The sequence below is a fragment of the Dendropsophus ebraccatus genome, chromosome 2 (assembly GCF_027789765.1).
Source record: "Dendropsophus ebraccatus isolate aDenEbr1 chromosome 2, aDenEbr1.pat, whole genome shotgun sequence".
Classification (NCBI taxonomy): Eukaryota; Metazoa; Chordata; class Amphibia; order Anura; family Hylidae; genus Dendropsophus; species Dendropsophus ebraccatus.
Window position 1 is genome coordinate 36,804,705 of NC_091455.1, and position 131,470 is coordinate 36,936,174.

A 131,470-nucleotide genomic window follows, 5' to 3' on the forward strand; every position below is an offset into this window, starting at 1 on the left:
GTAGGTCATCATTGTTATCATGTTTCTCCCCTACCCAGGGCCGTCTTATCCATTGGGCATGGTAGGCGGCTGCCCGGGGGCCCTTGCGTCCTAGGGGGCCCCTGCCCGCTGTGACATACCCGTATTTTTCGCTTTATAAGACGCACTTTTTTTCCTCCCAAAGTGGGAGGAAAAACTAAGTGCGTCCTATAAAGCGAAGGCGGCTCCCAAGCAGTGCCGAGCACCGCAAGGAAGCCGTCCTGCCCGCCCCCTCTATTGCCGCTCACTATGCATTTGCATAGGGAGCGGCCCTGAGCGATCCCCTCAGCCCGCCCAGCCCGCCCCATCTTTCGCCGCTCAGCTGAGCCGAACAGAAGCCCGGAAAAGTGCAATGAGCAGCACTTTCCTGGGCTTCTGATCGGCTTAGCTAAGCGGCAATAGAAGGGGCAGGCTTGGCGGGCGGTCCTGGAATGTCCCTGATGCGTCGTGCAGCGTCTATCATTCATGATAGAGGCTGCAGGACACTTCCGGCACAGGCAGTCTCTCTGTACCCCGCTTCCTGTGCCCGGAGGATTACGGGAGTGCGCGCTGCCAGGAGACATCAGCTGCTGGGGCTGGCGGACGGGTGAGTAACTGGTTTGTTGTTTTTCTGTTCAGCAGGGGGCACTGGCTACTATGGGGGGCACTGGCTACTATGTGGGGGCACTGGCTACTATGGGGGGCACTATATGGGGGCATTGTCTACTATTTGGGGCACTATATGCAAAGATGGGGTGTTTTGATGGCAGTGGCCGTGGGGGGGGGGGCAATTCGCACCTCTGCCCAGGGGCCCATAATGCTGTTAAGACGGCCCTGCCCCTACCCTGAGTGCATATTCGGGTGATGCTGTGAATGAATAGAGACGCGGGTCACATGCCCTACCCACAGCTCTATTCATAATACAGGAGTCGGGGAAAAGTTGATTTTCCTGGAATACCCCTTTAATGTTCATGTACTACAGGTACTTGTTTCCAGGTAGAATACAGATTAACAGAATTTTACTGGAAATGACTTCACATTATGCGATCTAATAGTACAGAGATGCTTGTGCAATACGAATTAGGATCACAGAAGACACGTAGATATCCCACAAGAAATCGTTTTATCGAACGTTACATCTGATGAGCTCAGGTTTTTTGTTACAAAGACAAGGCAGAGGCAGGCAATGTGATTTATGGGATTACGTGTTCCGAGGTCATGACATTCCAAAACACAAAGTATAATCTCATTTGGTTTTCTTTGGACCCGAAGATGTTTAGTCCGGGTGATGCTGATCATGACTCACGTTGCAGATGTCCACTATGGTTAGTTTGTTGAACAATCGTCCTTCCAAAACATGTTGATTGACTGGCAATCTGCTTTATCTAAACAGCCAGAATCTATTTACTTTGATTATCAAATTAGGTTCTCGATTATGTAAAACAAGAGCCATGGATGTTACGTGTGTCCTCCTGATTTGATTAGGGATAGTAAACAGCCCTACCATTGGCAATCTGTGTCCAAACAGAAGATGATCCGCCTGGCTATTCTGTTTCCTGGAAGTCGTCTTGGTAATAACAAGGTCACGGGTTCACGTGATGATGGCGCTACAATCAGATGAAACGAAGGGTCCAGGAAACATGATCTCATTATTTTCAGATGAGGAATCCCTTATCTTTGTTTATCTTGTTTTAGTAATACTGTCATCTATCCAAAACCATATCAAAGACAGAACGTAGTAAGAGCCCGAACAATATGCGGGGGGTGAAAGTGCATAGAGATGATGGACAGCATTAGATATTTATAACACCTGTGGTTTCTGCAGGAAAGTAAAAAATTGTTACAGTGAAAATCAGTTCATGAATACGCTGCCGAAACTTGAATGGTTGTAAAGGTGAACCGTGAAGAAAGCAGAGGTGGGTGGATATACATGAGCCACCTATTTTACCTCATTACTATATATGCATTTAGATAGACAGAAATATAGATAGATAGATTTTGCTGTAGAGATGAGGCGTATATTACTGCTTAATAAAAAAAAATCGATACTTTTTTTTATTTTTAAAGTCAGGTATTAGACTGCACTTTTGAGAAATAAAGCTACAGTACTCAGAGTTACTAACAGAAGGTCCCAACTTAGGATATAGAGCTAAATGGATCACCTCTCTTTTTCTGCAATTTAGGGTGGGAGCATGTTGCATTATGCCAGCACGTGATGTCCAATAGCTGCCTGATGTCGCTGCATCAGTAACATTGGTCAACTATTGGTCATTGCCCGCACCCTGAGTGGCCAAAAATCAAAAAAGGTAGGACCTCTTCTGCTCTCTGGACAACCCCTTTAGGGTGTGCTCACACGTACCGTATCCGCAGCGGATTTCATGCTGCGAGTTTGCAGTGAAATCTGCTGCGGATGCCTTCCTTGTAATTTTCAATGAGATAACATACTCGCAGTAGTGTCGCCCCCCGCCACCCGGAGCATACTTTACCTAATCCACCCTCTGGCTGCATCTGAGGCTCACGGCTCCCATAGGCCCCGCCTAGCCAATCAGTCACTGCAGAGGGGCCATGCACTGTTTGGCTCAGCGGGGCCTACGGGAGCCTCAGATGCAGCCGGAGCATGGATTAGGTAAAGTATGCTCTGGGTCACGGAATGGCCGGTGTCAGAAAAGGACGGATGAACTTTACTGCCACTGAATTCGGATGCGGGCGCATCCGAATTCCCTGCTGCACACAATGGAGCGTGGGGCCAGAGCTGCACGCTCCATTGTGTGAACTGACAGGGTTCTGATATGTCAGTTTATCCTATCCTATCCGGAGTGTATCGTATGGGGGACATTTATTAAAAGGCTAAAATGTCTTTTTTAGGCGCAGATGGGCCCGATCGCCGTATAAATATTTTGCAAATGGTGTTTTTGTAAATATTTTATTTGCTTTGGCCCCATCTGCGCCTCCTGCGCCTTTGGGGCGGAGAGGGGTATTATGGGGGGTGCGGCAGCATGCAGAGGGGGTGCGGCCTCTGCATCCGCCGCATTTATCATTTTTCTGGAGGAAAAATTATAGTGAAACCGAGGCCAAAATTGCATGCTTCTGATGCTTTTTTTTTTTTTTTTTTTTTACAGAAAAAAAGGTTATTATTAATGTTGTATTACATCAGCAGAGAGCTAAAATTCAGCATCATTTAGAAGTTGCCCATAGCATCTCCTTAGGGGTCACAGATCAGGAGGTGGCAACAAACGTGATCAAGAGACGCCAAGAAATCCAGCAACTACACATAGAGATGGTCCCATATAAATAGTAGTGTAGATAAGAACCCTGGCACTACCCAGCTGTGGGGCAATCACTGGGAACACCCTTGTAAATACTCCTCCTAGATCACTGATAGACTCGTGGTGCTCTGTGTTCTAATAGTCACCAGAATGCAAATTTTTAACCTTTTCAACTCAATGCACTTTGTCACAGCCAATACCATAAGCGCATTGAGCGTTAAACGTTTGTTTCTGTGTGTATGGAATAAAGCACATGAATGAGACGTGAGAGCCATAATCTTCATTTTTCTTCATGTTCAAAACCCTAATAAATAGGTCACTACTCTAACAACCCGGCTAGGCTTTTGCACATGAATACCGGCTCAGGAATGAAATTTTTCTTGCCATCTCGGAGTTATAGATTTGTTGACACTTCTCATATTTCTTGTTACATGGCTTCTCATAATAACGTCTCCGCTTCACTTCCTCAGCTATTCCTTCTGTAGTGGGGATCCTGTGCAGCATCTTATAAGTGGCATCATTATTCACTGGATAAGAACATTGAAAAATGTAAAAAAATTTAAAGAAGTGCCACCACTATACTAAAAGGAACGTATAGTGCCATCTGTTTCATTCCAGCTCTGTTCCATCCATATGTTTCAGTACTGTAGCTGGGTCATATTTTATCCTTCTGATCATAACTTCTCCGCTTCACTTCCTCATCTATTCCCTATGTAGTAAGGATTCTGTTCAGCGTCTTATAAGCAGCGTCCACATTTTTGTTCTGCACCATCACCGTCTGGGCGATAAACTTACGATGACTCGCCATTGCGTGCCTTTATATAAACACTCAAGGTTAGAGGAACTATTCCGGCATTCTTCACACACTGCCAGGCCCACCATGACCCCGCTCTAGATCCATTTAACGCATATGCTGATATCTATCTTGGCACTTACGTTACATGGACACTGCTAGACTAAAATCAGCCTAATCCCATCATAAAACATGCCGATGCTTCCTGTTTGCCAATACCAGTGATATATCCGATAAACATGAAAACCCAAATTGAATTTTGCAAATTGAATTGAATTTGGTCTTGATATAAAGTAACCATTTAATGGTGGATTTCATTGGTCTGTTCTTCTGGATCTTGTCAGTATTTATGAGGTCATCGCAGATTCGGGAGACAGAAGGTTTGGTGGGGTTGTACTAACACAATCCTCAATTCTTTCCATGTTGCTCTAAACCTCCCATTCCTGGGGAACTCTAAACAATTTCACCAATGTGTTCCTTTATGCTCATTGGAGATAAACACTTTACAGCTCGCAGCTACGTCTCACAGCGAGCTCCTCCGTTTCGAAAGCCAACAAGTGGAAATAAACAATTATAATCTTGCTGTAATGACTTATCTGGCACATTATCTGGCACATCCCCCAGCAATTCATCATATAAAGGCCAGAGCAGAAATGCCCAGTGAATTTGGCTAATGAGACTGACACTGAGATAGCGGTATATACGGTATGATGGATGTTGTTTGTTAAATGCCATATCTGTTATTTTCCTATCATCTGTATATTCATGTACAGTGGCCTTGTAGCACTGGGATCCAACCAACGGCAACATCTGCATGTAGTTTGTATGTTCTCAACGTGTTTGTATTGATTTTCTCGAAGTATTCCAGTTTCCTCCCAAACATACTGATTGGTTAAATAGCTTTCTATGAAACGGTGTTTACATCTGATATAACAGAGTGTGAGCCCCACCGGGGACTGGGACTGACATGAATAATGTCAATCTCTGCATATATAAAGAACGCTAAAAACGGCTATACAATTATTCATCCCCTTTATTATTCATTGCATAAGAACATTGAAAATTAAAAAATCGCCACTACTATACTAAAAGGAACAGTAAAGGCATCAGCAAAGGGTGCTTTTGACAAAAATTAAAGAGCGACGACTGTTTCACGTATAAAACGCTTCTTCTCAGCTCTTGGTGAGGGAGTGTGACGCTGAGGTCTTTGTGTGGGTTCCTGTGCTGAGACGGTGCCGACAGTTTGCCTTTTGTAACTATATCTTTAAATATTAAGTATTTACTAGAGTAATGTATGGTCTGTAATACTCCTTCAGGTATGAATCCTGTTTTAGGCCAGGTTCACACAGTATATGACAGCGGCCATTCTGTGACACGGCCATGTCACAGAATGACCACAGTCTGTGAAATTCACACTGGCTGGTAAGCCAATACCAGCCGGATGAACTTCAATTCTTTTGATTTGGAATGCAGGCGCATTCGAGTGTGCTCGCATTTCAAATCACCATAGTAGTCCATGTAAAGTGCGGCCGAAGCGGTTAGTTTTGTGTGGCCGCCATTCAATGAATAGCGGCCGCACAAAAGTGACATGTCAGTTTTCTATGCGGCTGCAGGGAATCCTTGCCAAAGTGTATATACACGCCTCAATCTGATTGGCTGAGCAGCCAGTCCATCAGTTGGGACAGACCTTTTCCCCTGAGCCATGACATCATCACATCTCAGGGGAAAATGCCTTCCGGCAGGGTTTCCAGGGCCGGTCCTGCCACACACCGTGGGCACAGGGAAAGGTAAGTTAGTACTTGTAATCAAATTTCTTCCTGCCCCTGTCGGCTGCCGGGTTTTATAAATCGATGGACTTTTGGCAACAGTTATAGATGACTTTGTGCTCATGTATACAACAAGGGTGGTCTTATCTGGTTTAATTAGGGGTGCACATTCAGGCTATGTTCATACTTTGTAAGAAACCGGCCGTTCCGTTACCTAGCCGGGTCACTGAACGTCCGTTTTCTGCTAAGATCATTATCCTTATGGTCGTAGCGTTCTGATGCGGGCGCATCAGCGCGCGCCTGCATCAGAACTCCCCATAGGACACAATGAACCAAGCGGCGGCATGATGCCTTGAGAAAGCGCCGGAAAGGCGTGAAACGGTCGTAGGCCGGGGGTGAGCGTCCTCATGCTTCCTGTATAGCGTGGTTTTGCTTCAATAAAGGTGATATTTCATGGTGAGTGCCACTGAAGATTATTTCTATATACCATCAAGCGCCGGAGTCGCTCGCTTCATTGTGTGAACTGACAGGGTTTCCTACGGCCGCAATTCACTGAATTGCGCCCGCAGAAAACTGACATGTCAGTTCTTTGCGGCCTGGCATGCGATCCATGGGTATACGCTCCAGCCGGGATCCCATAGAGGAATAGGCAATGTTCCACGCTGCATAAAGTACGGCCGTTGCTTTTACATAATGTGAACATCAAACTGCATCAAACTGCATTATAACATTTTAATGGAGTTTACACTTTCACAGCGTAAATCAGACTGTTCAGACATCCCTGTCTACCTACTGTTTCAAGGGGGAGCAGCTCTTGAAAGCACTGCAGCATCTTCATTGGTTATGACCCTGGCGAACAAGTGATTGCTAGGTCGTAGGGTGATCTTTGGCCTTGCCTCTTAGGGTCGATGGGGGCCTGATAATAACTGTAAACGAATGTCAATCTGCTAGATCGGCACTCGTTTACTGGGCCTAATCCACAACCCGATTATCGTTTAACAGGGGCTGCATGGACATCGTTACCGATATCCTTGCAGCCCTTGCTTAAACTTTATACATTACCTATCCAGGCTGCAGGGCTCTTCTTGTGGTCTTCTTCTCCCTGGGTCCCGCACGCTCCAGCTTCAGAGCTTCTCATTTTTATCCTACCACACTTTTTAATTTTTTATTTTCCAGCTTCCCCACGTGTGTTGGACCCTGCAGCAATGACATGTGTTAGGTAAACAATGACCTCTCCCTTCCTATCTCTGCCTCTGGTTCTCTCACTGGACTGACATATGGATCATGTCTTCTTGTCTTTGGACTCTTAAAGGCAGCAAAGATAGAAAACAGTGTTAACATCAGTGTCACATGAGCACCGAGCCAACATAGTGTTGAGTCAATTTCAGCATAGCTCAAACATTGATCACCAGAAGATGACTGAGGTCATGGGGGAGATTTTACATGTTTACATGTTAAACTTTCAACATGTTGGAATTCCCAAAAGCATTTTGCAGTCTTTAGTGCACTGGATTGTCAGTATTGTGTAAAACTACATACCCAGGTCATCAGTCACTGACAGCCAAATGGTGTGTGTATATAGATGTACTGTAGCCTTTAAATCATGGCTGATAGTGGCAAGGGGAGAGTTGGAAAGACTGTGTGCTTCCCTCTTTAAAGGGAATATGTTACTAGGTTTATGCCATCTTAAATGAGGGCAGTATAAACTATCAACAGAAAGGCTGAACAGATCGGTGTATTACTTACATCATTCTGTTCAGCTGTTCTCCTAATATGCAGGAGAATAGAATTCTTACCACACCACTACCCCCACCCTCCAGCTGCTGATTGACAGTTGATTGCCTAAACACAGCATGGATAAATAACTGCCAATAGGCAGCTGGTGGGTGGAATTTTTTTGCTTCTCATGGATATCCAGGACTACTGGGCTCACGCACATAATGGAAAGGACTACTTATGGTCAATGTTATTTAAGAGGATATCTCTGAATCATTTGCACAGAACAATGTAAGTGATACATCATTCTGTTTAGCTTCTCTGTCACTAGTTTATGCTTCCCTGAGATAAGACAGCATAATCCTACTGACATAGTCTCTTTAAGTTCTTTGGACTATCAGATGACCTGTTGTGCCCCCACACTATACTTCCCATAAAAAAACTCCCAATTTTGGCACAGGACATTGTTTATTTCTATATGGAATATGTACCAGTGTATGTCCACAAAGGCGGCATATACAGGGAATTTTCCATTTGTATCGCCAGATCAGAAATTCTGCAGACAGTGTTCACAGTGGCAACAAAATGGATGAGATTTTAATTAACAAGAACACATGGTGCAAAAAAAGTCTGCCCAAAATGTGCAGAAATCGGTCAATAGAGTGCACTCAGCATGTCAGCTTATGTTTTGTCCTCTTTAAGATTTTTTTTTTTTGCAAAAAGTCTTCCAGTACTTATCGGCTGCTGTAAGTCCTGCAGGAAGTGTTGTATTCTTTACAGTCTGAACCAGTGCTCTCTGTTGCCACCTCTGTCCCTATCAGGAACTGTCCAGAGCAGTAATAAATCCCAATAAAAACCTCTCCTGTTCTGGACAGTTTCTGTCATGGACAGAGGTGGCAGCAGAGAGCACTGTGTGAGAAAGGAAATAATATACCCCCTTCTTGCAGGCTGTGTGCATCTGAGAAGTATTGGATGACTTGAGATTTTTAAATAGAAGTCAATTACAAATCAATATAACTTTTTGACACCAGTTGATTTGAAAGAAAAAAAATTCACCGGAGTACCCCTTAAGGATTGTTTTTGTGCTCACCCTGTTCTCTTCTCTCTGCTTGAATAAGGGCAAGCTGAGTCACCATGGCTGATCCTATGTATATGCAGCCAATGGCCAACACATGCGGGCATAGTCTCACCTGCATGTGACAGTCACAACATAGTACAGTGAAACCTTGGAGTACATGTAACTTGGTTTGAGAGCATTTTGCAAGACAAGCGAACATTTTTTTAAAGACTGTAACTCTGTAAATGAGCAAGATGTCACCATACCCCCCCCCCCCCTTCCACTGTGCCCCCATCCTGATACTGTACTGGTTAGAATAACCCTCTCATTTTAACCCACTGCTCCCTGACCAACTCCTTCAGTGCCTGTCTGCATCACCACCGCTTCCCTCAGACCCCCTGAATTAACCTCTTCATCTACAGCTGCTCTCGGCAGTCGGCACTAATACCAGCAGGTACCAGTATCAGCACCAGCAGGTTTGTAGCCACCTGGGGAGTTGTGTGCAGAGGGAGAGTTAACTGATTAACCCCTTCCTTACTGACACAGTGTTCATTATTGATACAGAACACCTTACCTACCTTATTGTTGGGTTGTTGAACGACTCATTTGCGTTTCAATTATTTCTTATGGGAAAATTTGCTTTGATATACGAGCGATTTGGATTACAAGCATCTTCCCGAGACAAATTATGCTCATAATCCCAGGTTTCCCTGGACCAGTCTCGGCAACACACCTGCCCCTTTCAAGTGGGGAGAAAGGCACAGTACAGTGTTGGTTGGCATGCTCCTCGGAATTTCAGGGTTTGTTACATCTCTGTATGTGGCACATCAGCCGTCTCATTCATCCGTCAGACAAATCATAGGGGCACAAATTACCAGGCAGCTGAAATGTGAATGGAGGGACGGCTCTGCACAGCACTCCATCCAAACAGCAATCTATAATTTACTACTACAACCCTAACATTCACTTTCATCTAAAATATTAATAATCATTTATCCTCACTACAATGGTTGCCTCTCGGAATTAGTATTTCACAGCGAGAAACCATTGGATCATTTTCCTAATGACAAGGAGCAGAGTATCCAGACCTGTTGTTTTTTCTATACTCTTATAAAGACACCCCACCCCCCCTCCGTGCAGAAGTGATGATATACCCTGCATGGATAAATCCATCATCATCATCCTCCATGAAAGAACGCTATTGTCCTTATGTTACCACTGTTAGCCCCCCCCCCCATCCAGTGACCACATTATCTGTCTAAATGTCATCATTTCAGTGAAGTTTTCCATTTGCTTTTTTAGCAAACGCTTTGCTTCCATTCTTCGGGAGAAACAAATATGTTTTGTCTAATCAGGACTGTGTACTCAGCGCTGTGTAAGCAAAGCCGCTGGCCAGCACTACAGACTCTAAACAGCCTCCAACCATTGATGTTCACGGGGGTTAGTTTTCCGAGCTGTATAAATTCACATCTTGGAAAAAAAGAGACTTTCCAAGAGTCCCTGTGCTGTCAGAAGTATTTTATCACAGGCTCTGTATTGAAACAGTAAGTTTAAGGCTGTATTAACTGGAGTGGTAAGGGGGAAAAAAAAGACGTCCCTTATTCTTATCGGTTTTTTTCCATTTCACGCATGTATAACAACAGGATAGTAATGGGAAGGAAATATGGTTAAATTTGAAAATTTTATTTCAATGATGTTGCTGTTTGTTTTTCTTTGCTTAACCCCTTCACGTCAGCCATACGGCTATATAGGCTCCTACTGCCGATGGCCTGTGGAGGAGGAATGTATATAAACGTTCCTGACATGAAGGGGTTTTTTATATGAGCAGGGCTGCTTCGATGTGATTGGTCCCAGGAGACGAAGATAGTAACGTAGTAACCAGGGCTGTGGAGTCGGTAAGCTTTTATCAGGACCGACTCCAACTCTAACTCCGACTCCTGAATTTTATCAGGACCGACTCCTGCTCCTTCATAAATGGCCGGTCATATACCAGGGGAGTTATTTAACACACTGGCTCAGCAGCTTCTCCCTAATGTATTACATGATCCTGGGGCGACTTCTGAAACATACAAAGGAAGCTTCTCCTGTGTGTGCAGTGGATGCAGCCAGTCTCCAGCCTCCATGTCCTGAACAACTCACAACTAGACTAGATGGAGCAGGAAGTCTTTTCCTGCTGACAATCTTCTATGTTTCTAACTAAATATTCACCATACTTAAAGAAACACTGTTAACACTGCTAGATCCCTGTAATATAGAGGTCAGCCATAGTGATATACAGGGGGTCATACATAGTAATATAGAGAGGGGTCACACATAGTGATATAGATGTCACACATAGTAATATAGAAGGTCACTGTGGGTTCACTCAATAGCACACGCGCACACACACACACACACACACACAGCCTGCTATAGCTATAGAACACACACACAGCCTGCTTCAGCCATAGCACACACACAGCCTGCTTCAGCCATAGCGCACACACACACACACACACACACAGCCTGCTGCAGCCATAGCGCACACACACAGCCTGCTGCAGCCATAGGGCGCACACACACACACACACACACACAGCCTGCTGCAGGCATAGCACACACACAGCTTGCTGCAGCCATAGCGCACACCACACACACACACACACAGCCTGCTGCAGGCATAGCACACACACAGCTTGCTGCAGCCATAGCGCACACCACACACACACACACACACACACACACACACACACACAGCCTGCTGCGTCCATAGCACAAATAAACACAGCCTGCTGCAGCCATAGTGTGAACACACACACACACCCAACTTGCTGCAGCCATAGCACACATACACACAGCCTGCTGCAGCCATAGCACACACACATAGCCTGCTGTAGTCATAGCACACAAACACACATCCTACTGCAGCCATAGCACACACAGCCTGCTGCAGCCATAGCATACACACACAACCTGCTGCAGTCATAGCACACACCTAGCCTACTGCATCAATAGCACGTGCACACACACACACAGCTGCAGCCATAGAACACTGAAGAAAATCACACAATCTTCTCACAGAGAGAAAACACCACGCTGAGGACAGAGGTTACTGCTACACTACTTATGTCTTCTCCTCCTCCTCTATATTACACAGGATATCTTCATATTACACTGCTGCTCATATACAGTCATCCAGCATCCAGGAAGAGAACAGCACAGATCTCCCCACACACAATGGACTCTTCCAGCTCAGAAACAAACTGCCAAATAGTGACCGACAACTTTTCCATGACCCCCCTTGTCTAATAGGGCCAGTGTCCTATTACTGATATATTCTCCGACCACCCTTATCTAATAGGGCCAGTGTCCTATTACTGATATATTCCCCGACCACCCTTATCTAATAGGGCCAGTGTCCTATTACTGATATATTCCCTGACCCCCCTTATGTAATAGGGCCAGTGTCGTATTAGAATGTTGCTCACAATATATATTCATGAGCAAAACCTGTAAAATTCATATCAAAATTCAATTCTACATTTTTTAAAGATTTTTTTAAAGCTGGAGTGGGAGTCCGTACATTTTTTTCCGATTCCAACTCCGACTCCAGCCAAAGCTAGCTCCGACTCCAACTCTGACTCCAGCCAAAACTAGCTCCGACTCAGACTTCACGACTCCGACTCCACAGCCCTGGTAGTAACATGGTTAATAAGGTTGAAAGAAGACAAGAGTCCATCAAGTTCAACCTATACCAAAAGACAAGAGACCATCAAGTTCAACCTATAGAAATCCTACTGCGTTCATCCAGAGGAAGGCAAAACCCTTATGAGGGAGATGACAATTGCCCCATCACAGGGAGAAAATTACTTCCTGATTCAAGTGGCAATCAGAATATTTCCTAATGACAGGAAGCCGTGATCACACAGCTGCTTTCCATTAGAGGGAATACCGATAAAAAAACAATGAACCTCAAAATTACAATGAAGAAATTTGAACAAAGTTTGTTCAAATTTCTTCATTGTAATTTTGAGTCTGTTTTTTTTTTTTGTCGGTATTCAGTTAGCCAATAGAACCCATTTATTATTATATTGCTTTAAAGAGGATGTACCACCCGGTACATCCTCTTTAACCTGACCACACGGGTCGATCAGTGCCGGCACGGGGAAGCCGGTGCCGTGGTCCGTTTTTCGGACCGCCCCCGGTTCCCGTGCACGGCGCCATTCGATCCAGCAGTACCGGCTGGTGCTGAAGCACTGGAGGTCGGCCGGCCTGCCCCCAGTGGGAGGGAATTCCCTCCCCTGTATGACGCGGCTCCATTCATTCTAAGCGAGCCGCGTCATACAGGGGAGGGAATTCCTTCCCACTGGGGGCGGGCTGGCCGACCTCCAGTGCTTCAGCACCGGCCGGTACAGCTGGATCGAACGGCGCCGTTCACAGGAATCGGGCGGCGGTCCGAAAAACGGCTTCCCCGTGCCGGCGCCGATCGATCCGTGGGTTCAGGTTAAAGAGGATGTACCAGGTGGTACATCCTCTTTAACACTTATTCCCCATTACAGTATTTTTGTGTGTTTCTGTATGGTGGATTTCTGCATACTATTCCTTGATGTATGTTTTCATTAAAGGGGTAACTTGCTAGATGGTTCTGTTCTTTAGTGGATGGTCAATGGAGTATAGCTCAGCCAGTTAGGATGTTGTGACGCCAGTGCTAACTCAGTACAGTACAGGTGTGATGGTATACCTGCTTTTAGTGTGTGGCTGGCTATATTGCTCCCGAATGGTCGGTGATCTGCTCGGTTGTCATGGGTCCCTTGGACGCTTATCACGGTGGTCCAGAGTGGAGATGTGACCCACCCGGACTGTCAGTACCGCCACCCACAGAGTGACCCAAGGATGGTGTAGTTTGTGTGTAGGTGCTGGAGCAATGATCACTGTCCCAATAAGTCCCAGTAGAATAAATAAACTTTTTTATACTAGCAAGTCTCTGGTAATGCAGGATAAGTGAATGTTGAGATACAGACCTGTGTTCACTGAATCTGTGCTGAGAGATACTGAAGTAGGGAGTAGAACAGTGCTGAAAAGAGTAGAGAGTTCAGAGGAGTGGAGAGGAGTTTGTTGTGAGAGTCCTAACCCAATTTAGTACTGTGCTCTGCCAGAACTTTAGAAGAAGAGTTACTTAAGTGAATACGTGAGAGAAGAAGAATACTTGTACCTGTGTTTCGACTTTTAGCGCTGTACCACCTTCTGCCCTGTAGTGTTGAGTTACCCATCCTACGAGGGTGACACAAGCGCAAAGTGTCCGAGTGTGTCCCGTTGTCACCTGCGCTGCAAGATAGAGTACGTAGACCTTTGTGGTAGTTTTGCTCTATCCTCATCAGTTCCTCAGTTTAGGAAACTGTCCTGCACTTTTAGAGATGTTCACGGCGTGGGTTAGGGTGTTTGCTGACTTGTCCTGCTTAAGTGTTTAACACTGCATCATTTGTGGAAGTGTTGCTTTAAGAAAGAAAGTCTCTGCATTCTCCATACGTGTATGTACACTACAGCTGGTCTGTCCTGAACAGGGAACCTGCCAGAGCCAGGCTCCTGGCTAAGTTCAGCAGGGATGCCTGATCTCTGTGTCTTGCTCCACTGAGAATCAGAGAACTGACTAAGTGTGGACCTACACTTCCTCTCCCCATGTGGCTACTTCCTACAGGGTGTATGTAACAACTTCTGTGAGTGGAGGAGAAGAGAGTGCATAGAAGAGAAGAGAATAAAGATAGGTAGGAAGAAAGGGTCTCTCTCTCTCTCTTTGGCGCACAGAATCACAAAATACAATACAGTAACCCATGGATGACTACAGCTGTGAAACATATACAGAAATATACATAATACTGACATCTAGTGGCAAAACTTATACATAACTTCTTCATCACTTTACTTTCGAAGTACAAGGCTTTTGTGAGGGGTGTTCAAAGCAGAAACACCCATGGTGGGACACCACAGGTTCTCCAAAAAATCTTTCAAATCAACTGGTGTCAGCAAGTGCCAGAGATTTGTAATTTACTATTATTTACAAATCTACAGTCTTCCAGTACTTATCAGCTGCTGTATGTCCTACAGGAAGTTGTGTAGTCTTTCCAGACTGACACAGTGCTCTCTGCTGCCATGTCAGGAACTGTCCAAAGCAGTAGCGAACCTCCATAGTAAACCTTTCCTGCTCTCCAGACTGGAGAGAATACACCAATTCCGGCAGGACATACAGCAGCTGATAAGTATTGGAAGACTGGGAATTGTTAAATAGAAGTAAATTACAAATCTTTGGAACTTTATGGCACCAGTTGGTACTGCTTTAACCCCTTTTACACTGCAGTCTATAGTGACAGTGGCATTTAAGGGAGTCAGTGACAGGAAAACTACCTGTCACTGACTGATCGGGACCCCCGCCACGTGACTGTGGGGGTCCAGATCACTTTCCCCAACGAAAGGGGAGAAATAACTCCAGGATTGCTGATTTTCTATTGTATATGAGAAAAAAATAAATAAAAAGCAATCAAAAATTTCCATTTACACCATTACAATGCCAATAAAAACTATAGATTATGGTGATTATGGCTCTTAGAAGGTGAGGAGGAGAGCGCTGCTTCTGTGTAATCTGGACTTTTGGTCATGTAGGGGTTAAAGGAAGTCAATACCCATTCCAAACTGCTGACACAGTTTGATAGCTGTTAGCAGAAGGAGACACATGGTATCTGTGCTTCTGTGGTCTCCCACCCTGAGTGTTGATTGCATAATTACACCTCTCACAAAAGCCTGTACTTTAAAGTGTCAGTGTTGGTGAGGTATTACTTAAGTTTGCCACTAGATGTCGCTGGTATATGTATTGTATACCTAAGTATTGCACAGCTGTGGTGTCTAAAGGGTTATTGTCTCTGTGATCTGTGCACCAATGAGAGCTCTTTTTCTTTCTACCTATCTCTACCCTTCTCTTTTCCTTGCACTCTCTTCTCAGTGAGTCTTGCTTTGGATTCTGTAGAGGACAGATGCACACAGAAACGCTCTCTACAGCTGTCAAGCTGGGCCCCCTGTTACGGGACTCACACAACTAGTCCAGTGTAGTCCAGTCTAAGGACTAGTACTGAAGGACTGAAGAAATAGGAACTGATCCGGATAGAGCAAAGTTGCTAGAAGCCTATCTATCTTGCAGCGCGGGTGTCACCAGGAAATGTTGGCCACTCTGCTCATCCCAGGTAACAAAGTATGGGGCCAGCGGGCGTACTTTTGGCGTGGTGGAACAATACCACCATGCCACCAATGGCGTGGTGGAATCAATGGGATCCCGGCCGGAGCGTATACACATCGTACACGCTCCGGCCGGGATCCCATACGGGGCCGCAAATAACTGACATGTCAATTTTCTGCGTCCGGAATTCAGTGAATTCAGTGTCGCTTTACTGTGTGCTATCAGAGCTCTGCAGCCGGAAAGAACATCCGGCCGGTCACGGAACAGCCAGTCTCTTACGTAGTGTGAACATAGCCTTAATGACAAATCCCATCCTTAACTAAAGGATTTGCACAGTTATATACTTTGCAACATTTGGTTTTCCATATCCATATCCATTATGTTTGTTATTGTTTACACACAGGCCAAGATTATCTTTCCAAGATTATTGGAATACAAGAGGTCATATAATGCTCTTGTGCAATGACTCTCTGATGTGTAATACACCGGAGTATTAGGTAAGCTTTTTTTTTTTTTTTTTTAATTAGAAGGAACAGTAGATGCCAGAATTTTACTAGTGATGAATTTACCCAAGACACAATGTTATCTCACATACAGGAAAATCTATATAAACCCAGTATAAAGTATAATAAAGTAAGCATATAAACACAGTGGAAATGAACCTCTAGGGTACTAGGATTGCTTCCATATGAGAGACTGCGTGGAAATAGTATATGAGCGAATATTGCTGCAGCCTCCACCCACTTTCCAGATGCAATTATGGAGATTGTTATATCCCTTGTTCAGATTCTTTTCAGGTGATAACATTGGTCCAATATTCTTATTATACACCATTCCTTGTGTACTATCCAGAGCTGTATTTATGGTGCTTCTAGAAAATACAGAGTTAGGCTATGTTCACACTACGTAAAAGTACGGCCTGGCAACAGCGGCCGTACTTTTGGCGTGGTGGAACAATGCCTTACTTTCAATGGGATCCCGGCCGGAGCGTATACACATCGTACACGCTCCCGCCGGGATCCCATTTGGGGCCGCAAGTAACTGACATGTCAATTTTCTGCGTCTGGAATTCAGTGAATTCAGTGTCACTTTACTGTGTGCTATCAGAGCTCTGCAGCCGGAAAGATCATCCGACCAGTCACGGAACAGCCAGTCTCTTACGTAGTGTGAACATAGCCTTAATGACAAATCCCATCCTTAACTAAAGGATTTGCACAGTTATAGACTTTGCAACATTTGGTTTTCCATATCCATATCAATTATGTTTGTTATTGTTTACACACAGGCCAAGATTATCTTTGACCCACTAATGTATAGGTTTTTATATAACTTTTTATATAACAGATTTTCTGTGTATAAACCCAACCATTTGAAATGAATAAATATAATAAAACCATCTGTCAACTGTAATTCACATTCCAAACTGCTGACACTGTTAACTGAAGGCGAGGAGACACATGGTGCCGTTCATATATTGTATCTGTTTGTGCTGGGAAAATGTTTTTATTCTCTGATGCTGGTGGTGGTGGTGGTGGTGGGGGGGGGGGAGGTTAAATTGTTGCCTCATCCCCCATCTTTTCCCTATCTATTGATTGACAGTCAGCTGGAAGTTGAGCCCTGTCTTGTACCTGTGCACACATAGAGCAGGAAGGAGATCTGGAAGCAGGTCTAAATTCTAGCTGACTGTCAATCCAGCAGGGACAGGGATGGGAGGGGGAGAGAGGTGACATTTCAGCCCTCAGCACTTCATCAGCTTGGGTATACCTCTTTGACTCTTTGTACCAGAGAATAAAAACATTTTTCTATGTTCTTGAAGCTCAGACAGATACATGACTGGTACCATGTGTCTCCTTGACCCTATAGTGAGTAGTTCAGAACATAAATTGCAGCTGACAGATTCACTTTCAAAGAAATAGGGCAGAAGAGTCCTCATATATACATAAAAACCTATAGTATATTATTATATAGTATAATATTTATTATTATATATAGTCCATTGTCTAGAAGGGCTACCACACCTCCGCTCCCGCCGCTCGCAGTGAAAAGAATTGACATGTCAATTCTTTGAGGGGAGAGCGACGGAAGTGAAGGCGCGCGAGCCCTTCTATAGAGATAGTGTGGAACAATAAGGTAGGTGGGATTCCACGGCAGAATTGCAACGCTTTTACTTAGTGCGAACAGACTCTTATAGTTGGAAACATTTTTTTTTTCAGGAGCACTGAGGAAAATCACCTTGTACCACTTTCCAAATACCATTAAAGCAATTATGCAGGATGAGAAAAAGCACAGCTACTTTTTTTGCAAAAACAGCACCACCCCTGTTGTGTTTGGTATTACAGTTCCCCTTCATTCACATAAATGGAACTATGCTGCAAAACCCACCCCCAAACTGAAGCAATGTTTTTTTTTAAATCCTGGATAACCCCCTTTAAGTGGAGCTTGCCTTTACTTAATCCTATACTTCAGAACACACCATATACATTATACAACATTCTTTCCGTCAAGCCCTTGCAGTGGGAGAACGGCACATACACGTGAGCTGAGGCGACACACTTACTTTCTTGCGACTCGACTCATGGAAGCTATTGAAAGAAAAATGTAAACAGAGCACAAAGAAAATCCTCGGTGAAACGTTTGTATATCTTGCAGGATTCAATGTTTGGATGTCGAGGAAAGATGCGGAGCGACCCTCCCGTCGTGTTTGTTGTTTCAGGATTTATACAGTTTGCATTCCACTGCTTTTTGTCATCATTTCTCACCCTTTATGTTGTTTTTAGTCTCCTTGTAATTTGTTATGATCATTGCAGTGAACTGTATGGAAATGACGGTGGTGCGGGGTAGCAGTATACTCTCTGTAGTGATGGATCCACATAGTCAGTCCTAGTAAACATTTATCATGTGCTGCTTGTATGTGTCATTCATTTTTGGTTAAATTCATCTGACAGTAAAAAAAAAAATGGGTATGTCTCTGTATGAGACCAGATAAAGGATAGGGCCCTATGTAGTTCTTTAAAGGCTATGCTGAGGCTTTGTACCATGTAATATAGCTATGTATATGAGCTTCTAGTCTGTGAGATTAACAATCCCACAGGGTCCAGGATATTTTCAGATTTTAGGAAATGCCATGCCCAGGAGTGGAGACTAAGGGCCCTATCACATGTGCCGATTATCGTGCGAAAAATCGTTATATCATTTGAACTTAAATAGTAATCTTTCTGTGTGAATGCAGGCAATGATCAAACGACTAACGAGAAGTGTGTTGTTGATCACATGCTTTGAGCTGACTGGGCTAGGTTTTTTTTTTCATCTTTATGCAAAAAAACAGATGAAAAATGGATGCATTTCATTGGCTTTCATTATATAAAAAAACCCGGATCAAAACGCATCCGTTTATTTTTTTTTTACCGTGGTTGATTTTGTGTATGTTAGGCTAGGTTCACACTGCGTTTTCAGCATCCGTTTAACGGATCCGTTTTTTTTAGCGGTCAATGGAAGTCAATGGAAAAACGGATCAAAAACGGATGCACACAAATGCATCCGTTTTTTGCAAAAAACTGATCTGTTGAACGGATGCTGAAAACGCAGTGTGAACCTAGCCTTAAAAAAAACAGATGCGTTTTGATTAGTTTTTTTTTTTTTTATGGAAGTCAATGGAAAAACGGATCAAAACAGATGCACACAAATGCATCTGTTTTTCCATCTGTTTGTAAAAACAGATGAAAAAAGGTAGTGTAAACCCAGCCTAATTATTCGCAAATCTTTCAGTGTATGTACAAGTCGTTTGGTCGTTCACTGGTCATTAATGAGAGTACACTTTAAAAAATGTGTAAAAAAAATAAGCTCGAGGATAGGACGACCAACACAATAATTGTAATCAATGACTATCGTTCCATGTTTTATGGTAAATATTTTCAGGTCATTAGCAAAAGTACTTGTTTGCAATAGTTTGTCACATAGGACCCTAAGATAGTATGTATCTATGGCCATTGAACATGGAGGGAATTCCAAAGTATTTACCCCCAGGTGTGATTCTGCAGGTGACAAAGTGATACAGACAAAGGTCAGGGCAGGCAGATTTCCGTCATCATGAGTAATAGACTGTAGGTCAGGGCAGACAAAGCTTTATCATCAAGTAGTTCTGTCCAGAATTGCGCACAGCACTAAGATCCCATGGCCCGTTCATACCTCTGTATGCGTGTGATCCATGCCACAAACAAAGGACAGGTCCTAGTATGGACCCACAATTACGGCACAGATCACCATCTGTCTATGCAGAGGTCCGTGAGTTGTGGAGCACTATGGATGCACAATAATGGTGCGGTCCGCAATTTATAGATGTGTGAATACAGCTTAACAGACTGTAGGGCAGGGCAGGAACCGCTCAATGATCATGAGTAGGAGGGTGTATGGAAGGCTAAATAGAGTTTGGTTGCTGTGTATACAAGGCAGAAGATAAGGACACTGGAATGGTCAGTGAATCAGAACTAGAGAACTTACAGTGAGTTTGAACCTGATTGCTCTGCTGTTGAATCTTGCTGCCTGGAAAATGTCTAGTGTGAGATGGAGCACGACAGACAAGAGTCTCTGTTGGAGCAAGGCCAGGGCCTGGCTTAGGCCAGGTCCCATGTCAGGGACACAAGCAAGCAAATGACAAATTCTTTCTATGCGAGCTACAGCAACTATGTAGTGCTAGAAAGTACATTTCTAGCCTCATTGAAATCCTGCTGCGCCTCCAGAATAAATATAATTGTCTCTACCCTGAAAAACAGCCCCAAGAGACAGGCAGACCGTGATTGGGTGGGTGGGTGGGGGGGGGCTGTCCAAGCAGTAAGAATCACTTTAAAGCTGAGGTCTGGTTGCTATATGAAAAAAATATATATATTTTTTTTCATTTTCAATGCTTTTGATAATTAAGGGCCAACGTAACTACTAGTTGTTATAGCTATTTGCCGCTCTTGTTATTAGGCATTACGGTGGGCAGTTATCAGTCCTGATGACATAGATTGCCCATAAAATCCTATGTGTGTGTCACATACTATGATGGAGAGTATATTTGAAGACTCTCACAGTTTCCTGTATAATCTACCTCTATAATACTGCGATTTCTCTATTAGTTCCAATCTTCAAAGAGTCTCTATGTAAAGTGATCTGTCATTTGTCCAAGGATCTCATAGTTACGAATTGTACAGAAGATGATTGAAAGAATAAAGGATTTCTCATTTACACTTCCAGTTATAGGAATTGCTGTCTAGAGGAAATTTATTTTAAACCACTCAAATCCAAATACAATCACTACGGGGAATATCATACCTGTGCGGTAATATAAGTCTGTGATTCATAGAAGGTGGATTTAATTTAACCTCTTGATCAGAAGGACGATAATTTTTATTCTTCCTATAGGTAATTTTTCATTTTCCTTTATTTACATATGTGCTTTAAAATTACATAGGACAATGTTAAGGCATACCTCATGATATGGTTTAAACAGCCCTGGGATCCTTCTTTGGACCCTGAGCTGCTGCCTATACAAGTTATGGGCCCTTGTAAAATGAGGGCCCCCTACTCAGTCTCTTCCTTTGAATGCTACTCTCAGCAGGGTTAAAGGGGTTTGTCTACTTTTACATATATTCACTTTAGGGGCCTTTAAGACTACAGATATATGGACTATACTGTTTTTGTGGTTACATACAATTCCTTTGTGAATGTACACATTAGAATTTGTGCCCAAGTGTAAGATTTTGTTCATTAAAGGGGTTATCCAGCGCTACAAAAACATGGCCACTTTCCCCCTACTGTTGTCTCCAGTTTGGCTGGGGTTTTGAAACTCAGTTCCTTTGAAGTAAATGGAGCTTAATTCCAAACCGCATATATATACAGTATATATATATATATATATATATATATATATATATATACAGTATATATATATATATATATATATATATATATATATATATATATAAAGGCAGAGCGGATTTGCGTGTAATAGGACCATTGGGCTCGTGCAATAGGCTAGAGAACACCAAGTTGCTTGACAAGTGTTGTCCCATTGTGAGCAGCAGCTGGTCGCCAAGGACCAGACAGAGCCAGTGCAAGGCCCCAGGGAACAGGCCAAGAAAATGTAGTCAACAGACCGGGCCACGAGCAGGAGAGTCAGCGCAGCACCAGGGATAAGACGGGTATCGTAATCAGACGGGTGAAGGGCCAGGAAAGGCGGCTTCAGGGGCAGGTCAGACAATCTGAGGAGACGGCAAGAGGAGAGGCACACAGTACAGACTGGGGTCAGACAGGAAATGTAATCCTAAGAATAGGCACAGGTCAGGATTCATAGAGAGTCAGCAGAATAGGAGAAACACATCCTTACTTGGAGTACAAGAATTTAACAACACTCGGGCAAAGGGGTGCAGGTGTAGAGACTTTAAATAGGTGCAGGTGGAGACATGCATCCCCTATGAAGAAGCAGGAAGAAGACACCAGAAGATACAAGCAGCTCCAGGACAAGCATCGAGTACAGCAGAGGAGCAGATAGGATGGTGTGGCGAGCAGGTGTGGGACCTGAACAGCACCACCACCGGTGAGTATTGTCCAGCAGCATAACACTGATGCAGCAATTCATCCCTAAACCATAACATTTCCACCATGGTACTTTACTACTATTTTTAGGTTCTTTAGGTGTCTATGGATTCATGAGAAATCCATAGTCCTCTGACACCCTCCTATGAGGGTCTGATGGGGGAACTTTCTGATTTTAGACTCATGCACTGTGGCATCATTAATGATGTGGTTGGTTGTTTAAATTATGGGGGAATTTAGAGAACAATTTAAGCATTTTGGGGGAGATTTATTAAAATGGTGTAAAGTAGAATTGTCTCAGTTGCCCCTAGCAACCAATCAGATTCCACCTTTCATTTTTCAAAGAGTCTGTGAGGAATGAAAGGTGGAATCTGATTGGTTGCTAGGGGCAACTGAGACAGTTTCACTTTACACCATGTTTGATAAATCTCCCCCTTTGTGTTCTCCACATTTAATATGAATTCTTACCAAACAGTAAGCCATGCACCTTCAATGGCTCTCATTTGTTCATCCAACAATTCCTCCATACATAGGAATTCAGTATTTGGCTATGTTCACACTATATAAAAGTATGGCCGTTGTTGCCATTGGCAACAATGGCCGTACTTTTTGCGGAGCGCAACATAACCTTACCTGGTATGGGATCCCGGCCGGAGCGTATATACATTGTATACGCTCCGTCCGGGATCCCATACAGGGCCGCAAATAACTGACATGTCAGTTTTCTGCGGCCGGAATTCAGTGAATTCCGGCCACAGAAAGCCCTGTCAGTTTACACAGTGAAGCGAGCGGCTCCGGCCGCTCACTTCAATGTGTGCTATGGCAAGCTCTGATGCGGGCCTGATACGTTGTGTGAACATAGCCTTTATATGTAATACTGTATGTAAAAAAAAAAAAGGATCTGTCATTGGAATTCAACATGTCATAATTACATAGTGAGTATGGTTGAAAAAATAGACATGTCCAGCAACTTTAACCAAAGGAGGGGATGGGTTAAGGGAAGGCAAATGGATGATGGATAAATTGTACAATCCTTGTAAATTGTACGATCACCTGTGCAGCCCCCCGCAGCTCCTCGTGGCCCCCCCCCCCCCTGGACTTACTTGCTCGCTGCTGCTAGCTCGTTTGCTATTACACGCGGCGGCAGCGGGTGGATGATTTCGGGGGGGGGGGTGTCGGTGCGGGGGGAGGTGCAGGGGGCTGCCCAGGTGATCGCTGGATTGTCCGGGCAGCCCATAGCATATAGCAGCGATCTGCTCCCGACACTCCTATTCCACAGAGCAATGGCAGCAGATCGTTGCTATATGAGTCGTTTGTCTTTCAACATCTTGAAAGACAAACGACTGCAAAGATCAGCCGACATCGTTCATGTTGGTTGATCGTTGCCTTCTATTTAACAGGGCGATTATCGTCCGTAACGTCCAATATCGGCTGAATACGGCCGATAATCGTTCCGTGTAATAGGACCCTTAATGGTCTTTCTAAAGGCCTTAAATAGTCCATTGCAAACCAAACAATGGTCACATTTATCTCAAAATCATGGTAAAATGTTAAGATAGTAGTAAATGTCTTCCCACATATGTTAAAAATCAAAGTGTTCTGGGTTTTTCACATGACTCTATCACTAGTATCACCCCATAGAGTGATTGTGTTAGGAAACATTATTTCCAAAAAAGAAAACCCTTTTATACTCCTAATTCCACCTTTCAGCAGAGGTCCCTATAGACTTTGATTACACCCATATTGGATTAAACCATAACCCTTAATTGAAAGGTTTGGCTGCTAAATCCATAGAGTAGGCCCATTCTGATGGGGAACCAAGATTGTGTTATAACTAATGGATATATGCTGGGCTGTACTCACTTGGCTGGCACAAGGACGACACTCTAGACCACAAGATATGTTTGTCAGCAAGTGTTTTCCCCAGCCACTGCGCAGAGTGAAGAACTCACATCCATCCATACATATTTCATCCCATCTAGCTGCCAGGCCTTTCCATGTGGAAAACATCATCTGCCTATCAGGACATCAGATTTTTTGGCGTTCATGTAACATTTTGATCAGGGTAATAGTATATTGTAGGACTTTTTAGTCTTATTAAATGAGAATGCAGGATTAAAATTAAAGGAAAAACCTTACCTCGCATTCACGGCTGTCAATCCCAGACTATAGAACAATGAGGTTTTAGAAAGAAATATATTGTTCTGTGTAACATATTTCCATAAAACTGCTATCTATCTATCTATCTATCTATCTATCTATCTATCTATCTATCTATCTATCTGAGAGATAGATAATAGATAAATAGATATATAGATAGATAATAGATGAATAGATAGATAGATAATCTATCTATTATCTATCTATCTACCTATCTATCTATCTATAGAAGGATAAACCAGCAGCACTCCATTCTCTTGTAGTTCAAAACGTGAATTTATTCCATATAATGGTGCGACGTTTCAACCACCTCTCGCTGTCTTTTTCAAGCATGAGACCGCGAGAGGCGGTTGAAACTTCGCACCATTATATGTAATAAATTCACGTTTTGAACTACAAGAGAACGGAGTGCTGCTGGTTTATCCTTCTATGTATTATTGTGGACCCGAGTCTACGGTCTGACCCACTGGCACCATCCATTACCTGAGTATTGCTGCTCTCATCCTCAAATATCTATCTATCTATCTATCTATCTATCTATCTATCTATTTATTATCTGTCTCCTGTCTATCTACCTATCTGTTTATCTTCTATCTATCTATCTATCTATCTATCTATCTATCTGTCTGTCTGTCATCTATCTATCTATCTATCTACAGTAAAGTATACAGAAAGCAGCACTACCTCCAGGTAGTAAGGGGTGCTTGAAAATGGTGGCAGACGGCCGCCGAAACGTCGCGTCTCACGATTGCTGTATATGATAAACACTTATGAAATAAACACCAGTTTGAAGTTTTTTCACAAATCCGGGAGTGCTGTGGATTTTCCTTTGCATATCTATCTATCTATCTATCTATCTATCTATCTATCTATCTATCTATCCATCTTCTATCTATCTATCTATCTATCTATAAATAGTGTTATGTGACTTAGTAGTAGGCAGGAGGTGCTGTAAATACAATCAGTGTCGAACTGGGTTATCTGGGGCCCACCAGAGGAAATGATCCTGGGGGCCCACCAATGAAGGACCAGTTAGAATTGACATGTCAGTCAGTGTTAGTGCAGGTTCTGAAGCATCTATTAGAAGGTGTATAGGGCTCTTCCTATTGTCTACCAAAAGTTTATATCAGAGAAGACAGAGATCGGGCATAATGGAAAAATACTGCCCAGCTCTTTTGTTCTGAAAAGGATAAGCCACAGCCCGAGCTCTCTGGCTTTGGCTTAACCCTCCCCTCCCCACAGAGAACACAGGATCACTCAGCTATGCTGAATTTCCTTGTATATGGGGAGGATGGGGGCCAAATGGGAAACATTACTGACGGCTGAACTTATTGAAAGGTGTCATTGATTCTAGTTACATAGTCGCCACTAGGAGTGAAAGATAACAATATGCATTTGTCTACTTTATATCTGAGAATAAGGATTCTTTTCATTGTTGTGTTGATACACAATAGACACCTTCTTTATCTTCTTTATGTTCCAAATAGAAGCCAAGAAACCACAACGGAGGGAATCGCTGTAGTCAGCACGGGCTAGCATTAGGAAGAGGCGATCGATGCTCTGTAGACTACAAGCCAACCCAAGGACACTTGATCTCTAGGTGACTCTAGCATTACCCGATTTCCCATAACAACCCATCAGACACATCTGATCTGTTAAAAGACGATTGTTGACTGGTTGCATTGGGTTCTTGCCAATTGGAACTTGACTGTTATTAAATAATAATAGGTCTCTGATAATCTCGCCTTTGAGGTCATAGCACAATCTTGCCGAGAACTGTCGATGGTCTTATGTGAAAGTATTCAGAAGGTTGCATCTAGCAATTTATCTTGTTACATGGTTAGCTGACAGATGTGAGGAGATACATCAGCACAAGACGTGCCATTGCGAGATGCCAGTTGGACGCAGAAGAAATATCTCCCAAGTTTATTTCGAAGCTGTAATGTTTGGGAAAAATAAATGGGAAACAGACAGATCTATGTGTGTGTTTCGCATTTTGCTTTCTTTTTACTTTTAAATATTAGAAATTGATTCCAGCTGCGGTGGAGACGCAAGACGTCTTTGCCAACCAAGACACTGACAGAAGAAAAAAATCATTGTAATTTGTTGTGCATTTTTGCAAACTTAACTCATCGGTAATTCTTCAAAGGTGCTGGATTACCCACGGCTGCAGCCTGGGATCCGTCTCCTACGTGAACACTTCACTTCGCTTTCATAATTCATGTTCCAAATCATTAAGCCTGACATCGACTTTAGACTGGTGTTCCAGTTGAAAGGTCCTTTAAGGGGAGGCCAGATTGTAATGTTACTCACGTTCCACACCCCTCTTTTACCAATGGGGGTATTGTATTAGCTACTATTGTATTAGAATACTAATAACTCACCTTTGGATTGTATAGTAGCTGACAGACACATGAGAAGGATTCAGCGTGTTAATATAAAGTGTATTCGTCCTAGATTGTAAAGGTCAAGAAAAACAGTAGGGACTTGCTCAGTGTTAAGCTGACCTCACACATTGCTTTACTGCAACCGATACAGTATAATAAATCACTGTGCGGAGAAACGAAAATCTAACACATAATGTCTCCGACTCTCCACCAATAAACCATAGTATTTTATTCCGTATTAATATTCTTATAGCTTGTTAGACCAGTTACACATTTTAGGCTTTACTAGCTTCTTACTTTTAGCGTTATACTTTTTATGGGTTTACAGCCTTAGGCTGGGTTCACACTATGTATATTTCAGGCAGTATTTGGTCCTCATGTCAGGTCCTCATAGCAACCAAAACCAGGAGTGGATTGAAAACACAGAAAGGATCTGTTCACACAATGTTGAAATTGAGTGGATGGCCGCCATATAACAGTAAATAACGGCCATTATTTCAATACCACAGCCGTTGTTTTAAAATAACAGCAAATATTTGCCATTAAATGGCGGCCATCCACTCAATTACAACATTATGTGAACAGAGCCTTTCTGTGTTTTCAATCCACTCCTGGTTTTGGTTGCTATACAGCCTCACAAATACAGCCTCAAATATACATAGTGTGAACCCAGCCTAAGGCTATGTTCACACTACGTAAAAGTACGGCTGTTGTTGCCGATGGCAACAACGGCCGTACTTTTGGCGCGGTGGAACAATGGCTTACTTTCCATGGGATCCTGGCCGGAGCGTATACCCATAGATCCCGTACGGGGGCCGGAAATAACTGACATGTCAGTTTTCTGCGGCCGCAATTCAATGAATTGTGGCCGTAGGAAACCCTGTCAGTTCACACTATAAAGCCAGCAGCTCCGGCCACTCGCTGCATAGTGTGCAGGGGGAAGCTCTGATGCGGGCGCGCGCTGATGCGTACTTAAGTACCAGCCACGATGATCCGGGCAGAGACCGGCCATTCGGTGACCCGGCCGGGGTCATGGAACGGCCGGTCTCTTTGTAATGTGTGTTATGTAAGTGAATGGCCCACTTCCCTGTGTCCCCCCATCCCCGGATCATCAGCATAACTGTGCTCAGCCAATCGCGGCTGAGCAGCTGATAACGTGGCAGAGGGGGGCCGGCATGAGGGACAGCCGAAGTGGTTCGGCCGGCCTTTCGAAGATGACTTTGTTCAACCCAAGATGACGGCCGGGGTCGACAGTAATCTGGTGAGTATACTTGGGCCGATCGACCCAAGATAGCATCCGGGGTCGACAGTAATCTGGTGAGTATATTGCACCACACTTCCGGGGGACACGGGGAAGGGGGCCATTCACTTACTTAACACACATTACAAAGTTAAACGCCGCACTACCCCTTTAAAACAATGGCTGTTGCTTTGAGTGCCAAATTATGGCCGTTGTTTATAAATTGTGTGAACATAGCCTTACTGTCATTTGTAGTATAAACAACAGCAAAGTCTGCACTTCACAAATAGATATCCCCACACTGGTAAGACTCCACAATGTGTATGTGTAGTATCGGATAGTGGTCACACCACCATGTTACCTTCTTCGCTGCTGTGCTTCTTGGACATGTCTCTCTTCTTTAGACAAAACACATCCTGACAAATCTTCAATGCAAAGGTTGATTTATTCCATGGGTACAATGTGCAAACAATCGATCACAGGCTGATGTATTTTCCCCCAATGTCCAAACCTGCTGCTCTCTCGCAGACATTTCGCCTCCCCCCAGTGTGACGGAACCCCCTGCCCTTTGTGACATGGCTCCATTAGAATCAATTAAAATTACAATTGGCAGGTTTGAACATTGGGAGAAAAAACATCAGTCTGTGAGCAATTGTTTGCACATTGTACCCATGTAGCAACGCTCCTGGCCCATAATCAGCCCATGTAAAAGTCCCTTTAGTGGCACACGCATGTTGCACTTAACAAGAAGTATTATAGGGGGGTTCCTGGCAAAAAGAAGACTGATGAACTGCCCACAGGATAGTTTAACAGTCCTTAGCGGTGGCTGCTGAACTTGGATAAAGCCCTAAGGCTATACGGAAAACATGGATATAGCCATTGACTGTATCCATGTTCTCCAGACATGGATTAGCCCCTGCTAATCAAATGCCGAACGTTCGGGTTCGGATCAACTTGAACTCGCTCATCTCTAGTAGCAACCAGAGATGAGCATGCTCAAGTGCATTTAAATATCAGGTGCTGACAAAATTGGATGCCGCCCTAGGGAGTCCTGGAAAACATGGATACAGCCAGAGGTATCTCCAATATTGACCTGTAACCGCAGCTCAGCTCCCATTTAAAGTGACTCTGTACCCACAATCTGACCCCCCCCCCCAAACCACTTGTACCTTCGGATAGCTGCTTTTAATCCAAGATCTGTCCTGGGGTCCGTTCGGCAGGTGATGCAGTTACTGTCCTAAAAAACAACTTTTAAACTTGCAGCCCTGTGCCAAACTGGCATGGCCTAGAGTGACTATGCATTAGACTGGCACAACCTCTCTGTCCCTCCTCCCCGCCCTCCTCATCATTAGGAATGCTCCAGGCAGATTGTCTCCTATTCATCATCTGTGTGAGCACGGCATATGGGCTGGATCATTAAGGCACCTGTGCAATGTTCACTGCAGAGGAATAGGAAAAATCCTGCCAGTGTCATTCCTAATGATGAAGAGGGTGGGGAGGAGGGATGGAGGGGTGGTGCAAGGTTAGGGCCAGACACTCTAGGCCACGCCAGTTGGGCACAGGGCTGCAAGTTTAAAAGTTGTTTTAATAAAATAATAAATAACTGCATCACCTGCCGAACAGACCCCAAGACAGATCTTGTATTAAAAGCAGCTATCTGATGGTACAAGAGGTTTGGGGGGGACAGATTGTGGGTATTTAAACTTGTTTTACCTGTAGTCCTTTGTAAAACCGCTTATTGTCACATCCTATAGTTTACAGGTGACCAGAAATTTTCATCCACTGACATTTACTTTTCCCCAAAATGCATTCTAGAAAAATCAACCCAGGAGAGTCATTTATATTGATTTTCTTATGAATGAGGAACTTCTTAAATGTAGTAACATAATGTAACACACAATTCCCTCTCGCTTCCCTTGGCGCCTATAAAAAAAAATACCTAAAAGACATATTAATATTTATGTGTTTAGAATTACATAGAATTTTAGATACCCAAATATAAAAACGGGAGATGTAAGTGTAAAATGTCACAAGTTATTAATACTTAATAGTGTGTGTTCCAAGACCTATTACACTCCATTACAATAATAGGAGCTTTGCAGGTTATAAATACAATCTGCTTAAAAGCCGAAAACCTTTCCACTCCTCCATGGCTATAATACAGAGCAGACCTCAGAGCACTGTGGGAAAAATAAAAGATATAACATGTTCTATATTAGGAACCGTAACGAAAATGACACATAATATTTCTATATAGAATGTTATTTAGCCCCGAAATTGTAACTGATGGACGCGTCATACAGCATCATATACAGCGTTATAAGAAGCGAGGAACAGCATTGTTTACATTGTATTTGTATGATTAGGGAAAATTATCAAAAATTTTAAAGTATTAGGGGAATGGTATTTTAATTGCAAACATAATTATACGTAACCATAAGAAAAAAAAAGAACAAATGTTGATAAAAGATTACATATTGTCATCAATTCTCTGGGGATACACAGACTCTGATGACCACTAGGTGGAGCCAGGTTTTCATATTGCCGTCAGTGTAATTGTACACCGTGATGAGCGTGAACTTCTTCAGGGAGAACATTTCAGGCTGTGTTTACTTAAATTAGGGATCAGGTTTTTGTGCAAAATTATTTTATTACATTTTTTATGGGCCTACAAATTTTAAAGGGATTTTAAGGAAAACCTAACACCAACAATTAGCTGAAGAATTCAGAGACAACAACACAGTTTTTATATTAAATATTTTTTTTTATTGAGAAGCAAAGAAACAAATATCCCATAAAAGCAAAAAAACAAACAAACAAAAAAAAAACTAATGCAGGAGAAGGCTGAGGTCCTTAAATGGGTATATTGCCTAGAAATAACTTTTCCTTTGTGGCTGGACAGGACATACAGCAGCTGATAAGTACAGGATGACTGGAAATTTTTTAATAAAAGTAAATTACTTCCTGGCACCAGTTGATTTAAAAGAAAAAAAAAATGGTGAACAACCCCTTCAACTATATTTTTAATTTTTATATGCTATGACAGGTACACTTCAAACAATTCAATAAAAATTATTCTGAATGTCATATTCCCCTCCAGCCTGGTGTCTCCTGAAATCATAATGAGCACAAGGAACTTCCGAATTAAAGGAAGCAAATGAAAAAAAAAGCCATCTCAGTGCTGGAACCAATTACATACAATAAGTAGAATAATTGTAAACCAGAGTCTGTTTTAGAAGTTTTTTGGCCTCATAGCCAGTAACTAATCCAATTTGTTTCTCTTTCATTTTACTCATTTCTTTCATTTGTGAGCAATTAGGCTGAAATCATATCAAGTGCCGCAAACTTTTCCTGATTCTAGTTTATTTTTTCTTCATTGGAAATATATTTATTTATTCATTCCTTCCCTCCCTGATATTAACGTCTCCCGGCATATGGTTTTCTAGCACGCAGCTCACAGTCCGGCATTGGAGCAGTTATATTAATTACTGTTACTAATCATCTATCACTAAGATCAATTGCAGATGAAATGTCCCCAAATATTTATTATTCTTTGTGCCAAGATATATTCATTGCATCTGTAATAGCAGTTGGGGTTGAGTCATTTTGACTGGATGGAGGCAAAAAAAAAAAAAAAAAAAACAACAAAAAACTAAAAACTCTACTAAATCCCCAAATGTGATAGGAAAGAATTTGTCAAATTAGATATGATTGATAACTTATCTCCTATCCACAGGTGGATGTAGCCCCTGCAGGGAGAAGGGGTTACTGATGTCTGGGGTTTGCAAGGTGCTATATAAATATAAGGGAAAGAAACAGCAGCAGCAGGATGACAGCAAGAGAAGGGTTACGCTGAGCTGCTATTGGTGCTTCTGCCCAGGAGCCAAAGGGATTAGAAGGAGGAGATTACACTACAGTATCATGAACATACAGTGGTAGGACCACTTCTATATACATAAGGGAGAAACATAGAAACATAGAAGATTGATGGCAGAAAAAGACCACTGGGTCCATCTAGTCTGCAATTATAATATTTCCTTCCTTATTATCTTAGGGCAGATATATGTTTATCCCAGGCAGATTTATATTCCATTATTGTGGATTTACCAACCACCTCTGCTGGAGGTTTGTTCCAAGCATCTACTACTCTTTCAGTAGCTTTATGGGTGGTCAGAGAAGAGAAAGAAGCCTTGGTTTATCTTTCAGGAACAGTGTGGATCATATATAGAAGGCATGAAGGTAACAGCCCAGGTTCTCTCCCTCTCTCTCCCGTACATAGCACATGCTAAGCCCTGCCCACTTCATATGTTTTTTCCTGCTCTAGCTGTTACTAGAGATTTCCTCTAAGAACAGGCAGTGGACAGCTAATTGCAGAGACATGACATACCCAGTGGCAAAGACTTCAGAGCTGTTTTTATGAGGTGATAAGTTAATAAAGTGGTTTACATATAGATTAATCAAAAAGGCTATAAAATGGACTAAACAACTACATAAATCCCATACACTTTATAGGGGTACATCGGCAAAAAAAAATTGTTTGCTAATCAACTGGTGTCAGATATTCATACTGATTTGTAAATTGCATCTCTTTAAAAATATCAATATTTCTCAGTTGCTGCATGCCCTGCAGGTAGTGGTGTATTCTTTCTAGTCTCACAGTGCTCTCTGCTGCCACCTCTGTCCATAAACTGTCCGGAGCAGAATACGTTTTTTATGGGGATTTGCTACCGCTCTGGACAGTTCCTGTCATAGACAGAGGTGGCAGCAGAGAGCACTGTGTCAGACTGGAAAGATGGAGATAATACCCCACTTCCTACATGACATACAGCAGCTGATAAGTACCGGAAGGCTTAAGATTTTTAAATAGAAGTTATTTACAAATCTGTATAAATATCTAACACCAGTTGATTCGATAACAGTTTTTTTTGCTGGAGTACACCTTTAATAAAAATACACATGAACACCTTTCTTCTACGTTTTTTTTTCCTCTTGTAATGGCAGTGGCCACATTTTGGGTTATAGGATACCATTTTAAAAAAAAAAAAACAATTATAGTATATTCAATGGAAATACCATACATGTAATTTTTTGGAAAACACCTTCTTCACTCACCTAAGAAAAACAACTGGTCCCCAAGACGGATGATACATATAGACAGTACACTGACTGCATGATGTGCAGACCAGCTGGGCCGACATGTTCTTTTCCACTGTCCACATCTATATTTCTATCACTGTCCCAATAATTTCATTTGATGGGGATTATGAAACGTAATTAAATCATCTATGAGTAACATTAGGGAGAATGCATTTATTTGGTGCCAGTTATCATCTAAATATATGCCAGATGAAAAGTGAAATTTTAGATCTGCCAAAAATGATTCTCTTCAGAGCGTTGTGATCCTTGAGGAGCTGCCTATCATCGCTATGAACATTTCAATTTGTTTTCTAACACATGGGATCCTGGCCGACTTCCAAGCACAGACATTATCGCTGATATTTGCTTTTAACCCTAAGGATTTGTTTATAGTGAATGTTTTGAAAGCATTTTGCATCTTTTTGGTTTTCTTCAATTTTAGGAACCAGAAAGTGATTTCAGTCTATCTGGCATTTTACTCTATGGGCCAGACGCTACGTTCACACAATACAGCGATAAATCTGTTTGTTTTTTAGAGAATGCTAAGAAAAGTTGCATTACAGTACAATGAATCCCATTGCTTTAAAGTGTATCACTTGGCAACCAGCGTTGTCAAATGATACATGGTGCAGTGTCTGACAACCTGTGTTTTAAGGCTGTATCCATGTTTACCAGGACTACCTATGGCTGCATCCAACTTCTTCAGCCACTGGTATCAAATGCCGGGAGTTCAGGTTCGTGCTCATCTCTATTTATTGACTGTCCTTTCCCTGTATCTATATACAGCTTGTTGGTGCCCCCTATTGTAGTGTCTCGGTATGGGTGGTCCACTAAGTTTTATACCGCCTGGGTAAAGCACCTCTGTGAGGGGATGAAAGTGTTATTTATGGTTTCCCCACTAGATGTCTCACTTTTCCTTAATACTATTTGTATGAGCATAGCTGAAGGTAACGGGTAAGGTGTACTGTTTATTCACTGTTCTGTCCAATCACAGGTGCAGGGGCCTGACACAGCTCTTAGCCAACTACACTTTTTCCCTCTCCTTTCTTCACACAGCCCCACCAATAGGAGTTAGCCTCATTAAGTCCTATATAGGGGTAGTTAGTTCCTGGTGGGAGGTCTTTTGTCAGTAGTGGTGTGCAGGGACTAAGGGCCCTATTCCACTGGACGATTATCGTTCAGATTATCGTTAAATCGTTCGAATCTAAACGATAATCGTTCGGTTGAAATGCAGTTAACGATTAACGACCGAACGAGAAATCGTTGATCGCTTTAAAAGACCTGGACCTATTTTTATCGTTGCTCGTTCGCAAATCGTTCGCGTTGAATAAGACATCGTTCGGTCGTTCGCAATAGATACGAATGCAATAGCGAATAAATAGCGAAGAAAAAACGATCGCAATTACGATCATAAGTAACGATTATCGTTCAATGGAAATGAGTGAACGTTTTCAGGTCTTTCGCAATAGTGGTCGTTTGAGATCGTTAATCGTTAATGATATGCAAACGATAATCGTTTGGTGGAATAGGGCCCTTAGGGTACTATTACACCAACAGATCTGACGACAGATTATCTGCCAAAGATTTGAAGCCAAACCCAGGAACAGACAATAATCAGAGAACAGGTCATAAAGGAAAGACTGGATTTCACCTCTTTTCAGATCCACTCCTGGGTTTGGCTTCAAATCTTTGGCAGATAATCTGTCGTCAGATCTGTTGGTGTAATAGTACCCTAAGACACAACTATAGAGAGATTCTTCTTTAGAGAGAGACTTATTCCAGTATGCAGTGCTAAACCCACAGGAAGGGTAACCATCCTTTAGGGGACACAATTTCCACACCAGGGATCCTTCTCCATTATTCTCAGGACAGTTACCCTAGCAAGGAACTGATTCCCTGTAAGACAAAGAGCAAGAAGCTGAAGTATCTTACTGACTGACGCACGGCTATCCTGGGAAGTCTTGGGAAGACTGCTACACCCAGTTGAAAAGGCCTGGGGCTCATATAACCCAACCTGGCACTCTCTGATCTGGTTTTACCTATTTATCTAAACATGAGAAGAGTATTCTTCTACAGTCTTCTACACTATAATCCTGGCAGAGTACAGTACTGCATTGGACAAGGCCCCCAAGACTGTCCCTACACCTGCACTAAACCAGGTCTACTTCCTTCACTACTCTTCACCTCTATCACCTGCACCTGGTAAGCTCACGACTAAGTAAAAGTAATTTCTGATTAATTGCTGCCAGTGCCCGGGGGTAGGTATCGCCACTCCTGGCCACTGTGACAAGTGAATCAGTAAAAACACCAAGCCCACTTGCTGTAATAACACCTCTGCAGCACCCCAGGCCATAGCACTATCCCTATGATCCAACACATAAGCCATATACCCTAATCTGCCCCCCCCAACCCCTTCCTCCCACTCCAAGGTGCCAAGGTGTTGGCATATGATAAAATAGGACTCTGGACACAATTTTACTTGTTACGTACATTGCTAAAATGAACGAATATTTCTAGATTTTTCTAATTCGTCTTAGAACATCACGCTCCCCAAAACACCTCAAGAGCTTCAAAAAAATGTGTTGCTGTTTTCGCTATTGTTGTTTTTATCTTTTTTTTTTCTCTTATAAATGGAGTCAGTAGGAGAGTTCAGTGTTTGTTTACTCAGAGATAAATCAGATTTAATGCAGTATAAAATACATAAAAATCTGTTCTCTATTGGATTGGCATTGTTATTCTGAAATATGAAATTAGATCGGCTCTGCTTTCTGACTTCCTTTAATCCCATCCTGGTTTAGATTTTCATTATGAGCAGCTGATGGACTTTTGATTAGATTTCTTCTGTCTTGTGTACCCAGTTTTGGATTTTGATGCTAAATTGTTTTTTTGATCTTTTGACCTGTATTTACTGCAATACAAATGTGACGGGAAGCCAAGAGTTTAAACCATAAACAGTCTCTGGTTTTACATCCCAAGCTTATAATTACAAGAAGTATGTACTGGATACAAACAGTGCTGTTCTCGGAGTGTCAGTGTAAACCACCGTGCTGCTCTGGTGATGTGATGCTCAGCAGTCCTCCATGTTTCCATGTGTTGATTGATCCTGACTATAGCCAGCCTATGCACAGAAGTGTTACTAGAACATGCTTAGAGATTCCTGAACTCGTATAGATCCCAACCGTTCAGGTGGTACAGCAGGTTGACACCCACTGTCCTATACATCATGTGTAATTGGATATATTTATCAACTTCTCAACACCGCCCCAGTCTCCCAGACATACATAAATATTTTAGGGTAGTAAGGCAATTTTTTTTTCTTTCTTACATTTCCTTAAAGGGGTATTCCACTCAAACATAACTTTTGATATGTTGCTTTCCTATGGTGACACTAACAATTCCTTCCATACTTGTTATTATCTATTCAGTCTCTTTCCCCCAGTTCTCAGCTGCTGCTTTCTGCTGAAGACACAAAAAGCAGTGTGTTAACTTTTCTCTCTGTCTTCTCTCCCCTCCCTTCTGAGACGGCTGATGTAAACAACTCCCTGCCAGGCTGAATGTACAACGTTGTAGCTTCTTTGTAATGCTGGGAGGGTTTAAAGCAACTCTGTACCCACAATCTGCCCCCCCCCCCCCCCCCAAACCGATTGTACTGTCAGATAGCTGCTTTTAATCCAAGATCTGTCCTGGGGTCCATTCGGCAGGTGATGCAGTCATTGTCCTAAAAACAACTTTTAATCTTGAAACCCTGTATCAAATCGGCGTGGCCTAGAGTACCCATGCCCTAGGATTGCAACACCTCTTCGTCCCTCCTCCCCGCTCTCTTCATCATTAGGAATGCCCCTAGAATAATTTCTCCTATTCATCACCTGTCTGAAAACTGCACATGTACTTGATCGTTAAGGCACCTGTGTAGTGTTCAGACAGGAGAGCAATAGAAAAAATCCTGCCTGGGGCATTTCTAATGATGAAGAGGGTGGGGAGGAGGGACCGAGGGGTGGTGCAAAGTTAGGGCACAAACACTCTAGGCAATGCCAATTTGACACAGGGCTGCAAGTTTAAAAGTTGTTTTTTTAGGACAATAACTGTATCACCTGTCTGACCCCAGGACAGATCTTAGATGAAAAACAGCTATCCGAAGGTACAAGTGGTTTGGGGGGTCAGATATTGGGTAAGGAGTCAATTTAATCAAGCTGCTGAGGAACTTACTGTGATCCTACCTCTCAGCGTTACAAAGTTGCAGATAGGGACTTGTTTACATCAGCCATCTCGGAAGGGAGGGAGGGAGGGGGGAGGAGAGGGAGACAGAAAGAAAAGCTCACACACAGTTTTTGTGGCTCCAGCAGAGAGCAGCATGGAATGAATTGGTATTCTCACCATGGGCAGCAACTTATGAAATGTTATGTTTTAGTGAAATACCCCTTTAAGAAAGTTATATAACATTGTAATTTAACTTTAATAAAAGAAAAGGTTTTTTTTATTTTTATTTTGTTTGCGGTCACCAATGGCTGTGTAAGGAACTGCAGGGCTGCTCAAGCTCTGGTCCTGGCTCAACTGCATATAGCGATACTGTGCCTCCTCTGATACCTATATTAATGCATGTATTAGAATAGACATTAGATTCGAAGAAGCTGTCTGTTGCTAGTACTCTAGCAGTGGCACAGTTTAGTAGAGTGAGCTGGGATACATTACGATTGCCACTTGTTTTGCTACAGGGAGTACCTCATAGCCCGTAGGATGAAGTGATGGTCTAAAGACAGGGAGTCTTTTGTCACCATGACCTCATTCATACTATTTTTATGTAATGGTAAGTCATTCTGAGTGGGTGTAGCTAGATATAACTGCAGTGCAATCTTTTGTCACTAGGTGGCAGAAACACTTTACCACTCAGGTCACATATTTTCCTATGGACACTACTATTGTTGGATGTTGGACATGTTATAGCATACTACTAATAGCACTGTAGTGGTAACAACTAGTTCTTAAGCTTTGTGAAACTGAAGAGGATGTCTGATAGTATACAAAAACCTACACCTATGTAACTTCTGGTCATGCTCTCATGGGAATGCTGACATTTGTAGTGCCCCAATAGCATTAAACTATATGTGATGCTAAAAGTGCCAGCCTCAATGCAATCTTTCCACTAAAAAGGTGACCATAAAACTTTTTACGTTAGCCGAACCCACCGATTTCCTAAAGACCAGGTGATCCTCTAAAAGGATTGGGCATGTAAACTGTCAACTTACCTGATCCTTTGTTGTCAGAGGGGGTGTCTCAAATCGAGAGGACTCAAGTGAACAGTACTGAAGGTGTATGACCACTTAAGGAAGCCAATGGGTTTGGCACACAGTATGAAGTGTATGGGAGCCTCTCGACTCCACTGACATATGATGGACTTTTATTGCCTGACCCTTTTGTTCTCTGAAGGATGAGTTGGCGCCAGAGCAATCTGGATGTAACCTTCCAGCCCCTTCCCATAGGGAACACAGAAACATTTGACCGATAACAACAGTTCTTGAAGGTGTGTAGGCACCTTAAGGCTATGTTCTCACTACAGGAAACGAACGTCATTTAACAGCAAAAAGTGACCAGCTATTGATAATGTTAATGAGCAAAAAATTCTCATGATGATCATATGCGTTCGTCATTATTAATAGACATCCGTCTTTTCCTGACAATATCCCGTAGTGGGTTTGTTTAAATGCCCCTCCCCAGAAGTCAGAGTAAGCTACCTGAGGTGAAGTACTTACAGGGGTTGGCCACTTTATGGTAAAAATAGTTCAGTGTCCAGTATTAGTAAGTGTACTCACTGTATATACTGACAGCAGCTCCCTGTGTACCTCATAGAGCTAAAATCAGGCTCCCCTCCTCCAGGTTGTGCTGTCCTGCTCTGTGGTGATTCTGTCTATAAGATGGCTGACATGGAGGAGCATGTGACCATACCCCGCCCCCCAGTGTCCACCACTGAGCCTGTATATGCCTATAGAGAACACTGGGGGGCGGGGCATGGTCACATGCTCCTTCATGTTGTCCATCTTATAGACAGAATCACCACAGAGCAGGGCAGCACAGCCTGGAGGAGGGGAGTCTGATATTAGCTCTATGAGGTACACAGGGAGCTGCTGTCAGTATATACAGTGAGTACACTTACTAATACTATACACTGAACTATTTTACTATAGAATGGCCAACCCCTTTAACTTGGCCATTGATTAGAAACAGTCTGGAGTCTTATTTGCGAGCTGTATATTTCTTATCTGAGAGGCTACGATGAATTTGTAATAGGTTTCTCTACATGAATGCTCTACAAACTCTAGCAAAACTAAAAAATAATAGTAACAGCGACATCTAGCAATTACAAATTTTGAAAAAAAATTTAAGCTTCAGTTTGACTCAAAAATTAGCTTTTTAAATTTGGGTTTCTTGGGCGATCTGAGAGTATGGTTTAAAATAAAGAGCTTCATTTAAAGAGGTACTTAGGAGAAAAGCTGTTTTTAAATCAGCTGATGGCATAAAAGTTATACAGATTTGTAAATTACTTTTATTTAAAGACTTTATTTAAAGACCAGTACTTATGAGCTGCTGTAGGTCCTGCAGAAAGTGGTGTATTCTTTCCAGTCTGACACAGTGCTCTCTGCTGCCACCTCTGTCTGTGAAAGAGTAGTAGCAAATCCCCAAATGACCTGCTCTGGACAGTTCCTGTCATTGACAGTGGTGGCAGCAAAAAGCACTGTGTCCAACTGGAAAGAACACCACATTGTGCATGGCATACAGCAGCTGATAAGTACTAGAAGACTGAACTTTTTTTTTTATAAATAAAAGTTTATTTTACAAATCTGTTTAACTTTCTGACATGGGTTAAGGCTGAATTGACACACAACATTTAATAGCTTTTTGGGGTATTTTAGTAGTCATTAGGGATGAGCGATCCCCCGAACTTTCCTGAAGTTCGGATTCTTACGAACCGAACCGAAAATGAACCTTGCAATAACGGCTGAATAATTGCAGCTACAATAGTGGGAGTGTGATAGGGTATAGTTTCGTGTAGTTGCAGTTGCTATTACAATGGAAAAAGTGGAAAAAAATCAAAGTGCAAAAATAGTGGAAAAAAAAATAGCCGGCAAATCGGCAATAATGCCGACTCCTCTAATGGTTAATATATTTAATTAATAAAAATTTAATTTTTTAAATTTTTTTTATTGTAATAAAGTCACTTTCGTTGTTCAATAATTTAATTAAAACTAATCCATAATTGTGCAATTAAATATACTGTTAAAATAAATATATATATATATATATATATAAATGTATATTTATATATATATTTATTTTTTTACAGTATATTTAATTGCACAATGATGGATTCGTTTAAATTAAATTATTGAACAACGAAAGTGACTTTATTACAATGAAAATGTGTTTTAATAATTAAATATTAATTATTACAGGAAACTATTAAAGCCGTTATTTCATATTGCCGGCAATAGAGTTTTCTGTCATAATTAATACTTTACTTTAATTAAAACATCAAATGTTTCTTCTAATTATGCTATCACAATAGCATTATTAGAAGAAACATTTTGAATCATATGTGCGCTCAGCTGATTGGCTGATCGGCTAAGTGCACATATAATGAGCCGTCTGCAGCACAGTGACTTCATTGTGCCGCGGACGGCGAAGAGAGAAGATGGAAGAGATCAAGACGACATCGAGAGTGAGTATACAGTTCTCCCCACCCCCTCCCCAGCAAGGAAGGGGGGTCACTTAACCCCTTCCTTGCTGGTATGGGTGCAGTCTGACATCAGTCCGGCCCCAAAGGGGTTAAGGGGGATGCAATGCATCCTCCCTTAACCCCTTGGGGGCCAGACTGTAAGCAGCGATCTGTTTGTGTATTCCTGTTTGTGTGTTTTTTGTGTTTCTCCCTTTTTGTTTTTCAGATCTCGGTATCCTGTGGATTACGTCGGATTCGGTGGACTATGACGATGACCAGTGGTTGTTTTGATTTTTTTTTTTTTTAATAAAAATGGTCAATGAGGGGTGTGGGGTTGTTTTTATTTGAATTAAAAAAAAATTCACTTGTGTCTTGTCTTTATTTCTTTACTTTATAGACTTAGTAGTGGAAGCCGTCTAATAGACGGAATCCATTACTAAGTCGGGGCCTAGTGTTAGCCGGTATAAAATGGCTAACACTAACCCCCCCCATTATTACCCCAGTACCCAATGCCACCAGGGGTAATGGGAAGAGCCAGGTGCCAATGGTCGTCAAAATTGGCGCTCCTGGACCGGGCGGCAGCAGGCTGGTAATATTTAGGCTGGGGAGGGCCTAAACCAATGGCTCTTCCCACCCTGGTGTTACCAGGCTGCTGTCGCTTGGTTTTTAACCCGGCTGGTTATGAAAATAGGGGGAACCGTTTTTTTTTTATTATTTATTTATTTTTTTTTTAAAAACAGCAGCCTGGTAACACCAGGGTGGGAAGAGCCATTGGTTTAGGCCCTCCCCAGCCTAAATCTTACCAGCCTGCTACAGCCCCAGTCCAGGAGTGCCAATTTTGACGCTCCGGGACCACTGGCACCCGGCTCTTCCCAGTACCCCTGGTGGCATTGGGTACTGGGGTAATAATGGGGGGGTTAGTGTTAACCATTTTATACCGGTTAACACTAGGCCCTGACTTAGTAATGGATTCCGTCACGGAATCCATTACTAAGTCTACAAAGTAAAGAAATAAAGACAAGACACAAGTGAATTTTTTTTTTATTCAAATAAAAATACCCCCACACCCCTCATTGACCATTTTATTTTAAAAAATCCAAACAACCGCTGGTCATCGACGTAGTCCACCGAATCCGACGTAATCCACAGGATACCGATATCTGAAAAACAAAAAGGGAGAAACACACAAAAAACACGCAAACAGGAGCACAACACCCATCATTGTGAGGGGTGTTGTGCACCTTACAGTATGCAGCATCTTTACAGATCGCTGCTTACAGTCTGGCCCCCAAGGGGTTAAGGGAGGATGCATTGCATCCCCCCTTAACCCCTTGGGGGCCAGACTGATGTCAGACTGCACCCATACCAGCAAGGAAGGGTCTTAAGTGACCCCCCTTCCTTGCTGGGATGGGTGCAGTGCTGGGAAGGGGGTGGGGAGAACTGTATACTCACTCTCGATGTCTTCTTGATCTCTTCTATCTTCCATCTTCTCTCTTCGCCGTCCGCGGCACAATGAAGTCACTGTGCTGCGGACGGCTCATTATATGTGCACTTAGCCAATCAGCTGATGAGCTGAGCGCACATATGATTCAAAATGTTTCTTCTAATAATGCTATTGTGATAGCATAATTAGAAGAAACATTTGATGTTTTAATTAAATTAAAGTATTAATTATGACAGAAAACTCTATTGCCGGCAATATGAATTAACGGCTTTAATAGAGTTTCCTGTAATAATTAATATTTAATTAATAAAACACATTTTCATTGTAATAAAATTAGTTTCGTTGTTCAATAATTTAATTTAAACGAATCCTTACTTGTGCAATTGAATATACTGTAAAAAAAAAAAAAAAATAATAATATATATATATATATATATATATATATATATATATATACACACACATTTATTTTTATATATATATATATATATATATATATATATATATATATATATATATATATTTATTTTAACAGTATATTTAATTGCACAATGATGGATTCGTTTTAATTAAATTATTGAACAACGAAAGTGACTTTATTACAACGAAAATGTGTTTTATTAATTAAATATATTAACCATTAGAGGAGTCGGCATTATTGCAAAGGATTCCTGTAATACTGTTTCCCTGCTTTCCCAGATGCATTCCAGAGGTGTTTGCATCACTTTATAAAGATGTCTTGGATGTCTTTGATTTTATTTGTTATTGTAATTTTAACCAGATTCGTTACGAACTTTCTCAAAGTTCGGTTCGGTGACGAACCAAACTTTTTGAAAAGTTCGTAACGAATCTGGTTTGTTACGGTTCGGTTCGCTCATCCCTAGTAGTCATATAAAATTAAAATACGCCACCAAAACCACTTCACTTCATAGAATTGTATGAGCGTTTACAAACAACAACAACAAAAATAGTGTGTGCATAAGCCTGTGCCCCACACTGTGTATTCTCAGCTTTGAACTGCCCAAATCTTTATCCTTTCATTGTTCTATTTTCCTTTGTATCACCTCTGCCTGAGGCCAATCAATAGCTGCACTCTTCATTATGGACAGCCTGTCTATATCTAAGTGCACATGTCATTATCAGGTGATGGTGCTGACCCAGGGAACCCTTTGAAGTTTGCTGTGGCTGAGTGAGTTCCTTTACTTTGTTTTGTGAAAAAGACTTTTGTCCATTCAAAATGTTCCGTCAATGAAGATTTATTTTCCAGCACATCTCTTACTTATAGTTCTTGAAATAATACAAGTCCCTAAAGTTCAACCTATAATCCTACACCAGCCCCCTTCCCCGACCCCGGACAGCCACCAACCCACACAGGCACCACCCCCGGATAGCTGCAGCCCTCTGCCCAGACAGCCTCCGTCCCACACAGGCCCCAGGCCGGACAGCCGCCGGCCTGCAAAGGCCCCTCGTCTGGACAGGCACTGTTCTGTAAAGGCCCTACCCCTCGACAGCCGCTGCCCCACCCCTTCCCCTGGAACAGCCGCCGGCCCACACCATCCTCCCGTCCCCAAACAACTGCCAGCCCGCCCCCTTGGAAAGCTGCCCTATGGTGTCCCATACAGTTTTTTGCTATGGGGCCCCATAAATCCTAGCTACGCCCCTGATGCTAAAAAAACCCAAGCCCATCCACTCATTTTCTTAATGACCTTGAATGCCCTTCCCTGCACTTGCTCAAATGTAGTTATAAACTTGCAACAGGTGCCCAAAATTACAGGTTTGCCTCAGGTGGCAGGAAACCTAGAATCGGCCCTGCATTTGCCATTTCTTTCCTGAAGCCTCCAACTTCCCCAAACCCTTCAGTCGTATTTTATTATCCTCCATAATATACATCTGAGAGTAACAGGTATGGCATTATAAAACTCACTGTACTGTATTATTGTAACGATGCATTGTGGATCATTTTTCTTCCCATGTCACAGTATCTTATAATATATGCTGCATCAGGGTCGTTCCTGTGTATCACCTGCTGAGACGCTCTCCAGAGACGCAATCTTATGCTAAACATGGGAGGCTGCATAATTTGTTTGGCTACAATCAGTAAAAATGATATCCTGATTATAACTGAAATATCCCACTGTGTCTGATGGAAAGTGATGACATGTAGCGGGCTGCAATCTCTGGGTAATTTTGCAGCACTGTCACTTTACTTCTATGTTGTACTTTGAGATTTCTTTGGTAACTTTTATTTCACGAGGACACATCTCATATCATTTATAATATACTAATAAAAACATTGCTTTTATCTGACCTCAATAGTGGATTTACATTATTAGTACCCATCCCCATCCATATCAGAGGCACAAGGGGAGCTGTAAAATCCTTACTACTGTAGTGCAAATTGGCTTGTAGATCAAGGAAAAGAGTTGGCTGTCCAGGCATGATGGGAATTGTAGTTTTGCAACAGCGGAGGTTAGGCTGGTTCTACTAAGAGGCGTGCACTCACCCAGCAAAAAGTTTCCTGGTACAGCCTTTATGCCACGTCCCCTACCATAGCCCCCCCCCCCCAGCAAAAAGTCCACCGGTGAAGCCTTCATCAATCTTGACCTTAATAGTAAAATTATGGCAATATATCATCATCTCTTACTATATTCACAACGTGCCTTTAAGTGCTCTGCAGTTCTATTTGCACTATACTATATACATAGTGAGGTGCTTACACATTGTAAATATATTGTAATATACATTCAATAAAATGTAGCTGCAATGTCAGGAGTGTGACTTTGCGTTCCTGGGTCTGTGCAGGGTGATCGAGGAAGCGCTGAGTTTGTCTGTTTTTTTGCACTGTATGGGTTGTCTGAATTGTGTCTTACCTTCTAGCCACACCCGCCTTGCTTGTCAGACTTTGGCAGTGCAGGGGTTACTGCACTGCTAGGTCTGTCAAGCTGAACTTGGTACTGGGATCAGGGCTGATCCAATCAGCTGCTGGACCTAGTCTCTGATCCTGGTTAAAAAGAAGCCAGTTGCTCACTTCCCTGCTGGCTATTAGAGTAATCTAGTCCCAGCTCCCCTTATCCCTGTCCTGCGTGCCCTGTCCTATCTACCCGCTGTTGTTACTCTGTTACCTGACCTCCTGCCTGTTACCGACTATCCGCTATCTTCCTGATTTTGTACTTCGCTGCCCGTGTATTGCTGGCTCGTTTCATTCCGCTCTATTGTGTTTGTTTGTCTGTCTGCGTATTGTGTTTCACTTACATCAGTATAGGGGCCGGCACAGTGGTCGTCCACGACCGCTTAGGGTCATTTGCGGTTTGGATTCACTTAGGCACTTGTCACGGTGGCCAGGAGTGATATGACCCACCCCCGCACACATAGGCACTGCTCTTAAAAAAAGGGGCAGCCCAAGTGTAAGGTGTAGGTGCACATTCGGCGACACAAAAATAGGGCGGAGTCCAGCACTTAACCACAGTTGACTTTTACTTGGGAAAGCTTCAGTGCAAGCAACAGTGGCAAACGCAGCAGGTTCAGGTGAAAGAGGTGAAGAGTAAAGAGAAGGTAGAAGTAGTTTAGTGCAGGTGTTGGGACTGTCTTGGGGGCCTTGTCCAATTACTCTGCTGGGATTTCACAGTGTAGAAGATTGTACAGAAGAATATTTGTACTCATGTTTGGATAGTTTGCTATCTTTCCGCCTTCTGCCCAACCATTTCAGAGTGCCAGGTTGGGTAGTACTAGCCCCAGGCCTTTACTACTTGGTGCAGCAGACTTCCTCAGACCTCCCGGGAGAGCTGTGCTTTCTTTACTAAGATACTTCAGCTTTCTGCTCTTTGTCTTACTGGGGATCAGCTCCTTGCTGTGGTAACTGTTTTGAGAATACTTGAAGAAGGATCCCTGGTTTGGACAAGGTGTACCTTAGAGGACGGGTAACCCTCCTGAGGGTTAATCACTACATACTGGAGTAAATCTCTCGGTAGAAGAATCTCTTTCTCTAGTTCCTGGCAAGGGCCCTGGCCTGGGCCAGGACTGGCTTCACTGCAGCAGGAACTCCCTCTCTTAGCTGTGTCTTTCACCACCATCTACCAACTGGAGACCTCCCACCAGGAACTAATCAACCTTTTATAGGGGAAACTGTGACTATCTCCCATTGATGGGGAAAGGAGAGGGAAGAAGTGTAATAAGAGTAAAGTAGTGTGAGGCACCTGCACCTGTGATTGGATAAAACAGTGTACAGACACGAACATATGTGGTAGGGGGGAGGTGGTAGTTGGCGTCTCAGGGGTGTTTAGGGTCACTTGGGCACTTGTCATGGTAGCCACAGTAACCCATTGGCACTGCCACAGCACAGAAAGAGAGAATAGGCCAAATATACAGAGATGTGTAGGTGCTTTGCAGTAGAGGGAGAGAGAAGAGTTGCCAGAGGGGCCCTGCCCAATGTAGTAAGTGTGCTCTGCCAGAACAGGTGAAGTAACAGAAGAAGTCAAAGAGAATACTCACGGATGACTGTTCTAGTCTTCAACTGCCTTATGCCCCTAATTGTGGGTTACCCGTCCTAGGTAGATAATAGGAGCCCCAGTCATTGGTTATCTGGGTGAAGCAGACTCCCAGGATTACCCAGTCGTCCTGCACTGTGCAGTGGGGTACGTAGACATACTGTAGTTTTGTCCCACTGGGGTCAGTTCCTTTTGCTTCAGGTAACTGCTCTGCACGTTTTAGAGAGGTTCCTGGCATGGTCAAGGTGTTCCCTGTTTGGCTTCTCTCCCCAGTGTGGAGCTGAGCACTGCATAGCTGTGTAAGAGTTCACAAGGACAACTTCGTAGCTGAGCTGATCCTCACACATTTACTCACTTTTACCAGCCACTAACTTCCTTCCTTTCACAAAGAACTAACTCCTCCTACAGGGGCTATGTTAACCCTCCTGTGAGTGGTGGGGCTGAGTGTGTGTGAGAAAGCACTAGCACCTGTGACTGGCCAATACATAACATGTGACACAAAACAGTTAACCCTTCGGCTCCTTCAGCTGGGCATAGTACAGAATAAATAAAGACAGTAGTGACACCTAGTGGGGAAAACACAACAGCACACCATCTCCCACTTGAAGGTGTTATTTACTCCAGTGCCAGGAAACAGCACCCTGTGCTGGGACACCACACATAGCTAACCCTTTTCCTTCAGCTGCACTCATAAAAATAAATACATAGCTACAAGACAGAGTGAGACCTCTAGTGGGGAAACACAAATAAACACCTTCACCCCCTTTGTTCGATATTTGATGGAGGTACTGTACTTTACCCAGGTGGAATAAAACTTAGTGGACCACCCATACTGGGACACTACAGAATGGTTGAGTCCTGTGCCCTGTCCTGCACATAGACTATATAGACTACATGTAGTTATAAAAGATAGAAATATTTCTCAATAGTTTCTATAAGGATACGCATGTTAAATTTACAGTAGCTCGCCCCTTCTTCTTTCCGTAGAGAACACATAAATATTCGGCCAGACGTTAGGGAGATCTGAAGGCCAAACAAATGCTTGACCAAAAGCTTTGTATGGTCACCTTAAGGGATCTCTGGTACTGTAAGTTCAATTCAGTATATCCAGGAGGGTCGGAAGAACAATAAAACAAAAGCACATATTCATCCTTGAGCTCACTGGAAAGTTTTCCATTCACAGGATACAGCCTGAGGTTTGGCTTCTTCTAAACCTCAAGGATAAAAGGTCTGAAGATGATTTTGTTTAATATGTCATCTTCCGTCATCACGAGTTACAAGCCTATGATTGCTTCTTGAATGCTCTCTCCTCCATGGGGTCATATGTGGACATCGAGATGACATGTGGTTGTGTTTGCCAGTTAACAGTATAGTATGTGTTCTTATCCATCCTCTCATCCCAGATGCAGATGTTTAGGTAAAAAAAATTTGGCTCTTGTTCCATAGCTTTCAGAGATCAGACTGAATTGTGCAGTATCCCTGATCTCCTGGTAAGGACATATGCAATGACAACTGACAGATGTCTATTGGGATTAAATGTATTGGAGGAATAGGAAAACAAATGTCATTTTTAGTATAACATTAGGAAAGCTATCCCAGAATTCAAAATAATCTGTTTAAAACATTTTTACAATTGTGATGCACACAAGAAATATTTCTATAAAGTATCTGTTAACATCAACCACATGGCATCAATTGTGTATGAGGTCTGAGCCGGTCACTTGTATAGGAAAGAGCAAAAAGTAATACAGGAAGAAAGCAAACTATGTGATCGGTAAATAGAACAAAATATTCTAAAAATATTTATTAAAAGGATTATTTAAAAAACATGTTCACATCGAGTAATGAGTAATGGGCAACACCGCCCCTCTGCTACCACCTATGGCTGTGCCAGGAACTGCAGGGCTACTCAAGACATGGTATCAGCACAGTTACATATTGTTAGTGCTACTGCTTGCAGTGCTGGAAAAACTCAGCCTTCCCTGATGGCTATTCTAATGTATATTAGAATATACATTACAGTTGGTGAAGCTGCCTGTGTCAGTGGTACTGCAGAAGCAGGAGCGTGGAACAGAGCGAGCGGAAAATACTGTCAATTACTGCTCGCTCAGCTATAATGTGCTGCAGCTATAGAGCTACAATACTGACAAAGACAGCTTTGCCAACACTAAAGTCTATTCTAAAACTAATGGTGCGTTTACACAGGCAGATTTATCTGACAGATTTTTGAAGCCAAAGCCAGGAACCATTCCTGGTTTTGGCTTCCAAAATCTGTCAGATAAATCTGCCTGTGTAAACGCACCATAACATGCATTAGAAAAGACATTAGGGATAACAACATGTAACTGTTCTGGGATCAGGGTTTGTGCAGCCCTGCAGTTCCCACCAATGCAATTGATAACAGCAGAGGGTCCACATCACCCTGTACTGCTTCTGCTTAATGTAAAAAATTATACTGAAACTGTAAGACAGGGTTCTGTCATCAAAGGAGAACAATATAAAAAGTCTTGTCCAGCATTTTACTGGACCGGGCTGAAGCACTGGAGGCAGGCCAGACCACCCCCAGTGGGAGGAAACCCCTGCCCCTCTGTGACGCGACTCCATTATAATCAATAGAGCCGTGTCATAGAGGGGCGGGGGGTTTCCTCCCACTGGGGGTGGGCTGGCGCGCCTCCAGTACTTCGGCCTGGCCTGGTGCACGGTAATAGACCGGCACATGCGCGGGAACCGGACTGCTTCATTGGCTTCCCCGTGCAGCCGGCCTTCTATTGACATGCTACACTTAAAGCAAAGGCACCTCAGGTACAGTCGCTTTAAGTGTCTGTAGTGTTTATGGGATATGTTAGAAGAAGGGGATAATTGGGGTAGATGGGAGAATTTATTGGAGGTTGGGGGGTTAAATGTTACTCAGCAGTACCTGGAATCATGTACATGAATCTCTTTTCCGGGCCAAGACAAAGGGCCTAACTGTTGCAAAAAGGGCACAATTGTAGAACAAAGGCTTGGGCTTAGGTCAGTAGATCTTGACTCAACATCCATATCAATAGCTATGACATACCTAATATAATTTATGGCAAATGTGCAAGTATATAGGTGTGGATATGGATGTGGTATAACATTAAAAATTATGATATCTTATTACAATACAGGTGTCAAACCTGCAGCCCTCCAGCTGTTACAGAACTACAATTCCCATCATGCCTGGACATCTAAAGCTTTTGGTTGTCCAAGCATGATGGGAATTGTAGTTTTGTAACAGCTAGAGGCCTGTATTCCAGCATAGAAAGCATAAAACAGTTCACGATTTACAGTAAACCAAGCAACCTTCATATTCTGTTCAGTCTCCTTTAAATGTTCCCATTTGGGAGCACAACACAAATATCATACGATTCCCATTCTGGAGGAGCCTTATTTGATATGTTCCATATGAATTATGCGGATATAACTAAGACTGTGACATCAGCAATCAATCTAGTCTACATCTCCCCGCCAATGTCATGAGGATAATGGCGATATGGCAACATTATTCTTCATTTATACCGCGTATATATAATAACAAATAGAATTTATTATTTCTTACACTGCTGGAAACCGTATTTACATTACTGCAATAGTATTAATATATTCAACATTAGAGAGTAGAACAACATAATCCATTTCTGAACTGCAATATAGGGGAGAGTCGAGCATTGTCATATATCTTGGCTGTCAATGTAAACTACAGTGAATGTCGTGATTTTATTCAACAATAATTCATCATGTACAAAAAACTGGACAAAAACATCTAAAAACACTTAAAAAAAACCCATAAAGGGTGAAATATACAAAGAAGCAGACATGATAAGCTTACTTCCACACCAGAGAGCTATTATTATATTGTACCAGGGTCCCAAAAGAAAACAAATAATACATTCCAAATAAATTATTATTAGAAGTTCATGCAAATCCTAATTTTCCTTAATAAAGTGCACATACATGAAACCAATAATTCATATAATGACATTTCAAGACATCACAAACATTTAAAAAAATCAATATAGATACACCAAATAAAGTGCTGGTGCCCAATATAAACCAACTGCAGTGGAATAATAAAAAAAAAAACAACATTGTTATCCACCAATACTATCACTTATAACCAAAATAATGTCCCCCCCAAAAAAGAAAAATGAGATAGCAAAAAGTAACATCATATCAAAGTAAATATCACATAATAAAGATATCACCCAGGACCCTGTAGGCTACTCTGGATGAGAACCCTACAACCTTTGTACACATCGCTCCTTTGTCATTGCGATCGTTCGCACACTAGTAATTCTGTGGATTGTGGAGAATGATTTCAGGTTGTCTGCAAAACCACATTCATTTATCGTTAATGGTAGAAATCACCTCGTTTAATAGAACCCTTAGTGAGTGAACCAGGTATGAGAGAGAGCCAGGTGATTTCTGGTGTAGAAATGACCATGGTCTAATAGACCTCATTACAGAGCTGAAATACAGAAGTCCAGAAAGGACGTATAAAGCCAGTTTCACATATAACAAAATGCGTTGCGATTCCCGACACTGTCAGTTTCAATACTCGCAGCAGAATTTTCATCCCACTGCAAGTATGTAAACATCACCTTCCTTAACCCGCAGCGGTCCGGTGCATACATTACCGCTCCATGCTCCGGCTTTCTTCGGTGGCTCCTGGTTCCCTTATGGCCGGCTCAGCCAATCAGTGGCTGAGGCGGGCCAGCGCACTGATTGGCTGAGTGGGACATCAGGATGCCAGGAGCCCCAAAAACAAGCCAGAGCACGGACTGGTAATATATGCATCGGACCGCCGGGGATTAAGGGGGGCAGTGTTTACATACTCACAGCAAGATGAAAATTCTGCTGCGAGTATGTAAACCTATTGAAACTGACAGTGTCGGGAATCGCAGCACATTTCGCTGCAAACTAGCAATGTAAAATCTGCTTCGATTCCATTATGTGTAAAACTGGCCTAAGAGGACAATCCCACCAGGTATGAAGTATGAGCCAATGGCTCCATTGCATCTCCAACAAGTGGGCAAGGACGCTGGAAAAATAACATGTACCTTCTCTGGACTCTTGTACCTTCTCTGGACCCTTGTACCATCTACTCATCATCTTATATAGTTACATTCCTGTATCCTGCAGGAAATCGCAGTTTACAAAACTCATACATGTAGATTTAAAAGACTATAAAGTTTCTTCTTATTTGGTCATTTAAATTTTTAATTACTGGTTAATTCAAATTTTTATTAGTAAAATTTTTATGTTGTGCTTTTGCTCTTGCTGTGCTGTAAAAATGATACAAACACACTGCTGGTATGATGATTTGGGGAGCCATCGCATATGACAGTCAATGGGACCAGCAGAGATGAAAGCTTTGGCAACGTACCAAGTCTACAGGATCTATAGGCCTAGCTGTGTGAGCTTACAGTATGTGCCACAAGATGCTGTATAGAACCTGTATCCTCTATACCCACCAATATCTCACCTCTGGGTACTAAAGCCTCCACACAATTGTACAACTTTCCACAACAATCTTATACTTTCATTGTAATATTTTAATCACTTACATATATAATAATTATAGTACTTATATAAAGTGTCATATGATTCCATTAACTCCCTTGGTGCATTATTTTCATTGTCAATTATCATATATAGCAGGGGTAGGGAACCTTGGCTCTACAACTCCCATCATGTATGGACAGCCATGATTGGAATTGTAGTTTTGCAGTTTTCTTCTTTTCCTACACCTAGGGAAAAGTGTTTCTATCAGGTGTCACAGTAAGTGCAGTTAACTGCTGTTCCCTATTCCAACCACTAGGTGTCGCACTCCCACAGAGCACAGCTGCAGTTCAACAAGAAGGTCTAGCTGCACCCCCCCCCCCCTCTCTCCTACTGTCAGGACTGGCAAGCACAGACAGGACAGAGACAGTGGGCCCTGGATCTGAACCCACCTGGCCATGTGACCCTACCTAATTGCCTCGGTCGACCCTAAGCAGTCGCGGACAACCACGAAGGCGTTCCCTACGCTGCGTAAGTGAAACACAGAACAATACGGACAGACAAAACACAATATAGAATAGTGGAACAAGCCGAGTCAAACCACACGGGCAACGCAGTACAAAGTCAGTAACACAAGGGATAGTCAAAAGTCAGGCAGAGGTCAGAACACGAGTAAGTCAGGCAGAAAGGAATTAGGACGGGGTTCGCAGGAGTAGACAAGGGGGAGCTGGGACCAGGAGAGAACCTAATAACCAGCACTGGAAGGTGATACTGACTAAACTTTATACTAGATCAGGAGCCCGGACCAAAGGCTGATTGGTCCGGCCTCCTAAATCCAAATACACTGCAGCTGGTGCACTCCAGGCTGAGCGGCAGGGAGATCTGTCACTCAGCCTGAGTGCAACAGCACTCAGCTGCTTGGCCGGGCGGATCTGACTGACGCGAGACCCGCGGCTCCCTTGGTTGCTAGGGACGCCGTCGGGTCTCCGTGACGTCACCCGGCCTCGGCGAGGAGGGCGGCGCTGCGCTCCGGCCGGGACAGACGCCGCTGGATCGCGATCAGGTAAGTTGCTGACACCTACACTCCACTTCCTGTAGTTAGTCAGTGGGAGCCTGGCTTCAGGACTTGTGGAACCTGTTTTCAGATCTAGCGACCCCCACAGTTAGGCGTTGCTAGACTCAACCCCAGGGTAGCTGGAGATAAGGGAGCAACCCCCCATGCCTATGCCGTGGATCTTGGAAGTGTGATGCACTATATTCACCTGATTCGTGTCGACCCCTGTCCGCCATCTTGGGACAATGATGTCATCTTTGGGCGGCCGGCCGGCCGAACCGCTCAATCCGTCCCTCGTGCCGGCCCACCTCTGCCACATCATAACTGTGCTCAGACGTGATTGGCTGAGCACAGTTATGCTCAGCCAATCGCGGCTGAGCAGCTGATGACGCGGCAGAGGGGAGCCGGCATGAGGGATGGATGGAGAGGTTCGGCCGGCCGCCCGAAGATGACATCATTGTCCCCAGATGAAGGACGGGGGTTGACACGAATCAGGTGAGTATAGTGCATCACACTTCCAGGTCTGGTGTGGGTGGGGGGAAACATGGGAAAGTTGTATAACTTAGTAATGTGTGTTATTTTGTGAATAATTGTTTAGCGCCGCACTACCCCTTTAACTTCAGGACAGTCCCCCCCCCACACACACACAAAAAAAAGGAGAGGCAAAAGGGACTAAGGGACTGCACCGCAGTAGAGTATGGTGCAAGATAGCCACTCTCTACTGATCTTTGCTCGGCTGAGTAGGAAGGAACTTACTAGCTAGTTTCACCCAAAGGCAGAGACAAAGGCCTGGTACTACCAATCAGGACGGAAACCTGACACTGAGTGGCAGAAGGCAGTCAGATAAGAAAACTAGGACTTATCTATAAGTGAGTACAATGAGTTCTTAAATTCACTATATACACCTCAGCACATCCCAGCAGAGTATTCACTACATTAGGCAAGGGGCCCGCCTATCCTGTCCCTGACACCGGCTACTACTTTATTCTTCTTATATCTCTTTTGCTATTATTGTTGTTGCCAAGTTTTGCTTTATTATTTCTATTACACTGAACAATCATTTCAGAGAAGCTGAAAATTTTTTAAAGTGAGACTCTGTCATCTCTGCTGCCGCACCTGCACTCTGCACCTTACATCAGTTCTACCTAAGGTTCGGTTGGTGTGTGTCCAGTGGTGGGTGTTACCACTCTTGGCCACCATGACAAGCAGCCCCTGAAACACCAGAGGCCACCAGTCCCAGTAACCCGGGCCATGGCACACTTTCTTCCAGAGACAGCACCACTCTTGTCTCCAGTTTAGGTTTTCAATGAAAGGGAATGTGTCATCAGAAAATTATTTATTGTTTGTAAATAATTTATTGCTGTAAATAATTTTTTTATGTAAAACATTTTTAAAGAATTGTTGGAGACATTTTTTTTCCAATTTCCCATTTTTCTATCTATAAAATAATCCTGATATCTTGCAGTTTTCATTCTCACCACTGGGGTAAAACTAAGTTGAGACTTCTTGTTCTGTCTGTAGTGATAAGTGGAGGCAGCTATAAAGTGATCTGTACAGCATTGCAGTGACAGGTGACACCAGTAGATAGAGGAGACAATAGCAGATCCCTGTGGAATGACCTCTCCACAGGTCACAGATCGCTCAGAAATGTTTTACATTCATAGAGTCTGCCTATTGTCATCTATATCCATGAGTCTTGCTGTAAAGCATATCACTAAGTGCTGTTAAAAACAGCTCAGGCAATATGGCAGCCCCCATAACAACGTACAAAAAGTGAAACAAAAAAATTACAATCAGAGAATATAAACAGATCAGAATAAAAGAACACGTTTTAGTATCCGATTCTATTAGGTAAAAGATAATTTAGGGGACACATCCCCTTCAAGTTTACTTCAATGGAACTGAGTTGCAAAACCACACCCAAACTGGAGACAAAAGTCATGTTGTCTGTGGAAGACAACATGATTTTCTAATGCTTGATAACCCCTTTAATCCATACAAAGAAAGAAAAAATGTACTGTACGTGATCAGATGGTATTACAGGTATTTATTTTGTTTTTGTACCTTCAAATTCTGATGCAAAATACTGACTTTGTTCACATGAAAAGATCATAAAGCATCTAATGTCCATGTGGTCACGCTGAAACTTGAAGCACAATGCAACCGTGGAGAGACAATAGCAAAAAAAATATTTTTCGTTCAAAGGTCGCCAGCCACGTGCAATATTGTCACCATAAATATTACTGCAAGGTATATTCGTGGCCAACCTGTTGGGACAATTTGGCTATTTTTTAATGAAGCGTGTCACACAAATCATTTTGGTTGCATGATGTGTTTCCACGTAGCCTTAACCTTAAAAAAAAAAACAAAAAAAAACAAATTGCTCCTTTATGCCCGCCATTTTATTCCCCCCAAAAAAGGGGGGGGTGATGTCTTCCCTAAAAGGGAACCAATAAAAACTACAGCAAAAAAAGAAAAAAATGGCCCACCAACAGGTCCCAGAAAAAAAAAAAACGCTGCTACGTGGAAGGGCTTCATTGCATTAGTTTGATCACCGTGCAGGTTTATAAGGTTATGCAGGTTTTATAAGCAGAGGTAGTTGGCAATGTGATGTTACCTTCCAAGGAAAAGCTAAAGCTTTGGCTGTCCAGGCATGATGGGAATTATAGTTTTGGAACAGCTGGAGGGCCTGAGTTTGCCATCCCTGTTTCGGGTCTTGCCCCCTTTTAGCATACACATACAAAGTCTCCCACCTGGCACATGCACGCAATGGCTGAGACATGCGGATTGTAACACCGTGTCACAATTACTTTTGTCCTGCTCCGCTGCAGACTCAGACTGACAAGTGCTGTTTGCAAAGCTGCTGTGAACAAGGGGTGTGTACAGAGATTGCCTCACACACCCTCCTGGAGTAGGAAGTGAGTGCACACTGGGAATTTCTGCTTGCCAACAGAGCCAGTGGCACTGTGCACCAGCTGTGATCACTCACACCCTGCCAGGGGCTGCCGTCAGCCCTGCACAAACTGATGCCAACTTTCTATGAACAGCCAATCAGTTCACCCCCTTATCCCTCTGCCAACAAGGGAAAATGGGCAATAAGGAGTCAATGGCTTACCTACCTGAGAACATCACAGACACTCATACGAATAGCACCGGCATATCCAGTCTATGGAATGGCTCCCATCAGGTAAGTGACACGCTGTATTGTTCGGCTACTTTAGTCAATGTACGTAACAAAATCTTGTATGTTTACATAACATTGGAAGTTTTTATTAGACAAGAATATAGAAACATGTTTGTTTACAAACTTTTATTATCGCTTGGAGTTTTTTTTCTTCTATTGTGACGTGAAAACTATACATTGTATCATGCGTCGATAAGTATCCAGCAACTTACAAGAAAGGAATTATAATACGTTAAAAGCACTTGAAGAGAAATAATAACGAAGACGGTGGATTTTACATACAGCATATAGAAAGCGTTAGGTAACCAGCTTTATAGGCAGGGCTTGCTGGAACTTGTAGTCTCCTAGCAGCTGGACAGCTACAGGTTCACTTGGGCCTATACACGAGATGCTCCGACGGGTTCATAGCATACAAGGACGTCATTGTGAAAGTGGTGCCTGCTCCTGTAGTTCCATTCATGATTATTTTAAATCTGGTTTTCTATACATTGTAGTATGGGTTGGCAGTGATAGGGTTAAGGAGGAGACAAAAGGCGTTTGTCAGATGGCCTCTTTATTGCCAGTGCTTAGGGCTAAATTCATTTCCATGCTATCTGGAGGCGCACAAGAGATCATTGTTGTGCAGATAGGGCCCTGCCTTTCACAGTGGGCTTAGGCGTTTTTGAGTTTCATCTTATGCAGAAATTCAGATTTACCACTGTGAACGGAATCGGTCTGAAGTCTTTACCTGACTAGATAAGTGATGTTAGGATTTGTATATGATTTTTTTTTTTTTTTTACAGAAACCAATGAATTTTCAATAGAGAATTAAGTAAATACATTTAAAAAAAAACCTGTATTCTTGACATTTGAAGCAGGCCTCAGATTTAGCCATCAGCATGGAAATCAGTTACCTCGCAACGTCAGACTGTGACGAATTACCCTGATCTCCAACCTGAAGCCTTACTTTGTTCCAAATCTACAACTCCCAGCATGCTCGGACAATGGCTGTCTAGGCTTGCTGGTACTTGTAGTTTTGTGACAGCTGGAGAGCCGCAGGTTGGAGACCACTGATATGAGGAAATCATTAGCATCCCTATCGTTATGTGAAAATGGGCATGCTGAGAGTTGTAGTTTTGGTACAGTGGTAGGCTAGAATCAAAATGGTAAAACCGCTGCGGCTTGACGTTGGCTAGGAGTCAATAGGAAAGTATGAAATGTCATAAGGTCAAAAGGTTTGGGTTTGGCAACATTATCCTTACCCAAATGCTCAACTGTTGATTCCCCGTGGCTGTCTATGGCTGTATCCATGTTTTTCAGGACTCCTTAGGGTGGAATCTAACTTCTGTAGCCGCAGGGAATTAAATGCTGATTTGGGTTAAGATAATATTGCCGAACCCAAATATTTTGACAGGTTCGCTTAACACTATATAGGACCCATTAAAGTCTATAGGCCAATGCTTACGGCTGTGGATGCCACAGTCCATACATTTGCCCGGAGCCTGGACTTCATAGACTTTAGGCCTGTTCACAAGTGCTTGGTCTGTAATTGCAGATGGCTCACAGAGCACTGGGGAGTTAGGATCCTATTACACGGGCCGATGAAGGCCCAATCAATGTTGTAAACAAGCGCTCATTTACTGGGCCTATTACACGATCCGATAATTGTTTAGAAATGGCTGCATGGACATCGTTAGTGATGTCTGTGCAGCCCTTGTCCAAACAGTAAATACTTCACCTGACCATGCTCTCGGTGTTCTCCTGTGCTCTGTATGTGTCCTAGCACTGCACGCTGCAGCTTCAGAATGGCCTGTCTGAGTGACGGTCCTGGTCAGTGATTGGCTTAGTGGCCTGTCAGTTCAGACAGGCCGCTCTGTGCCACACGTGGCAATGCCAGGATGCATACAGGACGCAGGAGAAAACCAGGAGCGTGGACAGGTGAATTATTTACTGTTTGGGCAATCGTCAGCCGTGCATCACTATTACGATGGTTTGGGGTCTGGGCCTAAAGAAACAATCAACCCATGATCGTTTCATCTGCTGATTGTTGTCTCTATTATGTTGAGTTTATACGGAACGATTATCATTCGAATTTTCGCAATAAAGATCGCATTCGAGAGATAATCTTTCCGTGTAAACACAGCAAACAATCAAGCGACGAGCGAGAAATCGTTCATTGTGATCTTTCTCAAAACGTCGTTGGTCGTTCACTAAAAATTCGCAGATCGCTTTGTGTAAACAGTCTATCAAAGATTCACTCTATGAAATGGGCTTAAGCGATCTTAAAAACAATCGCAATAACGATTTTTCTAACGATTTATTCGTCTAAACACTGATCGTTATAAACACCAAATCGTTGCTTCAAAATCGTTAAACGATCGATTGGGTGAATTATCGATTTGTGTAAACGGACCATAACAAGGCCCTTAGGGTTACATAACAGCTGGAGACCCACAGGATAAAGATCCCTGAAATAAGGGAATCATTAGCATCTTTATAATCATCTGGAAATGTCGGTGCTAACTTGTCCAACTACAACTTGAATCTTCCTATAGTCATAGCAAATAATCCCAGTCTTGAGGCCTCATGTACTTCTCAAAGCACTTATAGACCTCACATTTACAAGGAATACAAGGAATCTCACATTTTATTTTTCATATATGGAATCTATAAGGGAAAAAAAAAGTAAGTTGGCCTTGTTCAACCACATACCATATGAAGGAGGGTCAGTCAGGGTCTCTGTGTATCTCCAGGTATAGCCAGGAGAAGCCAGCTGCAGTGTGCATTTCTCCCCCAGTCTGACTGACTGCAGGGGACAGGCTTCATACACTTAGGGTCCTATTCCACAAAGCGATTTTTCGACGATAAACAATCTCAAACAAGCGCTATGGCACACGACCTGAAATTGTTCACCCAATTACATAGAATGATGATCCTTACTTATGATTGTTCTTCCGGTCGTCCTGTCATCACTACTACAAATGACCGAACGACATCTTATTACACCGAACGATTCGCAAACGATCAATGATAAAAATAGGTAGATAGGTTCCTTAGTCTTTCCCAAACGTTGATGTTGGGGGATGGAATGATCATTCCTGTTTGATCTTCTATACCTGATCCTATTGTTCTTTGAGAGATAAGCTGCTACCAGAGGTATTCACTGTGCCAACAATAGTGTTTGGAGAGATCGGGAGAGATAGCTGTGGGGTGGGTGCCATCACTAACTGGTTGGGGTCTGAAGGTCACCCACCTGCCCCCCTGCTATATAAGGAAATTAAACGCCCCATTAATTTCAAGGTGGTGGTCACAGTTGTCTGCATACGTGTTGTCAAAGTGCTACTGGATAGAAGAAAATCTAAGAGGAGTGCAATCCCTTTGTTCTTGTGATCAGTGAGGGTCCCAGAGGATGGACCCCTTCTTATTACTATGTTACAGCAGTTTCAGATGAGTTTTACAAGTATTACATATGCAAGTCTTTGATTCATAATGTATAGTGATTCTCATCAGAAAGTGGCCTAATATTGTAATCAGAAGGGTCCAGCCTCTGAACATTATAGGGATTATAGGCATACATCACAGTGGCGCTGTCCATTTTTGATCGGTGCCAGTTTCTTTCTGCGCCCTTCAGCCTGCCCTATGCTCTGGAGGCAGCCCCCCTGTAACAGTGAGAGGGGAGAGCATATCGGGGCACTGGGCCCACCTCTCTTGCATAGAGCGGGCCGAAGTGCAGGTAAAGAAACCAATGCGGGAATTGGACGGCGTCTTTAAAAATGGACGATGCTACTGTGATGTACGCAACGGTGCTGACTAGGTAGTATAAAAATTTCTTTTGAGTGGTAATATCCGCGGAATTCCGTCGGCTGTCCGCCGACAGGTCACTTCTTTCGGCAGATAGCGGAATACGCCGGCCCATAGAATGGTGTCTATGGAGCTGGCGGAAAGGCATGCGGACAGCCGACGGAATTCCGCGGATATTATCTGCGAGAATTCCTCAGTATGAACCCACCCGTACACTCGCTTTAATAGATTAATTATTAACTTTTTCCAATATTATAAATAAGAAGCATTGTTTCATATATGACTTTACTCATTTATAAGTAGCTCAGGTGCATTTTCGGCCATATTAGCCTAATGCGACTGGATCCTTGGTGTTTAGTAATACGATCTTGTTGGCCATACAGTACTCTGTTCTGTGCCGAGTCTACACAGGATGGTACAGAACATTATTCCATACAAGCTGCAGGTGAATAAGAAACATAACTTGTGAAATTTTGGGGTACTGTCTCCTAGCAAACCCCTAACCCGCATAGACAATTCTTTATCTGCTCTCTGGTGGCTGTTGACCATTGTCTATGATCCAATTGTTATTAATGTGATAATGTCTCTGTGCCATGTGAAACAGGAGAAAAGTGAGTGGTTAAGCCTGTGGGACACTAACCAGAGACACCTAAATGGCCTCAGCAGAGCAGAAAATCAGATTAGTTCTATCCTTCGCCTCTGTGACTACATAGATGCTGTTAGCTGTCCAATGAATCTAACATATCCCAACCCTGAAGAAGAAGCATCCTTTTAGTGCAGATTTGCATTACACACAGATATACACTTTGATTGCATCAGATATAGAATATTCAACTCAAGTTCTAACGCACCAAACTGCACTGTACATTGATAAGACAGGGTTGTCAATTTTAGAAAACCCATGGACCAACCTGCCCATATTCGTTGTAGCCCCTACTCTGGTAACCCAGGGGTCCCTTCTCTGTCCTGGGCCCCTGTGCAGTGAACCCTTCAACAGTGAGCTCTCCTGATGAGTGATCGAAGTCTCTCGTGGCTGAAGGCCTCCGGCCACAAGAGGTCACCACCTCCCCCAGTTCTCTGGCGCACAAATGACATCACTCATGTTCTCACAGAGCAGGTAGAGGAAGGAGACACCAGAAGACTGCAGCACAGCCAAGCAAGTATGGATTTAAAAAAAATAATAATAATTACACAGGGGATGCAAACTTGGGGCGGGGTGGTAACAATCAGGGGGGATGCCTACTTTGGGGAGAGGGCGATGGCCTAATAAGGAAGATGCCTAACATGGGGATACTATCTATTTAGGGGGGTTAACTAATAGGGTGATTACCTAAAGTGGGGTCCTACTTTGAGGCTTTTAGTGGTGTTATTCACACATCCTGTAATCAACGGATCCGTATTTACGTACTCAAATTACTGCACATCGATGTCTATTGGGCTGTTTACAAGGACACAAACCAATTCTGAAAAAAATAAGCACGTCCTATTTTTTTGCAGATTCTGTCATAGAAATCAATGGGATCCGCTATTTTTTACAGATTGTAACCTTTTGGCATCAGTATTTCCGTAAAAAAAAATAACAGAAGTCATAAGTCACATTTTGAAAAGTTGTGTCTCTTAAAAATGAATTTACAAAAATACGAATGCACTGTGAATGCACGACAGATGCCCAATCTGTAATTTTTAGCCTATTGTACAGGTGGATAGCGGGAGGAATCAACGGACATGAAAAAAATACGGAACGTGTGCGTGAGACCTTAGTCTTCAATAATTGTGGGTCATGGATCCACTGGTCTTTATGGACTACAAGCAGCTTGCCTAATGTGCAATCCCCATTCAATGTGTACAGCCTCCTCTCCTCATCACGGCTATCAGTCTGCTTGTGCACAGTTTGTATATACAGTACAATGCTTCCTATAACATGTATGATATTATGTCTGATGACAAAGATGAAGTCTGTGGTCATTGTCATATTCTCTTTAAGATGATTTGGAAACAATAAATGAAGAGAAGGTCGGCAGTCAGTGATGAGACGCTCTTTCATAGTTGATATCCAATCAATTTCATCACAAATCTCCAAACCATAAAGTGATATGCATTGTGCTGCCGTAAGATTTTATTAATGGCTGAAAGTGTGGATGGATTTAAAGGAGAAGTCCGATGAAAATTTTTATTAAAGTATTGTATTGCCCCCAAAAAGTTATACAAATCACCAATATACACTTATTACAGGAAATGCTTTTAAAGTGCTTTTTTTCCCCCTGCACTTACTACTGTATCAAAGCTTCACTTCATGGATAACATGGTGATGTCACTTCCTGGATAACATGGTGATGTCACGCCCCGACTCCCAGAGCTGTGCGGGCTCTGGCTGCTGGAGAGGATGATGGCAGAGGGACACTGAGGGACACAGGGCACTGGGGGGACTCTGAGCATCCCCTTGCCATCATCCTCTCAAGCAGCCACAGCCGCACAGCTCTGGGAGTCGGGTTGTGACATCACCATGTTATCCAGGAAGTGACATCACCATGTTATCCAGGAAGTGACATCACCATGTTATCCAGGAAGTGAAGCCTTGATGCAGTAGTAAGTGCAGGTAAAAAAACACTTTATAAGCATTTCCCGTAATAAGTGTATATTGGTGATTTGTATAACTTTTGAGGGGTAATACAATACTTTGATAAAAATGTTCGCCAGAATTCTCCTTTAAGGTGGGGTTAGATATCTTCATTGTAAAACACAAGATACAGGCTACAATGTTGATCCAGGGATCTTCCTGACTGTCGGCTGAGATGAACAAAGTAAATACCTTCTCTAGATACCTTCTCTATGCCACAAGACAGAGTTTCACACTTAAGGATCTTCATTGAAATTTAAATCTCCTTCTTCCCTTCCCTTTGATGTAAATAAAAGAACTACAATACTTTACAATTTGTCTAATCACAGGAAGTTGATTTCCTTTGTTAGGGAGAACACATAGAAAGTACAGGTTTGGAGGGTTTTGTAAGTCGCTGAGTAGTTTTTAGTTTTGATGGTTTTCCTTGCTTTATAGCAATCACAACTAGCGGCATTATCATTATTTATTTCTTTAACACCATCACCTTGCACGATACTGTACATTACTGAATTGTAATACCACACACAACCTAAGGACATGGGGTGGCGCTGTTTTTGCAAGAAAGTAGCTATGTTTTTTCTAATCCTGGGTAACCCCTTTAATAAATGGGGAGGGCATTATGTCCATTGTCTGATTTTTATCTCATTCGGAGAAGCAGAACACCATCCTGGGCCATCTGAGTTGGGGAAGTTTAATTTTGTTAATTTTTCTTACTTTGGTCTACTTCTTGTATTCATGCACACAGATTTTGACCTTCTATAAAAGCAGTGTTGGACTAAAGTCTGGGATTGGCCAATAATATCAGTAGATAGGGCCTCTGCTCTTCAATGGAGGATGCCGGGGGATCAGGGATCAGGCATGTTGGTTCCGTATAGTAGAATTTGTTCCTGTAGGACATAAATCGCTGCCCGTGGTGCATCGCAAAGTTTGCTCTTTGTGTCTCTGCCAAAACTCAAGGACACCTATCAATTTGGAAAATTTAACGCACTGTGACCTCCATTGCACATGATGGCCAACTGTGGTCATGGAAGTTAGATATAGAGAGCTGGTTGAACAAGTGCAAGTAGAGTTAAGGAACCATCTGTGTGTGCAAATTTTTGTCTTCTTTTCACAGCCAGCCTTATGTATATAGATGGGGCTTATTTATGAAAGGGAATAGCCCTTTAACTAATGGTGGTTTTACACGGAGCGATAATTCGCCCGATCGCACGATTAACGATTTTGAATGAACGATTTTTTTTAATAACGATCAGCGTTTAGACGGAACGATACATCGTACAGAAAAATCGTTTTGCGATCGCTTAAGCCTACCTCATACATAGGTGAAATCGTTGAAAGAGTGTTTACATGGAACAATCTAAGAATTTTTTGCAAACGATCAACGACGATTTGAGAAGTTGTTGAAAGATCAAAATGAACGATTTCTCGCTCGTCGCTTGATCGTTCGCTGCGTTTACATGTACGATTATCGTTCGAGTTCGACCGTTATCGTGCAAATTCGAACGATAAATCGCTCCGTGTAAAACCACCATAAAGCTCCTATAACACGCTGTGATTAGCAGGAGCAAGCGATCGTCGACCTGTCATCTCAGTGCTCGCTTATGGTGGTTTTACACAGAACGATTTATCGTTCGAATTTGCACGACAACGGTCGAAGTCGAACGATAATCGTACGTGTAAGCGCAGCGAACGATCAAGCGACGAGCGAAAAATCGTTCATTTTGATCTTTCAACAACTTCTCAAATCGTCGTTGATCGTTTGCAAAAAATTCATAGATCGTTCCATGTAAACAGTCTTTCAACGATTTCACCTATGTATGAGATAGGCTTAAGCGATCGCAAAACGATTTTTCCGTACGATGTATCGTTCCGTCTAAACGCTGATCGTTATTAAAAAAAATCGTTCATTCAAAATCGTTAATCGTGCGATCGGGCGAATTATTGCTCCGTGTAAAACCACCATTACTCTGTGTTCCCCACTTGCTGCCGGTGCTATTATGCACTCCGACAGCGAGCAAGTAATCCTATTACACGGAGTGATGGCAGCAGATCGTTGCTATTTAAATCGTTGGTCTTTCATTATGTTGAAAGACCTTGATAGACAACGATCAGCCAACATAGTGTATGATGGCTGATCGTTGCCTTTTATTACACAAAGTGATTGTCCACCATAATGGCCAATAATCGTCCAAATACAGCCAATAATCGCTTTGTGTAATAGGGCCTTTAGTTTATATATAATCATGCACCCACTACTAGCCTAATCCGCTCACCGGTCACACGTCAGTATAACGCTTTTGTCTTTTATACAGTCTATGCCTTTCGGAACTTTAATAAGTATGTTTGAAAGTAGAAGAACTGGAAATTCTAGTAATTAAGTGTATTGCCCAGAGGCATAAGATTTGCCGTCTTCTAGGCGAGGTCTGTGGATGTAAGTATTTTGGACTGTTATCTGGGCTGATTTTTACAGAAAAGATATGAATCCCACCAGAAGGTTACTTATCTTATATTCCTTGGAGGGTACATGTAATGTTGTGCCTTGTTGCATGTGCTTAAAGAGAAGGTCTATTTACAAGAGTGGCGTGATAGGCAGCTGCCATTGACGTGTCCCCTACCATGGCTTTCAAAACAAGATGCAATGTCAGAGACCAAAATAGGCATGTTGAAATCCAAGTCCCTGATTCTCCTCTTCCCCGACATCATCTGAAGGAGAAGAGTTGGGAGGCCGCCATACACATTAGATGGTTGTCCAGTCTAAAATCGGCAGTAATGTCTCTAATGTCTCTGGCCAGCTTCACACCGCCACTTAGCAACAGCCTGCCGTATACTTGTTTCATGTCTAATCTAATATTTCAAGGGGTTATTCAGCACTACAAAAACATGGCCACTTTTTCCTCTCTATAGTCTCCAGATTGGGTGGGGTTTGGAACTCAGTTCCATTGAAGTAAATGGAGCTTAATTGCAAACCGCACCTGAACTGGAGACAAGAGGGGGGAAAAGTTATTGTAGCGCTGGATAACCCCTTTAAGTAAGCAACCATCTTTAGTAGAGAGAGGCTTTGGAGCCCATTAATAAGACTATTACCAATAATATTTCCTGTTCTGATGGCATCCGGAGGTATTTATAATTTATTCAGATAGATCACTAACATATCATGAAGAGTAACAGATGGCATAGGAAGTGTGCACAAACTATATACAGTACATAAGAAGTCATAAAATATATATTAGATATGAGATGTATCCATGACCTAGTACCCAAACCCCAAGGAGTCCATGTGTATGAACAGGCCTCTAGCCCACGCTTGTATAAAGACAGAACTGGCCTGTTCTAAGATATTTCTACACACCAGACTTGTCTTCTGAGTTTTTATATTTTTGTATTTTATAAGGGTTGTTACATGGTAGAGGCATGAGTATGGGTCTCCTATATATATATATATATATATATATATATATATATATATATGCTGGTTATACACCTTTAATAATTATGAATTATTTCTCCGGACTAGTCCCCGTCTTGCCCATTGAAAGAAACATTGGCATGGCCAAGCGTTCCTGAGTTCTCTATGGGGAGTGGAGGGGTAAGCCGTGGCAAGTCAGCTCACTCTACGGCATATCTCTCCTGAAACAAAAGGGTCAATGAGTGATTTTCCATCACACCCGACCCCTATCTCCATTGATATTATTTGGTGGAAGGTGAGGAAATCTCCATTAAGGTATACTGATGGCCGAAGCCGATGCAAGTCAAAAGCGTATGGTGACCTTTACATTTTGTTTCCCAATTTATACGTAATGAAAGAGTTCAACTAGTTCTTGGAACCCATAGTAAACACATCTGCTGCCTCTATGGTTCATATTAACCAGATATGTAGCAACAGAACTCTGGCCCAAATGTACTGGTGCATGGCTTGTGTTAAAGGGGACGTGGCTGCACCACCTTGTAGCAGAATTGCTCTAAAGTTCCAGGTGTAATTTAAACCAACTATTAGTTCATCTAAACTGAGAAGAGACAAGTCTGAGAATGCAACAAATTTATAAAGCAGCCTGAGCCACTGTGATAAATGGCGCATTCTTAAGATGCTTATACGCCTTCCATGACTGTCTGCTGAACGATCATTTGGCCAACAGAGACCTCTCCCATCCTCCCCAGACACATTGTTCTGTAATGGGGAGGGGTAAACCGCAGCCAGATGATTCTGGTGGTGGCTTATCACTCCCAGGCCAAAAAAGGGTCAGGCAGCTAAAATACCTCACACCCGATCGTTCTTTCCACTGACATCTTTTGTCGAAAACCACGGAAACAGGGGCAACTCTATCCATTATAGTTTTTTTTTTTTTTTTTTACTTTATCCTGTTTTTGACTAAAAATACTGACCAAATACTGTATGTGAACATAGCCTTATGCGCCTTATGCAACTTTTTTTCTGTGTCACACAACTTTTAAAAAACATATATGATATCACTCCAATTAAAGGTCTCCCTCAGTATAGGTCAGCCATCAGTATAAGCATCAACATGGGGATCTTCCAACTGACCACCAACATGTGGGTGGAAATAGGGTTCAAGTGTGATGAAAAATCACTGCCTTACCCCTTTGTTCTCGCAGAGATAAGTCGAAGCCAGACAGCTCATACTCCTTCCCTCTCCATAGAGAACACAGGAACGCTTGATCATGCCAAATTTTATATGTGTATGGGGAGGACGGGAACAGGAGAGGAGAGATAATTGACTGCTAAATGATACTGAAGTATGCATATCCAGTGGTTGGACAAGTTTGATAGAGGAAGCCTAACAGGGAGGAGTGGGGGAGCAAGGAGGCATGCATGCTGAGGCTTGGCACTGCCTCCTTGACACATGAGCTCTAGAGCTGGCAGATTCCCTTTGAATCACGTTAATATTCATTCAATTAAAAAAAAGAAGCTGAAAGCTTTGCTACCTCTCTAATGACTGGAAGGCAGTAAAATCCTGTCACTGTAGTAATGTGGGTGTAACCGCTTACTTGTACCTAATACATCATATGCCTGGTGCAGCGGGAGCGGGCACCACCCTGATGTTTGCATTGCTGTATAAACACTTGGTATGAAGCTCGTGGTGGAGGTAAACCAGCGTCAGGAATGAGCCGCTGCCAGGAGAATGTGAGCTGTGTGTTCAGCTGGAGGAGAGAATACACTGTGTCTATAGATTTGTGATGCATCACTGAAGGAATATGTGTCAGTAGAAAGCGAGAATAAAGAAGCAACAACTGTGTTATAGCAAGGAGACGGAGAGATAAAATCGTTTAAAAATATACATATATAGGGGGAGATTTATCAAACATGGTGTAAAGTGAAACTGGCTCAGTTGCCCCTAGCAACCAATCAGATTCCACCTTTCATTTTCCAAAGAGTCTGTGAGGAATAAAAGGTGGAATCTGATTGGTTGCTAGGGGCAACTGAGCCAGTTTCACTTTACACCATCTTTCATAAATCTTTCCTATAACTTCTCCCTGGCCATGGTCCGACCCAGTGAGACTCGACCCACCAATGCGTACAACCACAAGCAATAATAAGTACAGACAGTATAGATGTAAAAAGTGCAACAGTGCTGTAAAGCAAAAGTGCTGTAAAGCAATGAACCCTTCTAAATCTTATATACTGATATAGTTTAGCAATATCAAAATTTGCCAAAAGTGCAAAGGTCAGAAATACAATATATCAAGTGGGTCAGGTCAGAACACCCCATGCGTTCCGTTTTAGTGGTGCCAGCCTGGACAATATTCGCACATGCTCAGGTTTGGGCAAAACTGAGCATGCTCATGTTGCGCTCAGAATTAAGTATTTTCAAAAATGCACCAAAATTGACAAAAAATACTAAATTAGTGCTGCAGTGTAGGTTAAGGTTCCCATACACTTTATACTTCTGTCGGGCAGTCGGTGGAGATAGGGGTCAGGTGTGATGAAAAATCACTGCCCGACTCCCTTTGTTCTCAGAGAGATAAGCCGAAGCCAGACACCTCCCTGTAGAGAACATAGGCACACTTGTTTGGCCACCATTTATTGATAGTGTGTGGCAACCTTTAGTCTGTGTCCCCTCATGCATGCAAATATATGTCTGAAAAAAATGGCCGTGCGGGGTTGCCCAAATGATTGTCTCCGTGATATTCCCATTTATAGTCCATATATTACAGCTTTGATGAGCTTTCTTTCTTGGCTACATGCCCTTTTATATCATCCGTATCAGAGGCCATGCAGTGATCAGGTAACTTTTTTATCTTTGCTTTAAAATGCCATTTGATAACCAATTGAAAAGTTCGTCCCCTTAACCCGCTACTTTCCTGATAAGACAGATATGTAAATCTGTATCAAGTGTAGCTTTTATTAATTAATTATTATTATTTTTTTTGTGTTAGTGATGGGAAGTGCCTCATCCCATTACTAATAAAGTGATATGATAGGGCATTTCATACCTATTTATACGGCTTCTCTTGAATTTAAAGGGGTACTCCAGAGAAAATAAAGAATCAACTGGTATCAGAAAGTCCCAGAGATTTGTAATTTAATCTCAGTACTTATCAGCTGCTGTATGTCCTGCAGGAAGTGGTGTATTCTTTCCAGTCTGACACAGTGCTCTCTGCTGCCACCTCTGTCCATGTCAGGAACTGTCCAGAGCAGTAGCAAATCCCCATAGAAAACCTCTCCTGCTCTCCAGACGGGAAAGAATACACCACTTTATGATGTCAAAAGTTTTAAGCACAATACTATTAAAAATATATTTATAATATCTAATAAAAAAAATTTCTATATCATCTTCTTCTCATTCTAGATGCAAATTTTGGGCATCATTTTGTCAATTGTCGGCAGCTTCTTGATCAGCATCTCCCTTAATCTGCAGGTAAGAGATTATGTGCGCAGATCATGTGCATATTATGTACTCATCTACTCAATCATACTGATAAAATGCCATGAAATTCCTGCCATCTGCCATTTTAATAATGGAGAATGTCTGAAAATCCAATCCTTGTGTCCCGCACATATCTGCAGTATAATCTGGAGTTTCACAGCAGCAGAACCCTGAGTAGGAAGATTCAATTAAAGGGGGTTTCTGGCCTAAAATATCTCTCTATATTGGTGCCTGTCAGGCTTTAGCTTTGATTGTCCAGGCATGATGGGAACTGTAGTTTTGCAACAGCTGGAGGGCCGGGAGTTTGACACCCTGTGGTCTAGGGCAATGTTTAACAATTGCTTTATTAACCTAATAATAAGTCACAGGGTAAAATGTGGTGACATGGGTAGGGTGTGATGTCACCTGAACAACAAGGATATGCTGCGAGCTGTTACTTTTCAAACTAGAATGAATAAACAGGGACTACAGCCAACCTCCCACTACAGGTCATACAGAGACTACAGCACTGTATCATTGGACATGGTCAGAGACATAATGCAGTTACATCCAGTTGCTCAAAGGGAATGCCTTCTCTAATCAGAGTTGTTCTCATTTCTCTTATTCTTCATTCAGGCCAGACTGCTTTTAAAAAAAAAATTAAAAAAATTCCAGCTATATTTCAACTACTGCCATGTGTTGTGCTCCCTAAATATATTACCATGTGCCATGTGCTGTATCCTGAACTGAATAAATGTGCCACTTTGTCACCTGAAGCAATGAATTTGCCCCCTTAAGCAATGGACAGTGCCACTGTGCTCCCTATATGAATTGTGCCACTGTCTGAATGATGTTACTGCTGATAATACTGCACCCATAAAAAACTGTGCCACCCCCCTGATAAGCTGCGTCATTGCCTCCTGATAAACTATGCCGCTGCTCCCAATACATTGTGACACTGCCCCCTGATAAATTGTGCCACCCAAATAAACTATGCCCTATACCCTTTATTAATTGTGCAACTGACCCCAATCCACAGTGTTGTGAGAATACTCACCTGTCCCAGCTCTTGCACTGCTCTGACATCTTCTATTAAAGGGGAACTATCAGTAGGCTAGGTTAGACGAATCTAACCTGCTGAGATCTCCCTATTGCGCAGGGGGGCGAAGGATTATGGTATGTCTCTTACTTTCATCTTCAGTGTCATTCTCATGCAGTTTTTTTCCCCTATATTTCTTTACAAAAAAGATAAAATATACACACATCTCTTTACAAAATATAAAGAGGAACACCGAATATATATTTATGTTCCAAAAAAAAAAAAAAAACATGACATTGTTAATCCATGAAGAATTTCCTTAAACATAATCCAACCCTATTTTATTCTAAACCCTCCCCCCGTCCAGACTGCAAAAAGAGAGGGGAAAAATAAATAAATAAATAAAAATATTATCAACAATAATAACATTGATAACAAACCAAAAAGCAAACTTGAGTGTTTCAACCTTTCCTACCACCCCCTCCATACTTTCTTATAAATTTCCTCTTTAAGCTTTTGACCCTTAACCGATAACTATTCAAACCTTTTGATGGTTTTGACCTGATTAATCCATTCATCTACAAATAACGCCATTTCCCCCATCCAATTTCTCAATATTATGAACCTAGCGTAGAATAACAGTTTTACTAAAAGGCTCTGCCCATTTTTACCATTGGGTGAGTCCCATTCCATATATCCTTACTCTCCAATATACCTCCAATGGGGTGCGAAGGATGATGGTATGTCTCTTACTTTCATCCTCAGCGTCACTCTCATGCAGTTTTTAACATAATCCTCTGTCCGGTAAGGCTGTTTGGAGCACTGCCCCACCCCAGAGTGCCGATTCAGCCAGCCCACTCCACTGATAATCATGCGGGGAAGCACTGCTCCAAAGGCGGTCTTACAGGAGACACAATTACATTAAAACTGCATAGGAATTGGACCACAGATGACAGTAAGAGACTTATCTTCATCCTCAGTGCTCCATGCACAATTCAGAGCTTTCAGGGGGTTAGATTTATCTAACTTGCTGATAGTCCCCCTTTAAGGTCCGACCAAGGCTTAGCTAATCACAGAGGAAGTACTGGCAAAGAGGGAGTTTAGGGTTCTCTGCTTCTGCCAAAAATCAAAAAATCATGCCAAAAAGGGTACATGATAGGTGGTTATATTCAGAAGCAGGAGTTTGTTCTGCCAGCACTTCCGTTATTTAGTTTTATCACCGATAAAACTGAATCCCAGCACTGCAGATACTTCCTCTCACCAGATGCCTGAATCAGCTGTAGGTGTGCAGGCCCCTGCTGCCTTATGTGGTGGGGGGCTTTGGGGCCCTTCGAACTACGGGGCCTAGTTGCACTTGCAACACTAGCAAGCCCTATAGATATGGGAATGTAGCAAAATCCCCTAGGGAGGGACCTCCTGCACCGATCTCCAAAGACTCAGTCTCCTATAGGTCTTTCACAAAGTTTTACCTTGAGTAATGAAAATGAGAGATCACAACTAGAGATGATCGAACAGCGCTGATGTTCAGGTTTGTTTGAACTCGAACCATCGGTATTTGACTCCCGCAGTCTTCCCGTTCCGTGGGGAAGGTGGAGACAGCCCGAGTCCCGTTTGGAAACAGGAATACAACCTATGGCCCAGCCTGTATTCCTGTTTTTCAGGCGGGACTCAGGCTTTCTCCACCTTCCCCACAGAACGGGAAGACTGCGGGAGTCAAATACCGATGGTTTGAGTTCGTATGAACCTGAACATCAGCGCTGTTCGATCATCTCTAATCACAACTCACACTAGCTCCACCGACAACTTCTATGAACAGGACCCTAGACCAGGAATGAGAAACTTGTGCCTATCACATGGCCATCACTGGTTCTCTCTTCACTTTTTTTACAGCATTTTTAGCCCATTTATTTATTATTTTGGTGTATTGTTTTGTGGACAAACACTGAAGCAATTGAAAAATTGCAAGAAAAGATCTTATATTGATAAACTGTACATAAAATGGGAGGGGGGAAAATGCCCCCCAAATTTTAGCCTCCTATACACCCTGCGAGCATAGCCTTATAATTAACCCTCTCTAAATTCAGAACTTTAAGAGAAACAGATTGCTGAACTCAGGGAGAACAGCCAAATGACAACACTGCCGGCTGCTAATGAAAGCGCTCAATGCAGTGAAGTCCTAGGTGCATTGCCCCCTGGGAAACATGAGTATGCAAAAGAGGAGTCCGTGGAGCCTCATTGAAGAGTCTCAAAACACAGGACTAGCCAGATATCCCTCCGGGAAGGACTTGGCTGGGTCCTTCCCGGAGGGATATCTGGCTAGTCCTGTGTTTTGAGACTCTTCAATGAGGCTCCACGGACTCCTCTTTTGCATACTCATGTTTCCCAGGGGGCAATGCACCTAGGACTTCACTGCATTGAGCGCTTTCATTAGCAGCCAGCAGTGTTGTCATTTGGCTGTTCTCCCTGAGTTCAGCAATCTGTTTCTCTTATGGCTCTACTAGGCATTGCTCCCCCCTAGCCAGAATCCTGCTCCACACTGATGAGGGGCAACACCCCGAAACAGCTGTCTGTGGATGGTTACCTAGCCTTGGTTTATCCCTTGTCATTACACTGACTTATAGGGCCACTTAATATGGTGGATTTGGTGGTTTCCTAACAGGAGCTGCCACTTGGCTGGGTCCTTCCAGGAGGGATATCTGGCTAGTCCTGTGTTTTGAGACTCTTCAATGAGGCTCCACGGACTCCTCTTTTGCATACTCATAAACTCAGAACTTGACTTGTTAATCCTCCTATTTCTACAGCTGGACTCTCTTAAACCATTCTTTCTACTTTAACTAGTTATTCCTGTTTCTTCTTTTCGAAAAGTCTATTTTTAAGACTATGAAAACTTGTTCCCTATTAGTTTTAACCCCCGGGCAGATAAACAGAGTGATTTAATCTCTTCATGGAAAATGGGACTTGAGCATTAGATATTTTTATTTGTGCTGGAGATTTCTATGTACATAGAAAATAAGACTTTTCTCAGTGTTTCGATGGCCAAGATTTTTGATGGTAATCAGTTGGATCTTTATCCGGAACGTCTGGTTGACAGATGACGATGCTACGGCCTTGGTGGATGCTCTTGACCTGGTCTTAATGCTCAAGTGATTGCATCAGATGATGCATAGCCGGCTAATTTCTTAATGTCAATTTAACACGGATGGGTTCCTTGTGGTCACATATTAGCTAATTTGTTTAGGTCGTATTATAGCCATAGCTGTGATCTTCAGAATAGAGCCTTTTTTGTTGTCTTTTCCATTTTCACGCTGCATGATCTGCACGTTAAAAGCCATTGACTTGATAATTCTTCTATTTCAGAAATACACCCATGTTCGACTAGCTCTGAGGCAAGATCCATTACCGTATTACAAGAGCAAGTTATGGTGGTGTGGAGTCCTGCTAATGGCCATTGGGGAGCTGGGGAACTTTGCTGCTTACGGTTTTGCCCCAGCTACGCTCATTGCTCCACTAGGTTGTGTTGCGGTTATTGGTAAGTAGTATTGCTGTCTTTCACTGGCCGTTCATCAGTAATATCTAGAACAGTAAATGGCAAAATATTTCATTGACATCTGACGTTTTTACACAGAGAACCTATAAAATGAGGTATCTTATGTAACTACATAGTTAAAAAGCTCTCTCCATTTTAGACTATGGAAGTTAAAGGTTAAGGTTTTATTAGGCAAAAAAAATTCCTTCTGTACTCACAAGCCTGTTTTCCCACCTCACCCCCTCACTTCTTATCTGTCATCATTAAAGCGACTCTGTACCCACAATCTATCCCGCCCAAACCACTTGTACCTTCGGATAGCTGCTTTTAATTCAAGATCTGTCCTGGGGTCCGTTTGGCAGGTGATGCATTTATTGTCCTAAAAAACTTTTAAACTTGCAGGCCCGTGCCAAAAGGCCATGGCCTAGAGTATCTTTGCCCTAACTTTGCACCACCCCTCCGTCCCTCCTCCCCACCCTCTTCATCATTAGGAATGCCACTGGCAGAATTTTTCCTATTCCTCTGCAGTGAACACTGCACAGGTGCCTTAACAAGCCAGCTAATGTGCAGTGTTCACACAGCTGATGAATAGGAGACAATCTGCCTGGAGCATTCCTATAGATGAAGAGGACAGGGAGGAGGGACGGAGGGGCTGTGCCAGCCTTATGCATACACACTCTAGGCCACGGCCGTTTGGCACAGGGCTGCAAATTTAAAAATTGCTTTTAGGACAATAACTGCATCACCTGCCGAACGGACCCCAGGACAGATCTTAAAAGCAGCTATCCGAAGGTACAAGCGGTTTGGGGGGGGTCAGATTGTGGGTACAGAGTCACTTTAAGGCAAAACAGTCTAAAGCAGAGTGAAGATGGGCTTACACTGCCCATGAAAACCTATGGAGGACGGAGGGGCCAGGAGGGATGAGTGAGCAGAAAGAGCTGAAAAACAGACCGCGCAGTTTGCAAGGAATCTAGTTTTAAGCGAATGTACCACTTTGCCTCCTGAAATTTTATTACATCTTTAGATCGTCTGGGCTGGCCATTGAAGTTAGCAGTGGTCTGCTGTGGCTACTCCTATTACACAGAGCAGACTGTTGCTGACGTGATCGTGATTTTTCAACATGATTGTGCATGTCGGCTGATCGTGGTCTTTTAACATGCACTATTGCACTAAATCATTATCGGACAGTAATCGGCCAAGTGCGGCCGGTAATCGTTTAATATAATAGCGCCTTTAGAAGTTGCCATAGCCTACTACACCTAGCTATAGTGAAGTATAGCTCAACAAATGAAAAAAATTACATTTACATTACATATTTCTTGTCTTACTACTTGTCTTGTTCTTTTTCTATTGTATTCTGATCATATTTGAATATGCAAAGAAAAAAGTATGTGAACAGCAGTGAAAACAAAAAGGAATCTATACCCAGATACCACAATAAAGGGGAACCTATCATATGGGGGGAAATTGTTCATTTAAATTGATTTACAAACCTAAAAATAGGTTTTATGTGAACCATAGTTTTGTAAAATTTCTGATAGTGAATTATTAAGATTTTTACTTTGTCTATTGAGCTCTGACAATAGGCCAACACATATTGTAGAGACAGCTAATCAGCTTGCCCTGTGTACACTGGGGTCAGGGTCATTCATAAGTCATCTGTTCTAAAGCTGAAGGCAGATAACACAGGATTACAATATTGACAATAGATTGTGGAGCCAATTCAGCTCCTCCTTCCCCACAGTGCACCACAAAGAGCATGCCCACAACACTCTCCCATAAAAAATGAATTATGATGTTACAAAGAACATATGAAAATAAAAAGGTCAAAAAGCAAATGTATAATATAAAGAAACTATAAGCAGGTAAGAAACATCCAATTTACTCTTATGCCCCTTGGTGCATGGGGCACTAAGGATAAAGGTTAGTTTCTTACCTTGATCCATTCCTCAGTGCCAATTCGGGGACTTTGAAGTTAGAGATGTACAGTAAATGAGATGTTTAGTCACTGGGGGAGGGACTACCACCCTCAGTGCACTAATCCGCCATGGCCGGCCCACCCATTCTAATGAATATTGGGGCAGCGCTCTGCAGTGACGTCACTCCAGCGCTCATCACTGCAGAGCGCTGGATGAATACTTATTAGATGCAGCCATACAATGATGTGCAAGGGCACATGACCACTGAAGCTAGTGACTGGTCATGCACAGTGTATGATGACGTCACCAAGGCACTTCTGCTAGGATGGCAAAGCTGTACTGGAAGTAAAAGAAAGAATGAGAGTAAGGGTGGTATTACACCTAACGATTATCGTTCGAAAAATCCTTAAATCGTTTGGATTTGAACGATAATCGTTTAGTGTAATAGCAGAAAGCGATTAAACAACCAACAAGAAATCGCTGGTCGTTTTATAGAATTTGGACCTTTTTTTTTTAATAGTTCGCATGTAATAAGATGTCGTTCGGTCGTTCGCAGTAGCGAACGCAATAACGATCATAAGTAACAATCATTGTTCCGTGTAATTGGGTGAATGATTTCAGGTCATTTGCCATATCGGTCGTTTAAGTTTGTTTATCGTTAATCGTCAAAAAATTGCTTCGTGTAATAGTACCCTAAGTTTTTTTTTCTCTCCTACCATTCTCTGCCACTGGCAGTTTTTTTTTTTTTTGATTAGCTCAAAAAAAAAAAAAAAAAAAAAAAAAGAAAGCTCTTTAATCTGCTTTCACAGAGAAAATGACATAAACAAATATCTCAGAGACAGATACAGATGTGACAGATACAGAACAGTATTTCTCTGGCCTTCTGGCCTTATCTGTTTAATGCACATTGCTGTCAAAGATTAGCCTTGTCCAGAGATAACAGATCATTTAGAAAGTGAATGTTTTTAGTTTTTTTTGCATCCCTGTGGTCCTCACTCTTGAAAGCAGATTTCTTCTTTATTAACTCATTGGTGCACGCCAGCTGTCAATCACCATAACTTGGAAGTTTAACCCTATCTGGCGGTCAGTATAGTTTAAGAATGGGGTTTCGATTGTACTGGTAGCTAAAATCACTTCATGATTCTACATAAAAAATGTGGTACTGTCCAGAGCAGTAGCAAATCCCCATGAATAAACATTTCCTGCTCTGGACAGTTCCTTACATGGACAGAGGTGGCAGCAGAGAGCTCTGTGTCAAACTGGAAAGAGTACACCACTTCCTGCAGGACATACAGCAGTTGATATGTACTGAAAGATTTGAGCTTGTTGAATGCCTTTTTACGGTTGCCCGATGGTCGTTGCATATACAGTAGCAAAGGCTCAGGAGCTGAACCCACACTATATGCAGTGGTTGTATGTTACAGCTGCCACCTGTCTGCAAATATCAGCAGCGAACCTCAGTCTGATCCAAGGAGTTTAACCCTGTAATCTGCTTTCAATACTGATCGCAGCATGCACAGTGTAACCTGTCAGGTGCTAGACCTGGCTACATTGGCTAGTCCCGTGTTTTGAGACTCATAACTGAAGCTCTGTTGACTTTTTTGCATATTCAAGTTTTCCAGGGGACAACATGAATATGCCTGAGTTTAGTGATCTCCATGAGATTAGTGATCTGTTTACCATATAGGTGCTAGACCTGTCAGAGGAACAATCTGCACCGCCCCGCAACAAAGAACAGCAGTGCCGATCGGTTGCTGTGGCTGCCGGAGGGTTATACTTACCTTCCATGGCTGTCTCTGCTGATATGACTGTTCAGTACTATGCAGAAGCATAGCATTGATCAGTATATACAATCTAATGATTGTATATAATAGTCCCCTTGGGGGCTTAAAAAAATGTAAAAAAAAAAAAAGTAAGTGTAAAAATGTTTTAAAAGCTTCCCTATTAAGGCCATGTTCACACAACGTATGTTTTACATAAATCACGGCCGTTGTTGCTATTTGCAACAATGGCCATGATTTATGCAAAACATATGTTGCATTTAAATTAATAGAATCCCAGCCGGAGTGTATACACTCTGGCCGTGATTCCATCCGGCCACACGAAAAACTGACATGTCAGTTTTCTGCAGCTGCTGTTTATTGAAAAACTGTCAGTTCACACAACGGAGCATGCGGCTCCGGCCGCACTCTCCATTGTGTGCAGCGGTGAATTGGGACGCGCTGCACACAAATGCGCCCGCATCCCAGTTTATCAGAAATTAAGATGAACGTCTCTCACACTGGCCGTTCTGTCATCCAGCACTTTGCTCAGCGTATAAGAAAAATAATACAAAACAACAAAATTGCAGGTTGTTGATATTGATATTGTTCATATCCTTTATTACATATAAATGGAATAAAAAGCAAAGAAAATGACCCATCCACATGTACTGGTCCTATACTGTTACAAAACTACTGATCAGAGCGCAAAAAATAAAACCTAACACTTCTCTGTAAATAAAAAGATGACAAAGTTATAGAAGTCAGAATATGGCGATTTAATAACCATCTTTTTTTCTAACAAGTTTAAACTTTTTTAAAGTTAGTAAAAAATAAAAATAAAGAGCTGCCTATGACTGTAAGCTTATTCACCTACAGAATAAAGATAACATAACAGTTTTAGTGCAAAGTGAACAATGTAGCAAAATCCCTTAATATCTACAATTTTGGCCCAGAAATATTTGTTTTCTGTTTTGCAGTTTATTTTATGATAAAATGAAGTATTATTAAGGTCTATTGATTCCACAAAAATTAAGCCTTCATATGGCTCATTATATGGAAATATATGCGAGTTATGATGTTTTTGAATGTGAGTAGTTGCAAATTTGCCAAAAATCTTGTACGGGGAAGGATTTAAGGGGTTAATACTACAACATCAGATACGAGTAAACAGGCAGTGGCATTCTTAAGGCCCTATTACACCAACAGATCTGACGACAGATTATCTGCCAAAGATTTGAAGCCAAAGCCAGGAGTGGATTTGAAAAGAGGAGAAATCCAGTCTTTCCTTTATGACCTGTTCTCTGATTATAGTCTGTTCCTAGGTTTGGCTTCAAATCTTTGGCAGATAATCTGTCGTCAGATCTGTTGGTGTAATAGGGCAATCCACAGTGTTACACATTAATGCCGTTTCTACTAATAAAAACAAAATTCTCTTGTTTACAGGAAGTGCAGCAATCTCAGTTTTGTTCTTGAAGGAATCATTGCGGGCATCTGATGTAATAGGTAAGAATCAAAACATGTCCACATAATGTAGGTGCTTCATGTCGTTCTGTATATGGTGTACTCACTGGGTACTGGCTGATCCGCAATTCGGGGGCAACACCATACACTGCTGCTATCATACAAGCGGGGTAAGCTCACATGTTTAAGCAGCTAAGTAATGGGTAGGACATTAAAGGAGACGTCCGGGCTCAGCCGATGACTGGCTAAGAGGGTCTGACACGGTACGTCCCAGGTCCCCACAGACCTAGAAGTGGCCAGGAACCCCGGCGGACCCCAGCACTGGAACATGTTTTCAAGTAAGCACAATTCTTATAGTTCTACCGTAGAATAACTTCCTCCTAAAGGCATACCTTTAGATCATTGACATTCTGTTTGTGAGACGAGCAATTTGTGATTTTTCATATATGCAAAAGAACATCCAGTCCCACAGGGCAAAGCCAATGCCCTCAGGTGGCCACAGGTTGGACCAATTGCCCCAAGTTCCCACAGGGCAGGGCTGATAGGCTCAAGTTCCCACAGGGCAGGGCTGATAGGCTCAAGTGCCCACAGGGCAGGGCTGATAGGCTCAAGTGCCCACAGGGCAGGGCTGATAGCATTAAGTGCCCACAGGGCAGGGCTGATAGCCTCAAGTGCCCTCCCTGTACATTACAGAGACGGTTAATTAAATGCAGAAAAAGGAGGCAAGCAGTGATAGTTGATGGAAAAACTAATTGATATAATGGGAAATGAAACCTGGACTAGGCTCACAAAATAGACAACCTTATGTGTGGGAAAGTGCAACAGATCATCGGAAGCCACTCCAATATCACAAGTTGTGAACAGGGTATCCAGAGAGAAATTTTCCAAAGTAGAAGAATTTATTTATAACTTGCAACGCGTTTCGGCTTACGTAGTCATATTGAGCCTTGAGGAAGGCTCCATATGACTATGTGCGCCTAAACTGGACATCCTATCATAAGACACCCTATTCTCAGTACAGCTACAGATCACAAGAACAGAAGTCCCCTACCCCAGTTGAAATGGAGAAGTGGTCAAGCAACCATGATGCTACTCCATTCAGTCTCTGTGGGACTGACTGTGATACTTAGCTATCTTTCATAGAGATTAAATGGAGAGCCAGTGCACATGCTCGACCACCACTCCATTCAAACAAGGGACAGTAGGTATCCTGTGGGTATAGGATACATGTCCTAGGACAACGTATTGTATTTCTTTGGTCACTATTGTCATTCATTATCCTGATTATGTGGATAGAAATGACTCGGGATGTAATACACAATGACTTCTCCTTACAATGACATGGTGAGAAGCTGATCACACTTATCGTTCAGTACTTGTAGAATGTGCAAGAAATTCCCTTACAGAGCAGATTATATGGTGATGTAGTTACGAGGTGACTCAGCTCATTGCTGGCTTTAATAGACGACTGTCATCACGATGACATATAATAGACACTAATATTATTTCAATCATTTCAATATTTACCCGGAGAATGTTCCATTACTCAGAATATCACCGCCTGTACTGGAATCACTGCAGAGAACTGTAACAATAATGACACCTACAGGTTACATTGGAGCTTCACCCAACCCACATAGATGTATATGTACAGTGTGTACAGAGAATATAGAATGGAACATAAACTGAGTTCTATCCCTAGTTAAAGGGAATATATGATCAGAAAATGACTTATTGTGTAAATAATGGTTTTATGTTAAATATATTTTCTAATAATTTTTGGTGCCATTTTTTTCTAATCTTCTGTTATTTTATCTACATTATAAAATAATCCAGATATCTTCCAATTTTCATTCTCATTTCATAAAACTAAGCTGAGGCTTCCTGTTGTGTCTGTAGTGATGAGAGAAGACTGCTGTAAAGTGATTTGTACAGCATTACAGCATCATGTGACACCAGTAAATAGTGGAGACAATAGCAGCTTCCTGTGGAATGACCTCTTCACAGGTCACAGAGCATGCTCAATGATGTTTTACAATCATCTCAAGGGAACAGAGTCTGTCTATTGTCATCTATGTCCATGAGTCTTGCTGTAAAGCATGTCAATTAACAACCCAGTTAATATGGCAGCCCCCATTACAATGCGTTACAATTCATTATTGTACAGTTACATAATCCCATCCATTGTGTGTGTCTGTTGTCTCCATGTCTTGTACATGAGGTTTACATATTACTTTGCCAAAGAAGATAAACTGTATACTCCCCTCTGTCAAGTAAACAAACAATGAAAATCACTTGGAAAACAATGAAGTCATACTGGGTTATAGGAATACATTTTAGTATAATATTACTGAAATAAAAATAAAGTTTGTATAAATGACAGTTGTTAAAAAAACAAAAAACATCACTTTCTGTTACTACTTATGCACAAGTTTTTTGCTTGGTGCATTTTCTGTTCAATGAGATGTATTCTAAGGTATACGACTACATGCCTCTACATTTCCGGACATCTGCCATTGACTAGCATTTTTTAATATTTTTTTAATTAAGAAAATGTAGTTGTATTGAGAAAGGTTGTAGGACATAACCAAGTGAAGTGTATCCAAAAATCCAGTGTTTCACCCCCGGCCCGGTACCCGTGAATAGACAGGAACCGGGCCGCGGTTCAAAAAAAGGACAGTGGCACCGGCTTCCTCATGCCGGCGCCGTCCTATGCATGGGTAGTACTTAAAGAGGACCTGTCACTCTGGCTGCCAGGGCAGAGCCCATCTCCATTGCTTTGCATATAGTGCGCGCACAGCTTTGGGACTGGGTCCAGGAGTGGGACTTCCTGGAAGGATATATATGCGGCTCTGCTGGGGGGCCGGGCGGACTATGGTTCCCTTTAAAGCAAATGTACTAGATGATACATTCACTTTAAACAATGGTCCTTGTTGCAGTGAAGATTGCATTTAATTCTGTGAAGAATGGCTGGAAATAATTGACATGTTTATCATTTCCCCTGCGGTAACAAACAATGGCCGTTGTTCAATACATTGTGTAAACAACAGCCGCTGTTTGCATTGACTTCAATGCAAGACACTTTTTATGACAAGAACGGCCGTTGTTTTAATTGCAAACAACAGCTGTACTTACATAGCCTTAATATGCAGAACATACATGAGGTAAATTTAGCCCAAGGCTAGCTTCACAAGAGCGTATTTTGAATGCATGGATTCATCCGTATTACAGTTGCAAGCCTCGGTGTGACTAGTTGTCAGGTTGGGTACCTTTTGGGCTATAGGTTTTATTAAAATATGGCCCAAAATATGGCAAAAAAAAAATGTTGAAAAAATGGGCCAAAACAGCCCCAAAGTAAAAAAAAATAAAAAATAAAAAAACATCTGTAATTTCAGCCATTAAAAAAAATACTGCCATCTATAAAATTGCAACACATAAAAGCAGCTTGTGGACTTAGCCTTAGGCTGGGTACATGCTGTACCTTCTCCATTTTACTCTTTCTGTTACGGTGCGTTTACTTTTGAAGTGCACAAAAAAAATTATGTATGTAAAGAAAAAGTTTTTTTTTTTAATAATGTACAATACTAGATAAACTACCTCGGGCCTTCCACATCATATTAAATATATTACGTTGGGTTTGTACAGACATTGGTCGACAAAGCAATCTGATGTGAGCCATAGGCTGGATTTTGTGTTTAACATACATGAAAAGGAGTAAAAGTTATATGTTAACTTATATTAAAACATCTGGCTATATGCCATACGGCAAAATGCCTTGTCCTTTCACTTACATTATTAAAAAAAAATAATAATAATTTTTTTTGTAAACAAACTGCAAATACTGTTCTGTGTTTCGTGTATCAATTTATATTCGTCAATAGTGAATGGTTAAGAAAAAGGATGGACCTAAAAGTTTTGCTTGGGGCTGGTCCAGGATCCCGCAGCCATTTATCCCTGTGGGTTATTTGACTATGTAATACTAAATTACAATACACTGTGTTTAAAGCCTCCATTTATTGTATATGTGTTGATTTATATATTATATGGATGCCATCTTTTTTTTCTGCAGTATTTATTAATTAAAGTGAATATACCATCAGGTACATTACTTTAAGATTTTTACATCAATAGACCGCCACCGATGCGGGGACGCTGTTGCCGCGGTCCTTTTTCCCAGTTCCTGCACACGGTGCTGGTCTATTCCCGATCACCAGCAAAGCCTGAAGCACTTTGGGCTGGCCTGCTCGCCCCCAGTGGGACAAAACCCCTCCCCTCTGTGACACGGCTCCATTGATTCTAATAGAACCGCCTCACAGAGGGGAGGGCAGAATGTCACAATGAGGGCGGACAGGCCTGCCTCAGGCCGGGTCGGTGATCAGGAATCAGGCTGCAGTTTCAAAATAAAGACCATGACAACGGCATCCCAACCCCGGCACCTGTCTATTGATGTAAAAGTCTTAAAGCGATGTACCTGCTGGTATATTCACTTTAACCTCCCAACATATATAGTAAAGGCATCCTTCTGCAGGTGAAAAAAGTAGGAGGAGACAGAAAATCCCTGCAAAGCACCAGCACAGGAATCTAAAAAGTAAAACATAGCACAATTTATATATCTATATCACAAGGGTGGGGGATCCAGACCTGTCAGATTCCCAACCCTGGGGGAGGAGGTGATCTCTCAGCAGGGAGTTTTGCATTCTATGTTTTGCTATGTGCTCTGTGATATATGTGTACCCATCTGGTATACCTGGCATACCTCTTGTCAGTGTTTAATTGCAGTGGGAACAGGTGCCACTGAGTAACAGATCGATTGACTTTTGAGGCTAAAACATATATTGCATTTGACCTGAAATTTTCACCTGAAAAGTCTCCGTCCTTAGTACCAATAGTGGATTATAATAGGTCCTTTTTTTCGGGTGGTAGCCCGGGGCCCATGGCCACCCAAAAAGACTTATACTTTCAGTGGTGTATTGTCTCCTGGCTACAGTTCTGCCATGATTTGAAATAAATCGCTGCTTTTTTACTGCACTTTTTCACAATTCAGGGCATCATGAGATTATCTATCCTGTACTATGCACACCACGCTAGTGCTGCCAAAGTTACAGTGTGTGTGTGTGGGGGGGGGGGGGCCAGGCTTGGTCAACAGCCCGGGGCCTATGGTAAAGTTAATCTGCCCCTGCTTAGTACCATCCTCTTCCATTCTCCATCTATCAGTGATAGAGCTCCTATAGTAATACGAACTGGAGAGAATGGAACGGCTGCACATCCCATCTATGGCTGATACTAATGCCACTAGGCCTATATTAAAAATCAACACCAGAGTGTCTGTATATGAATTGATCAAGCCATATTGCCCCGTGTACCACCGCGCAGGTCCTCTGGTCCACACGGGTCCCTACGCTAACTCCACACCGTGTCGGTCAGCACGAGGTACATGGGGCAGTATGGCTTGATCAATTCATACACAAAATTCTGATGTGTTTTTTATTTAGCCTAGCGGCACTAGTATCAGCCATAGGTGTGAGGTGCAGCACTCTGTTTCTTCCCTGAACCGCTCCTATAGTAATATCTTCCTTTCATCTGACACTGATCTGCAGGGTCAGCGCCGTAACCAACCCATGGAAGACAATACAATACAAATGAAAGTTCTGACTATAACTTCAGCCAGTGATTTTCCACCATTGGATCATGTATTTGCAGGATTCCCACACCGATGTAAATGAGTACAGTCATCTTTGAGCAGAATTCAGATGGCATACACATGTTTTGGAGGAATGCAGGCCCCCACTTTTTGCCGCCTTTTTCCATGTATTGGTCCAGAAATGACTTAGCATTTACTTGGAAGCAGACAAGGTTATGTTTTTTCTTCTTCTGAAACCAAACTGAAGAAAATTAATGAGATGTCTGCCATATGCATGTCAATATATTCTATCATTCTGTGTTGGCTCTATGAATAATAGGGCGCTCCGCAGTCCTCCTATTTATCCTCGATATGTGAATCATTAGAAGGTTTGGAGGAATATTTGGCAGCGGCTCTCGCTGTCGGCGGAGTTTGATAGGCAGCCATGCGATTATATATGAAAACACAACACTAAATATATAAACATTGTATTTAGAATATTTGTAGCTTTGTTCTCCCTGTGTAACGTCTCCAGTGATAAACGTCTTTTGCCTACTTTTTTTAAATAGTTACTAGTATTCATTGCACTTGTACTTACTAAAATGTGACCCTTTTTGCAATTCACCTGTTCAAGCAACAGTTCCACCAAACTTTGCACAATAATAAATATAGGGGGAGATTTATCAAACTGGTGTAAAGTAGAATTGTCTTAGTTGCCCCTAGCAAAGAATCTGTGAGGAATGAAAAGTGGAATCTGGTTGGTTGCTAGGGGCAACTGGGCCTGTTCTACTTTACACCAGTTTGATATGAGGCTATGTGAAAGCCTCTATTCAGAGGTCAGAGAGGTCAGTGCTGACTTCAGAGGAGATAGCTCAGTGATGTAGCTGTAAATAACTCTTTGTTGTCCTGTTTTGGTGCCTCATCTCCCTCCACACCTCCCCTCTCCCTCCACACACCCCATCTCCATAGAGAACAATGAAGACCTCAAACAGCCTTCTCATGATAAAAATGCATATTTCGCTTATAAACCCAATTACAAAGTTTCTTAAAATCGCCTGTACTAATCGCCAGTGGCACTTTATTGTCTCTATACACCTTACACTTGTGGCATGTTTGGCCGTCGGTCTAGTGTGTATGGGGACGTCTAGAACCACCACTGGCAAATTATGTCAGTGGTGATAGTGGTAGGTTGTGTTGGAAAAATCACAGCCATCCCCTTTGTTCAGAGAGAGATAAGCCACAGCTAGAGAACTCTGGCTTACCCCTACCTATAGAGAACACAGGAACGCTTGGCTGCGCTAAACGTTCCTGTATGTAGGGAGGATAGGGGGTGGATGGGAAAGAAAACTGGCGGTTGAACGATGGTTTGGATATCAGTTACTGAAAGTGTATGGGGAGCCTTTAGGTTAGGTTCACACTGTGTCATTTTTTAGTCAGCATCCTGTATACTGTAAGGGCTCGTTCCCACTGAGGAAAGGTAGCGGAATTCCGCGACGGAATTGTCCGCCGCGGAATGCCGTTAGCCTCCCGCTCATAATGGGAGTCTATGGGAGGCGCCCGCTCCTGCCCTGTCCGCGCTGAAGAATGAACATGTTCATTCTTCAGCGCGGACAGGGCAGGAGCGCGCGCCTCCCATAGACTCCCATTATGAGCGAGAGGCTAACGGCATTCCGCGGCGGACAATTCCGTCGCGGAATTCCGCTACCTTTCCTCAGTGGGAACGAGCCCTAAGGGGAGACCAGCGGATGCCATTAATTCAATTTTCAAATTTAGTCACCTAGATCAGTGATTTTCAACCTTTTTTGAGCCGCGGCACACTTTTTATACTTAAAAAATCCCGGGGCACACCACCAACCAAAATGGCACAAAATGACACTAAAACAGTACATATTATACATATAGTTAATAATATAGATTCTAAATGTATTTATACTCACTCAGTGTGAAACCTGGGCCTGTTTTCTTCTCCCCCCTGTGCTTCTCTCCCGTGCTTCTCTCCACCATACTTCTCCCCCCTACTTCTCTCCTGTGCTTCTCTCCACCATACTTCTCCCCCCTGCTTCTCTCCTGTGCTTCTCTCCACCATACTTCTCCCCCCCTGCTTCTCTCCTGTGCTTCTCTCCACCATACTTCTCCCCCCTGCTTCTCTCCACCATACTTATAAGCCGCCACTGATTGCTGCGCATTGCCGGGGAACAAAACACAGGGGCACCATAATTTGGGGAACTTTCCCCGCGGCACACCCGACCATGTGTCGCGGCAGACTGGTTGAAAATCACTGACCTAGATACTCCATTTGGTCAATATAGTCTAATTTAACAAGAATGCAGCTATTTTGTAGTGTTAAAGTTAGCATATACGTACAGCCTAAACCAAGTCACTGAGTGACTCTGGCCATTGAAATGAATGGCATCAACTGCTCTCTGCCACAGTCAGCAGCCATTCTTGGCAAGATGCTGACAAATGGAGGTAAAAAAAAACATAGTGTGAACCTAACCTAAGCATTAGGATTATAACTAGAGATGAGCGAAGCAGATGGAAATTCATTTAATGAATTTTTGTCAAACTCGTTAAGATTTATGAATCAAATTTTAACAAATGTCATTAAAACAGCCGAAACTATAGTAGCAACAATACTGGGACTATTATAGAAGGGCGAATTTGTTAAAGCATGTTGTTGTAGAAGTGTCAAAAATCGGAAAATCTGAATAAAAAATAAATAAAAAAAATCAATCATCCAATTTCCGCCATTCCTCTCTGTCCCTATATCACTCTGTTAGTCTCTCCCTGCTCTGCTGTAACTGCCTGCTGCCATCCTGCTCTCTCCTCCACACACAGCCCGCTGGCCACCTCTGTTACCGAACCATCTTATATAGAGGGGGAGGGGCTGACATCACAGAGGGTCCTTCAGCTGATTGGACGGGCTCTAGGGATTATGATTAATTCATTTTTCCCGCCCAGACAGCATGTGCGGCTTCGCTCATATCTAATTATAATAAAAAACATCTATCATTTTAAAGTATTAGTTTATTATTATTTTATTGAGACATTACATAAATAAAATGTGAGAGTAAAGAGTTATCGTTCAGGCCGAACCGTTTATGGAGTTTTATTAAACTAGTGAGAGCAATGGAGGAAATTATTCGGCAATAATAACAGTTCTGATATATTTGATTGCACTTTTTTTCAGTAAATCCATAAAACATGTTACTTTGAAAATCAGCCTTTTTCTAATATTATGTTTCATATTAAAAGGTGTTGTAACATTCCTCTTTTCATTAAACTCTTGCCTGCTGTGAGGCCTTAGAGATCAACGGCACCCCCCCCCCCCCCCCCACTGGCTCCGGTCCATTGGACTGAGCCGACTTGTGAAGTACGTTGTGCTGTCTGGGGTAGAACTGGCCGCCTGGTGCCCCATGGCTGGCACCCAGTGCGCAAAACCTGTTCCTATTTACAGTGGTGATCCAGGCCAGTGGCATGGAGGCCCCGCATGAAGTCCTCTTATCAGACAGATACTGTCATATATGGAAGTAATTATTTCATGTTGAAAGATCTTTGTCAGTTTGTATAATTCAGCGTTTTCCTCTGGGAAGGGTGTAAGCTGAGAGAGTTCGCATTCCAGATGGATCATCTTATAAATATTTGTTTGGCTACATGTGAACAAGTATATCATTGTACTAAGACAGTGAAATCTGCTGCTCGGCTTTGTGGGTTCACATCAGCATTTGTTACTAAAATCCTGGCAGCGTTCTAGCTGTAAAAATAAATGTTTCATGTATTTACGATGTGTGTGCTCTGCATTACACTGGGGTTCGTGTGTGAACAGGAGTGTTGTGACATGACATAAAAACCATCTCTAGTAAATACAGGACCAGGAGTAGCCACTGTCCAAGCCTCTCACTACAGTCATCCATACTCTCTCCATAGCATCAAAAAAAAGAGAATACTCACCACCCTCGGTTCTCTATGGTTGTTCTTCAGGTCCACTGCTTCATAATTATAGAAGGGGGCATATATCCACCCCGTCCACACAGTTCAACTTTTTGGACTAGATTAATGGCTATAGACAGCCTTGATAATTATAATTTTTTTTTTACTCTTGCTTTTTACTTATTTTAATACATAAACACTTTCTCTATAGAGCTTTACAAATGTCATTGTGTTCAACATCTTCTTTTATCAGTAAAGTCCATCAGAAAAGCTACTATATGCCTTTCTCTTCTCTCCTAAGTCAGCTTGAAGCAGTTCAGGACCAGATTTGAAGGTCTGGTTCTAAATAAGCTAAGATGTTCCAAAAAGCTGACATTCAGCAATGAGAGGAGGGGTCAGGGAAATGCTTCGATTTTAACCCTAACTGTATTTAAAGAAAAAAAAAACAGGGAGGGCAGGGGGTTGTGGGAACAAAATAATAAAGTGATACTTACCTGTCCTGGTGCCCCTGTAACTCACTGTCACTCTCCGTCTCCTGTGACAACCCAACTTAGAAATGCCCACCCAGCCAATCAGTGACTGAGGTTGGACACATCTGCAGTCACTTACTGGCTAAGCAGGTAGTTCCTGTGGTGTGGCAAAAAAACAACATGGAAGATAGAGTAGACCGGAGCATTGGCTCAGCACTGCAGTGGCACCGGAATGGGCAAGTTCCACTCTATGACTGAGTTCCCACCACCCCAGAATTGTTTGTTCATGTTATTCTGTGCCGTTATTATGCTTGAGAAAGACTCTCACACACTTGAGGGCTGAAACACGTTGCCAAGAATACAATTTTTGCTTTTCCGACTGGCTTGCCGTGTGGTCCATTGCCACAGTACATGCTAAAGTTTTTTTTCATGCATATCCACTGAGTGTTGGTCCATCGTGCTTGCGCTCGCCCAATCCTAGAACACTATATTCCCACTGGTTCTGAACAGGTTTTTGCAATAATGAAACATAGCCGGAATGGCCTGGACAACAGATAAAGGCCACAAAGCTAGAGTAGACAACTAGGTCTAGATGATGACCACTCCCTTAGAAACCCAGGAATAAGGATGATATGTCATAGCTGCTGGTTCTGCCAACACCTGTACTATTTATGCACTAAATGCCATATCCCCACATTGGGGCCAAAAAGCATCCTGTATGGCAGCATGCTATAAGGTACCAAAGGCAGTATGTTTAGGGAGTATGTGGTGCCATCCACGTCTATGGGCAGGGCAAGCATTCAAGGTTGCCATCTTGTGGCCATATATTGAACATATTGGGTGCTATCCATGTGTGTGGACTTAAGCAAGTGGGCAGGCGATTGCCTATAATGTGTAGGCAGAACCAATATTATCCCACCAAAAAAAAAAAACATTAAAAAGTTGAACCCCTGAGAGGATAAGGTCACAGTGTACCAAAGATGATATTGTGAGGATAGCATAATCCTATATCAGAAGCCGATTGTTGCCAATAACACCAAAATTAGTGATCAGAAGTCCGAAGACTAGATGAAGCCAACCCAACCATTAAAATTACACAAATTAAAAAAAAAATGATGAAAGAGAAGGAATTAGGGGATTTTTTTTATTAAATATTTCAAAAGAAATGAGTAAAGGCGTCTAGTTTAACAGCATGCCTTCTCGAGAACTGCTTTATCTGATCCAGTTATGTCAGGCTAAGTCACTCATTCTGCCTCGCTTTGATGTTCCTTAGTTAAGAAACTGAACATCAAAATTATATGTTTTGCATTTTTTTTCTTTCCATTTGATCACTGCCATATGTTTAATGCATTATCACACCCAAAAACTGGTTGAGCTGCAATACCAGACATGGCCAAGGGTGGTGCTGTTTCTAGAAGGAAGACAACATTCTTAAAAGGGTTATCCAGGTAACAAAAACAATATTCTAAACAATCCCCCTTCCCGATATCACCCTATGTCTAATATATATGTATAGCCTATTTTGTTTTTTCTCATTCTTATCCGCTGTGGTTGTGTAAAATCCTCTACTCTGGGTCCACTCTGACCACGCTCAGCTCCCTCTTCCCCCCTCCCTTTGTAGACACAGGACATGTAACATCCTTTCAGGGGACTGGGTTAGCTGTCTATTGACTTGGTAACCCGACCCCCAGGAGACGTAATCTGCATCATCTCCATGCACCTGTGCTGCTTCCATCGACTTACATGTGTCGCTGAGCCTAGGTCTCCGTAATATGAAAAGTTATAGTTCCAGCTCTACTTGCTGTCAGTGAATGCAGGCATATGTACCTGTCTTTGTGTCACAGCTCTGTATATTGTAAATATTTTAGGTGTTCTTAGAGTCTGGATGGAACTAGAATGTTTTTATTCACAGTCAGCAAGCAGAGATCTAAACCTACACTACACTCCCCGTCCCCGGAAAACAGATGCCCGTTATGCAGCTCTGCTACACCGTGCGCGCGTCAGCTTTGCTACATTATCAGCTAGTATAGAATATATACTAAGGTGATGTAATGCAAAATCAGTGAAACAGTCCTGTGTTTACTGTGCAATAGTAGTGACAGCATTGGCAGGAAAGAAAGCTAAGGGGGCGAGTATGCAAATGGACCAATCATGGAGATGCATGATGGGAAATGTAGTTTCCTGGCCAGCGCCATCTTGGTTATAGATCGGCTTTCAGAAAAACTTGTAACTAAAGAATGGCAGCAGCTAGAAAGACAGGAGATGGCTCAAAATACTGAGGGGGCTTGGTGAGTAAGAGCAGATAGCATTTCATTTTTTTGCTCTTAGGTAGATAACCCCTTTAAACAACCCTTGTGCAACCACCAGATCTGTATGCAGAAATATATATATATATATATATATATATATATATATATATATATATATATATATATATGTTTCATATTTTTTTTCTTAATTTAACATCTCTCCTATCCAGATTGTGTAATGGTGTAGGTCTTGGCCTGTCGCTGTCCTGGTGATTCGTCTGATAGGATTTCACGGGCTAAGATTTATGTGTGCAGCTGTAAAAGCTCCTCTTTTTATTATATGTGCATGTTTTATAACTATCCTGTGTCCAGTTTGGCTTGGTGTTTTATATGATATAATCGCTTGATCATTCTTTTTATCACTCTTAGCTGGGGAGACTTTAAAAGATGTTTAATCTTTATTAGATAAAGTATCATTAAAATGTCACTATCCACTACTCCTACCAGTGTATGAATGTATTGTTTGTTTTACAGGTGGGACCTTGGCAGTGACGGGGACGTATCTCCTAGTGACCTTTTCTCCGAATGTATCGCAAGATATTACAGCTGTGAAAGTAGAACAATACATTGTAAGCTGGCAGTTCTTGGTGTATTTGGTAAGTGTTGGAGTTGGACACTTGTCAGCTGTACAGAACGTTATTTTATTTTGGTGTGCTAGATTCTGAAAATCTTCCATACTTGACAGACACAAGTTTTAAATTATTATAGAATCTCGTAATAAACATTAAAAGGGGTATGCTTACCAAAAATAATACTGCAGGCTTCAGAGCTGAAATCTCACAGCCGTTCGTTCTGACCTTAAAGGGGGTCAATCACCCAATTTTTTTTTCTTTCATATTAACTGGTGTCAGAAAAAGCCAGAGCTTTGTAATTTAGTTCTATAAAAAAATTCTCAAGTCTTCCAGTACTTATCAGAAGCTGTATGTCCTGCAGGAAGTGGTATATTTTCTCCAGTCTGACAAAGTGCTCCATGCTGTCACCTCTGTCCATGTCAGGAACTGTCCAGAGCAGTAGCAATTCCCCTTAGAAAACCTCTCCTGCAAAATATCTTGAAACTCTAATAAAAAATATTGAAAAAGAAAAACTCTCCTTTTTACCAGACTTGAAAGAATACCACTTCCTGCAGGGCATACAGCATTTGATAAGTACAGTAAGGCTTAAGATAAGATTTTTAATAAAAGTAAATTGCAAATCTCTGGCACCAGTTAATTTGAAAGAATTTTTTTTTTGTGAACTACCGCTTTAAAGGGGTTGTGCAGGATTGTAAAAACATGGCCGCCTTCTTTAAGAAACAACACGTAATTTTTTTTTACCTTAGTTTGTTTGTGATATTTCATCTAATTTCTATTAAAGTGAAAGGAGTTGTGATACCACCTACAACCTGCTGGTTTTAAAAGGAAGCAGTTATATCTATTCTGATCCCAGAGGGTCAGCCCTGGCTGCATTTACCATTCTGTATGCTTCAGAGCTGAAATCTCCTGCAGGCTAAGTGTTTGCATAGGCTTTAAACTGGTGGTTTGCATTCCTTGAGCTGTAGATGTTATGCCAGATGAATGAACTGTTTCACTGTATTAGGATGTACTGTACACTTTAGGGATGTGTGTGATGACAGACTCCCTGATCGATTCTTACAACAGCCAATGGAATTGTGAATTCTGCTCTGGACAATAAAAAAACCTGTAAATAGGATTAGTACATAATAAATAAAATAGTTTATTTATGAGCTTACTTAACATATTTTAGCTCATACCGTACGTTGATATAAATTGTACATACTCTTCTAAGACTGACATACCAGGGATATCTGCCATGAGGCGAGATGAGTAACTCACCGCAGGCTGCTGATTGCAAAGTACTTGAGGGTTGATGTGTTCCATAGAGTGGCAATAAATCATACTGCCCAGCATCTTCTGTTCTCCGTTCTGTACTGTTTGCTTTTTTGACCCCATGAGCTGCAAATGTTGGCTGGACAGAGATGGGAAATGCAAGTTAGGCTTGGTTCACACTACGTTTTTGCAATCCGTTTTTATCATCCGTTTTTTGTGCATCTGTTTCGATCCGTTTTTCCCTTGACTTCTATTATAAAAAAAAGGATCAGTTTTTTTGTAACATACACAAAAACTTAGTCGACCTCGTTTTTGTGTCTGTTTAAAAAAACGGATTTTATTTTTTATAATGGAAGTCCATGGAAAATGGATCAAAACAGATGCACACAAAGGCATCCGTTCTTTTCATGCTTTTTTTTTAAAAAATGGATTGAAAAAACGTAGTGTGAACCCAGTCTTAGTCTTAACTGCGAATGCAGGCATGATGGGAATTGTAGTTTTGCAACAGCTGGAGGGCCGAAGCTTTCTCATCCTTGCTCTATAACTTTCTGCAGTTTAATTTAGTTCTGGAGAAGACAGAGATCTTGTTCATCTTCCAGAGTACTATAATACCCAATTCTGCATTTCTGAGCAGGTGTCATTAGTATTGCTGGCACTGACAGCTGATTGACATCAATTAGTGGCTGCTCACCGGCGCTGCGCTAGTAATCCCTGACATCTCTCCCATTGATTTATCTTCATCTAAACACCGCAGTCACTTAGTTATCCTATCTATTCTGTACAAATGTCACTGTGCAAACACTGGCACCGGAAAAGAGACTGCATTACCGAGGTACACCCATGCCACTCAGCATGTCACACGCTCCCAATTAATGGACTAAATGGAGAAATTTGGAGGGTGCTGCAGCCCGACTCCCTTTTATAAATTTATTTTATTACAACAATTAATGTCATCCCTAATTGAATGATGTGGAGCATTCCATAACCATCTGTTCCCTATGTTTACAGTAGAAATAAACAGCGCAGTTTAATATAAAGCTGCCCGGAAGATTATTCTCAGCGGAGTATAAAAGCTGTGAAATATAGTAATGTTCCCTTCCCATGGTACACATTGATTTCTTATAATGTACCACAAGCTCTCCTGACATGTCTGCTGGAGTAAATACTTGTATCCCCCAAGAAAGAACTACTCTGAATTATATATCCATGGAACTCTATATTGTTTTGTCCCTCTATTCTTCTGCCTGTAAATGTATGAATAAATTAACTACTGGGTAATATAATACCGGATTAAAGGACTAAATAAGGTTCAGGAGGGAAGTGTTTTTTTAGTAAAAAACTGAGGACACAGTGAGAGGTTAGTTGGGGGAAAGATCAGAAGCAACGTGCGAAAAATTACTTTACTGAAAGAGTAGTAGATGCTTGGAACAAACTTCCAGCAGATGTGGTTGGTAAATCTACAGTAACTGAATGTAAACCTGGCTGGGATAAACATATATCTATTCTAAGATAATAAGAAGGAAAATACTAAAAGGGAAGACTAGACGGACCCAGTGGTCTTTTTCTGCCGACAATCTTCTATGTTTCTATGGGTGCTTTGATCGCCTTGTTAATAGAGTGTTATCCTACACCATCTGACACTGTCGGAGATGATTGGACAATATACCAGTGCAAAGGGACACTCCCTATTTACAAAGGTAAGGTTCCTGTTAGAAAAAGAGATTTTTAACGATAAACGATCGCAAACGACATTATTTATCCTTAAAGTGTCACTGTCATTATAACTTTCAAAATCTAAATCAACAGTAGATGTGATTATTTTTTTGTTGTTATCATTCTGTAAAACAAAGCTGTACTTACCAGATATCCAGGTCCAGTCTCATGAAGGCAGATTTTCTGACTTGTGCTGGTTGAAAAACACAAAACACAAGAATTCCAGCCAGTACAGAGAGTCACGGCTCAATGTGTCCATCAATCACATGACTGCCTTCTCTCTGTGAGCGCTCAGATGGCCTGGGATACACAGGACTTCTTGTTTTCTGACACTTTCTTGTTTAAAAAAAAAAAAAAAAAGTCAGAGTCAGAAAACAGGAAGTGCCATGTTTTCCATGATAACTTAAAAAAAAAAAAAAAAAAAAATTACTGGGGGAGAATTATTAAACATGGAGTAAAGTGAAACTGGCTCAGTTGCCCCTAGCAACCAATCAGATTCCACTTTTCATTCCTCACAGACTCTTTGGAAAATGAAAGGTGGAATCTGATTGGTTGCTAGGGGCAACTGAGCCAGTTTCACTTTACACCATGTTTGATAAATCTCCCCCAATGAATGTTTATTGCAAATTTGCTTATATCACATCTACTGTTGATTTAGAGTTTGAAAGTTATAATGACAGTGACACTTTAACCTGAAATCCTTCACCATATTACACAGAATGATGGTCTTTAGTTATGATCATTACTATGAGCGTTACTGTGATCATTTACTCCATCTTATCCCAGCAAATGAAGGAACGATGTGGAATTATGGTGCGTTTACACAGGCAGATTTATCTGACAGATTTTGGAAGCCAAAACCAGGAATGGATTTCAAAAGATGAGAAATCTCAGTCTTTCCTCTATGACCTGTTCCCTGTTTATGGTCTTTGCCTGGCTTTGGCTTCAGAAATCTGTCAGATAAATCTGCCTGTGTAAACACACCATTACACTGAACGATTAGTGAACCAATGCGGAATTGCAGTGAACGATTAACGATTTTGTTGTCAGCTCCAACGAACAATGAACGATTTCTTGTTGGTCGTTTGATCTGCATTTACACTAAACGATTATCCTTTAAATTTGAACTATATAACGCTAATTTTGACAACAATTGTCCCGTGTAATAGGGCCCTAAGGGTACCACCCAGTTGGTTATAGCTCAACAGGTAAAGAAGAACAGAAGGCCCGGTCGTCGCTTGATCCGTTAAGACCCAGGCATGGTTAAAAATCAACATGTGTCGTCAACACAAAGCTAAACATATGTTTGCAGTTCTGTTCCGCCCACTGAGAGGATTATACCATACCAAATTTTATTTTGGATTCTACCACACCATTAAAATTCATTAGATTATGACTTTGATTGTGTATCTATAAAGCAAGAACGTTGTGACCTTTGCGGCATGGAAAGTTAACGGAATGGATTCCAGCCACTTTGACACATGGCAGGCTGCTAAGAAATGAGCGGAGCCGTCTTGAAGCAATGATGGGCAGGATTTCTTTATTAGTCCTTTATGCTTACGTTGGTCTTTTTTGTAAAAACTACAAATCTGTTTACGATTCTGCACGCTAGATTTTTAATGCTGTGAAAATTGTGCCTGGATGTGTACTTTCCAAGACACGAGATCTAGACATCCCCAACTGTTCACATTGTATGTCCATGAATTTTTCTTGAAAAGAGTCTTTGACAATTAAAGGGGTACTCTAGCGAAAATCTTTTTCTTTCAAATGAACTGGTGTCAGAAAATTATATAGATTTGTAATTTACTTTTATTTTAAAATCTCAAGTCTTCCAGTACTTATCAGTAAAGATGATCGAACAGGGCTGAGGTTCAGAGTCGTAAGAACCCGAACCATCGGCATTGGTTCGAGTTCCTACGAACCTGAACCTTGGCCCTGTTCGATCATCTCTACTTATCAGCTGCTCTATGTCCTGCAGGAAGTGGCGCTTTCTTTTCAGTGCTCTCTGCTGCCACCCCTGTCCAAGACAGAAGGTTTTCTATAGGGATTTGCCACTGCTTTGGACAGTTCCTGTCTCGGACAGAGATGGCAGCAGAGAGCACCCACCATTTTCTGAAGGACATACAGCAGCTGATAAGTATGGGAAGACCTGAGATTTTTAAATAGAAGTAAATTACAAATCTACAGTACAGTATATTTTTTAAAAAAAAAGTTTCGCTGGAGTACCCCTTTAACAGTGCGCTTTGCTACCTTGCTGCAAACAGCTAGTCCAAGCAGAAGGATAATACTCTTTTGTACAAGCCTGATCTATCAGAAAACTTTTTATCTAACATTTGTTCATACTACATGAAAACAGGTGAATTATGTTTTATCATGTTGAGGATTTTATATGTTTACCTTGGTTATTTGCTCTTTAGAATATTTACTAACAAAATAACAATAATTATTAAAATGTATCAGGAAACTCACAACCCTGATTAGAGTTGAGCGAACTTCGAGCATGCTTGGGTTCATCCAAGCATGCAAAAAGTTTACTCAACTCTAATCCTGACCTTTTCTCCATTTTACACCATGCCTCAAACTATTGTACTTGGCAAGTATTAGGTTAGTATTATGTATTCTTATTAGACAGCTCTATCATCTAATCAGAAAACCAGTAGAGCTGTCAATCATTTGTGAAAGGCGGGGCTGGGGGGGGTTGCTTCCATTACTGGGAGATCAGGGTAGGAGCCTACCTCTCTGCCTATTCAGCAGAAATCACATTAAAATGTCCCAATGAGTCAATAAACTACATGTACATGCATTGTATTCATGTAAGAATGTGCCAGGTGTTTCCATAGATGTATATGGAGGCTAGTTTGCCTGCATTATTTCTTCATTGGGTGTGCTTTATCTAGGTTTTCTGTAAATAAATGTATACATTTTCAAATTATTAAAGGGGTTGTTCAGCGAAAAACTTTTTCTTTCAAATCAACTGGTGTCAGAAAGTTATATAGATTTGTAATTTACTCCTATTTAGAAATCTCAAGTCTTCCCATACTTATCAGCTGCTGTATGTCCTGAAGGACATTTTGTTTTCTTTTCACTCTGACACAGTGCTCTCTGCTGCCACCCTTGTCCGAGACAGGTACTGTCCAAAGGAGGAAAGGTTTTCTATGGGAATTGCTGCTGCTCTGGACAGTTCCCGACATGGACAGAGGTGGCAGCACTGTCTCAGAGTGGAAAGAAAACAACACTTCCTGCAGGACAAACAGCAGCTGATAAGTATAGGAAGACTGAGATTGAGATTTTTAATTTAGAAGTCTATCTAACTTTCTGAAACCAGTTCATTTGAAAGAAAAATATTTTCGCTGGACAACCCCTTTAACAAAAGTAATTAGTAAAAATATAGAAAAATTAAATAATTATACATTTATATAGAGAGAAATGATAGGGGCTGTCATTTTAAGGCAATCCCTTTATAAAGTATTCAATGCAGTCTGATTAACCGATCACCAGGGGTCTGGCTCCAGAAAACCCTGCCAGTCAGCTGCTATGACCTGAAGATGCTGGCCAACTGGAAATATAGTAATAAATTTGGCTTGCCATGTAATGCATTGACGTATTGGGTCAGCCGCTTATTCTGCTCATACAGTAGGAGTGCTGAGCATGGATCCCGCTACGACATCCAAAAACCCTAACAGTTTGTTACGACATCCCCATTAGGTGTATGAAAATTAATGTTTGGAACATTTGAACTTGAACATATTATTAAAATCCACGAAGCGGCTAACCCCAGAAGCCTAGATCTCCCCAGGTCATGGCTGCATAAGACGGAACTGTTGTGTAATGATTGATGTTAATGGGATCAATGGGAGGCAGAGCCTACAGGACGGGCTGACAGCTATCTGGGGACATCATTAGCGAGGTGTTAGAATATCAGGGACAGCCTAAACATCACTTTGATCTAGCAAAAACAAATGAAGAAATTGGATTTGTACTCATCATGTGATACGCCAGGACTACGGCCGCCAGTGTCCGAGCTTCATTATTGGGAAAGGATCCAAGGAAAAAAGTATCTGGAAAAATATGGAAAATTGATTCTGAATAAATCATGGTTTTATTGTCTAAACTGAAAGAACACATTATTATCATTATTGTTTCTTACATCATGTTCGGTTTTTACGTTACAAGGGCTACATATGCAAAGGCTTAAAGGGGTAATCCGGCAATTTTTTTTATCTTTCAAATCAACTGGTGTCTGAAAGTTATATAGATTGGCAATTTACTTTTATTTAAAAATCTTTTAGTATTTATCAGCTGCTGCATGTCCAGCAGAAGTGGTGTATTCTTTCCACGCTGACACAGTGCTCTCTGCTGCCACCTCTGTCTGTGACAGTTCCTGCTTGCTATGGGAATTTGCTACTGCTTTGGACAGTTTTTGTCATGGACAGAGGTGGCAGCAGAGAGCACTGTGTCAAACTGGAAAGAATACACCACTTCCTGCAGGACATACAACAGCTGATAAGTACTGGGAGACTTCCAATTTTTAAATAGAAGTAAATTACAAATCAATATAATTTTCTGAACCAAGTTGATCTGAAAGAAAAAAAAAATTCTGGTGGACCCCTTTAATAAGTTCTACTGATTAAATGCTGTAGATACATAAGGAAATAGAAACTTGGTCCAAGTCTTTCTTTTGTACATACCTATTTGGAATCTATAATATGAACAGGTTTGATGCACTGGGTATTTGTCATAAAATGGTGACCTCAGCTGTATGTGGGTACTCTGATTGTGACCAAGAGTTCAAGGTGTCTGAGCATCTGCGGGATCTCACAACATCCAAGACTTATAGGGTTATGCCACCCACTCTCCTGAACACTCAGATCCTGACTGATAGAAACTTTGAACATGTGTAACATCTTAAAAGTATTTTTTTTTATGTGACAGGTACACATTCATTTTCAAATTCAATTCAAATCATTAATTTTCAATTTAAATTTTCTATTTTACCATTTATAATCTGAAATAATTTTTTAAAAACTTGCAGTTCTCATTCTGACCACTATACAAAATCTAAGCTGAGACTTCCTGTTCTGTACAGTCCCTTCCCAGCAGTGTCCTCCTTATCATCACAGGCAGGACTACAGTGAACCTCTGAATAACCTCTGCACAGTTCACAGAGCATGCCTCCAAACCTTTCCCATATATGTTAATGGGTCTTGAGCTCTATAGATCACGCTTGTTTTTTCAGCACATCTTACAGATGCTCATATAGGGGTTATCCAAAAACATGGCCACTTTCTTCCAGAGACAGCACCACACTTGTCTCCAGCTCAGGTGTGGTTTGCAATTAACTTCAATGGAGCTTAGTTACAAAACCCCACCTAAGCTGAAGACAAGTGTGGTGCTGTGTGTGGAAGAAAGTTGCCATGTTTTTGTAGCGCTGGATAACCCCTTTAAACACTCTTCCCATGTTCCTGTACCTTCAGCAATCAGACCCCCCAACTCCCATGATCATACACCTATCCTTATCTTGTAGATAGGGAATGTAATAATGGTCACTTAACCCTAGGCAAGTGACTTAAAGGTCAAGGCTCTCCTGAGCTACACTGTTTGCAGCTCCCACTAAAGTCAGTGGGAGTTACGCACATTGCGTACCTCACCAACTATAGCTGTATCCTGCTTCCAGACCAGCCGCAAACAGGCCAGAGAGGGCCGGGGAGACCTCAAGCTGAAGGTAAATGAGCATCTATAGGACATTTATGGTATAAGCCCCCCAGATGGGTATGTCCCTTTAAGAAATGGTTTTAGGTGTGACAGAAGATAATGCATTGGAGGGAATAATACCTAATTTGCCGCTACAATTAGAAATAACATTGTGTACTTAATATGTATGGTCTCTCTTCTAGATCCTTGAAATAATCACATTCTGTGTCCTGCTGTACTTGTACAAGAGGAGGGGAGTGAATCACATTGTGGTTTTGCTACTTCTGGTAGCTCTGCTGGGTGAGTTCTCATTGCTTTGCGATGATATAAAGGCCTGGGCATCATTTTCTTCTCTCATTTCATTAGACTTTGTGTAAATCAAACTCTTAGTGGACAACATCTGTTTTGATGGTTGTTTTGTGAGTCACATGAAAGACTCCCGACGTGTTTTGTGTTTATGCTGCATTATGTCCGTTGTTCCACACATCAGCTGCAATCATGTTCCAGACTGCTGACACTGGTATAAAGCTGCTAGGTCAGGAGACACATGTACCTTTCATATATCCAGCTGTGCTTCCAGGCTGTAGAATAATGCTTCTAAAGTGTCAAAGAGGCAGTCCTGAGCTGCTGAAGCGTCTCCTTGCTCCCCCTCCCATCCATATCTCTGCTTGATTACTAGTCCTAAGCAGGGGCAGGGATGGGAGGGGGAGCAAGAATATATACACAGGTATTTATACTACTATCATTGTGAGAAAGGATAGCCAAGAGTAAGAGTGCAAAAACAGCACTCGAAACATGTCGGCATTTTTGTGCTGGGGGCTTATGTCTTTATGTACCAAATGGTGATTTTTTGCGAATAAAAGGGAAGTTATTCAGAAATTACATCAAAGCCTGCTGGATCATTTGTTTTCTTCATTGATTTCTCAACACTCACCATTGGAGTGGACTATCACAGGGGAGCTGCTGTTGGAGCAAGAATATACCCATCTATGGCTGGGTTCACACTATGTATATTTGAGGCTGTATTTGTGAGGCTGTATAGCAACCAAAACCAGGAGTGGATTGAAAACACAGAAAGGCTCTGTTCACATAATGTTGTAATTGAGTGGATGGCCGTCATTTAATGGCAAATTTTTGCTGTTATTTTAAAACAACGGCTGTTATATTGAAATGATGGCAGTTATTTACCGTTATATGACGGCCATCCACTCAATTTCAACATTGTGTGAACAGAGCCTTTCTGTGTTTTCAATCCACTCCTGGTTTTGGTTGCTATGAGGACCTGACTTGAGGACCAAATACTGCCTGAAGTATACAGTGTGTGAACCTAGCCTATAAGGTGCGTTCACACCTACAGGATCCGCAGCAGATCTGCAGCAGATCCGTAACAGATTTGATGGTGTAGATTTGATGCTGTGCTCAATTATTTAAATGAAATCAGCTGCGGATCTGGTAAGTGTGAACGTACCCTAAAGATATATTTTAGCCGTTGCGTATAATAATCATGTTTCAGAAAGTGGAGGTATTGAAGCAAAGTATTATTTACATATAGAGGCTTAAAGGGGTTGTCCAGCGTGGGGGCTATTTTTTCATATGGCCAGGGAGGAGGTGGCTGAAAGAAAAGACGTCCACTCACCTCCCCGGTTCCAGCGGCGGGTCCCGCATCGAGTCGCTCCGGTGCCCGGTTCCCGGCCGCTTCCGGGTGTCTGACGTGGGCCCGAGACGTGATGTCTCAGGTCCGCTCAGCCACTCAGTGAAGGAGGCGGGATCCCTGATCATTCTGTGATATGGAGTCCGGTGGGCAGAGTCACTCAATGGACTGGACTCTTCAGCATGGGGACATCAGTTATACTGAATCTTTTCCCATAAAGATATATATATATATATATCTCAATCCGCTCAGCTCCTTCTGCTCTATAACATGATGCCGATAGCTTAGGGAGCATTTTCATGGTGACAGGTTCCCTTTAACCCAGCCCTATTCATTTGTATAAGGGCTACAGCTTGAAATACAGCCCAAGAGCAAGAGTGGTGCTACTTCAAGGCCAAAGCAGACATGTTTTTCCAGTTTTGTACAACAATTTTAAATGATTTGTGGTTAATTAACAAATTTTTAATTTGGAAAAACCACCCTAATAGCCTGAACAAAGAATGGTGACAAATAACATCCCTGACCTGGAGGACCTAGTATATTCATAGACACCGATTTCAGTGTAAATCGTGCAGTGCTTCATTATCCCTGTGGGGGCAGTGCAGAGACACTTGAACACTTGCTTTAAGATTCCTCCACAGATTACAGCTGACTACTGGGCGTCCAAACAGCAGGAAAGGGCCGATTATAGAGCAGGGCTAGAAACGCTCCTTTGTCCGAAAATGAACACATGTAACAGTGACAGCGAGCAGCTGAGGAGCGGAAAAACACCCAGTCCTTGGTGGATCGCATCTTTTGTGCGTGCTCTAAAATGTAAACAAGGGATGTGAAACCTATAGCAATAGATAGAAATGGCCACACAAATGATACAACGATCGTTTGTGCAGCCGGACGCTAAATTAGTTTTGTCATCTAAAGCCACTACAAACAATGCCCGATCTCGCTGATTGGCACTCCTTTGCAGACGCAGAAGGCCAAAGTTTAAAAGGACCCTTAGTATAGTATAGATAAGCAGCAGCTACAGTGAGGGAGTCAGGTCTGCACAAATTAGATTGGGTCATGAATTTACAAAATATTTAATTTGTAAGAGTTTATGATTTTTTTTTTCATCCCCAATTCTGCATTTTGATCCATTTTTTTGTAATAATGCAAGTCAATGGAAAAACGGATCAAAACAGATGCAACCAATTGCATCTGTTTTTCGCAAAACAAATGCGTGAACCCAGCCTAATACAGTTTAACGACAAATCTAGCTCTACTACATCTATATGCTGAAAATATACCACCAATATTATATGTACCCTTAATGTGTTCAGTATAAATTATGTAGGATTTCATTACTCTCCTTCTCTTTTCAGCTTCGGTAGCCGTGATTTCAGTAAAAGCTGTGGCCGGTATGATTGCAATGACCTTCAAGGGGGATATGCAGCTCACATATGCCATCTTCTACGTCATGGCGGTTGCAATGGCCGCATCATGTGTCTTTCAGGTCAAGTAAGTCATGACACTTTTAGCAAGCAATACAGCCTTTCCCCTGACAGCCTTCATTGTCTGTTTGACCAGACAGCTCCTTCTATAACAGAATCTTAATGACTGTGCCGTCTGTACTAGCACAGCGCAGCCATACGTGGGTGCCATCTGTGCTCACTGTTATCCTAGCATTGTATTGGGAAATAATAGATGCAATAGTTAAAGTCCGTAGAAGAATCCCTATAATTAATCTTTATTAGCGGACGTCACCGCGGTTTCATCCTCAATTATATATAGAGATGTCGGCGTCTGCTGTTTTTCTGTGAACGGATATTTCTGTAAAACCGTATATTTACAGGACAGCAAGTAAAATAAATCCGCCGTCATAAAAACAACTAATGAAGATTCGCTTCAAAGGGCTCAACATCTGTCTGCAATAAACATCTTCCATCAATTGTTCATACGTAAGATGGGAGCTCGGCCCAAGTAGAATATTTGTGGGGAACAAATAAAAAGGAATTGGCAACCGTGCATAGTAGAAGCTGGTATATACCATACTGAGGACATGGTCACCAATGTTACTGCATCAGTGTACAGTTTTATCTCCAGCCAAATTACTAACAGTCTGTGGTTTCTTAGATAGAGCTAAATATAGGGAAGTTGTACGGCTGATGACATTACCCAAATAATGTCCAGTCATTGTACACCATGGGTCTCCAAACTGCGGCCCTCCGCAATGAGTCATCTGAGAACAATCGCCCCAAGCAGTCATTGCTGAAAGAACACAAGCTGGTGGTGGCAGTGTTATGGTCTGGGGAATGTTTTCATGGCATTACCAACGATAATCAATACTAATGTCTTAAAATCAAAATATTTCCTTTTAGTTCATTCCCTTTTCACCCTATATTCCTTAAAGGAATTTTCCAGTTTAGAAAACCCACTTTTCTTCAATTTATTGGGAAATTCATAGTTCATAGCTGAGTTCTCTGTTCAGGGTTCTCATCTCTAAAGCCCCTATTACACAGGGCGATCAGCGGAAGCAAGCGAGCACAGACCTGTCAGGTCAGCGCTCACTTGCTCCTCTTTCCCCACTCGCTGCTGGCACTATTACATGCACCGACAGCAAGTGGGTAAGTGCTGGGGGCCCCGGGGAGCTGTGGGAGGGGAGCGCATAGGAGATAGCAGCGTCTGCTACTGCCACCCCTATTACACAGAGCGATGGCAGCAGATCATTGCTATCATTGTCGTTAGTCTTGGAAGACGTTGAAAGACAATAATCAGCCGACATTGTGCATGTCGGCTGATCATTACCTTACACAAAGGGATTATCGGCCATAATGGCTGAAAATTGGCCAAATACGGCTGATAATCGCCTTGTGTAATAGAGCCTTCAGCCAGTGGGAAAAGAGGCATATGATTTCTCGCTGCGGCTTATCCCTTTCTTAACTTCATCTGTCGGGGGTTGATTTGGAGCCCCCCTTTCACCATAGACATAAGCCTCATTGTCCTTTTACACGAAACAATAAATCGCTCACTCAATTATATAACGATTTTGAAGCAACGGCTTGGTTTTTATGCCATTTAGACAAAGAGACAAATCATTCTAAAAAATCATTGTCACGATCGCTTTAAGATCACTGAAGGCCATCCCACACACCAGGGTGAATCTGCGAAAGACTGTTTAGACAAAGCGATCTGAGAATTATCAGCGAGCGGCCATCAACGATGTGAGAGAAAGTTAAAAGACCACGATGAACGATTTCTTGCTTGTGACCATTAGCTGTATTTACACAAGCAGATAATCGCTCAAATGAGTTCACTATCGGGCAGATTTGAACAATAATCTCTCCGCATAAACGGACCATAAGGTGTATGGCCTTCTTTTATATCTCTGTTCATTGCCGTGATATCTATATTGGATGTCTTCAGGTGCCTAACACCCTAGGCATCTCCTTTTGTGTCTATTCTGCGAGATACCACGCAAAAGCTGTAGGACCCACTTAGGACAGTGATAGACATGTACACTATCTCACTAACGTGCAAAAATTATTTAGCTTTGGTAGAATACTCATTTAACATTGTTCCGGATGGAGATTAAGATCCATAAAATGTCCCCATGACAACACTGACCTGTCTGAGCTGTGGAGCAGAGGAGCTGACACCGAGCCAGCACCTTCCATTAATTACATCTCATCACAAGAACAAGACAAGAACAAGTGCAAAAGTTTTTTCACCTCTTAAATATACTCCTTTACCTCATGTTAATAAACTATAGAGGTCTCCGACTTCTGTTCCCAGACATAAGGGCAGAGCAGGCGGCTTATTTCTCTACTTATTGTCTGTTTTCCTCAACCATAAAGGAAATATAACCGAAAATAAGTGCGGAAAATGAAATGTAATTGCGCTCATTCGTCTCCTCTGCAGCAAGCGCATTTGTCAGGGATTCGTTTTACACTCTCTCTGCTTTTTCCGCTCCTTTTTGATCTCGGAGGGGCCGTTATTTATTTAATTTGGCTTCCTGAGCACATTATGAAGTAATTCTGGGTCCTGCCGAACACCATTCTCTATAAATATTTATGATGCCGGTAAATCTTTATTAAAACGTCTACCGCGTTATTCTCACTTGTTTTTCTTTTCTGTTTTTTTCCCCTGTTTTTTAGGTTTTTGAATCAGGCAATGCAGCTTTACAATGCAACTGAAGTGGTGCCAATTAACTATGTATTCTTCACGACCAGCGCCATACTAGCAGGTACTGTACTATTATGTCATAGTATATAAAAACATCTAATAAAATCTATATATCATTTACACTCAAGTTTGTGAAATCAGTCAGCGGCAGCTAATTTATAGCCGATCTTAATGCTTCAGACTAAATCCTGACAACTTTTATCTCGGCAGTGCTTTATTGGATTATTAGGCTGAGGTTAGTGCCAGCTTCAATAAAACTCTCATTTCCATGTTTGTTCTCTATCCAAATCAATACTTTCCTATTGCATTCTGTTTTTCTCCATGTAAGCTTTTGGCTCCGGGCTTTTAGTTTATAATGTGTGTAATATGGTTCATTTTAGCTTTATAAAAAGAAAGCTTTAAACTTCTATGAATTAAGGGAAATTAGCTTGACGGACACATTGAGATTAAATTTGCCACGTCTATATATGAATTAGAGGGATTAATCTTACATATTACTGGAATGAATGACAACTTCAGTCATACTCACAGGGTCATGTGCATGGCGGCCGTAGGGCATAGAGAAGTGTAGACATACTGTGGAGATGTGCTCATAGGATAGGTCAGTAATACATCATCCAGTGGAATAAGAGTTGAAATAAGAGTTTGCATTGGGAACATAGAGGTTCATGTTATGCCTGAAAACAGTAGGTTAGGCAGCTACTATGTGGTATCTGCTACCTCCATGACACATAGAGCAAAGTTAAAGGGGAACCCCGGCTAATATTTTTATCATTCAAATCAACTGGTGTCAGAAAGTTAAATAGATTTGTAAATTAATTCTTTTTAAATATCTCAAGTCTTTCAGTACTTATCAGCTGCTGTATGTCCTGCAGGAAGTGGTGTATTCTTTCCAGTCTGACACAGTGCTCTCTGCTGCCACCTCTGTCCACGACAGGAACTGTCCAGAGCAGGAGAGGTTTTCTACAGGGATTTGCTGCTGCTCTGGACAGTTCCTGAGATGGACAGAGGTGACAGCAGAGAGCACTGGGTCAGACTGAAAATAAAAAAAAAAATTCCTGTAGGGCATACAGCACCTAATAAGTATGGGAAGACTTGAGATTTTTTAATAGAAGTAAATTACAAATCTATAGGACTTTCTGATATCAGTTGATTTGAAAGAAAAAGATTTTCGCTGGACAACCCCTCTAAGGTTAAAAGATATATATATATATATATATATATATATATATATATATATATATTAGTTTTAACAATGTTTCCATTTTCTTTTTTCACAGGAATCATTTTTTACCAGGAATTCCAGGATGCGGCCTTATTGAATATATTTATGTTTATTTTTGGGTAAGTAATTGAATGGTATTTGTTTGTTGGCCCTCTAACCAGATTAGATTGACTAGCATACAGAGCGAGCCTTGGCACATGAAAAGTCTTACAATAATCTTTTGAGACTTTCTCATTTTGTTCAACTTATGTGACCTCTAAACTGAATGAGGTATATAGAGGACTAGAAATTTTATGTGATGTCACGAGACAACTTTAAAAAAAAATAGGTGTCTTGTTTGACTTTCCAAACAATCTCTGAAAATTGAGCAGTGGAAATAGATTTTCATTAGTTATCTAGGCCTATTTTCCAGGTAGATCATCAGTATTAGGGTACTATTACATGGGCCAACTATGACCCGATCATTTTAGTAAACGAGTGCCAATCTGCTAGATTGGTGCTCGTTTACTGGACCTGTTAGATGGCCTAATAATCTGGCAGTAAGGGCTGCATGGACATCATTAGAGATGTCCATGCAGCCCTTGCCCAAACACCTGATACCTTACCTCTCCCCCCTCCCTTCTCCTGTGCTCCACAGCTTCCCAGTCCTGGCGGCAGCAGCCTCTGAGTGTCCTGTCAGCTGACAGGCCGCTCAGCCAATTACAGGCTGGGATCGCCGTGGAATGTGATTGGCTGAGTGGTCTGTCAGCTGGCAGGACACTCAGAGGCTGTTGCCGCCAGGATCGGATAGCTGTGGAGCACAGGAGAGAAGACGGGGAGAGGTAAGGTATTAGGTGTTTGGGGATTCGCCAGCCATCAGCCGCACATCACTATTACACTTAGAAATGAATAATCGGCACTCGACGATGTTAGGTTCAAATCTAAACAATCAGCCGATCGACTGATTGTTTTCTCTATTGCACCATTAGGCCGATTATCACTCTGTGTAATAGGGCCCTAGATTGGGGGTAGTAGTCCAATTCCTGGCACCCCTACCCATCATGCTTTTCATCACCATTAGAGATGAGTGCAACCCGAGCATGGCATTTCATTACCAGTGGCTGAAGAAGTTGGATGCCATTGGCTGTATCCATCTTTTCAGGACTCCCTAGGGCTACATCCAAATTCTGCAGCCACCGCCATGACTTCCGGGTTCAGACGGACTCGAGCATACTCAAGTTGCGCTGCGGAATCTGTTGACGCTATACAAATAAATATTAATATAATTATTATTATTATTCTAAGTTGTGCTCATCTTTGATCCCCATACTTTTAGTAGTGGCTGTGGATGGTACTGCAGCATTGCCCCATTCACATGAATCAGCTGATCAGTGGATGTGTCAGGGAGTCATAACCTCGCCAATCTAATATTGATGGCCTGTCCAGAGGAGAGGCCATTATTCTAAAACAGGGATGGGGAACCTTCAGCCCTCCAGCTGTTGCAAAACTACAATTTCCATCTTGCCTGGACAGCCAAAGCGAAGCTTTGGCTGTCCAGGCATGATGGGAATAGTAGTTTTGCAACAGCTGGAGGGCCGAAGGTTCCCCATCCCTGTTCTAAAAGGATGCATATATGCAGGTTGGAGCCTATGTTACAGAGGAAATGAAGCTTTGTACCAGGTAGCTGTATTACAGGCTTTCTGCACATGGGCCTACACATGCCCTTAGAGATGAGTGGCCATTTTTTTTCTTCTGCAGAGCTTAAATGTCGTGTTTGACATCATCCTTCTATGAAGTACAGATCTCTGGAAGCCTCCATTGAGCCGTACACACGGAGGCCCTTGCCTTGTTTTCATTAAGTGAGCAATAAAAACAAGTTTCTGGTTCTTTACAAGTCTATCTAATTCCAGGCAATAAAAAAGCACTTTATAAATGGCCGATCCATTAATTAGTCTAATGCTCGGCAGTGATGATGTCTGGCTTATTTTAGAGTCACTTACACAGAAAACGAGGCTTCGTTTTATTCCATTTAGGCCTCCCGGAAAGTGAAGTGCCTCGGCAGACAATGAATATCATAATTAACTGAGATAATTGCTGCAGAAAGCAGCCTGGTGTGCACGGAGGCGAGCGCTGTGCATATTAATGGCTGATATTATGGAGGACCGCGAAATAAAATGGCTTTGTAATGTGTTAATCTGCGCTTTATGGCAAGTGGTTTTGAAATGAAATTATATTTTTCCCAGTGAATGACACAGTAAAGGAGCTGTTCTCAATCCGTCATTGTATATTAATGGTTTAATTGCTGTTTCTGCCCTATTTATCATCTGTACGTCACTATTATCGAGTTTTCAATGTAGAAAGTGGCAAGGCTTCATAAAGTATACCACAATGAGGATTAGTATGTCTGTGGAACACATTGGGCCCTATTACATGGAGCGATTATCACTCGGAGTAATAGAGACAACGATCAGCCAATGAAACGATCATCGGCTGATCATTGTTTTAGGTTCGGACCTAAAATCGTCAGGCGCCACCCGCGCATCGCAGCGTGTAATAGCAATGCGCAGCCGATGGCTGATGATTCCCCAAAGACCTGATACCTCACCTCTCCCTGCTCCCAGTCTTCTCTCCTGTCCTCCACAGCTTTCTGGTCCCGGCGGCTGCAGCGTCTGAGTGACCTGTCAGCTGACAGGCCGCGGTGGTCCCAGCCTGTGATTGGCTAAGCAGTCTGTCAACTGACAGGCCACACAGAGGCTGCTGCCGCCAGCACTGGGAAGCTGCGGAGCACAGGAGAGAAGATCGGGAGCGGGGAAAGGTAATGTGTCAGGTGTTTGGGCAAAGGCTGCATGGACATCGCTAACAATGTCCATGCAGCCCTTACTGCCCGATTATCGGCCGTCGAATAGGTCCAGTAAACTAGCGCCAAGCTAACAGATCAGTCCTCATTTACTAAAGCGATCGGGCCGTGTAATAGTACCCATAGGGGTGTGTATATATATATATATATATCAACATTGCCGGGAAGAGATGCAGCTAGCCTGCACCATACTCCTACATAGCCAGAATGCACAGGGTCAGTGGATATGAACCAGGAAAGCCCCTCCGTGAGTACAACGCAGCTGAGGGGGGTTGCAAAGACCGGACACTAAGCATACAATAGTATCAAAATAAATGAAGATCAGCACTCACCCGGTGTTGTCAATTTATTCACTTTTATTCCATTCACGGGGTACAGGGAGGGAGCATAGAGAGGCCCAGGTCGCGTCCTGTGCCTCTCTATCCACCCTCCCCATACCCTGTGAATGGAATAAAAGTGAAGAAATTGACAACAATGGGTGAGTGCTGATGATCATCTATTTTTATACTATATATAAAAACGTGTTTGTGCTCTTTTTTGGCTTTTTTTTGCGTACAGTGTATTTTTTTTTTTTTTTGTGCAACATTTATCAAGGCAAATTAGCTAGATCTTAGTTTTATTAGCCTTATAAACTGTTTAATGGTGCGTTCACACCTACAGGATCTGCAGCTGATTTTCTGCAGCAGATTTCATTTAAATAACTGAACACAGCATCAAATCTGCTGCAGATCTGCTGCAGATCCTGTAGGTGTGAACGCACCCTAAGGGGAAAAAAAATCAGGGCACTTGCTTCTATTGATATTTTTTGTGCAACAACCATAAAATCTTCCAAAGCCCCAAAATAAATACTGCACGTGCAAAAAAAATTTGTAGATGATACATTCCCCCTATAATGTTAGAAAAAATATAGCTTCATTGTTTGGAGATGCTGTTTGCTTATTACTTCTATTAAAAAAAATATTGAGTTTCCAGTGCTTATCAGCTGCTGTATGTCCTGCAGGAAGTGGTGTATTCTTTCCATTCTGACACAGTGCTCTCTGCTAACACCTCTGTATGTGACAGGAACTGTGCAGAGCAGTAGCAAATTTCTGTCCATGGACAGTTCCTGACATGGGCAGAGGTGGCAGCAGAGAGCACTGTGTCAGACTAGAAAAAATACACCACTTCCTGCAGGACATACAGCAGCTGATAAGTAGTGGAAGGCTTTGGATTTTTAATAGAAGTAATATACAAATGTATATAAATTTCTGACACCAGTTCATGTGAAAACAATCTTTTTTTTCCCCGGAGTACCCCTTTAAAATTCAATTTGAGCAAAACACATTTTTGGCCTAGTCGATCCTAATAAGGTCAAACAGAACATCTTGCTGCCTAAAATGATCTGTTCTTTGTGGTTGGATATAAAGCTTGTAGGCCACATCCAGTAAAACATTGGAGTTACAACCTGAAGCTGCTTTGCCAGATTCTCATAAATGCATTGTGACATTTCTAAAGGAGAACAAATCTGCTTGACAGCCATGTCTCCTGGGAATGGACGGGGCTGGCTACAATTCATCCTTTAAGTTTTCTATTCACTTCAGAAGTCTGTTCAGAGAGCCAAAGCTCAAAGTAGAAAAGGATAAAACTAAAGAAAGGAACAATATACTATAACCTAAGATACCATTATTTTATATTCCTATATCAATGTCGCAGCACTACTCACTTTGGCTGAAACATGAAACTTTTTGTTACTATGGCAGAGAAAATCATATAGCAGCCCTGTTGGTCAGGAGATTACATTAGAGGGGCCTTCATCTCATTGGTCGAGATTAGAGATGAGCGAACCTCAAGCATGCTCGAGTCCATCTAACCCTGATCGTTCGGCATTTGATTAGCGGTGGCTGCTGAAGTTGGATAAAGTTCTAAAGTTGTCTGGAAAACATGGATACAGCCTATAACTATATCCATGTTTTCCTCATAGCCTGAGGGCTTTATCTGACTTCAGCAGCCCCCGCTAATCAAATGCCGAACGATCAGGTTGGGATGGACTCGAGCATGCTCCAGGTTCGCTCATCTCTAGCCGAGATGTGTATACTGTAGAAATGAGCGAACCTCGAGCACACTAGAGTTTGTCCATTTGATTACCGGTGGCTGCAGAAGTTTCATACAGCCCTGGGGAGTCCTTGAAAACGTGGATACCTGCTAATATCTCCAGATCACTGTGTGAGTTATTGCTGTGCTTATAGTAAGGTTTAATCACAAATGCAGTTTGACTATATCTATCAGGGGCAGGCAGAATATGGCACACATTTTTTATACTCTTTGTTTCACTTTCATATGGACTTTCATCGGTATGTCTTACTATGTATATAGCACAAGAGAAGCAGTGGTTCTTCTTGCCCAAGGGCCTGTTCACACTACGGAATCGGCACCGAAATTCCATGCGGACTCGGCGCCGAAGCCTGCCTGCTATTTGTTTGAATGGGAGGGCTCGCGCACCTTCGCTCTCCGTGCCTCTCTGTTCAAAGTTGTGGAAGGGAGTGGATATCGTTACACTGGGGGCGCTGGGCCTTCTCCCAGTACATTGAGTGGGCCAAAGTGCACATGAAAAAAACTTTGCCGATCATAGGAACCGCACAGTTGTTTGAAAAATTGAATATTCTCCTCCTGAATAACATGGACAATAAGTAGTCCTCTTCATTATGTGCATGAGCCAAGTAGTCCTCAATATTCATCAGAAGGAGAAAACTCCGCCCACCAGCTGCTGATTGGCAGTTATCTATCCATGCTATGTGTAGGCAGTCAACTGCCAATCACCAGCTGGAGGGCAGGGGGAGGGGTGTGGCAAGAATCCTATTCTCCTGCATATTAGGAGAACAGCTGAAAAGAGTGATGTAAGTAATACACCGATCTGTTCAGCGTTTCTGTCACTAGTTTATGCTGTCCTCATTTAAGGTGGAATAAACCTAGTGACAGATTCCCTTTTAATGCTTGCTACATCTGTATGTGCCTCCTACCGCAAACAATAGCCACTAAAGCAGGTAACAGAGAAGAGACATTTGGCTGCACTTGTTTCTCCACTAGTATTTTGCCCATAACAGTCTCTGCTGTATATAAGCGGTGCATCGTGCTGGAGAAAGCTGTATGTAATATATGCATGGAAGCCTTCACTGTCATGTCAGATATCAGCCGGAAATATGCAGCGTTCTTCAGTGACGAATGTCTGAGATATTTATAACTCCAGTTATAAAACTTTTCTTGTGCATTAAACAGATTGAGGGATTAGCAAAGTATGGAGATAATGTAGAATTCCACTGAATAATACTGTTTGTTCTCTTCATCTGTCGAGCTCTGCGTTCTCATTATTTATGGAGCCATTTGCTTTGGTTGGCTTTCTACCACCTGATTAAGTCTTTCTTATTAACTGTCCAATGTTCAGTGTTTTCCAGCCTCTCAGATGTAGTACAATCATTTATATCAGACTCAAAAGATTCCGGATATTTAAATGAGCCAGAATCCTATAGCAGAATACATGTAATGATAATTCATTGTGTTCCTGCAGGTGCCTCTTGTCTTTCCTTGGAGTCTTTTTAATTGCTCGAAACCAAGAGAAATCTACTTTCCAAGAACCTTATATCAATTTTGGAGAAATTCCTGGTAGGTCTTATAATATTAGATGATATTGATGCAGATGAAGCTGTAGTTTATATGTTCCAGTACAATGAGCCAATATTGTATTGTGGGAATTGACAATGGGGCATTCGGCATATCTCAAACAATAAAATCTGCAGTAAAGCTTGATTTTTGAGCTAAGGAGTTTGCTACCATATTTGTTACCTGTTTGCTCCATCAAAGTAATAGAATTGTGGAGTGGTTGGAGTAGGCTACACAACAGCGTTTTTTAGATTTGATCACCAATGGAAAAAGCAATAACAGTCTAAGATTTCCTAGGCCTATATCCGTCTTTTCCGGCTACCCAGAACACTTAGGCTGGTTCACACTGCGTTTTTGCAGTCTGTTTAATGTACCTATTTTTAAATGGTTACTATTAATATACACAAAAATGTGGTCAACCACGTTTTTGTGTACACTTAAAGAAAACATTGAAACAGTAAATAAGTATCAACAACCACCAAAAAAGCATTTCCCTTACATCCTCAGCAGCAGCACGGATGGGGTCTGGTCCGTGCTGCTGCTGAGGACGTAAGGGAAAGGACAATTTTATACAGGAAAGAAAATTTACGGTGAGTATAAAGTTGTCACTTATTCATTTTGTGATGTGGATATATATATATATATATATATATATATATACACACACACAGTATATTATGCACACACACATGGCTCTGCTAAATCTGTCTCCCCTGCTTCTCATTTGCTTAGCCTGTCATTGGCAAAGGGGCTGGGCTGTCTGCAGATGTGAAAAAAGGCGCTAAGAAAAAAGGTAAAAAAAAAAAACCTTCGGCTGGAATCACACATGCAGTCTAAGGTGCATTTTTTTTCTTTTGAGCCTAAGAAACCAGAAACATCCACTGGATCCGCTGCTGACCTATAAACACTGCGTCAAAAACTGCATGTGTGTTACCAGTCACTGACTAACATGATTATGAACGTCTTTCTCTCCTTTATTCACACATTCAGTAGTTTTTCAGGACTGTATATGATGTATGCAATCATCTGCAATCTTCATCCGTAATCCACAAAGAATTAATCTGTAATGCATCCATAATCCATATTTTTAGTAAAAAAAGGAGAAGATGCAAAAATTATGGACGCTCTCATAGACTTCTATGGGACTATCCGTCCTGCAATTACAGTCTGTACTAGAGCTTGTCAGATGCAATTTTTGCAGCTTGCGGATCCATAAATATACAGACAGTGTGAACAGCGCAGTTGAAATGAATGGGTCATAAATGTGTCTGTAGCTGCAAATCCACAATTACTACACGAAACTGTGGAACGTGTGAAGAGGGGTATGATCGTAGTAAAATAACCTATTGATTCCTGGAAATAATATGAGATTGTGTATACTTTTGTATAGATATGAATAGAACAGTACTCACAATGTCATTAGTGCATAGGACCATCATCTCTCACAGTGTCATCTATCATGGTCTGTCACACAAGAACAATAGGTCATAACTTGCATACTCTGTATAAAGTCCTGTGCATTTTTATGGTGTTTGTTCTTCACCACTCCTTCATCAAATGGATAACAAAAAAATACAAATCCAAGAGTCGTTCTAAGTAAAAAACAAGGAAAGTGTTTCTGTTGATAGCAAAGACATGTAACAAATGCCATCTACTTGATCCCATTATTAGAGATAAGCAAAACTCGACCATGCTGGAGTCCAACTGTTCAGCATTTGATTACCGGTGGCTGAAGAAGTGTGATGCAGCCCTTAGGAGTCTGGAAAAACATGGATACATGCTTGATTTGCACTCATCATGCTACATGTTCATCATCAAACATCCTACATTTGTTTCAAGGATCCCATCCCAAAATGGAGCCTAGGATATACTTCAAATAGCCTAAATTTAGCCCTAGCATTAAAATGGGTCTTTCATAGGACAGGTCATCAGTCCGTGATCGGCTGGGTGAATGAAAGCTGAGCTTGAGTAACCAGGTTCGGCCACTACAAATCGAATGGAGACCTATGTTTCTGGACCCATTCCGAAGCGCTGAACAGTTATTTGTGGGGGGTGCTGGTGTCAGCATCCAGGCGATCAGTGACTGAAGAGTTATCCTGTGGATAGGCCATCAATCTGTTTTGCCTAAAAAAAACCTTCAAAACTATGGGGAGATGTTTAGATGAGTAGCTTCACCACCCCCACCCCCAATGTTGGAATGCCATGTTGACCATAGGATAGCACCTAGGATAGGATAGGCACAGAGGACATTAGACATTAGCCCAATGTAAACGAGTGCCTATGTAGTAGATCAATGCTTGTTTATGGAGCCTTGTACAAGGCTTCAGCATCAGTTGCGGAGGAATGCACATCCCTTTACTGCATGGCAGATGTGTAACCAGCAACAAGCATTTACTCATCTATTGCCTGATTGCTGGCCATATTACAGAGGACGATAATCGCTCTGTGTAATGGTACTCTAAGGTTACTAATACACGGAACGATAATCGGCCGAATTGGCCCGATTCGGCTGATTATCGCTCTGTGTAATAAATACAACGATCAGCCGATGACAGCAATCATTGGCTGATCATTGATATAGGTTTGAACCTATAATTGTCGGGTGCCGACTGCGGGGCCAGCAGCTAACAATATACATTACCTATCCAGGCTGCAGGGCTCCTCCTGCGGTCTTCTTCTCCCCGGGTCCCGTGCGCTCCAGCTTCAGAGTGGCGTGTCTCAGCTGACAGGCAGCTCAGCCAATCACATATCGGGACCGTTGTGGACAGTGATTAGCTGAGCGGCCTGTCAGTTGAGACAGACTGCTCTGAAGCTGGATCGCGCAGGACCTGGGGAGAAGAAGACTGCAAGAGGAGCTGTGCAGCCTGGACAGGTAATGTATAAAGTTAAGCAAGGGCTGCAAGGACATCGGTAATGATGTCCATGCAGCCCTTGTTAAACGATAATCAGGCCGTGTAATAGGCCCAGTAAACGAGCGCCGATCTAGCAGATCTAGCCCCCATCGGCCCGTTTAATAACACCCTACGGCTAGGTTCACACTAATATCAGAAACTTGGTTTGTAGCCTTTGTTACTAAGGTTAGATATCTGTTTTTGGCTATAACTTCTTTTCCTAATGGGAACATCAGCTCAAGTGAAATACTGTGCAGGTAGATTATGTTTTCTATAAAGATAAGTGTCTGCTGAGTTGTCAGCTGTGGACCTTATTCCACCAGTTTGGGTATAGGTATAGCTTTTCCCTTAGAACATGTAGACACTGGTCCATTGCACCCTATACATATGTGCTGATTATTTCCATGTTAACAGATATTTGCACTTGCACCCAAATGGAGACTCTCCGTGCCCTCAGGTTTTCCACAATTAGAGGTTTCCACAGGCAGGGAATTGGGAGCGTTCATCTTGATTCAGCATATTATAAGAATTCCAATTAGGCCGGAGCCAGAAGAGGTCCCATAGGTAGAGAATTATGTCATTTAGCCTTATGAACAGCCGTGAATCACATTAGCTACGAGATGAGAAAACTACGAGCTGCACCAGCCTAACACATTTATCTGAGAAATATTCTCAAACGCACATATATATATATAATATAATATATAGTATATGGCTGGAGGAGAAATATCACAGTGATTGCTTCATGTAGGTAAAAATGGAGACTAAAACTTTGACAGGTTTTCTTCTCAGGACATGTTTTACATTTGACAGTAAGCTGATCATAAGTCTCCCCCTGCTGGGATTCCCAGCGATCAGATCTAATCTGGCAGTAAAGTGAGCATTTTCCCTGCAGCGCCACCACAGGAGACATTAATTATTACTACACGGGAGATTTATCAGACATGGTGTAACGTAGAACTGGCTCAGTTGCCCCTAGCAACCAATCAGATCCCACCTTTCATTTTTCAAAGAGTCTGTGAGGAATGAAAGGTGGAATCTGATCTGATCAGTTCTACTATACACCAGTTTAATAAATCTCCCCCATAATTTCCTATTCAAATGAATGGCTTGTCTAAGTAAATCAGGACAGGTCAGGTCTTCCAGAGTGCAAGTCGGTCTTCATAACCACTCTCCTCTCTCTCAAACAGATGAGGAGTTGCCCCCTCTATTAATTTAGAATCTTCAAATAGGGGATATGATCATGAGGTATGATCATGGGTTTTATAAACTGGAAAATTTCTTCAACATGTCGCTACAGGGATTAAATGTTCCTGGCAGAACATTAAATCTTAAAATGTGTGAAGTATATAAAATACGTTTTTATATATGGAGAGGGAAGTTCCTGTTTTCCCGAAACCTTATCGGAAGCAGGTGGAAAAGGTCAGCAGCTGGGACAGGGCACCATCAGAGCAGGGGGAGGTGAGTATGCACAGTTTTTTTTCATTGCACAAGGAAGAATAAAGAACAACATTATTTTAGAAAACCCCTTCTAAGGCCTCCACACACATTAGAAAAAAGTTGTTCTAACCCACCAATTTCACTTGGACCTGCCAATTGTCTAATGGCTATGGCAGCCTCTTGACTGTCCCCCAACATATACAGAAAAAAAGGATTGGGCATGTTATTGTTCAACTACCCTATCCTTTTGCTCTTAGAGAGATAAGCCACTACCGGAGTCTGGCTTTGTCTTACCCCTCCTCTCTAGATTTGGTGTACATCACCACTCGGACATCCATGTGTATAGAATGGAGGGATTGGGAGAGAGAGCTGTCCCAACACTTATTGGGTGTGAACGAGTATCTCTACTAATTTACCCATGTGAGTGCCCCTCACATTATACTAATGCTGGTCACAACAATTAACTCTTTTTATTCTTTACTTACACCATACTGATAGGTGGTAAAACGTCTGGATCCATTAAGTCTTAACACCTTGTGATGTAACTGGACATTTTCTAGCAACAAGTTACGTTCCCTTGTGTGTAGGTGAAAAGAGCAACTTAACATTCCTCGTGAACAATTTATCAAAGTAACATAACGAACGTCCCACTGGGAAAACAGAATGTAAAGATTTTTATTTTTTTTTTGTCTGCAGGGAAGGAAACGGTGGATAAGATCCAGCCTAACTCCAACAGCAATACCTATGGGACTCTGCTTAATTAGTCCCTGACATGGCAGCCAATGCCAAAGATGAAAGTCAAAGAAAAGGGGTCGTGAAGTAGCAGTGTTTATTTATTGCCCGAGATTCTCAGCGCTGTGTCGTGTCTCAGATCGTGTTCTGTTCACTTTTTTTATGTGTTTTATGCAAGGAAACTTATTAATGTTCCTCTAGAACCTTTGATGTTGTTACAGTTTCAAAACTCGAATGCTGCACAATCCCAAGAGTTTGGACTGGTCGTCATCGCTAATGATAAACTCGAAGCAGTTACTCTGGATAATTACTGGATATGCCCGGTGGAAATGAATTATTTTTTTTTTATTACATGACTTCTCAGGGAGGTGGAAGTTTTGTAGAAGTTTTCAGTTCTTATTGCTTAATATACTGTACAGACGTCATAGTTACGTGTTTCATGGTACGTCAATCCTGCGAGGAGGGCAAAATTGCCTTAACGTGTTGGATGATTTATATAGAATGTCAATGTAAAAGGCCTGTACACAAGTTAAAAAAAATTACTAATGAGGCTATAGTTGTATTACATTGCAAATCGGAGCTGGTGCATGAGTGGAACATGCAAGGGTATATGTGTGTAAGTAGCGCCAGTTTTAAAGTGCACCCCCTGTTTACTTGTGCCTGCATCTCCTGTCAAAAGGGTGGCCTCACAAATCCTTAAAGGGGTATTCCACTTAAATATACATTTTCATACAGTATGTTGCCGCCCACGGTGGGACTAACCATTTATTCCATACTTATTATCTTGTCAGTCTCCTTCCCCAGTTCTCAGCTGCTGCTTTCTGCTAAAGACAGAAAAATCCAGGTGTGAGCTTTTTCTCTCAGTCCCCGAGACGGCTGATGTAAACAAGTCCCTATCTGCAACTTTGTAATGCCAGGAGGGTTAATCATAGTGAGTTAATTTACATGACCTCAGATTGACCCTCCCAGCATTACAAAGAAACTAAAAAGATGCAGATAAAGCCGGACAGGGACTTGTTTACATCAGCCATCTCAGCAGGGTTTTCTGCTTTTTTAGCAAAACACAGCAGCTCAGAACTGGGAGAAAGAGACTAAATAAGTAATAATAAGTATGGAAGGAATTTTTAGTCTCACCATGGGCAGAAACAGAACACCCCCACCCCCACCATCGGCCCGCTGCCGTTTCCTTTAGTGACACCTTCCCTGTGCACAATCATGCCGGTCTTTGACGCGCTCCCTGACCAGCCTGATTATGTTTAGGGAAGGCATCACTGAAGGAGGCGGCTGGGTGGACGGTAGGGGGTGCTATGTGGGGCCATGAAACACCCCTAGTGTTCCTAACAAGCACATTTCCATATTTACTCTAATCAAACAGCACAAAAAAAACCAGCAGGCCCCACAAAGACAAGAAGCACAGCAGCGCAAACATGAGGTACACAGCTGCAGGGGGATATCAGCAGGTTTGTTTTCATGAACCTGCTGATAGTTCCCCTTTTAGGCTATGTTCACACTACGTATATTTCAGTCAGTATATTTCAGTCAGTATTGCAACCAAAACCAGGAGTGGATTAAAAACACAGAAAGGATCTGTTCACACAATGTTGAAATTGAGTGGATGGCCGCCATACAACGATAAATAACTGCCACTATTTCAATATAACAGCCGTTGTTCTAAAATAACAGCAAATATTTGCCATTAAATGGCGGCCATCCACTCAATTTCAGCATTGTGTGAACAGAGCCTTTCTGTGTTTTTAATCCACTCCTGGTTTTGGTTGCAATACTGACTGAAATATACTGACTGAAATATACATATACTGACTGAAATATATGTAGTGTGAACGCAGCCTAAATCTGCAGGCATTATGATTTATTCCTGTAAATCTCTCCTCGTTCTGGGCTAAGTAATGTGGGCGGACCTGCTCAGTGATTTCCAGCTATCTCTATTTGCACATATACACAGAGAGCTGTCAGTCACTCGGTAGTACCGCCCACCTGACTACTTAGCCCAGAAAGAGCAAAGATTTACATGAATAAATGACAAGTTATAATGAATCTTTTCACTCCTCCTACATAACACGGAACTTGCAGACTGGATGCATTTTCAATGTGACAAATTTTCACTCTACAGTAGATATACTCCCTAATTCTGGAAGCAGAGTTACAGGATTTAGCATGGTGCAGCGTGATATTCCTGCTATTAGGGCTGTATGGGAAGTAAAGGCAGGTATAAACTGGAGGGTCCAAGTGAAACGATACTGTGGTGGAGCCCCTTAGTGCTGCATGCTAAACCAAATACTGAGAGTTGCCTGGAGTGTTCCTGATACCAGCAACAATTTCCTCAATCACTATGGTCATTTACGGTTATTATGGTCACATCAACCACAGGCCATGCTGCATATATTATTTTGTGGGGTTTTTTTTTTTTGCTAAATGCTGCTATGTATCCAAGTGATGAACATTGCAGAATGATCCGTTATAAGTGTGTGTGCTTAAAGTGAATGTACCACCAGGCCCGGGCTGAAGCACTGGAGGCGGGCTGACCCACCCCCAGTGGGAGGAAACCCCAGCCCCTCTATGACGCAGCCCCGTCAGCCCGCCTCCAGTGCTTCAGCCCGGGCCTGGTGGTACATTCACTTTAATGCCTAATGCCGCCATGATGAAAGTTTTTGTTGTGTGTTTTGTTGCTTTACATTCCTGTTTATAAAAAGAAGGTGCTGACATTTCAGATTGTCGTTTTCATTTCAGTCGTATCCACGTATCCTGTAAATATGTAATATGCATAGGTTCACTGTATATATTGGCGGCAATAAATTCTTACAAACCGGAAGAAGATTGGGTTTCATGTTTTATTTGTTTATAACAATTCACTGGAAAATAAAATATTTTTATTGTTTCCTGACTACAAACAAACCCTATGTAGTCTGAGCCTCCACTCATACTGCCTTTTATCCACTCCTTATTGTTTGTTAAAGGCTCGGAGGCCGCCTGATCCCCCGGTGGAGCCCTGGATACTTTGCTGCAAATCCCACTCCTGGACCCAAGACATAGATATCACCGTCAACAGCCGTGTGTGTGCGCGCGCGAGAGAGATGAGTCCGACGCCCATAGAGAATGACGGCTCCAGTAATTCTCTATTGGCATCGGACTAATCACTGGTAATTAGCATACAGCGAGCACTCAGCTTTGGGCGCTGATATCTCCGTCTGGGGACCGGGTCCAGGAGCGGGACTTGCAGCAAAGGGTAAGTATCCGGGGCTCCACCGGGGGGTTGGGCGGCCTCTGAGCCGCAATGCCGGGTGACAGGTTCCCTTTAAAGAAGAAGTCCCATGAAACTGAAAAATGGCAGGCAGGGGGGTGCAGGAAAATAATAAGGAAGTAAACTCACATGTCCTTGTGCCTCCATAGCACAGCTGTAGCAGGCCAGAATAATTTCCATCCAGATTAAACCTGGGTATAGTTTGGCCTAGGCTAGAGTATACCCCAAGATATAAAATGGCCTAGGCCAAACTATACCCCCTCCAGGCCAGAATATACCCCAGGTTATAAAATAGCCTAGGCCAAATTATACCCCAGGTTATAAAATAGCCTAGGCCAAATTATACCCCGGGTATAAAATAGCCTAGACCAAACTATACCCCGAGGTGTAACATAGCCTAGGCCAGAGTATACCCATCCAGGCCAGAATATATCTATTTAATATCGAACCAGGCCACAGTATACCCCAGAGGATATATTATATACCTGGGGTGTAAAAGAACATAGGCCATGCTATATCCCTCCGGGCCATAATGTTATTACTTTACTGGTTTTCTCACCCCTGACCCAGGCCACAGTATACCCCAGGGGATATATTTTCATACCCAGTGGTGTAACATAGCCTAGGCTATACTATAAACCTGGGTATAGTCTATCCCAGACCACAGTATATATAAACTCTATATTTGGGGATGTAAAACAGTCTAGGCCAGACTATATTCCTCCAAGTTATCACGTCACTGGTTTTCTTAGTTCTAGCCCAGGCTACAGTGTACCCCAGGGCATATATTCGATACCAGGGGTGTAAAATAACCTAGGCCAGATTTTATTGCTCCAGGTCATAATGTTATCACTAGGCTTGATCGAACATCTGAAAAAGCTAGGTTGGATCGAACTCGAACCTAGCCGGACCTTCCGTATTTGATTGCTGAAGCTTCACGGTCCGCGCGGAAGGAGGAGACATCCCTGGGACCGCCTGGAATTCCGGGATTCAGCCGATTACTCCCAGAATTCCAGGTGGTCCCCGGGCTGTCTCCTCCTTCCACACAGACCGTGAAGACGACAGCAAATAAATGCGGAAGGTCCGGTTAGATTAGAGTTCGATTGAACCTAGCTTTTCCTGATGTTCAATCAAGCCTTGTTATCTCTTCACTGGTTTTCTCACTTTATCTCTAATTTGTTGAAAAGTGCGCAGATTTTTAAATTTTTTTATCATACACGGATACAGCTGCTTTGGTGGAACATACAGTACAATGCTTACATAAAATTGACAGTAGGTGGTGCTCTCCCATCAGTGCATCATCTGCACTAATTTTTTGAGCAGGAGGAGGTTTTTATAGGCTGTGCAAAGTTTTACGGTTGTTGCGCAAAAATCATCATTAGACGCAAGTGCCTTGATACATCTTGCACAATTTATTCCACAATTTATGCTTAAGGCCGGGTTCACACTGCATTTTTTGCAGTCCGTTTTTTTCATCCTTTTTTGCAAACAAAAAACACGGATTGAAAAATGGATCAAAGTGCATCTTTTTTTAGAGTACACAAAAACACCGTCAACCATGTTTTTTGTGTACACTAAAAAAACAGATGCATTTTTATCCGTTTTTTTTTATTATGGAAGTTAATGGAAAAACTGATCAAAACGGAGGCACACAAATGCTTTCTTTTTTTCATCCATTTTGCAAAAAACAGATGGACAAAAAGAAAACGGACTGCAAAAACACAGTGTGAACCCAGCCTAAAACAGCCTGGCTACAAAGCTACACTAGGGTAGGATTTTGCGCAAAAAACTAATTTGCGCATGATAAATCTAATGAAAACTAGTTAATAGAACATCCCCCCCCAGGCATTGGAAACTGATGTAAAATAGTGCAAACCCCTTAATAAGTCTCGCACAGATATTTATGAAGTGCACAAAATCTCCTTATTAAAAAAAAATTTGCAAACACAATGCTAAATGTCCCCTAAGGGGGAGATTTATCAAACATGGTGTAAAGTGAAACTGGCTCAGTTGCCCCTAGCAACCAATCAGATTCCACCTTTCATTTTCCAAAGAGTCTGTAAGGAATGAAAGCTGGAATCTGATTGGTTGCTAGGGGCAACTGAGCCAGATTCACTTTACACCATGTTTGATAAATCTCCCCCAATGTGTTCAGATTTTTAAGATTTACATCAGTCAGCTTCTCACTTATCTCAGCAGACAAAGCCGAATCCCCAATAAAATGTTGAAAAATTAAGTAATTCTTGTGTCTATCACTTAATGCTAATGATGTAATGGGGGTATAAAATGTACAAAATATACCCCAGGGTATAAGCTAGCCTAGGCCAAAATATACCTGGGGTATAATCTAGCCTAGGCCGATTTAACCCCGGGTATATTCTGGGCTGGGGGTATACTATGGCCTGTTACACCGGGTCCCGTTAACAGCCGCTGGATGTCATTTTCTGCTGGAAACCGGGTACAGCTGCAACTTCACGGCTGGGCTGAGTGATTGGCCCCTCAGCCAGTCAGTAATTGGGACTGTGTCTCACCCCAGTCACTGATTGGCGGATCGGGCAATCACTTAACCAGGTATGTAACGTTGCAGCTAGAAGAACTGCAGGACACCAGTGGCTCTCAATGGGACCCTGGAGTGGCGCTATTGGGCACGAGGATAGGTAAGTTTACTTTATATATTATTTTCCCGCACGTCCACACCCGCTTGTCTTTTTTCATCTTCGTTGGACTTCTCCTTTAAAGTATGTTAAGAACGTAGAATGTTAGTTAGGTCCCTATTCCACCGGAAAATATTACCCGCTGTAACCATGTTGACACAAGGGTCTTCATAGGAACTGTATACATAGAACTGTTGGATGTATTTCATTAAGATTTTGCAAAATTCCTTTATTATGTGATAAATATATATAAATATTTGAAAACTGGATTCAAAGGTACACATATCATGGGGTTAAAAAAAACTGTTGTATTCCATATCCTGTATTCTTTATTTTCTTGGTAGGAAATAACAAAGGAAAGACAGAATTTTGAGTTTTTGCTTTATTCTGCAGTTCAACAATTGTTTTTAGCACTATGGAAATTCAGATATATTATTAAAGCCAGGTGAAACAAGACTTCAAATAAAATATCCCTTCTACCAACTGCTAGGAATCGGCTCCCACAGAGGCAGAGCTTGCTGCGGCTTCGGCATTTCCATTCAACCCCATTACAGAAGCATGAGAATGAAAAAAATGGAGTGACTGATCTGCTGCCTGACAGCGACCAATGACACACAACGAACCCCTCTGTCTTAGTGTCCATCACTTTGACAAATAGAATAGCTGTACATAGCTACTCTTTACATCAAATATGACAGAATCTGTGACTGAGCCTCCAACGCAGACGTTACGTTTACTTTATAATTGTGGATTGCGTTCACAATACTATTCTAATCTAAATGCATTGCACATTGCTGTATATTGTAAAAAGGTGTGGATGCCTGTCAAAATATCGCTCCCTGCTCTTCTATGTCATTTCTGTAGAGTAATATTCAGTGTCCTGATACCCATTTTCTCGCTACTAGGGATGGTCCGAACCGAGTTCGTACGGGGTTCGTACGAACCCAAACCATCCGCAATGATTACCGCTGTCTGCCCGCTCCGTGCAGCGGGCGGATCTAGCGGGAGGAACGCCTGGAAAACTGGGATACAGCCATAGCCATAGGCTGTATCCCAGTTTTCAAGGTGGTCCTCCCGCTGTATCCGCCCGCTGCACGGAGAGGGCAGACATCGGGAATCTGATGCCGAGCGTTCGGGTTCAGCCGAACCCGAACCTCGGCGGGTTCGGACCATCCCTACTGGCTACTTTACAGATAAAGTTGTGTGGCTGAGCAATACTTTGTTTAGCCCTAGAGATGAGCGAGCCTCAAGCATGCTCTGTGGATCCTGAAGAAGTTGGGTGCAGACCTAGGGAGTCCATGAAAAAATAGACACAGCCTATTGCTATATCCATGTTTTCCAGGCAGCCCTAGGCTGTCTTTAACAAGCGCTCCCTGTGCCAGAAGTCACAGGCACACGGGGAGCTCTCTGATGCACGCGCTACCGGGGATAGGACGGGACACCCCCTGCAGCCGCGCATCAGCCGGGGGCCAGTAAGAGCCGGCCTCTTGTGACTGCAGGCAAAACAATGCTTGCGGTCACAAGAGAGTGCAGTGCAAGGGGGGGCCTTGCAGGCGGCATTGGCTCTCGGATGAGCTCAGCCTGGGGGGGGGGGGCGGGCTGCGGCCTGGCCAGGTGACGGTCTGGGGGTGGGGGGCGCATGGCGCGCTAGCCAACACCGCTGTGTGAGGTCCCGGGGGATGCCACCAGCACCCCCTAACTGTCGGCGCCCTGTACCGTCGCCCGGCCTGCCCAGCACAAGAAACAGCACTGGCACTAGTGATGTGAGACAAAGACCACAGGGCATTCACAGAATCTGCAGGCTTGAGGCTTTTTTATTCAGCCATTCACATCAGAGAGGGGTGACAGATGGACTCGCGGGCGCGTACACCTCAGGAGAGCCGTTTCACGCCCACTGATGCTTCTTCCTGCATAAAAGTCCAGATTGCCTGCAGATTCGGTGAGTGCCCTGAGGTCTTTGTCTCACATCACTATTGTTTGACTCCTTCACTATTACTGGGAGCACCTCCAGCACAGGCGTTTTAGCTGCATAGTCCATCGCACCTGAAGTGCTTTATTACAACAGTGCTGACTACACTCTGGACACATATATGATACACTACTGCACCCAGCAAGCCATTCATCATATCATCTGTTGCAACCTCTTGTGGCCACTACATTATGAGAACTACTCCTGAACCACAAGACATTCACATAGAGCATTGACCCTTCCCTCCAAGTGGCACACTCTGTGCTTGGCAAAGTGGATATAAACCGAACGGCATTTCTACAGTATAAGCCTTGTTGCACAGTTAGTACAGGAACAGGTACTCCTTTTATTAATTTTTTTATAAGAGGAGTCCCTGCTGATGTATAGATTCGGCCAAATTAAATTTAACAAATTTTGGATTCAGATGAATCCAGATTCTTTGTAAAACCAATTTGAATCATCCCAGATTGATTCATGCATCTTCAGTTCTTAGTGCAGACTGTCTCAACCCTATGGCCACATGGTACGTACACAGTGGTACCACTATACAGTGATCCTCCATTGTTGTGGGTATGTGGGTCATGCAGCAGTGTCATCAATCACAAAATCATGCCCATAGAGTAGATACTCCTATAACAATACAAATGTTCCATCCTGAAAAAAATTACTAAACAAATAAGGCCGCCTCAGTGCAGTATCCTGGAAACTCTTCCAGGCTCCTATCTGTATACAGCTTCACACGTCATGTCTAGTTTTCTGTAGCTTTTTTTTTTATTTTATTGTTTGAGTTACCTCTAATTCTGCAATATTAGAGTAATTCCAGCCTGTCAAAGTAGATTTTCTTGTATTCCTGTAGGGGAATCTTCCTTTTTCTTCTCTGCGTGTGGATATAATCCATCAAAGCAGCGGAAGAATCCATTTTGTGGTTTGTTCTTTTATTCATCAACACTACACTTTTACCTTTTGGGAAATCAAACCGATATTGATCCTGAGAAATCCTATTAGTTGGACGTCTCTTTACATGCTCGCCGAAGGTTATGGCAGGTTAAATGTTCTGCAGTCCCCAAAAGAGAAAGCAATCCGAGAACAAGTGTTTCTATATTAAACTGGACAATTTGTGGCGTGTATTGTGCAGACATACAGTAATAATTGTGCACAAAACTTCACTAGCAATTAGGTGGACTTTTTGATGCCCTTTAATATGATTTCAACTTGTGCAGTTTTTATTGTTCTTTTAAAGTTCAAAGTACAAAGTTAAAGGAGAAGTCCCATGAAATTGAAAAAAGAGAGAAAGCCAGGAGGGTGCGGGAAAATAATAAATCAAGTATCCTTACCTATCCCCATGCCTCGTGTCTCTGCTTCCGGGTCCAGTTGACAGCTGCCGATGTCCTGCAGCTCTTCTAGCTGCAATGTCACGTACCCAGGTGAATGATTTCTCGCTCTCTGCCTGTAGTGGATGGGTTTCTGGATTGCACCCCTGTGATGGTGTTGTGATAGGTGGTGCGGTACAGCTTAGCCAGGAGTGGTTGTGTTGTGATGCCAGTACTACAGGTGTGATAGTGATACCTGCTTTGTTTGGTGGCTTGCTGTACTATTCCCCAGTGGTCAGTGACCTGCCGGGTTGTGGTGGGTCCCTTGGGAGATGACCCCCCCGGACTGTCAGTACCACTACCCACAGAAAGGGGAGAGTAACCCAAGGTATATAGCCGACATGTATAGGTGCTGGTGAAATGATGACTGAGTCCTAGTAAAATAAATATAATGGCTTCTCTGAACAGTCTCTTGTAATACAGAACACTTTGGCAGTGAATAGCTTCTTTTGGTACAGACAGGAGCTTCACTGGATCTATGCCGGGAGATACTTTAAGTGCTGATGTAGAATAGAGGTAGAGGTAGCGGTACTTGTGTAGCTTAGGGTTGAGCAGTGAAGAGAAGAGGAGAGGAGTTTGTTGAGGGTGGGTCCCAACCCAGGGTAGTAATGTGCTCTGCTGGAACTTTAGAGAGAATACTTGATAGACTTGAAAGATACTTGAGAGATACTTGTGCCAGTGTTTTAACTATATCTGACCATCTTCTGCTCTGCAGTGTCGGGGTACCCATCCTACTAGGCCACATTCGTGGTTACCTTGGTGTACCTAAGTATCCAAAATTATCCAGTGTCACCTGCTCTGCGAGACGTAGACCTTCGTTTCGGTTGCTTTGCTCTATCCAGGTCAGTTCCTCTGTCCTAGGATACTGCCCTGCACTGTATAGAGAGGTTCTCGGCATGGGCTGGGATGATCCCTGACGTGTCCTCCTCGCAGGGTCTAACACTGCATAGTTAGAACAGATATACTAAAGAAGTGGAGTGTTTCTAGTTGCTCCATACACGTGTGTCTTGACTCACTAACACAGCTGGACTGTCCCGGACAGGGATCCTGGTAGAGCCAGGGCCTGGCTAACTTCAGCAGGGATGCCTGTTCTGTGTGTGTCCTCCTCCTACGAGAATCAGAGGTGCTAAATGCTACACTTCCTCCCACCGAGTAGCTACTTCCTTCAAGGGTGTGTAAGAGCCCCTGTGAGTGGTGGAAAAGAAAGAGAGAGAAGCATAGGGATAGGTAAAAGAGAAAGAAGTATCTCCATTGGACCACAATATCAGAAAATACAGAAGAAGGAGTAACCATGTGTTTACTACAGCTGTGCAATATATACAAGTTTACATAGAAAACACATCTGGTGGTGAAACCAATAAATACCTTCATCACCATCTGACCTCTGAGTGGCTGGCTTTTGCGACAGGTGTCATACAAGAAACACCCATGGTGGGACACCACAAGCCAATTAGTGACAGGGGTGGGACACTGCCCCAGTCAATGACTGGTTGAACATGCCTGGATTCCATATGAAAAGGACTTCCGGCGGCCATCAGTGGGACTCAGGAGCGGCGCTATGGAGGTATGAGAACGGGTGAGTTTACTTTGTTTATTACTGTACCTTCCTCCCTTTTTTCAATTTTACGGGACTTTTCACTGGACTGAACTTGTATGCGGAAAAATACACTTTTTTTTAATGGCACCCACATGACAGCTGGAATGTATTTTCTATGGACAGCTCCAAATATGCCTGGGACAGCTAACTGTAGGCAAAACAAGAGTCCGTGGAGCCTCAGTTACGAGTCTCAAAACACGGGATAGCCAGATATCTCTATCTATCAGGCTAGAGATATCTGGCTATCCCGTGTTTTGAGACTCGTAACTGAGGCTCCACGGACTCTTGTTTTGCATATTTAAATTTTTGGGGGCATCAGTGGAGACTCTTGATTGAGTACTTCATTGGAATATTTTTGGCTGTTCTCCTTGAGTTCAGTGATTACTGTTTTTTGTTGACAGCTAACTGTAGGCCACATCGCATCCATGAACCTTAGATGGACAGTGTCATAGCTTGGATCTCATGTAATCGCCCCCCCCTCCCCCAACTACTACTCATCTTTGAGGCTATGTTCACACAACGTATGAGACAGGCCATTCTACGGCCGGTCTCTGGCTGGATCATCTCGGCCGGTACTTAAGTACCGGCCGGGTGATCTATTCGGAAGCGGAGCTCAAAAACTTAACACACAAACACATTCCCTGACCTTTTTTTTTTTTTTTTTTCATTACCACACTTGGCGCCGGTCTTTTCAGGAGCACTGGCCCATCCTGGAGCACTGGGGGCAGGTTCACTGGCCCCAAAGAGAAGAAACCGCCTCCCCTCTGTGACGCAGCTCTATTGATTCTAATGGAGCCACGTCACAGTGGGGAGGGGGTTTCTTCTGACTGGTGGCCAAA

General features: G+C 42.3%; 1 protein-coding gene across 3 annotated transcripts; it reads left to right on the top strand.

Annotated features, from left to right (window-relative positions):
* The first annotated feature begins 52,914 nt into the window (after positions 1–52,914).
* On the top strand, positions 52,915–121,330 carry NIPAL2 (NIPA like domain containing 2). 3 transcript variants are annotated; one of them, XM_069957359.1, is made up of 11 exons: positions 52,915–52,982; positions 69,893–69,961; positions 74,346–74,517; positions 79,640–79,699; positions 92,461–92,582; positions 101,420–101,516; positions 104,226–104,361; positions 106,998–107,086; positions 108,306–108,369; positions 114,628–114,722; positions 119,747–121,330. In XM_069957359.1, exons 2-11 carry the CDS (start codon positions 69,893–69,895, stop codon positions 119,812–119,814), a joined length of 972 nt encoding a protein of 323 aa, XP_069813460.1. In that variant the 5' UTR covers positions 52,915–52,982; the 3' UTR covers positions 119,815–121,330. The 3 variants fall into 3 exon arrangements, with proteins under 3 accessions (XP_069813460.1, XP_069813459.1, XP_069813458.1); XM_069957358.1 differs by lacking the exon at positions 52,915–52,982 and adding an exon at positions 56,443–56,692; XM_069957357.1 differs by lacking the exon at positions 52,915–52,982 and adding an exon at positions 68,554–69,328.
* Positions 121,331–131,470: the final 10,140 nt, after the last annotated feature.

Coding starts and splice junctions, on each gene's coding strand:
- NIPAL2 (XM_069957357.1), top strand. CDS start 69,164: ATGCATGCAAATATATGTCTGAAAAAAATGGCCGTGCGGGGTTGCCCA. Junction 74,518..79,639: donor AGGTTGTGTTGCGGTTATTG/GTAAGTAGTATT, acceptor TCTTGTTTACAG/GAAGTGCAGCAATCTCAGTT. Junction 92,583..101,419: donor GGCAGTTCTTGGTGTATTTG/GTAAGTGTTGGA, acceptor TCTCTCTTCTAG/ATCCTTGAAATAATCACATT.